Source organism: Talpa europaea, assembly GCF_964194135.1.
Source record: "Talpa europaea genome assembly, chromosome: 7".
Taxonomy (NCBI): domain Eukaryota; kingdom Metazoa; phylum Chordata; class Mammalia; order Eulipotyphla; family Talpidae; genus Talpa; species Talpa europaea.
This window is the reverse complement of record NC_140074.1, coordinates 4317308-4455816: the sequence shown is the minus strand read 5'-3', so window position 1 is coordinate 4455816 and position 138509 is coordinate 4317308. Positions and strand designations below refer to the sequence as shown.

The 138509-nt window shown below is 55.4% G+C and overlaps 6 protein-coding genes across 14 annotated transcripts; 4 read left to right on the top strand and 2 right to left on the bottom strand.

The window, feature by feature from the left end:
- Positions 1-25611: 25611 nt before the first annotated feature.
- On the top strand, positions 25612-32205 carry LRRC8A (leucine rich repeat containing 8 VRAC subunit A; the record flags this gene model as incomplete). Its single annotated transcript, XM_084238432.1, has 2 exons — positions 25612-27768; positions 31900-32205. The coding sequence occupies 2 exons, from the start codon at positions 25612-25614 to the stop codon at positions 32173-32175; spliced, it is 2433 nt and encodes an 810-aa protein (XP_084094558.1). The 3' UTR covers positions 32176-32205.
- A 4229-nt stretch (positions 32206-36434) lies between these two features.
- Positions 36435-48239, top strand: PHYHD1 (phytanoyl-CoA dioxygenase domain containing 1; the record flags this gene model as incomplete). Of its 2 annotated transcripts, XM_084237313.1 has the most annotated exons (11): positions 36435-36467; positions 39103-39261; positions 42925-43000; positions 43139-43186; positions 44564-44619; positions 44695-44757; positions 45220-45241; positions 46740-46868; positions 46955-47071; positions 47659-47785; positions 47885-48239. In XM_084237313.1, 11 exons carry the CDS (start codon positions 36435-36437, stop codon positions 47928-47930), a joined length of 876 nt encoding a protein of 291 aa, XP_084093439.1. In that variant the 3' UTR covers positions 47931-48239. The 2 variants fall into 2 exon arrangements, with proteins under 2 accessions (XP_084093439.1, XP_084093440.1); XM_084237314.1 differs by lacking the exon at positions 44695-44757.
- Positions 48240-50351: 2112 nt separating this feature from the next.
- On the bottom strand, positions 50352-52081 carry DOLK (dolichol kinase; the record flags this gene model as incomplete). Its single annotated transcript, XM_084236755.1, has 1 exon — positions 50352-52081. The coding sequence occupies one exon, from the start codon at positions 52079-52081 to the stop codon at positions 50465-50467; it is 1617 nt and encodes a 538-aa protein (XP_084092881.1). The 3' UTR covers positions 50352-50464.
- Positions 52082-52486: 405 nt separating this feature from the next.
- Positions 52487-94107, top strand: NUP188 (nucleoporin 188; the record flags this gene model as incomplete). Of its 2 annotated transcripts, none has more annotated exons than XM_084236107.1 (44): positions 52487-52518; positions 58117-58171; positions 60079-60152; positions 62748-62832; positions 63364-63444; positions 63877-63921; positions 64710-64802; positions 64937-65056; positions 68613-68824; positions 70727-70841; positions 72104-72304; positions 73150-73239; positions 74582-74647; positions 75565-75684; positions 76234-76360; positions 78026-78178; positions 78380-78506; positions 78712-78799; positions 78886-78962; positions 79633-79747; positions 81096-81216; positions 81338-81404; positions 81682-81810; positions 82714-82853; positions 83335-83441; positions 84277-84483; positions 84598-84767; positions 85401-85470; positions 85909-85976; positions 86409-86604; positions 88218-88295; positions 88619-88704; positions 88908-89053; positions 89611-89792; positions 90770-90970; positions 91076-91168; positions 91527-91685; positions 91991-92128; positions 92673-92747; positions 92832-93059; positions 93197-93328; positions 93525-93598; positions 93702-93831; positions 93931-94107. In XM_084236107.1, 44 exons carry the CDS (start codon positions 52487-52489, stop codon positions 94105-94107), a joined length of 5250 nt encoding a protein of 1749 aa, XP_084092233.1. The 2 variants fall into 2 exon arrangements, with proteins under 2 accessions (XP_084092233.1, XP_084092232.1); XM_084236106.1 differs by having other exon boundaries at positions 90767-90970.
- Positions 94108-95305: 1198 nt separating this feature from the next.
- On the bottom strand, positions 95306-110069 carry SH3GLB2 (SH3 domain containing GRB2 like, endophilin B2; the record flags this gene model as incomplete). 6 transcript variants are annotated; one of them, XM_084236101.1, is made up of 13 exons in its annotated part: positions 95306-96001; positions 96234-96474; positions 96598-96612; positions 96846-96946; positions 97207-97296; positions 97630-97653; positions 99053-99115; positions 99721-99732; positions 101156-101248; positions 101506-101639; positions 106055-106183; positions 106274-106415; positions 110007-110069. In XM_084236101.1, 13 exons carry the CDS (start codon positions 110067-110069, stop codon positions 95894-95896), a joined length of 1215 nt encoding a protein of 404 aa, XP_084092227.1. In that variant the 3' UTR covers positions 95306-95893. The 6 variants fall into 6 exon arrangements, with proteins under 6 accessions (XP_084092227.1, XP_084092226.1, XP_084092228.1 ...); XM_084236100.1 differs by lacking the exon at positions 99721-99732; XM_084236102.1 differs by lacking the exons at positions 96598-96612; positions 99721-99732.
- Positions 110070-116261: 6192 nt separating this feature from the next.
- MIGA2 (mitoguardin 2) lies at positions 116262-133923 on the top strand (the record flags this gene model as incomplete). 2 transcript variants are annotated; one of them, XM_084238553.1, is made up of 15 exons in its annotated part: positions 116262-116493; positions 117237-117447; positions 118452-118564; positions 119612-119729; positions 120072-120208; positions 124534-124651; positions 125723-125823; positions 126356-126471; positions 127311-127383; positions 127542-127628; positions 131188-131286; positions 131557-131691; positions 132622-132675; positions 133391-133507; positions 133717-133923. In XM_084238553.1, the coding sequence occupies 15 exons, from the start codon at positions 116398-116400 to the stop codon at positions 133921-133923; spliced, it is 1782 nt and encodes a 593-aa protein (XP_084094679.1). The 2 variants fall into 2 exon arrangements, with proteins under 2 accessions (XP_084094679.1, XP_084094678.1); XM_084238552.1 differs by lacking the exon at positions 133391-133507 and having other exon boundaries at positions 116398-116493.
- Between the last annotated feature and the right edge of the window lie 4586 nt (positions 133924-138509).

Genomic DNA, 138509 nt, shown 5'->3' with positions numbered 1-138509 from the left:
GGGGTGTCCTTCAGCCCGCCTCTGCTTTAGAAAACCTATAAGCACCAACACACACACATCCCGCAAGGGACTGATGTTTCTGGAAGTCTCTTCTTTTTAAAACATTTCTTATTGAAGTAACATTGATTTCTAACACTACATAGATTTTGGGTGCCCGATGTTCAAATTCCACGTCTGTAGAAGCTGATACTGCTCATCACCAGAAAAGCCAAACAGTGGACCGCCTTCCTGATTTACCACCCAGGCTCCCCTCCCCTTCCGTCACCACCATTTTGTCCTGTTTTTTGTTCACTCATTGGCTTTGTGTCTTTGTCTCCCACGCGAGTGGAACCATCTGATCTTTGTCCCTCCCTCTGGTTTACTTCACTTGGCATCACCCCCTGCAGGTCCATCCACGTTGTGTAAATGGCAAGATTTCAAAATGGCAGTGGCGGGACGTCATCTTCTCGTGGCTGAGCATCTTTCTTCGTGCACACACATGTTCCCAATATGCTCCTCCGTCGTAGGCGCTCAGCGCCAGCCATGTGAGTTGTGTTATGATGAACACAGGCACTCTTTTCAGTCTTGGTTTCCAAGTGTGAGGATGAATTGAATGAGCAGGGTTACTGGGAGGGAAGCTGAACTGGGCCTCTTTGACCAGAGGCTGTGGGCTGAGCATCAGGTAGAGGCCCAGGCCAAGGTAGACAGGTAGATGAACAGTCGTAGGAAGGGCAAGTGCATATATTGGGGGTTGTAAGACACCCCCACTTCTGCCCTGGCCAAATACCCAAGGCAGGCAGATAGGCCCCCGCAGTAATGGTGCTCAGGGAGCTGGGCCCTGGCCAGGTGACCCCGCTCAGGTGGCATGGAGGCAGGGGCAGAGAACGGCCTTAGCTGCTGTTCCTCTGCAGTGGTCCTCAGAGCGGGGGCTGTCGGGCCTGTGGAGAAAGCCAGTGTGAAGCTTCACTGAGACTTGGGAACATCTGGCCACCTGGTATGTGGGCTCCATTGGGGCCCCGCAGATGTTGGAGGCACGTCTAATGGGACAGACGTGTACATCAATGGGGTATCGTACCTTATGAAGGAATTATTAATGTTTTACATGTGCTAATGGTGTTGGGGATGTCAATTACCCAGATTTAGGGACATTTCTAGAAAGGATATATTTATTTATGTGTACAAGAGCTGGGGTGCAGGCCAGAGGTGTGGAAGGTGAGAGAATTCACCAGAGACAGAGTGGGGAACAGAACAGGCAGACTGACTGAAATCCACTGCTGAGGGAGCAGCGGGGAGACAGGAGAGGTCTGCTGCGCCACGTGGGTCAGCTCCCTGGCCTTGGATTGAATTCGTGCTGCAGTGGCTGCGGACAGCTTCATAGTGCTGAGACTTAACTCCTGCGCCACCAGGGAGGCCCCTAGAAAGAACCTTTTTATGGAGAAACCTATGTCTTCCTCACGTGAGACCACCAGTCTATGTCCTAGATGCCCCAGGCACTGCCCCCATTCCTCAGCACAAAAAATAAACTCCCAGTTGGCCTCCTTGACTTTAGAATTGAGTCATGTAAATTGAGTCATGTTTGCTCATCCAGCCCAGGAAGAACCCGGAGGAGTGATGGACTTTCCCTCTGCACCCCGACAGGGATTTCTTTATATTTTAGAGACATAGCCTGAAGTATTCACAATTCATTTCTGGGATTTGCTTCAAAATAACCCACTCGTTTCTAGAAATCTTGACTCAGTGGGTATATCAGACTCTGCAAGCAGGCCCACCTGCAGTTTGTCAGCTCAGCAGCAGTGGCGGGGAGCAGCCCGGGACAGCAGGCCCCTGGAGGAGTGAGTCTGTGATCCAGGACACTGGTGGGGAAGTGGGCCGTGGCCCTTAGAGTTGTTCCTCTCAGACTTGTCCACACTGAGCCTCCAGCCATGAGCCAGTTGCAGATAAATACGGATACTTTTGGGGTATTTATCCCAAGAAAGCAAGAACATGAATTTGAAATTATACATCGGGTTTCCCCGGTGGCGCAGCGGTTGAGCTGCTCCCCGGCCACCAGAGGAGGGTCCCACATGGCGCGCAGACCTCTCCTGCCGCCCGCTGCTCCCCTCAGCAGTGTCCTTCGGTCCTTCTGCCTGCTCTGCTCCCCGCTCTGGCTCTGGTGAATTCTCTCACCCTCCCGCGCTTCTGACTGTACCTAGGGCTTGCATAAATAAATAAAAATAAATCTAAAAAAAAAAAAGAAAATACACATGCACCCATGTTCACTGCAGTGCTCTTCCCAAGTGCCAGGACTTGGAGACAAGAAGAGCCAAGGCAGGATGACTAGATAAGGAAGCCGTGTTACATACACCGAGGTGGACCTTGAGGGGGTTGTGCTAAGTGAAGTAAGTCAGCCAGAAAAAGATAAACACTGAGTTCACTCTTGTGTGGAATCAGAGGATTAAACAAAACAAAACATACTAATCCTTGGGTTGGCCAACCGCATGTGGTTGCCCAAGGAGGGGAAGGGTGAGGGCGCCATGGTAGCGGGTAGAGGGGTCGATCCATGGTGGTGGGAGTGGGGTGGTCTCTACAGAAGTTTAGGTATGAAGTTGAACAACTGAAATTTACACAGGGCGGTAAACTTGATGTTACCCCAGTACATTAAAAAAAAAAAAAAGGCAAAGACGCTGATAATAACGACCAAATTACAACTAACAATGAGGGTTAGGAAGTGCCCAGGTCAAGGTGGAACTCACAGGGGAGAAGCTTGTGCTCCTTGCACCCCAACCCCTGCCACAGTGCCAGGCAATCACTGTCTGAGCACAGCCAGCTCTGGGCAAGGTGGTGCCTGGGGTTGGAGGTGGTCTGGATCCTGGGGAGGGCCACGGGTGGGGAGCAGGGCGGGCGCTGTAAAGCAGGGCTGGGATTTCCCAGCAGGGACTGCCAGGGCAGAGGGATGGCATAGTCCTGGGAGACTTTGTGGGCACAGCAGTGAGCATGACAGCGCACCCTTGTATGGCAGGTCTGCACTGCAAAACTCTGAGTGCCCACCCAGGTGCAGGCCCAGGGCAAATCCCTGGGGAAAGGACTAGACCACAGGCTTTGTGCCAGGCTGTGTGACCTGAGGCAGGTCACGTCACCTCTCTGAATGTCAGTTTCCCTATCTATAAAATGAATAAAAATAAGACAATTCATGGGAAGCACTTCCCTTAGTGCCTGATGGATGGTAATAAGTGCAGGCACCCTGAATTGCTATGACATGGCATGTGGGCGAGATGTGAGGATTCGCTCCCCCTTGATGGAAGAGCCTACTTTTCCACCAGACTTCCTGGGAGGAGGAGGATGGAGTGACCGCCATACTTTGAGGAGTCCATAAAAATGCTTTAATTACTTTAATTACTTTTAAAGAAAGAAAAAGGTGGAGGGGAGGTGTTTGGGTGGCTGGTGGGCTTGTTTTTCTGGACCGGCCAGCAGAGGGTGCTCGGGGCCAGGCCCGTGGAGACACTTGGGGCAGCTGGCCACACTTGGGGGCCCTGGACGACTTTCTGCCTCAGGAGGGACTGTGGCCGAGCTTCACAGAGGAGGCCCACCGTAGAGAACATGCTAGTTCAGACCCACCATCTGACGGGGCAGCAGGCCTTCCACTCCAGAGCTCTCCCACCAACTGTAGGAGGCTGTCCCTCGTAGGTGTGTTAAGTAAGCTCTATGATGTTCGCACAATGACAAAATTGCCCAATGACGCATATCTCAGAATATGTCCCCCGTTTTAAATGATGAGCTGGTGTGGAACCCACAACAGAATACTATTCAATCCTAAAAGAGGACTTCCTGCCATTTGCAGCAACACAAATGAACCCAAAGGGCATGATGCTAAGTGAAATAAGCCAAATGGAGAAAGGCAAATATTGCGCGGTGTCACTTATAGGTGCAGTCTGAAAAAATGAAAAAAGAAACTTGAATTCATAGCAGCAGAGAGTAGAGTGGTGGTTACCAAGGACCAGGGGGATGAGGAGACAGGGAAGGTTGGCAAAAGGGTATGATCGGTCAGTTATAAGATGAGCATGCTTGGGGATCTAACGCACAGGTCGATGGTGACTGCAGTTGGCAGTGCTGTATTGTGTCACTGAAATTTGCTCAGAGTAGATCTCCGAAGCGTTCTCATTAACACAGGCAACCATGGAGTTGATGGATGCGATTACTTAATTGTGGGAATCACGATATCTATGAATATCAAATCATCACATGTCCGCTTTGTAATTTCCTTTGTCAATTATATCTTAATAGCTCTGGGGGAAATTTGATCAAGAGCCGCTTGAACAGCGCCACCTTCCTTGAGTCCCACAGCCTAGGACACAGAATGAGCAGCTTTTCTATGTGTTGGTGACTTGTGCTCTTTTCTAAGTGAGGGTCAACCTCCAGGGTTTTATCCTTTAGGCTTCACTGCCGTGACAGAGAGAGAGGTCCTTTCACGTGAAGGTTTGCTGCCTTGACTTCCCTTGGGACCTCTCCAGGCTTTCCATCTGGACTGTTTCTGTTGATAAACTTCCCTTCCCTAAGTTTCTCTCGCTGCCTCTCTGGAGTTTCTCGAACAGCTGTGGAGTCAACACTCACACAGTCAGCTCTTTATCACTCCATTAACGTTTGCCTCAGATTTCACTTCTGGAGGTGTCACCGTTTTGCATTTCTTTAGTGCACATTCACCCCTGGATTTTGGCAAAATGTCTGTGGGTTTGTCACCGGGAGACAGAGGCACTACCACATGTTTTGTGGCTTGTGTCTGAGCTGAATGGCACATGGCAGGAGTTGAAAGAGGAGGTGAGAGGGATTGCCAACCCTGCTGCACATCTGTTACTTTCAAAGCGATTTGTGGAAGAGCAAGCAGCAGAGTCAGTACTTCATGCAAATGCTCAGTTAATATAACATGGCAACTAAGGGACTGGTGATACTGAATGAAACCATAGTAACTGACACTTATCCACCCACAAAGCAAGGATGGTTTGATTATGTATCTGTGCATGAGGATGTTTCCATGGCTACATTATTTTTTCTTTTTAAGATTTATTTATTTATTTATGCAAGCACTGGGTATAGTCAGAAGCGCGGGAGGGTGAGAGAATTCACCAGAGCCAGAGCACGGAGCAGAGCAGGCAGAAGGACCGAAGCACACTGCTGAGGGGAGCAGCGGGCGGCAGGAGAGGTCTGCGCGCCATGTGGGACCCTCCTCCGGTGGCCGGGGAGCAGCTGGGGATCGAATTGGCGCTGCAGAGGCCGCGGGCAGCTTCGCAACCCAGCGCTCAACCGCTGCACCACTGGGGAGGCCCCATGGCTACATTATTAATAGTGGCCTTCTCTGGGATCTCTTCTATATACTTCCAGCAAATGATTAAACCTTCCTGAACACCATTTCTGAAATGAGAATAGTGAGTCCCTGCCACATCGGGTTGTAATGAGAGTCAATGAGATCACACACACAAAGTCACTTCATGGGTGCCTGAGAGAATCAACAAATGCCATCATTATTGTTATTACTTAAACACAAGTCCTTAAAGAAGCTCAGCCCTGGGGCAGCACCTGGGAGGCCACCCGCCTAGAGAGAAAGGACTGTACCAGATGACCTTTCGGACACCTTCCACCATATCTTCCCAGGCATCTCACCACTCAGGCCTCCCTGCTGCCAGGCCAGGGGCCAGGGCCCTCCCCCAGCACACGCCTCCACCAGCCTGGCAGTTACTGGCCATCTCCTTGGCCAGAAGGCACCACCACTTGTGACCAACCGGTGGCTGACCCCAAGAGATGCCTCAGGAACCAATACTATAGGGCTGATGTCAGTTACTCCTCCTGTTGGACAAACCTTGCCAAGCATCATGCGTGGATACAGGGGAAAGTCCATGGCTACCTTAGCTCGGCCTTTGAACTGGCCTGAGTCCAACATTGCAACAGATATGCTGACTCTTCCTCAGAAGGTACAAATCCTTTGCTTTGCCCACCTTTGCTCAAGCTGCCTCGCATGCTCCGCAGCACGACCCCTGGCAAGGCTTAGCCCCAACTCTGCCTCCTCTGAAGGCAGAGGGCGTTTACTCTGAGCTGACCCCTCTGCTGGATCCTCTAATCTTCACAACAGCCTTTAGAAAGGCAGCATCGTGCCTGTCTTGCTCAAGAGAATGCAGCAGGCTTGCCAGGCTGAGAGCTTGAGCTGGGGTCAAGCCCTGCTTTCCTGTTTCCAAAGTCTAAACTCTCCCCCAAAAGTCCTTGCTTGGGAGATGGGTGCTGTCACCCCCACAAGCCCCCTGCCTGCAGGAGTCCGTCAGCCCCTCAGGGGCGGGAGCCATGCCTTGTCTAGCGCCTGAACAGCATGGCAGTCTCCAGGGCAGGCGAGGTAAGCCTGGCATTGCAAGCTGGCCCCACATCACCTGTCAGTTCTATGAGATAAGGACAGCTGAGTTTGGTATTTCTCAACAGGGGCACACTTGGTATTTGGGGGTGAATCACTCTTTATGGGGCAGATTTATTAGGGCCTAGAAGGATGTTTAGCACCTGCTGGGAGCCCCCCAGTGGATGGGACAACACAGATCACTGCAGGTCTGGAGGTGCAGCCTAGGGAGGGTGGGCGATGTCCAGGCCAGATCAGTCTGTTCCGCAAACAACCACAGGAGCTGAAAGCCTGGACCTGGACTTGGAGAACGCAGTCCCAGCTCCACCTGAACTAGCTGCAGGAGCTTGGTAGGGGCCATTCCACAGTCTCTGAGGCTCAGCTTCCTCAGCTATAGAATGGGGGCATTAATAAATAACCCCATCTTCCACAGAAAGCATTTCACCCAGGTCCTGGCCCTCAGTAACTGCCAGTGACAATGAGCTATTGACACTGAAATCTACAAGGCTCTCCCTAAACATGAATTAACCAAATGAGATAACAAAGTCTCTTTTCAGATAAAGAATCCTGATTTCCATTTTGTATCTAAAAGCAGAGTGTCTACGAGACAAGCATTGGTGAAAACTCCAGAGCGAATGGCTGCTTCACAAGGGAGGGAGCAGGCTGCCTGGAGAGACGAACAGGCTCCCCGGCTTATCCAGTTCCTTTGGCTTTGGATTGGCAACAGAGAGAGATGACATCTGGAGCCCAGACTGAGGAAGCCAGGGCCTGGGAGGTAGGTGGGGACCCCAGGAATGAGACCGACTGTAGGTAGCCCACTCCTTATTCCTCCTGGCTTGGGATCCAGATCCCAACTTGCACTGTCACTCTTTGGGGCAGTTCTATACATACATCGTGCCAGGCAGGACATGAGAGTCCCATCAGTTTTATAGCCTGACAAACACTCAGAGCAAGGAAATGACTTACCTGAAGTTGGAATCCTAGAAAAGCACAGGGCGCCCCACCTGTGAATCCAAGCTTGAACCAGTGCCCAGGAATGAAGACGTGAGATGAGAATATGGGAAAATTTCAGGGGTCCCGCAGTACCCTCAGAGTAAGGTATGGCCCCACATGTTAGGGAGAGTGGCAGTGAGTACTCCTATTATATAGCTGGAGTGACTTTGACCTGCTGGCTACAGAAAGGGGGGCGGGTCACAGCCAGCTGGCCCTCCCAGCACAGACAAGCTGAGAACCTGGGTGGCAAGTATAGACAGCCAGGAAGACAGGTGCGTCCTGTCCGGACACCTATACTCACTTGGACAGAGTTTCTGCGCTGGCCACATTGGGGGTGGGGAGGGAAGTATGGATGCCAAGGACTTCTTGCTATTGACTGTTCCTTTGTCGCCCCCACCAGGATTAGAAATCCAGGGAGTCCCACCCTTCAAGAGGAGGGGCTCTAAGTGTGAGTTGAGGGAGGAAAGCCACAGACATTCCCTGGGGGGGAGGCAGACGTTCCCCAGGAGGAAAGCCATTCATGCATATACCGTTTCTAACCTGCAATCCTGTCCTGTCCATTATCCTTGGGTATGAGTCTCTGCTGAGTCTCCAGCCTCATCATTTCTCCTTCCAAACATCTCTGTTCTTTTTGTCACAGATTAAGTGTCACCTCCTCTGAGAGTCCTCTTGGACTCCCTAGGCTGAGCTTGGTCCCCTCGCAGCACTTGTCACAGATGCTACCTGCCATGTTGTCGGTCGCCCTCCCGGGGCTCCGAGGACAGAAATGGTGTGTCTGCCCTGTTTTCCACCAGATCCTCAGCCTCCCACAGAGCAACTAGCACACAGTAGGTCCCCCTGAGCATTAGTGCTGATGGGTGCAGGAAGTCAGGCCAGTGGGGAGCCCCTTTGGGGCAACCCCTTTCCAAGGTCTCTGTGCTTTACTTGTGCTTCTGTAAAAGGGGCTAGTCTCTGTAAAGCACAAAGCGGGCAGATGGGAGCACTGTGTCTGCTATTGTGGTTGTCGGTGTGGGTGTTAAAAAATGGGGCCATGGAAGCCCAAGGAGGGGCTGCCAGCCCCACGGTCTCAAGGCTAGAAAGGGCAAGCATGGGCCTCGGGTCTGGGCTCCCTCTACACATCAGTGTAGGCTCCTGTCTGGTCCACACGCTGGGCTAATAAACAGCCAATAAGCAGTTACTGGATAACTGCTATGTGCCAGGCCCCAAGCTGGGTGCTGAATGTTGGTAACAAAAAAAACTTCCCGGTAGGGAGGAGGCCAAGCTGGAACTGAGTGTTAAAATCCTTCAGAGATCAAATTCCAGCTTTTTCACCGGGCAAGCTATTGCTGAAGTCGCTGGGTCTGTTCCCTCCGCGAAGAACAGGGAAAAGTAAGACCTCCCAGCATGACAACTGAAACCAAACACAGCTCAACCCTAGGTGGATGAGGCCGCTGTTATCTTCCTCGCCCAGTTTTGGAAGCAACCAGACTGTGCCTCGGTGGTCAATTCTTGTCCCGTGCTCCGCACCCAGGACCCCAGTCTGCGGTCTGCGGTCCGGGGCGGCCACAGCTGGCCGGGCACCCCCAGACGCAGCCCCGACCGCGCTCTCCGCACACGGTAGGGTAGAGCCGATCGACGCGAACCCTCCCCGCCCCTCTCTCAGCTAAGGTCGCCTGGAAGTCGCGCCACACCAGAGCGTGTCCCCCACCGGTGCACACTGGGCGCTTCTCGCGTCGGGGCGCGCCGCCTCCCGCGGGCGGGTCCCCGCGAGCGCGGCTGCTGCGCTCAGCCTGGCGACCCGAGGCCGCGGGACTCGCAGAGCTGGGGTCTGAGGGCGGGTGCCCGCCCGGGCTCCCCACCGCCGCGGCCGCGGGGGTGGGATGCGGGTGCAGGGCGGACTGGCCTGCGGTCCAGCGTCCGGGCGCCGGTCAGCGTTACGCGCGCGCCCCTTCTTCCCGCGAGCTGGGGCCACCCTGCCGCGCAGGCCCCCCGTTTTACCAGCAGCACCCAAAGCAGCGAGGACTCGGGCCAGTCGAAGTCGGAACCATTCCCAGGCCCGCCGACCTAGGGGCAGCCACGCTCAGGCACCCGCTACTCACCCCCGCCTCGGCGCGCCACCCTTCGTCCCCCGGCGCACCCCGAAGGTTACAGCCGTCGCTGTCCCTTTAAGGGGGCCGAGACCCGGCTCGGGTACTTCCGCCCCAAAGCAACATGGCGCCAGCCCGCGGGGGAGAGGTGGGCGTGAAGGTGCGTAGAGAGCGCCCCTCAAAAAGATGGCGACGCCCTGGCCTCCGCTTTCGCGCCGGCGGTGACGTCATTTCCGGGGCGGAGGAGGCTGAGTGGTGCAGTGAGGGACAAACAAAAGGAGGCGCCGGAGGGGCGCAGCGGCGGGCGGCGGGACTGAGCGGCTGGGGCCCGGGGCTGCCTGCGGGGCCGCCGGGCGCGGCGGGCCCAGGTGAGTGGGTGAGGTGGGACAGGGGGCGCGAGCTGTCACCTCTTGAAACCCACTCCAGCTCGCCCCCGGCCGGCTGCCCGGCCCCCGGTGTCCGGGGCTGCTGGCCTCTCCCCTCCCGGGCCGGCTCCCTGGGGGCCTCCCGCGGCAACTCGGTGCGGCCCCCATCCCGGCTCCCGGCTCCTCCGGGTCTCCGGGGCCCCACCCTCTCCTCGGCGCCGCGGCGCGCGAGCCCCCTCCCGGGCACCCCAGTGCCTCCCTACATGCCGGGATTTCCGCCCCTGCTCCCCTAGGTCCCCTTGTCACCCCCCGGGCTCCCCCAGATCCTCACCCCCTCAAGCCCACACTGCCCCTTCTGGAGGTTCCGCTCCGGGGCTCTCTCCTGCCAACTCTTTGCGGGTCGCCAGAGACTGTCCCCGCCTGCCTCTCCTGCGCTCCGGCCCCTCCTCTCCCCTCGCACCCGCCCTCCCACTTGATCGGCGGGAACCGCGCGCCGACTCGGGCAGGACCCCTGGCCAGGCTCTTGGCCCTGTCGGCGCTGGGGTTCCTGGGAAGACCGGTGTGGGGTCGGAGTCCCGCTGGCCCGTGCATCCAGATGGGCCTGAGGGCCAGACCTGCCGAGGTCCGGGCCGGCCCGCTGTGGGTGAGCTGGAGACCCCGCGCGCTTGGCGTCTGGCTGGAGGAACGTGTCCTAGGCGTCCCGCATGATTCTCCCCCTTTTACTGACCGCTTCTTCCCCTTGTTCTGGACTGGAGTGAACCAAGATCGGGCTGGTTCTCAGCTGATGCAACTGCTGCCTTTTTTGGAAGGAGATGGTTGGGGGGGGGGGGGTCCCAGCAGCCTCCTGATGAGGACTTGGCTGGAAGGGTGGGGCTGTCCTTGGTGGCCCCTCTTCCTCTACCCACATCCTCAGCAGCCGGGGGAAGAGGTGTGAGGACAGGAAGGGAGAGTCCTTGATGAGGGAAAGGGAATTTGGGCCTAAATTGTAGAGGAGGGACTTGGGGGAGCTGAAAGGCCCCAGGGACCTCTCCCCACTTTTCCACCAGGTGTACCTTTAACCCCTGCCAAACTGTATCTTGCCCTCAGCGCAGACAGATTGGAGAACAGGCAGACTTGAGGCCAAGGGAGGTCTGCTGTTGTGATCCTTCTGTGGAGGGCCTGGGGGAGTGGGAGTTTGTTCAGAGGGACTGGGCAGTACCTGGCATTGCCTTCGTGAAGGTCAAGTGTCTTCCTCTGACTCACGAAGGGAGGCAAGGACAGATGGCGGTGCTGGAGGACTGGCTTTTGGAATGATGCTGGGGCCTGAGTGATCACCTAACTCCCCGTTGTCCCAGTTCTAGATTCTATGGGATTGGGCTTAATACTCCTCGTCCTCCAGGGCCCCAAGGAATGTTTGTGACAGCCCATTCCCCAGCCCAACTAAACAGATGCTCTGTACTCCATCCTTTGGCCACACCCACTAGGAAACGGTTCTCTCTGCAAACTGAATGACTTTGTGGACACTTGGGGCTCTGAGGGTGTCCCCAGTCAGTCAGAACTCAGGGGGGGCTGGGACTTGAGCTACTCCTGGCTTGGCTTGCACTTTGTCTATAGGACCAGAGGAAGGAATCAGCCTGGCTTCTGGCTCCCTATCCTGTAGGGCAGCCAAGGTCAGGTTTTCACATGGGGACACTGAGGCATAGGCTAATGGGCTAAGACCTTGTGAGGAGTCAGGTGGGATGGACACAGAACCCTGGAGTCCAGCATACCATCTCTCCATCCGTGGCCTCCTTCCTTCCTTCCACTGTTCCTTTAGTCAGCCCTGTTCTAGGTCAGGAATGCTGAGAGGGAAACTCAGTCCCTGGCCTCCTTGAGCTGCAATCTGCAGTCTGCAGTCTGAGAGGAGAGACAGACAGGAAAACATTGCTGTAGTGGCCGGCGTAATAATAGAAGTATTACGGAGGCAGCAGAGGAAGGAGGCCTTAGCTCTGTGACTATGTCAGGGGTGGGCAGCATGTGTTTCCTGGAAGAGGAAGGATTAGATGAATCAGGGACAGAGTCCGGAGCCAAGTTCTGGTCCTGGCTCTGCCACAGGTAAGTGACTCGGCTGTCGGACCTCCATGGGTATCCCCATCTGTGTCAGGGAGGGTGGGCAGGTTAGAGGCTGGAGTCCACGGCCTCTGGGCCATCACAGCTCTGGCTGCTGTCGCCCTTTGTGGGATAGCTGGGTTATTGACCTGGCTCCCTGAGAGGCTGGCAGTTGTCCTCTGCTGCTGGGCTCACAGCACACTGCCTGGCGTGGAGTGGGCATGATAAATGCTCCCTGGCGTAAACTCTTGGAGGGCTCACCAACCCCCCCTACATCTTATCATGTCTGCCTGTGCTCCCACCAGCCCCCCACCCTCTCCTGCCTCTTCCTTCCCTCTCCTGTTTGTTGACCTTCCCTGGGTGGACCCCCGCCCCAGCTCCTGGCTGGTTGAAGTGCTCCCCTTTACTCTTCTTATATTAGATCATGTCTCTCCCCAACCTGATAACTTGTCGACTCCAGTGAGTCCTGAGCGGAGTGCCTGGCATGCAGTAGGCGCTTACTGAATGACTTGACTGTGGGGTGGTGGCTGGATCTATGTCCTGTGTCTGGGTCCTGTGTCTTTGCCTGAACCTGGCTCACCCCAGTGTGGCTCATCTCATCACTTCTCACCTCCTCGTCCTGGATGGAGCTGGGCGGAAGTGCTCGGCATTCTCCAGATGTCATGTTCTCTCCCCTCCAGGCAAACATGTGCTGTTCCTTCTGCCTGGAATGCTCTTGCTCCAACTCCTACTCTTCCTCAAGACTCAACTCTGGCAACACCTTTTCCAGGGAGCCTTCCCTGGCCCCCTTCCTTGGGTCTAGCAACACCCGGTGCTCCCGGGCTCTCAAGGGCCAGTTGTAGTTGTGGATGTGGCCTCTCCCCAGGACACCCAGCTCTGCGAGGCAGGACCCTGCTGATTCTCCCTTGCACCTGGGGCCCAGCCCAGGACTAGGCACCGAGCAGGCCCTCAGTAGCCCCCACAGCGTGGCAGGTAGTTGGGATGGTCACACGCGTCCCTGACGATGGCTCTTACTTCCTCACAGGGAAGCATCTTCCATGGAGCGAAAGGAATGCCAGGACCCTGCCCAGACCGACGCGGGCCAGCCTCAGCAGCGGCAGCCAACACGCAGATAGCAGCGCCGTCCGCGGGGTAAGACGGACCCTCCCTCCAGGCCTGCGTGGGGTCTGGTCTGGCGCCTCTCCAGCCCAGGGGGCAAAGGGTGTCTCCTCGTCGTCTCCACCATGGTCCTTTGCTCTTCTCACTGTGGGGCTGGGGTGCCTGGGACAAAGGTGGCCCCCCTCAGCGGCCAGCTCGTGGTGCGTGGCTGTGTGCTCACCCCACACCAGGATGGTGTTTCACTGAGAACCTCTAGGTTTTCTCCCTCAGCCTGATCACTTCAGTCGGGTTGTCATGATGCTTCCTGGTGGGGATCACCTTCCCAAGGGGTGTCCTGTGAGCACCGGCCTCTGTGGTCATGAGCCTCAGAGGAGGCCATGGGCGGCAACTTGTCAGCGCCTTGGTTGTACTGAAGTGTGTGTCTGAGGGAGCCAGCAAGTCCCGTCCCCCACACTCATCTCGTTACGGGATCATCTTCGGGACTTGGGTTCCTTGGCCTCTGCTTTGGAAAACAGTTCTCAAAGACTAGAGAGGGCACTGGTCAGGTCCCAGATTCGGGGTCAGACTTGGCTTTGCGGGCCTGGGCCCCTCTGAGCCCAATTTCCCTTCTGTGATGAGAAGGTCATGCCGGAATCTCCCTCCCTGTAGGATGTTTTGTGCATGAAGGGGGTTGATCTGGAGGAGGCACTTAGAGTTTGTGTCCCAGAACCTGCTCCCCAGCCATTGCTGAGGTGCGTATAGGTCGCTTTGTAATTTTTAAGACACCCCCTTATCAGTGGTTCCTTTTGATCATTTGAGGGAACAGTGACCTTTGTCCCCCATTTACAGATGTGGAAACTGAGGCTCAGAGCAAGGAAGCCTCTTGTCCAAGTTCACTGGGGGCGAGGGGCATGGGCCTTGAACCCAGATCTTTGCCTCTGGGCCGGGGCCCTTTGTTCTCTGCCCAAGGCCCCCACCTCAGTTGTTCTGGAGAAGGCCGGGGCCTCCCAGCCTGGGCTTTAAAAGAAATGGCAATTTTATTGTTTTTTGTGTTTACTAGCATAGTTGCGGGTTTATTACATGTTTTAAATCATGTTTTGATTTTTATTATCCATTGAAAGTGACAGTCTCCCTCGATCCCCATCTCCAGAGGTGAGTGGGGAGGGCGCGCTGCCCCACGTGAGAGATTGCCGCTGACTGACTTTTACAAACCTCAGCGCTGTTATTAGAGCAGCTGATTCGCAGCTTGCTCTTGTTTCTCTCAGTGGAGTCCGGGCGGGTGAGCCTCCTCGTGGCCTCCCTGAGCTGTTGGCCTGGTGTTTACAGCAGCAGGGGCTGGGAAATGCCCGCTGTGGGATTCTGTTGACTCCCGTTTGTTGGGACAAGGTCAGCAAACCCAGCCCGGTCCAGTTGGAGTTTCCTGTTGGTTTTGAGGAACTGCACCCTGAGGGGTGGGGGGGCTGAGCTGCATTCTCTCTGGCCACGGGCAGGAAGCCCCAGCAGGTCCTTCTTATCTGGGATCAGAATTCCTCCTCTGGGCCAGGAATGGCTTGGAGGGAACCATATGGGCTTCACATCCAGGTTTTGGCTTCTGTCTGCCTGAGACAGGGCCACATGGTGGTGGTGGGGGGGGCAGGCTTTGCCTGAGCCTGGCCTGATGAGACTTACCTAGACAGCTCCCGGCTGGAGGGCTGGAGCTCCGCGAGTGCCCCTTTCAGGTTTTAGCCTCGAGGCTGGGCAGCTGGGGCAGGCAGAGGGTCTGCCCATTGACCTGGGTCTACCGTTGTTTCCCTGGCCATTTCAGAATGAGTTTCAGCAGAAGAAATTTCTGGTGTGGCCATGGGCTGTTGTGGAGTGGGGGAGCAGGGTTTCGCAGGATCTAGACAGGAAGGGGTTCTTGCCAGAACCCCTGGTAGCCCAGCTCGCCCCATCCTGTGTTTCTTCCTCCCATTCTTTCCCTGGAGTCTTCTCTTCCTTCCCGCAGGAGACTCTTCTAGGACTCTTGGGGGGAGCCCCAGAATTTTGCCTCTGCCTCCCAGCAGCAGGGCCTGTGTATCCACAGTTGTCCTCGGTGCCGAGTCCCCGTGCCAGGCCGGCTCACCCCCTGCAGCACGGCCTCCATGGGAAGCGCTTCACTGTTTTACAGGTGGGAGACCAAGGCTCAGAGGGATGAGATCTCTTGCCCAAAGTTGTACAAGTTTTAGGTGGCAAAGTCAGGAACCAGCTCAGTGGCCTGTGACCTCTCTACCCAGCCTTCCATTTTTCTTTTTCTCAGGTTATCAGGCTTGGGGTACTTAAGAGTCACCCGGGAAATTGTTTATAATGCCGTTGCCCCTGAGCCCATCACCCGACCTTCAGAGTTGCAGTGGGGTGGGGAGAAGGAATCTGGTGGCCATCATGAGGCTGGTGCTCTGCAGACCACACCGGACCAGGGGGACTCAACCTTGGGAAGGAGCCCCCCTGGCTTCCAGAACTGACACCCTGGGAGTAGAGGCAGGTCCCAGGAGCTTGGTGGCCTCCCAGCGTGTGCTGGGGGTGTGGGGGTCAACTGACCCCCCGGCTGCAGGGGGCTGATGTTTCCAGAATGACTTTCACTCCTGTCTGCAAACATTGCACCTCTTTCCCGACACATTCCTTCTGAATCTCATGTCTCATAGCGAGCTCTGTATTTAACTGTCTCTGGAGGACTTAAAACCTCAACATGAAACAGACTGCTGCTGTAGGGCCTCATGCCTAGAACAAACTTCCACGGAGTAAGAGTGGCTGTAAAATTCCACGGCTCTCAGTGAGCCAGGGCACCGCAGAGGTGCTGCTGCCCGGCTCTCCATGTCGGGTTTTAGCACATGTGTTGAGCGGGGAGAGGTCCTTGGTGAGGGCCTCCTGCATGTCACACGTTCCAGCTGGCTCCCCTGGACAGTGTGTGTCTGGGGGTGGCCCCCTCCAGCCCGGGGAGGGAGCAGCAGGCAGCTCACCTGCAGTCAGACCCTCTAGTCCTGGCTCCCTGGGGTCTTAGCAGAAGATGTGCCTCCCTTGGGTGCTGCTGCCCACATTTCGTCAGGAAGGGTAGGCAGTCGAGGAGGGCAGTACTCATGTTTGTAGCAGATCAAGACCCATCTCCACTGCTCCTGTGTTCCCCTGGACTCAGGACCCACACCCGACTCTAGATCCAGGCTCCCTCCCAGTGTTGCCTGAGTGCTGTGCCTGAAAGACCAAAGGTGCCTGGGCACGGCCTGTGAGGGCCTGCAGAACCTTTGATTCCATGAGTCCCTCAGAAAAAGGGATCTCATCTGGGAAAGTAGCTCTAGGGGTTTGGGGACCAGGTAGGCCCAGGAGACCCGCTTGCCTTTGAGGCCCCATATAAGGTGAGGCCGGGTGATATTTCCTAGCATCTTCTGGCTGCGTGGCCTTGGGCAGCTCACTTAGCCTCTCTGGGCCTCAGGCTTTACTCTGCAAAGGGACTGGTAGGACCTACCTCCACGATAGCAGCACTGCCCTCACGTCTGCTGGGCTTTTTGCTGTCACTGGGCCGCAGTTTTCCAGGACTGCTGTGAGGAGTGAGCTCCTGCCACAAGGAGTGAGCTCCTCGGCCCATTTCACAGATGAACACCGGGGGATCCGCCTCAATGCTTTTCCTGGAGATTGGGAGTCTGGGCACAGGAAGTGCTGGGCGCAGCGTGGGCAGGGAGTAGCCCATGCCAGGTGGGGCAGGGAGGTGCTGAGCTCCAGCTCTGCTGTCCCTCAGCTGTGACCCTGTAGCCTGGAAGGCAGGCCACACCCTTGTGCTTTGGTGAGGCTGAACCTGTTTGGGAGGCTCAGCCCCAATGTGAGAATAGTTTGCAACTGAAAGCTGAGCTCTCTTGCAGGCTGTCTCCCCATTTCCTTTCCCCAGGAAGTGAGGGCGTGTCCTTCCATGCAGGGGGAGTGCCAAGCCAGGCTGCGCCCCCAGCCCCCAGGCAGTCCGCTGACTCACCCCTGCTGGGTGTGGGGGCCTAGAGGGTAGTGCCCTGCTCTGGGTTGGGAGGGCCTGTTTCGCCAGATGATGAGGTGAGCCCTCTCCTCCCCCTCTTCCGTCTGGGACCAGAGGAGGTTGGGCGGGTGTTGACGGACCAAGGAACAGATTCACAGGCCTAGAGCCCTCCGGGACAGGGCCTGTGACCTGCATCTTCGTCTTCCTCGGGCCTCTGGGAACAGCCCTCCCCCTCCATGGGAGAGTGTTGGAGGGACAGCCTCCCACCTCCCCTTGGACCGGGGAAGTTTTCCCAGCGTCTCTGTTTGGGCTTGAACAAAAGGCTCTCTGTGCCTTGTTGACCTGCCACCCTGCCTGCCAGACACGGCTCAGGTGTGGGAGCCGAATCTCTGCGGGCTGGTGTGGGGGCCAGAGTACGTGTGGGTGGTCTCCCTCTGGGACGGAGGGGTGGCCTGTCCCTGCTCTGACTTCCGTCTGGAAGAAGCATCAGATCAGCAATGTGGCTGGGGCTTGACACCTAGGGCTGGTTATGGAGCAGCCCCCCGGAGCGGTGGCCTGGTCAGTGCTCCACAGTTGGCACCCCCAACTCCTCCCTCCCCCCTTCTCCCCCACTGGATTCTGGGTAGGTTTCTGCAGGGGTGGTGGATAGGCAAGTGCAGCACCCTCTCTGAGCTGGGCAGTGGCGGACATGGCAGACGCTCTCAGTTTTACTTCTCATAGTAACCCCAAGATGACTGTCGTGGTATTTCCAGTTTGCATTTGAGGCAACTGAGGCTCAGAGTGAAAGTCTTTCATCCAACAGGTCTGAGCTTACCCACCCGAGGCCTTGCTGCCCCAGGTGAGGCCTGGGCCCGGGTAAGGTGTGTGCCTGGGCAGGGCACCAGATGGGCCCTGGATGGCAGGTACTCCTTGCAAACTTTCTAACAACCAGAAATCACACAGACGAGGGTCTTTTGGTTTTTCCCCTGGTAGTTTTTCTGCTCATAAAAGTACCAAATTATAATAGAAGAATGCGTTCCAGATTTTTAAAAAAGATTTATTTTTATTTTTTATGCATACAAGAGCTGGGGTTTAGGCCAGTTGTGGAGTGGCGGGGGTGGGGGGTGGGTGAGAGGATTCACCAGAGACAGAGCGGGGAGCAGAACAGGCAGATCGACTGGAATACACTGCTGAGGGGAGCAGCGAGTAAGACAGGAGAGGTGTGCTGCGCCGTGTGAACTCATGCTGCAGTGGCTGGCAATAGCTTGATAGTGCTGAGACTTAATCCCTTGTGCTACCAAGGAGGCCCGAGCTTTCCAGATTTTTCCATGCATGTGGTAATGAGTTAGCTACTGACATACTTTTTAACTCCATATTTTCTGGGATGTCATTTGGGTCCCTATAGAGAGATCTGCAAAGGAGCTAGCATTACTATTTGACAGCTGCAAAAATAGAGACTTGGGCTAAATAATCTGCCTAGGGTCATGGAATTATTTCATGTGGGGTTGGGTTGGAGCCCATGTCTCCCCAACTCCAAAGCTTTTGCTCCTTGAACTGATATCGCCTGCCACCGAGGGCAGCATGGGGCTCTCTGGGTGGCTCATCTGACCCCCACCACCACCACCACCACCCCCACCCCGGGCATGCTCCAGCCCTGTGGCAGGAACCCTGTGGGAGTCTGGGTGGGGAGGGGGTCTGGCTGTATCCCACCCACTCACCATCTCCAGGCGGGGGTGATGCCAGGTCTGCAGTATCCTCAGACTGTGGGTGCCACTGTGCCAGTGGGGAGCAGGCCAGTGGAGGCAGGTGCCAAATCTGCTACCTTGGTAACTGGTCCAGTGGCTGCTGTCCGTGGCTGAGCCTGAAGGTGAGAGGACCAGCCAGGAGGGGCAGAAATGGATGACTGTTTTGGTAAATTTTGTGCAGTGAAAATAGTTCAAGCTCACAGAAAAGTGTAAAACTAAAACAAATATTCTTGTGTCCAGGATCGACTTTGTCAGACCTCGATGTTTGTTGTAATGGCTTCAGAGTGTCTCTCAGATTTTTCGTTCTTTCAGGCCCTGTGGAAGGAAGCCTCTTCCCCAGGTGAAATTCTTTTTTTTTTTTTTTTTATAGAGGCATGCTTTATTTATTTGTTTGCTGGTTTGTTTGTTTGTTTTGTTTATACATGCACTGGGTACAGTCAGAAGCACGGGAGGGTGAGAGAATTCACCAGAGCCAGAGCGGGGAGCAGAGCAGGCAGAAGGACCGAAGTACACTGCTGAGGGGAGCAGCGGGCGGCAGGAGAGGTCTGCACGCCATGTGGGACCCTCCTCTGGTGGCCGGGGAGCAGCCGGGGATCGAACCGGCGCCGCAGAGGCCGCGCGCAGTTCCGCAACCCAGCGCTCAACCGCTGCGCCACCGGGGAGGCCCCCCAGGTGAAATTCTTATCTTGACTTTGGGGCGCTCAGCGCATCCTTGTCCCTCCACTGCCCTTGCGCCGCACGTCACAGAAAGCCTGAGCCGGTGGAATCTCCCCTGGCTGCTGCTCTGGCTCCGCCTTGTCCTTGAGGTTTATCCACGTTGCTGGAGCCACCAGGTGGTTCCCTGACCCCCGCTGCTCCCGGGGCCAAGCGCTCCTCCCGCTGACCTGACGGCTGTGGGGCTGGAGGGTCTTGCTGATTTCCTGCTCATGGGCATTCCGGTCCCTGGCTTTGCTTGCGCGTGTGAAGTGGCTCTGTAAGATCTTTTATCAGGGAGCTGCTGGGGTGTGGGGATACGTCCTCACTCCCCTTCCAGGAGCGTTGCCAATCCGAGGTTAGTGAAATGGCATATTTGACTCATTTACATTCCTTGCTTCTTAATGAGGTTATGATTTAATTCAGGCATTTACTTCCATTTGCATTTCCCCTGTAAACTGTCTGTTCACACGTCTGTGAGGTTGTCCTATAGGTCCGCCTTTTCTAGTGTTGTAGGAGCCTCGTGTTCTGCCTGTGACATCACGCTGGTGCTTCTGCTGCCTGGCGCGCCGTCCCTCCGCCTGCCCGTGGCGTGTCTGTCCGTCTTTTCCCGTAAGCGTCTGTGTATCTGTGATAATGTCTTAAAGACCTTCGAATGGTCTCTTAGGCTTTCTTAAATGTTTTCAAGTTTGGCTTTGATTTGTTGGAATTTACCTCATGGAAAGGGGTCAATGGAGCTTTGCTTTTTCCAAAAAAACCTGGGGGGGCAGGGAAAAAACCCCCAAAGAACGAAAGCTATTTCTGCTCAGGGAAGCCTGCGCTTTCTGCTGACCTCCTATGCTGAGAGACACTGTCTTGTCCATGTTTCTGGAAAAATCAGGGTCTGACCCTTCACTTCACCCGTCGATCCCTGCACCAGCAGCACATTGTCTGACCTGCGACTTTACAGTGAGTCCCAGCACCTGGTAGGCTGCCCCCAGCTACCTTATTTTTCAAATTGTCTTCGCTGTTCTGGATCCGTTGGCACAGGACTTTGAAAAGCTTTTCTTTTTCTTAATTACCTGATTAACGTGCTCGTAATAGAGAGGGGAGGTGAATTTGAGGTGAAAAAAATTCCAAACGGCGTTTAAATCTCACCACCGATTGCTCAGGCGGTTGTTTATGTGGAGCTCCGGGCCGAGGAGCTGCTCTGTCTCGGACCTGTCACCCGCTGTGCGCCTCACGCGCGCCCGCCGGCTGGCCACAGAGCTCGCCAACTGGCCTGCGCTGCGCATTTTACCCATCGCCCGATAATGGGCTTCTGGGCGCTCTCCAATTTTCCTGGGGTAGAAATAACTCCGTGATGAACATTCCCGTAACAGAATCTGTGCCCGAGAGTCTCTCCCAGACAGTTGTCAGCCTCCCTCTTAGCGCCTGCTCTGGGCGGGGTGGGATGAATCCGCACCCCGAAGCCTCCCCACTTGGCCTGATTTCAGCCAGGGATCACCCACCTAGCTGGTGGGTGTTCCTCCCTGGCCTCTGTGGGGGGCCCCGGTTCCAGCTTCAAGGGGCACAGGTGCTCTAGAAGGAGAAAGAACTGGGCCAGAGCCCAGGAGAGAACAGGCATGTTGCTGTCCTGTCTGTTCCCAGCTGGCCCCGTTCCCGCATCAGGGTCTCAGTGCCCTCTTCAGGAGCCCCCAAATGCACCATCTCTTCAGGCAGAAACCTGACCTGACCACGGCCCTAGCCCCTCCTGAAATCGCTCCCTCAGTACTACAGAAGCACGCAGGGTCCCTGCACCTGAGGGCCCTTTTATTCCTTCTCCCCTTTTTTGGGCTCTATTTATGTTCAATTCTATTTTTCAGTCCCAGAGATAATGCTGGTAGCTATAAAAGGCTGGGAATGGAAACTTAGGGGAAAATTTGTTTCCTTTTATTTATTTCCTTTTATTCTGCCTTCTGTTCCCAAGACAGAGCCCCTCCCCTCAGTGCAGGGGTGCTGGTCAAGGGTTTCCCAACCTGGGGAAGTATTTATTTATAATTCCGGATCTCGCTGCTCTTCAAAATGGCGCTTCATATGGAGCCACTTCATTCCACTGAAAAGGCCCTGTTAGGTTCTAGTGGTTTCCTCCCTTCAGGTGCCGGGACGTGCTCGCTGTGGCTTGCTGCGCACCAGGTGTTCACGCCTCTTGGCGGAGTGTCTGCCAGCACCACGGATGGTACTCCTTTTTCCAGTTTCTTCCCTCCCACTCAGGTTCTGTGCACTTTCATTCCCTCATTTGCCAAATGTCAAAGTCAGGATTTCTTCGGGGGTCCTTGTTCCACAGGGCGTGGGGCATGAGGTGAAGTTTCTCCATGACTCAGTGACAGCCCGGACTGGGCTTCTGTGCTGCTGCCTCTGAACTCACGACACCACTGCCGGGGCTGCTCTCCCCCTGCTGGAGGCCCCACACAGGCCGCTTGGGAGACCCCATCTTACTGACTTCTGGATACTGTGAGAGCTTGGAGGCCCTGGGTCACCCCCCATTTTAGTCCGACTCCAGGGCAGCGTCTCCTGTTCCCTGCCAGCTGCTGGCAGGGATGCCAGGGCACAGGGTGTCTGGTGGTATCAGAAGCTCTAGAATCCAAGATGGGTGGTCTGTGCTGTGGGCCACAGTCAGGGGGCAGAGAGGCATCCAGATCGGGCAGAGGCCTGGGTCACCCACCTTGGAGCCTTGACCCCCTTTTACAAAATGTGGGCACATCCATGGCAGATTGTGTGCTGCCTTCCAGACAGGGAAATAGGCCCTGGGAAAGAGCCATCCATACCTCGGCCAGGAGGCAGTGCCAGCGCTGGAGGGGATGGAAGCTCCGTGTAGGCGTGTGGGAGGAAAGGTCCTGTTCCCGAGAGGCTGCCAACCACACGTGGGCGCCGCCTGGGCTGGGTGGGCTCCAGCGAGGCCTGCCTGGATGGGCTGTTTCTCTAGGCTCCACCCGTGTCCAGGTGAAGGGGTCTTGTCGCTTACAGGCGGTGTGAGGTTGGGCCAAGCACTGCTCTCCCCAGCCTCAGTTTCCCTGTCTATAAAATGGCATGAGGCATGTCGTTAGACCTTAAAGAGGAAGGAAATTCTGACACACGCTGCCTACTGGAAGAACCTGGAGGACTTGGTGCTCGGTGAAGAGCTTGGTGCTTGGTGCCCATGGGCACGGGCTGAGCGTGTCCTCGGGGGGCTGGCGGGTGCATGGAGGGCTGAGTGCTGCAGTTTTGCCAGATGAAGGGAGTTCGGCGGTGCATGGTGGCGATTGTCACACAACGACGTGAATGTAGTTAATGCCTCTGAACTTCACGCTTACAAACGGTTACGACGGCACATTTCATGTCTTATGTGTGTTACCACAATTAAAAACTAAGACTTGGAGAAAAGGAGGGCGCTACAGCAGCGCACACCTACTGGGCCTGGCGCTCTCTGCCTGTTTAGTCACCTTGAGTCACCCAGCTCCTGGGCGGCCCTGTGCCCGGGGGACAGAGAACCAGGGATGAGCAGCTCCTTTTCCTTCCTGGGCCCTCGGGGTCGGAGGGGGAGCGGGGAGGGCCAGAACGGCTTCTTCCCTCCGCCTCCCCGCCCTGCCCACATCCACCTGAAACTCGGGGATCCACGCCCTCCCTGCGCCCTTCCCGCCCTGTCCCTCACTCCTCTCTAGAAGCTCGGGAGCTTCTAGTCTGACTCTGGGGCTTGAGGATGGAGGACATCGAGGACACCGGCCAACACTGATGCCCCCCCAACCCCCAGGAGCCATCCTGCCTGGAAGCCCTCCCCGCAGGAGGCCGGCCGCTGCCTTTGCCCTGACTCGGGGTCATTATCCCAGGTCATTATCCCAGCGCTGCCCCCTCTTCCCTCACTCATCCTGGAAGGGAGGCCCTGGGTGGGAGGTACCCCTGGTAACTTTCATTGTCCCTATAGGCCTGACTGAGGGCCAAGTCCAGGGTGTGCCTGAGGCCAGGTTTGGGGCCACCAGGTTCCTTCCCTCTCTGTGCCTCCAGCGCCCCTGCCTGTGAAGGGCGCAGTGAACAGTCTCTGCCTCAGAACCAGGACTCAGGAAGCAGGGCAAGCCTGGCCGTGAGATGCCTCACTGTGAGAGAGGGTGTTCCCCACTCCCGACACACCCACTCCCCTCTAAACAGTGAAGCTGCAACCACATCCTGCCTGGTCATAAACCGCCCCACCCCGTGGCTGGCGGCCTGCCCCGGCAGTCTCATTCTGGGCTCTCCGGGATAGGCAGCCTCCTGCCCTCAGGCCTCTGGCCTTGGCCCCTCCTACCTTCCGTTCCCCAGTCTTTGGGCGCTTGCCTGGGCCTGGCTGTGGACCTGGGGATCCTTGAAGGAGGGACGAGTGTCCAGGTGCCTCTGCCGGCCGTGTGATTCAGCAGCCTTCCCTGGAGTGCCACTTTCCCTGGAGTGTGGGTGGTGTGAGGAGCAGCCGGTCATTAGTGGACCCGGGCCTTCCTGTGGGGCGGGCACTCTCCTGGCCTGTGAGTCCTGGCCTCACGGGGACGACCCCCAGCGGGAGCCGCCAGTCCAAGGCGGGTGGTGTCTGTTGGCCCCGTGGTGACCTGAGCTCTGGGAACCTGCGGGGGTAGCTGGACTCCTGAGCGTGGTTTCTCTTAGCACCACCCACGTGTGGGCCTTGGGCAGGTGGACAGTGGGTCCTGCAGTGGTAAGGATCTGTGTGGGGGAGGGGGACAGGCCTGGGCTTAGATTGGCTCGCCACTTGAGGCAGAGTGACACTGGGTAGGCAGGTGACTTCCCCCCTCAGTTCCCCCATCTGTGGAAGGAGGTCCCACGAGGAGGTTTCCACGAGAAGGACTAGCCCAGGACCTGGCTCTCTCAGGACCTCTGCAATGCGCTGACCACCATGGCCTCTGCCGAGGGCCCGGAATCCCTCCCGCACCCTGGTGTGCTTTCCTCCTGCCCTCCCCACTCATTCCCATGGCACCCGGAAAGACAGGACGGGGAGCATTTAGCGTCTGAAGGGAAGCCCTGGTTTATGAAGGGTTTGTTACCATTGTCATTAGCAGTATTACCAGTCATCAAAATGACGTGTCCCAGTCCATCACCTGGGCGCCCATGTTCCTCTCCAGGAGAAACAGACACATCTGTCAAAACCCAGATGCTTCAACTCTGGTTTCAGAGCTAGTCGAGATTAGCTGAGTAGGGTGTAAAGCCCAATTACAGTTCTGTTTGCCAACAAATATACAGAAAGACAGCAATGTCCTGGCTCCTTGGGCTATGGGCCATGGGCACTGGCCCTGGTAGCGCCGAGGGCCGCTACCTTTGTCTTTCTACACCCGTGAATCTTCCCAAGGGATCTCCAGTGAGCAGCCAGTACCTTTTTTCCATCTTGTCTTGCAGGCCTTTCGTTATAACAGCAACGCATCCCGACGGCCCGAGGCCAGGCCCCCTCAGACGTTCACTCTGTGCGCACCTCCTGTATGGCACTGGCCCGACCTCCTGACTGTGGCTTCTTCGCCAGCGTTTCCCAAACCTGGTCAGTTACTAGTGCCACCAAAGTCACGTGTTGAAAACCAGTGACTCAGACCTGCCAAATCCAACTCTCCAGGGGAGAAGCTGCTGCTATTTTCAGTTTCTTCATACACACGTGGACACACCCCACCAGAGGTCATTTTACATAGATGCGTAAGTGCGGGCCCGCTGCCCTGCTGGGGTAGACGGCGGTCGTGTTTCCTCCTCCCCAGCCAGTGTCTGTCTTCACACCCACTGTGCATCCTCCTGGTTCCCTTGGTGATCGCGAGACCCTGGGTGGACACTACACACAGACACACGCCTGCACACGCAGACTGAACTTGTTAAACTTCTCTCTTTGTTTTACAAAAAGCGACTTCATGTCATGCCCCCTCCTGTGTTTTGCTGTCCTCAACTTGTCAGAAATCCCCTCAGATCACTGGCGTGGTTTCACGGCAGCCCATGTCCTGTGAGCTGGGAACTGAGTCCAGCCCCTCTGGTCTGTCTGGGCTGAGTAGACCAGGGTCTACACGGGAATTCCCAAATGTTCTTGCTAGACGGAGGCAGGGGCGGGCGCCTGTGATGCTGTTCCAGCTCCGTCAGCTCAGCCCCGACCTCGGGCTCCATCTTCCTATTTACCCTGTGGGGAGGCAGTTGGCTCCAGGCACCCGGGACCACATGGTCCCTGGAGAAAGATGCCTCCAGGAACCCTCCCATGAGTGAGGCTGGGACCCGCAGTGAGCCTGGAGGTGGGGGTTTGGACCGTGGGTCTGTCATCTCCTTCCCTGACCTGGGTCTCGACACACGAGGCCACCCGGCAGTAACCCCCTCCTATGGATCCCTTTCAGGTTGAACCATGATTCCAGTGACAGAGCTCCGCTACTTTGCGGACACGCAGCCGGCGTACCGGATCCTGAAGCCGTGGTGGGACGTGTTCACTGACTACATCTCCATCGTCATGCTGATGATCGCTGTCTTCGGGGGCACGCTGCAGGTGACCCAGGACAAGATGATCTGCCTGCCGTGCAAGTGGGTCACCAAGGACTCCTGCAATGACTCCTTCCGGGGCTGGGCCGCCCCCAGCCTCGAGCCCACCTACTCCAACTCCTCCATCCCGCCCGCCCCTGACATGGGCCCCACAGGCATCAGGTACGACCTGGACCGGCACCAGTACAACTACGTGGATGCCGTGTGCTACGAGAATCGCCTGCACTGGTTCGCCAAGTACTTCCCCTACCTGGTGCTCCTGCACACGCTCATCTTCCTGGCCTGCAGCAACTTCTGGTTCAAGTTTCCGCGCACCAGCTCGAAGCTGGAGCATTTTGTGTCCATCCTGCTCAAGTGCTTTGACTCGCCGTGGACCACGCGGGCCCTGTCAGAGACTGTGGTGGAGGAGAGCGACCCCAAGCCGGCCTTCAGCAAGATGAACGGCTCCATGGACAAGAAGTCGTCGACGGTGAGCGAGGACGTGGAGGCCACCGTGCCTATGCTGCAGCGGACCAAGTCCCGCATCGAGCAGGGCATCGTGGACCGCTCGGAGACCGGCGTGCTGGACAAGAAGGAAGGGGAGCAGGCCAAGGCGCTGTTTGAGAAGGTGAAGAAGTTCCGGACCCACGTGGAGGAGGGGGACATCGTGTACCGCCTCTACATGCGCCAGACCATCATCAAGGTGATCAAGTTCATCCTCATCATCTGCTACACCGTCTACTACGTGCACAACATCAAGTTCGACGTGGACTGCACCGTGGACATCGAGAGCCTGACGGGCTACCGCACCTACCGGTGCGCCCACCCCCTGGCTACGCTCTTCAAGATCCTGGCATCCTTCTACATCAGCCTGGTCATTTTCTATGGCCTCATCTGCATGTACACACTGTGGTGGATGCTGCGCCGCTCCCTCAAGAAGTACTCGTTCGAGTCCATCCGCGAGGAGAGCAGCTACAGTGACATCCCCGACGTCAAGAATGACTTTGCCTTCATGCTGCACCTCATCGACCAGTATGACCCACTCTATTCCAAGCGCTTTGCCGTCTTCCTGTCGGAGGTGAGTGAGAACAAGCTGCGACAGCTGAACCTCAACAATGAGTGGACGTTGGACAAGCTGCGGCAGCGGCTCACCAAGAACGCGCAGGACAAGCTGGAGTTGCACCTGTTCATGCTCAGCGGCATCCCTGACACAGTGTTCGACCTGGTCGAGCTGGAGGTCTTGAAGCTGGAGCTGATCCCCGACGTTACCATCCCGCCCAGCATTGCCCAGCTCACGGGCCTCAAGGAGCTGTGGCTGTACCACACAGCAGCCAAGATCGAGGCGCCTGCCCTGGCCTTCCTGCGCGAGAACCTGCGGGCCCTGCACATCAAGTTCACGGACATCAAGGAGATCCCTCTGTGGATCTACAGCCTGAAGACGCTGGAGGAGCTGCACCTGACGGGCAACCTGAGTGCTGAGAACAACCGCTACATTGTCATCGACGGGCTGCGTGAGCTCAAGCGCCTCAAGGTCCTGCGGCTCAAGAGCAACCTGAGCAAGCTGCCGCAGGTGGTCACGGACGTGGGTGTGCACCTGCAGAAGCTGTCCATCAACAACGAGGGCACCAAGCTCATCGTCCTCAACAGCCTCAAGAAGATGGTCAACCTGACGGAGCTGGAGCTCATCCGCTGCGACCTGGAGCGCGTCCCCCACTCCATCTTCAGCCTGCACAACCTGCAGGAGATCGACCTCAAGGACAACAACCTCAAGACCATTGAGGAGATCATCAGCTTCCAGCACCTGCATCGCCTCACCTGCCTTAAGCTGTGGTACAACCACATCGCCTACATCCCCATTCAGATCGGCAACCTCACCAACCTCGAGCGCCTCTACCTGAACCGCAACAAGATCGAGAAGATCCCCACCCAGCTCTTCTACTGCCGCAAGCTGCGCTACCTGGACCTCAGCCACAACAACCTGACCTTCCTTCCCGCCGACATCGGCCTCTTGCAGAACCTCCAGAATTTGGCCGTTACAGCCAATCGGGTGAGTGGCCTGACGGGGCGGCCCGGCTATGACTTGTGGCCTATGGTGGGGACGCTCAGTGTCTGGGGCCGGTCCGGTGCCCCACTTTCACCTTACGGCCCCCAGACCCAACTGGGCGGGGGCAGGGGGAACATGGGAAATGCAGGTCTCTGGCGATGCTGCGGAGTTCTGCCTGGAGGGATGGGGGGTCAGGCAGACCCCGTCCCCAAGGTGACCTCAGGACAGGTTCCGGTGGGCAGGGAGTGCATGGGCCAGAGTCCCAGGCCTGTGGTTCTCTTAGGATCATGGGAGGCAGGACGTAGCCTGGAGCCAGTATTTCCCCCTTTGCTTGTCCTGCACCAGGACCGGAGCCACAGGGACAATCTGGGTCCACCAGAGACAGGAACTGTGGGCGGCTGGTGCTCACTGAGGTGAAGCCAAACCGCCTCTATCACACCTAGTTCCACACACACTCCCTCCCCTCTGCATTTTAGGGGTGGTGGAAGCCAGAGTTGGGCTCAGCTGGGGCAGGCTTGTTGCTTTTCTAGGGAGGAAATTGTGCAAACCAGTGGATCTGCCCTGGGGGAGGCCACGCCCTAGAGATTGTTAGTAGCCCCAGTTCCAGTCCCTGCCTGGGTCGGGAAGCCTCCCACCCTTGGGCCCCTTGGAGGCAAGCATGTGGTGTAGAGGGCAGGGTGTGCCTGTGGCTTTGTGGTCTGGCCTCTGTAGTGGGAACAAAGCTGCAGCTGCTGGGGGGGACCTCCCCCTGCCCGGTCCTCCTGGGGACCTGCAGAGAGGTTGATGCAGAAAGAACTGTCTTCTAGGTCCCGACTTTTAGGGTGGAGGCCCTGGCATGAGATGGGTGGGGCTGGGAGACCATATTCAGCCACCACCTCTGTGCCTCCAGCGCATGCATTGGCTGGTGCAGCTCTGTCAACCCCCCAGGCGCTTGCTGCACGTCAGCCCGTGCTGAGCCCTGGGACCTGGAGGTGGGCAGCCTGAAGCGCCCCTGCCACAGGAAAAGACCCACCTTCACCTGCATTACTCAGATTGGAGGGTTCAGGCACCCCCAGAGCCTCCCTCCCCTCTTGCCTAGGTCTCTTACTGCAAACCACCCTGTCTCCTCCATGGAGCAGAGATTCTGACGAGCCCTGTCACCCTCCCCAGGTGGAGACAGGAGTGAGTGCCGGAGAGTGGACAGGGCGCCGCTTCTCTGAGCAGCTCCCTGGGCCACCACCGCCAGCCCTGCTGATCAGGGCAGCTGGCCTCCTGGGGAGAAGCCACATTGGGGCCTCACAACAGACCCAAGCTCTCCTTTAACACATATGGGGACCACCAGCTACTCCAGAGCGTGGCGAGGCGTGCCCCTAGAGTTAGCTCAGACGCGATCTTCCCTTGGCCCCTGGTGGGGCCTGTTCTGTGCAGGGAACTGTGCAGGCTGGGGGGCCCACCTAGTGAGCGGGGCCTGCCCCCAGCTCAAGGCCCCAACCTCTCCCCATCCCCACCTCCACACACCAGCAGGCTTGTTGGTGTCATGCCTGTTGGCTGAGATCACCCCTCAGGAAAGGAGCTGGCGGTAGGCCGCCGTCCGAGGAAGGAGACCCTCTTGACACCCTGTGTAGCGCTCTGCTTAATCACATCCTGTTTCCGCCCCCGGGATGCCACAGGCCTTTATAGGGAGAAAAGTTCTCTTGGGCTGTCTGGACCAGGCCTCCTCCTGCCTTCCGCCCTCCATCCTTTAGCTCGGTGGTTCCCTAGGCGCCTGGAGGGTGTGGCAGTGCAGGCCCTAGGCTACTGTTTTCTCAGGTTTAAGCTCAAGCTAATGAACACCTTGATAAGACTGGCTTCACCCCACCACTCACTGCTCATGCTTCACAGGTGTGGCGAGCCGTTTTCTGAGTGCTCCTAGTGCAAGGTGCTGGGGACACACAGAGGAACGCAGCCCACCTGCTGCCTCTCTCTGGGGAAAGACAAGTTCCAGGCGGTTAGCACAGAGGGACAGGGGCTCTGCTGGGGCTCAAGGCTGCTGGGAGCACAGAGGAGTGGCCGCCACCCAGGGCCACAGGCCTGCCTAAGAAGGGACTTTTCACCAGCCCTGAGGGCCTGCTGGCAAGGAGGAGGTAGCCCGCTGAGGAGAGGGAGGCTCCTCAGTTCTGTCACCAGGAACTGAAAGCCAGAGGGGGCGTGGCAGTGAGCACCCCTGGAATTTGGACTTTCCCCTGAGGTTGGGGGCCAGACTGTCCTCGCTGCTAGAACAGTCTGGATCTTATCTGCCTTTGTTTCGAGGCCCGTCACTGGCGAGGCCAGGCTCTGACAGCAAGAACTGGACTCATCTCGTTCGGTACCTGGCGTGAAGCGGCTGTTCTCTGAGTTCTCGCTGATTGAGTGGGTGAAGGGATGCGCTGGCTTCCCGGCAGAGGGGCAGGATGAGCAGCCTGGGCTGGCGGCCTCTGGTGCGCAGGCGAGGCCGAGACCAGCAAGGGTGCCAGGGCTGGAGACATGGCTGGACTGGGGAGTGACCTTGCAGGAGAATCCACAGGACATGGGGCCGGGTTGGACCGTGGGAGCAGGGAGCGGCCAGAGTGACTCAGGGTTTCTCCCTTGGCCGCCTGGGTTTATGGAGGATCATCGAGATGGTGTCCAGGGAGGCCGGGATCCCCCAGAGGAGAGGGCGTGTCCCCCGTCAGGTGTCTGGGCTCCTGGGACATCAGAGGCGCCAAGCTGAGTCAGCCTGGAACGAGGAGCCATGCCCCCGGGGGTCATGGTGAAGAGCGCCCTGGGTCAGGTCACACAGGAAGAGGGTGGAAAAGGAAGCAGGAGGCCAGGCAGGGGCTTGTGGGCTCTGAGCAAGGTGGGGGTGTCCGGGCCAGTGTGTTGTGGGTGACCTCTGGTGACTGGCCTGGTAGTTTCTGAGAGGGACAGGGGAGAAGCCAGCTACCTGAGGGGCCAAGGGGATAGACCACGTCTTTCCAGGTGGTTTTTTGGGAAGCAGGGAGGCCCACGGAAGATGGCATCACCCGAGAAGCTTCCTGGGACAGTGGTCTTGTTTTCCAAAGACCAGGTAGAATGGAGTCCACGTCAGTCTGCTGGGGGAGCTTCTGAGACCCCAGAGGACATAGGAGAGGTGGGTTTGGGGTGACAGGAAGTAACGTGCCTTCAGTAGATGAGCAACTCCTGGAGGGAAGGACAGATCTCAGGACAGGTGTGGCCAGGTGGGAGCTGATCCTCTGGTGGCCTTTCCTTCTCTGTGGAGCCTGGAGCAAGCTTGCTGGGGCAGGGTTCTTTGGGGAGGGGGCTCTGGAGCCAGACCTATGACATGTGAGCCCCTGATGTCCCACTTACAGTCCCTGCCTTTCCTGCTGCCCCTGACCACTGTCTGTCACAGAGGAGGCTGCAGGGGCGGCAGTAGAGCCTTTCTGGGAGGCTCTGACCCCTGGGTCATAGGAACCCCTTTCCGCCTGCATGCTCACCGTCACGCCTGGCCTGCAGCCCTGCTGGCCTGGGGGCCAGTGCAGCCCCCCTCCTGACCGCTGGGCAGCACAGTGCTGGTTTTGGAGGCCCAGGTCAGGGGCCTTTAAAGCATCCATGGTATCCCTGGTGGTATGGCCTCTGTGAGTGACAAGAGGCCCAGGAATGGACGTGACGCAACTGGGATCCTCACCCCATTGTCCCGCTCTCCCAGTTCTCAGAAGCAGCTAAGGGGTTGGGAATTTCTTAGCAGGCTGCTCTGCCCTCAGAAATTATTCATCAGGCAGGATTGGCAGTCTGGCTCCGGGCGAGCCTGGCTAACGGCGAGATCCACCTGGGGCTGGGAGATGTGGGGAGCAGGCGGACCCATTCCTGCCCTCCCACAGCCACAGTCCCAGGGCGACACACAGCCGACCTAGCGGTGGACCACAGAAAGAACGGCACTGTCCGGGGCTTGGGTGCCGCGGTTGCCTTGGAGCTCAGGGAAGGCTGTGGGGCGGATGTGGCTGCAGGGCTGAGAACTGATATACAGGCAGAGGTGGCCCAGACTTGGGTCCAGATTGAGCCAGTCCCAGGGTCTGGGGAGCTGCAGGGGGCCTCAGAGAAGGTGCCCGGAGGCTCTTGTGCCTGAGCCTCGATCTCCTGCCCGTGCCTCACCTCTGCCCTCTGCTCCTTCCCCTGCAGATCGAGGCGCTGCCCCCAGAGCTCTTCCAGTGCCGGAAGCTGCGGACCCTGCACCTGGGCAACAACGTGCTGCAGTCGCTGCCCTCGCGGGTGGGCGAGCTGACCAACCTGACCCAGATTGAGCTGCGGGGCAACCGGCTGGAGTGCCTGCCTGTGGAGCTGGGCGAGTGCCCGCTGCTCAAGCGCAGCGGCCTCGTGGTGGAGGAGGACCTGTTTAGCACGCTGCCGCCCGAGGTGAAGGAGCGGCTCTGGAGGGCCGACAAGGAGCAGGCCTGAGCGCTGGCGGGCGGCCACTGCAGCGGCACCACCACCAGGCCTCGGGCCTGGGAGCCCAGAACCGGGCTGAGCGGGAGCCTGGGGCCGGGGGCGAGCTGAGCTGGGCCAGGCAGGGACTGCACCGGAGGGCTGGCCCCTTTTCTCCCTCTGAGACTCATGCCCCGGGGCCGGCGCCCATGGGGGAGGTGGGAGACCCGCCTTCATCGCCAGGCGAGCAGCAGTGTTTGGACAATCAGGGCCTCCTCCCTGGAGGCCACCTCTGCCTCAGAGGCCAAGCCGACACCAGAGGTCCAGGACACCCACTTAGCTCTTGGTATTTATTTCCCCCACCTCCCACCACCCCCCCCCCCCCCCGCAGATAACTTATACATTCCCGAGAGCGCTCCCGCGAGGTGGGGGCAGTAAGGGTGAGCCGTGTTCCTGTGCCCTTTTTTAGTGATGTTGTTGGCCTCGTGTGCCCACCCAGACCGGAGCCTAGCAGCCCAGGGGGAGCCAGCTGCGGGACGGTGGCCCCAGTGGCGCCAGGCTGGGCTCTGGTGGCCCGGCCCGCGGCGGAGCCGGCCACCAGGTGGGAAGGCCAGGCCTGGGGCTTGCTGTATCGGTTTTAAATTTTTTAAGGAAAAAAGAAATTTTTTTTTAAGCTTTGAAAATCGAAGGTTTGGGTATTAAAAAGAAAAACACTTAAAAAAAAAAAAGACACTAAAGGCCAGTGAGTTGGGGTCTCAGGACGGGGCCGCGGTTTTCCTTGAGGAGCAGCAAGACTTTGAACGGCGTTTCCGTCCCCGGGCGCAGGCCCTGGTGTCTCCACGCTGTGTCGCTCTGTGTGACCTTGTTCCAGGCGTTCTGTCTGTTCTCTCCTGGGGCGGGGAGTTTTTGTTTGGTTTGGTTTGGTTTTTTCGGTGTCTTGTTTTCTCTCTCTTCCATGTGTCTTGGCAGGCACTCTGTTCTGTGGCTGATGGCCAAAGGGAATGTTCTGGAGCTGCCAAGAAGGGAGGAGACTCGGGTTGGCTAATCCCTGGACGAACGGTGCTCCATCCTCCCTTCCCTCATCAGTGTTAAGGAGCCGGGAGCTGCCTCCCCGACTCCGCCTCCCAACTCTCGGGCCGCAGGTTTGCCCAGTGCCAGCACTCGCCCCTGCCGACTCGGGAGCGCTCCTCCCCACTGGTCCTTCCGAGCGGGCACGGGCACCGGGAGCTGGGGTCGCAGGCGGGCAGTCGCCGCCGGGAGGGCAGGCTCCCCAGGTTTGGGCCCTAAGCCGGTTTCTGTCCCAGGTGCCTGGCACACCCAGCCCCCCAGCACCTGGTGGCGGGAAGCCACCTCAGTTAGATGGATCTCCGGGGTCCCCACCTTAGAAGGGTCCCGGCCTTAGATCAATCACTTGGACACTAAGGCACGTTTTAGCGTCTCTTGTCTTCATGATGATGTCCCATCTGTCCGTCCATGTTTTCTGCGTCGTGTCATCAGATGTAACCCTCGGAAGTAGTGCACACTCGTCTCTGACAGCCACGCCGCCGTCCGTTACGTGCGGGTCTGGACTTGTAGACTCGCTTCAAATATCCAATAAACATGTAACAGAAGGTGGCCTCGAGGTCTTTGCGTCGCGGGGCTCTGCCCTCAGCTCTCTCGCCCGCTGGGCCTCTGGTCTGGTTCACACAGTGACCATTTGTTGGCACCCATAAGACAGTTAACGCCGCTCCTCCCTGCCCGTGAGGCCGGCAATCCAGCGCCCGGTGCGGGGTTGCCCACAGCCACGGCATCCTCTGCAGCCCAGCTCGCCTGTGCTTTGGGCCCCCGCGGGCCTTGATGGGTCTGGCAGACCTGGGTTAGGAGCTGGTAGTCTCAGGTCTCAGCCCAGCCCTGGAGCCCCCTGCGTGGGGCCCTGCAGATCTCTTCCTTCCTGTGGCCTCCACATCCAGGTTTCGGCAATGGACATTTCCACTCTTCTCCTGGGTCCCCTGTAGGCCACGCAGAAGGGCTGACCCGCATCCCTGCCCCCTTTCATCTGAAGGTGTGGGCTCAAGGGCAGAGCTGCCTTCATCCCAACTCTGTCACTTATGTCCCCTTGTTTGTAGAATTAGGGTGGCGTGGGAGAGCCCTGAGGCCTACTCGGGGTAAGCGTGCAGGTAGGTGGGGTTTTGTGGCAAAGAGCCTGGCTCCCAGCACCCAGTAAACCACCTGTCTTCCTCCTGGACCTGGGCAGAGGGCACTGGGCTGACATGGGGAGCCTGGGGCAGGGTCTTTTGGTGAAGGGAGAAGGCGATTGTGTCTGACCCTGGCCTTAGAGAGGAGCGAGGCCTGAGCGGCTGCTGGGCCCCCTCCAGGGCAGGGCATAGTCTGTCTCTCCTCCCTCCATGGGACTCTGACCCCTTCCCGAGACTGCGGAACCCAGCCAAGACTCCCTTTTGTACCCCTGACATGGGCTTTCTCACTGGGAGGCCGCAGGTTGTTGTGACCCCCTCTGGTCTGTTTTGGAGGCGACCTTCTCTCCACCCACCCCCCTCTCTCCCAGAGGGAGCAGGAATGTTCTGCCAAGCCAGCTTTGGGGAAACACTGGAACCACCACTCTCTTCCCGAAGCCTGAGCAAATAGTGGGAGGCCCAGCCCTTCTCCCTGTCCCCCTCCCTGCCACCCAGGGCTGGCCACGCTGCTTCAAACCCCCCACCGCCCTGGCGGGCTTTTCACCGATTACAACAGTAAGTCGGAACACTTGGGAAAATAGCGGAAACACTTGCAGAAAATGAAATAAAACCCCCCTCGCATCGCATCCACCAGCAAGTTTGATGGCTCTGGGCAGCGCCCATGTGCCAGGCCGTGGGCCAAGCGCTCTGTCAGCACAGCAGCCCCCTCACCTGGAAGCACTTCTCGCACCCCCAGTTTACAGGTGGGGAAAGTAAGGCCCAGGTGCGGGCAGGACCCTGTTGGCCTCGCTGAGCCCCCTTAACAGCCTTTGGTGGGGCTCCCAGGGGAGCAGCTGGTCCAGAGTGACGCGACGGGCGTCTATCCACCTGTCCCGGGCTGGCGCGGGCTGGCGGCGGGCTGGCCTTGGTTCTCTTTATCCAAATGGCCCTGTGTCCTGCCTGCACACCCCACCTCCACCCAAGAACCGCTTCTTCCTCTGGCCTCTGGGCTCTAGGCAGGGCTCTCCCCTCCTCCAGCCCTGCAGCTCGCAGCGCTGCTGCTCAGTGGCCCAGAAAACACAACTTGACTGGGGGCCAAGGCTCCCGAGGTCTGAGCAGTGTCCGTCTCCCTCCCGAGACACAGTGTCCCTGCACTATTCAGAAGTGTGATTTCAGGGAAGGCCGTGGCTGGTTTTCAGAAGCTGTAGCCAGAACGGTCAGCCGCTCGCAGGGCCGGCTGCGAGGGTGGGTGTGCATGCGCTGTCCCCACCGCGGCCTCTGCCGTGCCAGCAGGACTGCAGCCACCGAGCGCCCTGGGCCTGAGGGTGGGGCTGGGAAGCATGGCTTCTGGGTCCGCCTTCCGAAGCTGCTCTTACCTTCCTCTGAGCTGCAGACTGATAGAAACTCCCGTTCTCCTCCCAGAACCCAGCATTTTAGCATCAGCGCTGGAAGGGACCCTGGCAAGTCTCTTCTGCCTTTGGAATGCAAAGCCACTCCTGGCTGATGTGCTGATCCCACAGGCCCACCCTGCAGCTCCCCTCCTAAATGTTGATGCCGGTGTCCAGGCAGGGACTTTGTAATTCTCCATCAAGGTCAGTGAGCGAGCAGATGTTGGTTGGCGGTCAGGTGATTGGTGACACCTGGGCTGGACACTCCTCGTGCACAAGTGAGCAGCCAGCGGGTGGTGGATTCTGGGTAGAAACAGGTGGGGGAGCAGTTCAAAACTGCGGTGATCAGGAAGGGCTAATCCTGGATTAGCAGGGAACTGACCCGGGTTTGGGGCTAGGAGTAGAACTAAAAGTGAGAGCCAGCAGGGAAACTCCTGGGGCGTAGCTTGCAGGGCCCAGGCAGGCATGTGTGTGCTTGGCTGGGGGCCCTAGGCTGGGATGGGTGTTTTTGTTTTTTTGGTTTTTTTTGTGGGACCCTCGCCAGTGTCTGGGGAACGAACCGATGCTGCAGGGGCTGCGGGCAGCCCAGCGCTCAACCGCTGCGCCACCAGGGGAGGCCCTGGGATGGGGTTTTCTCTGGGTAGGGAAGGGTTAAATTCTCCGTGGCCACCCAGTGGCTCTGGCCACTTGTCCTTCCTGAACTTTCCCCTCTCCAACCTTGGTGCACAGCCCTGGTCAGCCCTGCAGAGTCCTCATGGCCAGCCTGAGCCCCACACAGCTCCAGAAGGTAGGGTCCTGCAGGGTTGGGGGCTGGAATGGGAGGCCCCTTCAGACCTCTGGGGGGTCCCCTGCCCCGAACTCCACCCCACCCCCTACCAGTTTACAGAAGAGGAAACTTTAGCCCAGAGGGATGGATTTCCAGCCATGGCCTCTAACTTCCTTACGCTCAGCCCAGGATGTCCAGGCCACAGCACCCGGGGTGGGGCGGGAATGTGTATGTGGCCCGAAACCAGAATAAAGCCTCAGATCTACAGTCCCGGCCTGGGGAGGGGGGCAGCAGTGAGGGGCGGGGCTGGGGAGCAGGGACCTCCCCGCCTGGAGCCAGGCAGGCGTCCTGCCTGTGTCCCAACAGGAAGAGCTAACTCCTGGGAATTACTGCCGCACAGACTTTTCAAAAACAACCTTGTTTGTTCCTGATGGCAAGAGAAAATGCAGAAAGTTATGGAAAAGCTCAAAGGAGAGTATTAAAAACCACCCATAAATTCAACGCTGAGAGTTAACACTTTGGTATACAGCCCTGGAATCTTCTAAAAGAGCCATCGGATTTCCCACTGCTTAGCAAGTTCTTGCCATGTGCCCGTAAAGGGGGCACTTCTGCTCTCCCCCACTGGCTAGTCTGAGGATCGGGGAGGGGAGAGCAGAGCACTTCCCCAAGTCCTCACAATGGCACGAAGAAACTACTTGGTATTTCCCTTTCTGTCCCCACTGTGCAATGCACGGGGAACATAGCCCCGGGTCAGCAGTCTTGTCTACACAGGCTTTTCATCAGCTGTGTTGTGTCCAGTACATGAACCATACTTTACTGAACGAATCCGCTTGGGCTGACGTTAGGTAGCTCCAGCCCACTGAACAGGGCTCAGTGAATACCCCCGTTCCTACATCTTTGCACCTGTTTGCTTGTCTCAACAGAAGTCCTAGCAGTGTCTGGGCCACGGGCATGCAGTTTTGCTGCGGGTGACCCTCTTGCCAAGGAGGTGGCACGTGATGCTGATGTGGGCATTACAAGTCTAGCCTGCACAGCTGCCCAGAGACAGCAGCCCAGGGTGGGCGGTGGTGAATGTCCCAGCATCCTGTGTGCTGAAGCCGGGACCGGGCATCCACGGGGGTTTGGGGGGCGGGCGAGGAATGGGGGCCAATCCCGGAAATCAGACACTTCACAGCGATTACGAGATGGGACATCCAGGTTCTGCTGAGGTTAAGACTTCAGAATGCTCTGTAAGCAAAAGTGCAGATATTTCTCTCCTATCTCTTATAACCTCAGAAATGAGGACTGCAGGAAAATCAGAATAAGCCATGTGTTTTATTTTTTTTATTTATTTATTTTTAAACAATGACTTATTTTATTTTTCTTTAATTTTTATTTATTTATACAAGCACTGGGTACAGTCAGAAGCGCGGGAGGGTGAGAGGATTCACCAGAGCCAGAGCGGGGAGCAGAACAGGCAGACTGATGAAGTACACTGCTGAGGGGAGCAGCGGGCACGGCAGGAGAGGTCTGCGCGCCATGCAGGACCCTCGCCCAGTGGCTGGGGATCGAACCGGCGCTGCAGAGGCTGTGGCCAGCTTTGCAACCCAGTGCTCAACCGCTGCGCCACCGGGGAGGCTCCTAAGCCATGTGTTTTAAACCCCCACTGGCTGCCCTGGGGACCCAGGGAAAGCCCAGTTCCTGCCCAGCCCAGTTCCTGCCCGGTCCAGTCCCTGCACCCCCACCTTCACTCAGCCTTGCCAATTCCTCATGTCCCTCCTGAGCTCAGGGGCTTCAAGCGTCCCGCGTCATTGCTCTCCCCTTCCCACTCCCGGTATCCTGTGGGCCCTTCTTTCCAGGCCACTATCTCCGTAGACCCTCTCCCCTCCCTGCCCAGTGGTCACTGAGGCTTCTGCCATTGGATCCCACGCCTGCCCTCACCCTCCTTGCCCTCACACTGTGGCGGCATGTTCACATGTGTGCCCATCTGCTCAACGCCAGCCTCCTCCACTAGACGTGGGTTCCCGGAGGGCAGGCATTGTGACGGGCTTGCCCATCGCTGTATCTCCTGCACCGGAAGCCATGTCTGGAACACACAGTAGGCGCACAGTCAGTGTTCTTTGAATAAATGAATGAGGTCGCATTCCCATTTGAGCCCATTGAATGGGTAGGGACCCCTCCCCTCTCCAGTGGCCTTCCTCCTGTCTTCCTTCAAGCCAATGTTGACCACTCCTCACTGGGCGCTCAGGGTAGGGAACAGAGCCATGACCAGGACACTCGGTCATGCCCTCACACAGCTTCAGATCTGGTGGGGGGTGGGGCGCGCGCTTATAAAGCATGTGAGGGGCTTCCCTGGTGGCGCAAGGGGTTAGGATGCAGCCTAGGAAGCTATCCGCAACCACTGCAGCACAAGTTCTATCACCAGCCTGCCAGGGAGCAACCCACATGGCGCAGCAGACCTCTCCTGTCTCCCCGCTGCTCCCCTCAGCAGTGTGCTTTGGTCAGTCTGCCTGTTCTGTTCCCCACTCTGTCTCTGGTGGGTCCTCTCGCCCCCCATACCTCTGGCCTGTGCCCCAGCTCTTGTGTACATACATAAATAAATAAATCTTTAAAAAGAAAAGGAAAAAAAGGAGTATGTGAGGGCAGGGGGAACCCTGAGTCTCACTCCTGCCTGCAGTTCCGGGAGGATGGATTCCTGGTGCTGGAAGGATTCCTGTCTGCAGACGAGTGTGCAGCTCTGCAACAGAGGATCAGCAAGATCGTGGCTGACATGGATGTGCCTCTCCACTACCGCACGGAGTTTTCCACCCAGGAAGACGAGCAGCTGCGAGCCCAGGTGGGTGGCTGGGGCAGGAGAGAGTGGGGTCTGTTCTTTGATGGGAGGCTCAGCTCTGGCCAGAAGCAGCAGCCTGGGAGGGAGGGCCTTAAGGCCCTGGGCTTGTTCTGTCTGATAAGGAGTCAGACCCCAGAGCCTTTCCTGCACCAGACTCAAGGCCTAGTGCCTTGTATGTGTGTCATGAAGAATCCACGCCCCTGTTCGACAGGTGGGGGAAATGAGGCTTGGCTCCCTGGCCCCAAGTTGCACGGTCACCACTTGATTTGAACTTAGATCTGATCCCAGGTCCCTGCTGATCTGTACTTCCTTTTTTTTTTTTTTTAAATATTCATTTTTATTTATTTTTTTATTTATTTACACAAGCACTGGGTATAGTCAGAAGCGCGGGAGGGTGAGAGAATTCACCAGAGCCAGAGCAGGGAGCAGAGCAGGCAGAAGGACCGAAGTACACTGCTGGGGGGAGCAGCGGGCGGCAGGAGAGGTCTGCGCGCCATGTGGGACCCTCCTCTGGTGGCCGGGGAGCAGCAGGGATCGAACCAGCGCTGCAGAGGCTGCGGGCAGCTTCTCAACCCAGCGCTCAACCGCTGCGCCACCGGGGAGGCCCTGATCTGTACTTCCTAAGGAGTTCTCCTGTGGGGCCAGTAACCCAGAATAAGCCCAGAGATTCCAAGGGGCTCCACTGTATAAATCTTACCCTCCCCCCCAGTGAGGCTAGAAACTCTGCTGTCCCCCACCCCCACCCCACAAGTGACCTAATGGACAGTTTGATCTGTACACTGAGACTGGGGAGTTCAAAGGTATGAGCAGTCCACCCCCTTCTGCCGTCCAGGCCTGGCCCAGCGCAGTGGAGGGCCGCGCACACATGCCGGGGAGCTCCTGCCACCTGGTGGGCATAGGGGGAATTACAGGGCCCCCCCAAGCCTGGCAATCGTATTTAGTCTAAGAGGAAAAGCATTCTAGAAGGACAGCGTCCTTCAGCCCTTCTAGGGGAAGCAGAGTCGGGGTCCTGTGTCCAGAGACAGGTCACTCAGGGCTCTGAGGAGTGAGGGGTCCCATCTTTTGTCCTCCAAGCTGCCTTCTGAGAATGTCCTGAGACCAGCAGGCGGGGGCAGGAGGTGGGAGGAGAAAGTGTCCCTCTCTTGGTTATCATGCCTGGCACGCAGTAACCCTCACCGTTCGCATTGACATTGTGAGAGACTGACATGTGTATCAGCAAAAACAGTCAGTGTCCTGCCCAGCGCTCCCTTCCAGCTTGCCCCCACCTTTCATCATGAGTTACAGGGAGTCCTCACTCAGCATCATCCATAGACTCTCGGAAACTGTGAGTTTAAGTGAAACAATATATAATGAAACCAATCTTACCATAGCCTTATTGACACAGAGGAGGACAGAGTATCCAGGGCATAGCTCTGTCACTAAAGCACCAGCAAACTCTACGTAAGACCCAAATACCTCTGATATGGAATAATCATTTCTACTTATTCTTTCACTTATTTTCTGACCTATTTATACCAATTCAGGGTTGGGGTGTCCTGACAGCTCAGGGTGCAAGGCAGAAACCTTCCCTAGAGAGGAGACCATCCCCGGGGTGCATCACCCCCCCACCCACTCACTCAAGCTGGGCCTGTGGAGACCCTCCGTGAACCTGCCAGGCCCATCTGTGCTGTGCCAGAGAAAATGCACGCAGAGCTGGGAGAATGACACACTCCAGGCACAGCCCCCGTCAGGAATCCATCTTTGTGCTCCTTGTCCAGTGATGATGCTGAGAACAAAACATCATCTGGGACCTGCTGTGTGTCACAACGCAGCACAGAACTGATGGCCACGCAGGTGGTGCTTGTCCCCCACAAACTGGAGATGAGGGGCCTCCCTGGTGGTGCAAGGGGCTAAGTCTCAGCACTATGAAGCTATCCGCAGCCACTGCAGCACGAGTTCGAGCCCCTGCCAGGGAGCTACCCACATGGCGCAGCAGACCTCTCCTGTCTCCCGCTGCTCCCCTCAGCAGTGTATTTCAGTAGATCCACCTGTTCTGCTCCCCACTCTGTCTCTTTTTTTAATTTTTATTTATTTATTTATTTTTTATAATTTAAAAAAAAAAAAGAAAAAATTATTATTATTTTTTTTTTAATAAAAAAAAAAAAAAAAAAACTGCGCGCCAGGAGGGACCAGCAGCCGGGATCCGAACCCGGGGCGCTGCAGTGGCGGCAACCTGGCGCGCTGCAGCGGCCAGGGATGCGAACCTGGCGCGCTGCAGCGGCCGGGGATCAACCCGGCGCTGTGGGACCCTCACCAGTGGTCGGGGATCGAACCGGTGCTGCCGAGGCTGCTGGCAGCTTCGCAGCCCAGTGCTCAACTGCTGCGCCACCTGGGAGGCCCTCCCCACTCTGTCTCTGGTGAATCCTCTCACCCCCCGCAGCTATCGCCTCCACCCCAGTTCTTGTATGCATAAATAAATAAATCTTAAAAAAAAAAAACTGGACATGAACTGGGTCCGGCAGAATGCGGTGGTTCCCCCAGGACCTGTTTTGCCTGATTTGTAAATTCCCTTCGGTGTTCCTTACCGCCTAGGGGTGTGTGGCTCTGGGAATTCTCCTTCCAACGGGTTAGACCGTCTCACTCGTTCTGGTAAATGATCTATTTACCAAAGATCATGTTTAGTATCATCCTCTCTAATGTTGTCACAATGGCTGGTGCTTTCCTGACTTGTTTCCTGCACCTTGATCCCGGTGAGGAGGAAGAGCCACAACTTTTACTTTTCAGTGGGATGGGCTTTGGAAGAGCCAGGCAGATTGCTGACCACACAGAAGGAGGGCGCCCACTTGAGGAACCCTGGTTGGGGGTCAGGGGCCACCACGCAGCAAGGCAGGAGACGTAGGTGGTGGTGGGAGGTCACGGGGGCGGCGGAAGCCACAGGCATCTTTCTGGAGCGTCATTTCCATAGGATGCTAAGAAATATCAAACGTGATATGAAAATGAACAGGGAGAGGTTAAGAAAACAGAAGATGAAGAATAGTTTGTATTTGTCCGTCACTGAGACGGGCCCCTGTGACAGTAATAAAAGCTGGTGTTCATGTGGCACTGAGTACATTCCAAAGACTGTTCTGGTACCTTCTAGAGTGACCTGTCACCCCTATCATCATGCCCTATGAGACAGGTACAGTTACAGCATCTGTGTTCTGCGAGAAGGTGGGTGACCTGACTGTGGTCACACAGCGGGTCCTGACAATCTGGCTTGGACTCCTGGTAGTTAAGATCGGGGAGTGTCCTTGATGGCTCTAAGACTCGGCTTCTCCTGAAGCCTCCAGCAGGCCTGGGCAGGTCAATCCTCTTAGTCCCCCTTTATCGATGAGGAAACCTTGGCTTTGGGAGGTGAAGCCAGTGGCCCAAGGCTCCCCGGGAAGCAGGCCTGTTTGATGTCAGTGCCCTGAATCCCACCACGAGGGAGTGTCTGAATCACGTGATTTAGTTTCTAAGAAATTCCATGCTTGAGACTTCCAGCTGTGCTGCTGCTGCATGGGGTTCCTGCCCATGGTCTGTGCCTTGGTGGGCAGTGTGGGATTGCCCTAGGGTTCCTGGCCTCACTGTGGGTCCTCTGCCCTCTTTGCCAGGCCCAGCTCTGACCTGGGATGTTCTCTTAGCCCCTCTGATGTCCCCTTCCCACAGGGCAGCACAGACTACTTCTTGAGTAGCGGTGACAAGATTCGGTTCTTTTTTGAGAAAGGCGTTTTTGACCAGAAAGGTTAGGAGTTGGGCCCAGCAGTTGGGGGAGGGGGGCTGGACTCGGGCATCTGTCCCCCAGGTGGGAGGGTGCTGAGGCGCAATGCCCATGGGAGACTGGCTCCAACCATCCCCACTTTACCCTGTTCCTGTGCCACAGGAAATTTCCTGGTGCCTGCAGAGAAAGCCATTAACAAAATCGGCCACGGTAAGGAGGATCCTGGGGGGAGGGGATGAGGAAACTGAGGCCTGAAGAGTGGTAGGGGACGTTTCCAGTGCCCACGTAAGTCAGTGGCAAGTGGCATTTCTCTATCTTGTGATGCCAATCTCATGACATGGCACTGGAAAGCAGGGTCCACTTGACCTCCCCCCTCCCCCGCCCCATACACAGGTGTCATGTGTGGACCCTCAGCTTTTTGTGCCTGGCTTGGGGTGGTCCAGGCCTGGGGCACGAGGGTGTGTGGGTCTGGCTGCTTCCTGGAACCTCCTTAAGGAACCCTTAACATGTTGACATGGTCCCTGTTCTGAGACCCAAAAGCAAGCTAGGAATCCCTCTCCCCCCAGGATCACATATTACTGATCTTGTAGATTGCTTTTTTTTTCAACAAGAGAAGGAATCCACTTGTATTTATTGGATTTTCCAGTAAGTCTCAGTCCTTGAGGGACGCTGTATGATGCAGATTCCGAGTCCCACAGCCTGAGCAGGAAGCGTGTAGTGTGCCTGTTTCCATGGGAACGCGTCCCCGTCCCCAGGTGACTGCAGTGTACTCGCTTCGCCACCAGGAGCCACTGTGTCCGCCTTTGTTGAGCTCATGATCACATCTCTCACCCAGATGGAATTCAGCTTCATGCCAGTGCAAACACCTTCAGTTCTAAGAGCTGTGGGCTCCCCCTGGTCCAGAGAGCCCATACAAATGGCCAAGGACCTCAGCCTTCCAGCCATATTTTAGAAATCCTGTTCCAGGCACCCCCTACCCCCAGGTCCACATTGGTGGCAAGAGGCTGTTTATTTTTAAGTTTCAAGTTATACCATGGAAGCTCATAAAAATACCACGGACACCACACCACATCACATTTGCCAGCATGGCCATTTTCAGGCGTATTGTCCAGTGGAATTCAGTCTGTTGAACCGTTACTTTTTATAATAACAATACAGCAAATAGTGGTCAGAGCTCCCACCCCGCGCCTGGCCTGGGCTGTGGCTGCATCTGCGGCGGCCCCTCCTGCCCTGTGGCCTCCTGGGCGGCCAGCCCGTCTGCCGGTCCCGCTGGACAGAGGAGAAAACAGCTTCCACCAGAGAGACGGTCACGCCATTTCACAAGATGAAGTGGCAGCACTGAGACTGCTGCCAAGTGAGGGGTTCCTTCCAGTCAGGGCACTGGGGGGGGTCCCAGATGGTTACAGGACAGGGATAAGGTTGTGGGAGGGTGTGGGGCGATGTGGGGAGCATTAATTAGCTATAAAAAGCAGAGCCCTTAGAGCTCACAACAGGGGAGGGTGCCCACAGCATGGGGAGGGTGTCCGGGGTGGCCAAGGGGGTGCGTGGGGGCTGGGAACTGCCTGTCAGCCCACCTCTGTCCTGCAGCTCTGCACGCCCACGACCCTGTCTTCAGGTGTGTCACACACTCCCCGAAGGTGCAGGTGAGCAGAGGTATGTGTGTGGGATGGGCCAGATGTGAAGGGACAGAATGTGCGTGACCTGTGCCCCCTTCCCAGGCCCTGGTCAGAAGTCTGGGCCTCCAGATGCCGGTGGTGGTGCAGAGCATGTACATCTTCAAGGTCAGCTCCTTGCCCTCTCAGCCTCCGTCTGCCTTTAGTAAAGTGCGCAGAGCCCCTCCTGCCAGGGGCCAAAGCTGCTCCCCGAGGAATGATTGTTTTCAAGTTGGGGGACAACATGTAAAATCAGTCTCCCCTGGCTAAGGCGGCTGGTACTCCTGGGAGGCGGGAAGGGGAGCCCAGGACTCCTTCCTTCCCTACCGAAACACTGCTCCTGAGCTCAAGGCCCAGCTCTCTGCATCGTTAGGGACGTCGGGACAGACTGGGCCTCCCTGCCCTGTGGGTAGTTTTGTCTCGTCAGCCTTCCTGGCCTTGGATCCCAATAGGTGCTCAATGGCTGAGTGCTAATGTGGAACCTTTGGAGGCGACCACAGATGGCCAGGGAAGAGCACCCCACAGGCCAGAGTGGGCCTCTGCTCCCCCTGATCGCCTGTGGCCTCACTGGGCCTTCCCTCTCTCTTGCAGCAACCTCACCTTGGTGGCGAAGGTGAGCCGGAGCAGGCTGCAGGCCCAGCCAGGGCCATGGTGGGGGATCTGGGACGTGAGCAGTGGCTGGGTCCTCGGAGGGAGGAGGGGCGAGCGTGTGCTGAGATGTCTGAGAGCCTGTGCTGCGAGGGCCAAGGGCCGCCTCCCACCCTTCCTGCGGCCGGGGATTGGGAGGTGTCCTGGAGTCTTGGCACAGTGGGTCCTGGACCTGGCGGCAACTCCTGGCTGGTTAAAAACAGATGCCTGGGCCCCATTTCTTGAGTAGGTAGGGGGTGCCAGATCTGGGAATCTATTTTTCTTAAGATTTCTTTTATTTATTTATGCATATTTATTTATGCAAGACTGGGGTGCAGGCCAGAGGTGAGCGGGGGTGAGAAGATTCACCAGAGACAGAGTGGGGAGCAGAACAGGTGGATCTACTGAAATCCACTGCTGAGGGGAGCAGCGGGGAGACAGGAGAGGTCTGCTGCGCCATGTAGGTCAGCAACCTGGCCGGGGATTGAACTCAGGCTGCAGTGGCTGGCGATAGCTTGATGGTGCTGAGACTTTAACCCTGCGCCACCAGGGAAGCCCTGTATTTTTAACAAGTTTGCTGGACCACTACTTTAGCCTAGAGGTGGCCGATCTAATTCCAAACCCCACCAGATGCACAGATACCCTTGACGGCCTCCCCTGTAGGCAGTTCTCGACTTCTGCTCAAATACCTCTGGTGACGGGGAGCTCACCACTTTGCAGGCAGCTCTTTCCTTCCTTGCATGAGCCCAAGTGGGCCTGCGGAGTGCCCCTTCCTCCCCACCATTCAGGTCAAGGGCAGTGCCCTGAGGGATGACCACCCCTGGCCTGGTCCCAGGGTCCCCACCCCTTCCAGTCATTCCTCCTCCTAATGCTTTGGAGCCTTCAACTTTAGGACACCTTCCTCCAAAGTCAAAGTCCCCCTAAGTTGGGTGCTTAGAAAACACAGAGCTCCCCAGCAGGAGGGGAGCCAGAGGAGCACCCCTTTTCTTTGTTATTCCAGACCAAGGTCCTTTGCTCATTGGCTCCATGCCAGCTGGGCCCCCAGTGTCACGTGGGAAGGGTGGTCAGAAGGTGAAGCTTTGGTCAGTCACCCCCCTTGGAGCCCCACCTCCTGGTCTCACACCCGGGGGCTCACGCAGGGCGTGCAGGGGCTGGCCCCTGGTTGGGAAGGGTGACTGCCTGGGATTAAACAGTGGTGTTGCATTTTGGCAAGTGATCAGGGCGGGAGCCTGTACTGGGCACTTTTCATTCTTTACCGCACGGGTCCCTCCAGTAACCCCACGAAGCAGGTCCAGCGTGGGGCCGCTTGATGGTTGAGGAAGTGGAAGCTTCAAGAGGCACAGTCTCCCGCCCAGAGCGCCTGGGCCAGGAGGTGTGGGTTTCTAACGATGGTGTGGAGGCTGGGCCTGGGCGGCTCAGAGGCCGAGGAGTGGGAATGGGGCCGAGGGAGGCAGGCCGGCTCCTCATGGCAGGCGCTGTCCCAGTCACGGCTCACCAGGACGCCTCCTTCCTGTACACGGAGCCCCTGGGCCGGGTGCTGGGCGTGTGGATCGCGCTGGAGGACGCCACGCTGGAAAATGGCTGCCTCTGGTTTATCCCCGGCTCCCACACCGGTGAGGACACCTGTGTTTCCCCCACCCCCACCCAGGGAGAGGGACCCAGAAGAAAGGGAGGTTAAAGGGTTCACCTGGGCCTGCAGGTGGCGTGTCCAGAAGGATGGTCCGGGCGCCGGCGGGCTCAGGACCAGGCACCAGCTTCCTGGGGGCAGAGCCAACCCGGGATGACTGCCTCTTTGTGCCCACACCTGTGCGGAGAGGTAGGCGGGCTGGCGGCAGAGGGTGGAGGCTGCGCTCATGAGTGCGACCACCCAGCTCAATCGAGGGCTGTGGAGTCACAGAAGGGGGGAAGGTGGGTTGCGGGCTGCGAAGTCGGAAGCGCCTGGGCTGGTGCCAGGTTTCCCGGATCAGTGGGGCTTGGATCCGGACTCTGGTGCGACCATCTCTTTGAGTAAACAGCTGAACCCAAGCCTCAGTTTCCCCCAGTGTAAAGTGGGGAGATACACATCGGTGAGATGATGGGTGTGTGCAGAGCAGCTGTGAGTGCACCCTCTGCCTTCCAGACAACTCATTCCCCCTTGGGGATCACTGGTGCCCCCACCCCGTTCCTGGCACAGTACAGGGAGCCTCTGGTGGATTCCGGGAGCACCCCCAGGAAGGGCTGTGCCTGCTGAGGCTTGCCAGGGGCACAGGCCACAGCAGAAGGGACTTGATCCCAGGGAACCCGTGCAGCAGCCCAGCCTCCCACCTGAGTTCCCAGGGACAGGCTGACAGGGGAGGAGGCCCAGGTCCTCGCTGCCCTAAGGCGGTGTGGGTCTGGGTCCTCCTCGCTGCTCGCATCCCGCAGGGGCCCTGGTCCTCATCCACGGGGAAGTGGTGCACAAGAGCGAGCGGAACCTATCGGGCCGTTCACGCCACGCCTACACTTTCCACCTCATGGAGGCCTTGGGCACCGTCTGGAGCCCTGACAACTGGTAGGTGGAGAGGTGGTGGGTGTCCAGCGTCCTGAAGTGGTCCCGGAGGCCGGGCACCGTGACACTGGCATCTCAAGGTCATCTCCTCTGTCGTTGCAGGCTCCAGCCAACAGCAGAACTGCCCTTCCCCTCATTGTACACCTAACGGCCCGGCCGGGCACCGCTCCCAGTGAGCATGTGGCCAAGGTGCCCCACCTCCAGGCTGCAGCAGGAGGGAGCATCTCTCTCCCAGGCTATCCTGGTGCTGGTGTCTGGGCCTCTCGACCCTGCAGCTGGGCAGGCATGAGGTGGCAGAGGGGCCGGGCTGGAGACTGTTTCCCGAAGACCTCCGCCTCTGCCCCTCGCTCCCTCATACAGCCTCCCCTCAGCCGCGAAGCGTCCCCCATGGCTTCTCGCTCTTGTCTCACTGGTGATTACTGGGCAAGACACTGAATTAAAACAACTTCTGAAGGCACCTTCTTGGTCTTTCTCTCCCATGCAGCCTGCTTCTCAGGTGGGGGCCTTGCTGGCAATCACCCTGGCCTCCCCAGCACTGCCTGGTGAGGCCAGCCTGACTTGCATCACGGTAATTGCCACTTAGTGGGCACTCACTGTGCCAGGAGCGCCACCCTCCCACCCACGGGCCTCCCAGCAAGCGAGCTCAGTTCTCTGCGTGCGCAGAGGAAGCAGCGGAGATGTGGGCAGGCTAAGTGCCCGGCCCAAGCCACACGGCCTTCCTGCTGAGCGGTTGGCCTGAGAGGATGATGCTCTGCTCCCCGGCTTAGAGGGGGCGGGGAAGACCACCTGGGCTGGAGGCCGTAGTCCTGAGTTCTGACTCTGGGCCCTGTGATCAAATCTGCTTCTGGCCTTAGGCCCTGCCTCAGGCCATTTCCCACCTGTAGCCTCAAGGACCAGAGCTGGGGCTCCCCGGGGCCTCCTGCTGGAGGCATGCCAGGCACCCAGACCCTCTGCAGGAAGCGCCAACCCATCCAACACCCGCTAGCCGGCGGCTGGCCCAGAAAATGCAAACAAGGGGAGACTCACTGGCTGACTCCAGACCACAGATGTGTTCGGTCTGGGCCTCAGTGTTTTCTGAAAAACATTAACATTGGGAGATTTCATTTGTGGATCCAGGCTGCTAACATTCCTTGAATGAACAGAGGGCTGTGCTTCCCTGGAGGCGGGCCCTCCGGGCACGTGTCCCATTCCTGTTCACTGAATTACCCGCCTGGCCCCGGTGGCCATACCAGTTGGTGTCCCTGATCTTCAGGTCTTCCCCACTCCCGGAGAGATAAACCAAGGCCCAGAGAACAGAGCCACCCCAGCCCCTCACCCCGTGAGACAAAGCTGGTGCTGCTCCCTACTCTTTTGCCACCTCCTTTGGCAGCAGCAGAGGGGCCTGAGAGGGAAGGGTTTGTTAAGTCTCCTTTGCCTCAGAGGAGTGCTCAGCACTTCCTTCAAAGGGAAGGGACTTGGCAGCAACTGGCGGGCAGCAGCAGGAGCTCCCTGTGGCTCTGCCCCTGGCTTCGGGCCTTGGTGGGCCAAAGTTCTCACTCTGCCTGCCAGGTGGGGTGAGAAATGGGGAGAACCTTGTCTGCGCTTGGGGAGTGCTGTGCTATCTTCCCGCTGGTGGGGAGTGTTCACCCATTCATTGATCACCTACTGAGTTCCTGCTACATGCCAGGCTGGCAGAGGTTGCGCTGGGGAACCAGGCAGTCCAGACCACAGGTGGCTGCCCTCCTGGAGAGCAAGACGAGCAGGGGCCCCAGGAGGGCCACTGCCAGCCCCTCGGCTCTCACTTCTTGTGAAGAGAACAGACAAACCCTGGTCTCCACGGGGCTGGTGTGAGGGCTCTGGGAGGGGCCCCTGAGCTGTCCAGCCCATCCTTCAGCAGCAGTCAGCAGGCAGCAGCAGAGGCCTTGAGGTGGGAGTGGCACTGGCTGAAACCGGAGCCAGGTCAGGACCCCATCCTCTTCCCTCACGCATGCAAAGAGCCCGTCCCACCTCCCCCCTGCAGCTCTTCTAGCCCTCGAGGGACAAACCACAAGCACTAGACCATTTCCCTTAGCGTTCTCTTCCAAATGAAGGGGAGTAAAGGTCCCGCTGGCCTCCAACTACAATCCATAAACCCCCTTGGCTTGCAGGCTGTTTGCTGAGATGAGATTGGGACTTACCCTTGCTGACCGCCCATGGTGGACCAGCCCTGGGCTGGAGACTCCGCACACCTCACCTCCCCAGGTCCTCACAACACCCCAGAGGTGAGGGCTCTCATTCCCATTTTGCAGACTGGAGAACTGAGGCTCAGAGTGGTTAAGCAGCTCACCCACAGTCACACTCAAGGAGGATTCTGACCACACTAGTTTCGGCACCAGCCCTGGAGGATTACCGAACTGTTGCTCGACCTCCTCCAGTGTCCACTGGGGCCCCCTCTGGGGCCCTCTCTGGGACCCTCAGGGGGAGAGGGGAGCCTGACAGCACACTCGGGTTCTTTTGAGTTGTGCTACCCTTTAAGCCTGTTTGCTTTTTAAATATCAGTAAAACGAAAACCAGGAGAGCTTTGATTTTTATTTTGAATCTGAATCAACTGAAAAATCAAATCTACTTTTCACTCCTTGGCTCTTCACACCCAAGTGGCTGGCGGCCGTGCAGACCATCTCCATCCTCTCTGTGTCTGCTTCCCCCCTCGCTGCTGCGCCGCAGTTAGGCCATCAGCAATATCAGGAGGTAGAGAGGCAAAAGGAGATTGTCTATCTGTGTCGTGTATGCTTCTAAGAGGGACACAGTGCTGATGGACCCCAAAATCCACGCATAACTGTAGTTGAGGTCCACGCCACTGTCAAAGATTAAGATCAGAGCTACAGAAATGATCTGAGCAAATATGGACGTCATGGTCCCCTCGAAAGTCTTTTTGGTTCCAGGCCAGCGGATTTCCCCTATGGTGCTGCCAAAGATGGAGGCCACCGTATCTCCCACCCCGACGGCCAGGACGCCCGCATAGGGGACTAGGGCCCTTGCACCCCCCAGGCTACCTTTCTGCGTGCAGGGTCTGGGGACCAGCCAGATGGGAAGAGACATGCCCAGGAGCAGGTAGATGTGAGTCAAGATGAGTGGTCCGCTGTCTCGTTCATCCAGGAAGAGGGAGAGGAGGCTCCGCAGAGTGTGGCCCAGGGGCTTAATGCGGAAGTAGCGCACGTACTCCAGGAAGATGAAGACTGCCAGACACACGGTGGCAGCCACGTAGAGCAGTGGCCGGTCAAAGATGATACCTGGGATGTAGGTGGCCACCACAATGAAGTGGAAATACTTCCGGGCAATAGTGGGGGCCTGGTGCTTCTTGGACTCAGAAGATGACCGCTTGGCATTCTGGTACAGTACCACCAGGCAGGCCAAGGTGGCCAGCAGAGACCAGTAGGCCAGGAGGTAAATGCGAGTGTCTGTCTGGAAGAGGAACTGAAGAAGCCAGAGCAGAGGGTTCCTGCGGATGAGTCGGTGCAGCCACGGCAGAACCACACCTAGGCCCAGCACACAGGTCATGAGGTGGAAGAAGATGGAGGAGGCCCAGGTTGCTGAGTCCATAAAGACAAAGAGGGTGCTGAAGAAGATGCCCATGAGCACCATCCCCACCACCACCACCAGCAGGAAGAAGTCCACTGGGTCCCCCTGGCTTTCCACCACCGTCAGAGAGCGCTTGATGAGCTGGTTGAGGACGAAGCTGATGCCACCCAGTACCAGCAGGGCCTCCCCGGGGGTAAAGCAGCGGGGCAGCAAGTACAGCAGGATCATGTTGAGGTAGACGAAGATCAGCAGGACCTCCAGGACCTCAATCACCTCTCCCACGCTCAGCGAGTGCTTCATGATATAAATGATGACACCGCCAGCCAAGCCTGAGATGACGCAAGTATTGGTGGGCACCGGGCGAGTGATGCCCAGTGCCAACACTGACGAGAAGAGGGCTACTGCCATGCCAGTGGCCGCCACCACGACTCCAAAGCGCTCGAAGTAGGGGTTTTCCGCAGCCTGGCAGCGCTCCTTCATGACCAGTCCGAGCAAAGGCATGACCATCGAGGCGGGCAGGAGGCCACTGTTCGCGGACATTCGGAACTGGAAAACCGCACTTCCCTGCTGGAGCAGCCGGTCCCACTTGTACTGGACGTAGAACGCCTGCACCGCCAGGGCCACGGCGCACCACGAGTACCGGTCCCAGACGGCTGCGTGGATGCTCAGCACCATCGCGAACACCACCGCCGCCTCTGCCAGCACCGAGCCGCTCAGCGGAGCCCCAGCCCCCGGGGCCGGGGGGGCGCACTCTCGGGTCATAGCTCTAGGCCGGGGACCCCGAGGTGACCAGGGACACCGTGGGCTCCGGGCCCCTCAGTCCCGCCAGGTAGCGAGCGGCAGCGTCAGTCAGCCAGCACCGTCTCCCGCCGTCCTCCCGCCGCGAGGGGTGAGGCGCCGCCGTAGACCACGCCGCGGCCCGGGAGCTGGCGCTCCGCCGCCCTCCGCCGCCCCCCGCCTACGCAGCGGCGCCGACGTCGCCACCAGGCCGCCTCCCTCACGGCCTCGATCGCGCTCGCCGTGGGTGCCTCACCTCCTCGGGCCTCGCCATCTTGGCCACGCCCCGCCGTCACGTGACCGACAGCCACGCCCACGCGCCGGCCGGAGCCGGGCGGTCACGTGGGCCCCGCGCCTGGGGGCGGGGCTGGGGCGCGCGCGCGCGCGAAGATGGCGGCGGCCGCCGGCGGGCCGTGTGTGAGGTGCGGAGCGGGCCGAGTCGGCTGGGGTGGCTGTGGGGCGCGGGTCGGAGCCGAGCGGAAGCCGGGCGGGAATTGGGGGCGGGAGGTGGCGGCGGTGGCGGGCCGCAGCCCGGCTGTGGGGGACGGGCGAGGAGACGGGAGGCGGTTGCGTTCAAACGGTCCCCGCGCGCGGGGCTCCGGAGGGACTTCTCCCGGCGGGGGCCGGAGCCTCTCCCCGCCCTCGGCGCCGGCCTCGCGTCTCCCCACCCAGGCCCCTCCCTTCCTCTCTCCCACCCGCGCGTCCCTCGGCGCCCCCGCCCTTCCTCGTCGGGCCCTGACGCTCCTCGAGGCGCAACGGGGCGCTGGGCGGTCGCGGGAGGAGCCCCCCCGGGTCCCCCCTGGAGCCTCCGCGCCCTGCCCGGGGCGCTCCCCGGGCTCCCATGTGCTCTCGCTTGGGGCCCTGTCGGGTGGCGCCGAGCACCTCCCTGCCGTGTCTGTCCTCTCCCCGCGCCGCCTTTCATTCATCCAGCTCCTCGCTGGGCGTGCGTGGATTCCGCGGCCGACGGCCCCCAGCCCTCGGGGGAGCCCGGGCACCGGCCGGCCTGGGGGTCAAGATGATGAAGTTTTAAAAAGAAACCTGCTGTTCTTCCCGGAGCGCTTCCGCGCGCCGATCGGGGCGCGGGCGAAGCTTTCTAGGCTTTAACTCCCCGGCGTCTCCCCGCTCCCGGAGGCGCCCTGTGGTGCGGGTGACTCGCAGACCCGCCGGGCTGAGAACTCTCTCAGTGTGTGAAGCGAGACTCCAAGTCTTGCCGACTCCAGAGCCTTCCCACGACCGCCGCTCTGCCTCTTCCACCTGAGCGCTTCCAGTGCCTTCCGCGCTCCCTTCCAGCCTCCTGGACCCTACTGCCCCGGTGCAGGCTGTGTTTCCCCACTTTCTGTCGTCTTGTTCACCGCTGCGACCCCAACATCCAGGAGAGCATGTGCAAGACTCAGTGACTATTTGCTACACATATTGCCCATCGTCCCGGATAGCACTTCCTTCACCTCAGTTCAAGTGGGGTTTTCTTTGAAATTCCACTGAGCCTTCTCATGACCAGTCTGCCTTTACCTCCTCTGCGGGGTCGCGTCAGCTTTCATATCCGGCGGGGTTGTGGTCACTGTGCCCTCCTTCCTTGCCCTTATTTCATTCATTGTGGAGCGTGGGTACAGGAAGGTGTGCTCTTTAATGAATGAGAACAAGGGAAGTAGAGCGTAGGTTTGCCTAAAAGATGCTTTGATCATCTTGGGGAACCTATCAAACTCCTACCTGAAGGTGGAAAAAATGACTAGGATTTTTAGGCACTGCTCTGCGCATTTCCTCTCTTATTGGAAGGCTCAAGCTACTCTAGCAGTTGGGACCTTACTAAGCACCAGCCTCCCGTTTGACATGCCCAGAGGTCTGGACTAAGCGAAAACTTAGAGCTTGTTCTGGTGCCTCCTGCTGTGCAGGTGACTTCAGCCGGGGGCCTTACATTTGAGCCTGTTTGTCCAAAAGTGAATCCTTTTCAGAGTAGTATTGAGTGGCTATGAAGCTTGTAAGAAAAATAGTGATTATTTAATTTTCTTGTCTTTTATTGTGTGTTTTAGTATGAGTTAGCACTAGTCAAAATGGGTTACTCTTTTTGAATCATCAATAGCATTCAGGGCTTAGCAGAAAGTCAGTTGGAATGTTGGCATTTTGGGGTGTCACTTGTGTTTGTGGAAGTCTGAGTGGTATGCATGCTAAAAAAAAACCAGAACTGTGGTTTGAAAAGCTTGCTGCAGAGTCAGCACCCCTGTGCAGTGGCTTTTATTTATTTTCTCCATGTGGAATAGAACTGTGTTTCTCGAAAGAACTGTCCCAGAGTAGCTTGGCTGTGTCTTAGCTTTCGCTCAAAAGGACTCCGTTGTAGAGACTGTTGTACAGACTCCTAACTCAAAGGTTTCCAATCCTGTGATCTAAGGAAGATCATTTCCACTTCCCATTTACTCCAGCTCTTTTAGGAACAGATTTTCTTATTGTTAGAACATTAGAATTTTTTTTTTTACCTTTTTAACTTCACCTTTGAACCAACTTACTTAATTTCTGTACTTTAGTTTCTTCCCTCAGTAGTTTAATTCATTGTGCAAATCAGTGAACAACACTGTACATACAGAGAAGATATTTCCTCGAGGCTTTGGATCAGACTTCGCTCTTCCAGCCTTGTCTAGCCTGTCTGTTGAAAATCACCTGCTCAGACTTTCAGGTCCCAGTTTGAGGTGCTCTTTCATGGGTCCTGGGATCTGTTCCTGGTGATCTCTCTCTTCTCTTTTCTGTCTTATGTGGTGTATTCCTTTGTAGTTCTCATTGTTAGGCTCATGCCCCTTAGTGCTTTCTACCTGCTTGCTGATTATTTAGTTGACTAACATCCGTTGTCATTCCCATGGTGAACACCATGAATGTCTAAGACTTACTTGTACATAACCGTTACTCCTAGACCATGAAATCTGTAGGAATTGAGCCAGTAAGGGACTCATTTCCCCAAAGATTCCCTTGCTGATAAACTACCATTTCCCCCTTATTCTGGCTTCTCTTGGCACTTAAGTCCATAGTATTTGCTTTTTTCCCCCTCTAATTTCTCTTTTTTTGTTCCAATTAGACTGCAGGTCTAAATGGACTCAGTATCATTCTCCTTTGATAATCTTTCATCAGTATGTATTTTTGGAATCTCTCCTGTGTGCCAGCCACTTTATTAAGGGTATGATGGTATGATCTGCCATGTAGAACAGAATCTTTCACCGCAGGTTTGCTTGCAAGATGGATTCTTGGGTGCATCTTGAGGCAGTGTCATGTAATGATTAAATTTTGGAGTTATGCAAACCTTTTGTTAAGCCCTTAGTCCCGTATATATTAGTCTTGTAGCTGTAGGAAAGTTACATAACCATGCCTCAGTTTCCTCAAGAGATAGTGGGGATTAATAATAGTACCTGCCTCTTAAGTTGTCAGTATTCAGTCAGACAACATGTTAAGTACCTGCTTACCAGGTTGCTTGACATAACTACGAAATAAACTGTGGCTGTTGTTATCAGAACTCATTTTCAATAGATATTACTAGTTTTGACACTTTATAACATGACACTTTATGACTTGACTTTGCCGATGAGAATTTTTTTCCAGAGAAATCACATTTTTGTTTTAAAGTGACAAGTGTGAAATTGTTTCTTACTTGATAAACCACAAATGTTGGCAAGGCTGTGGTAAAAAGGGAACCCTTGTGCACTGTTGGTTGGGAATGTGAGTTGGCATGGGCACTGGAAAAAAATATGGAGGTTCCTCAAGAAATTAAAAATAGAACTACCATATATCTAGCAATTCCACTTCTGGGTATTTGCTCAAAGAAAATGAAAACACTGTTTGGAAAGATATATACACTCCCATGTTCATTATAGCATTATTTATAATAGCCAAAATAATGAAACAACCTAAGTGTGCATTGCTGGTTGAGTGGATAAAGATGTGATAAGATATGAATGGAATACTATTCAGCCATGAAAAAAAGAATTAAAATTTGTCATTTTCAACAGTATTTGTAGACCTTAAAGATAATCATGCTGGGCCTCCCCAGTGGTGCAGCGGTTGAGCGCTGGGTTGCGAAGCTGCCTGCGACCTCTGCGGCGCCGGTTCGATCCCCGGCTGCTCCCCGGCCACCAGAGGAGGGTCCCACATGGCGCGCAGACCTCTCCTGCCGCCCGCTGCTCCCCTCAGCAGTGTACTTCGGACCTTCTGCCTGCTCTGCTCCCCACTCTGGCTCTGGTGAATTCTCTCACCCTCCCGCGCTTCTGACTGTACCCAGTGCATGTATAAACAAAACAAACAAACAAATAAAGAAATAAAGAAAAAATGCCTCTATTAAAAAAAAAAAAGATAATCATGCTGACATAAGGTAGACAATCTATGATTTCACTTTTATGTAGAATCTAAAAATCTAAATTAAAATAGAGACAGAAAACAGATTGTTGGTTACCAGAGGAGAGCAAGGTTGGGTGAAATGGATGAAAGAGGATTAAGAAGTACTAACTTCGAGTTACACAATAAATAAGCCAAGGAGATGTAATGTACAGCATGGGGACTGTAAACAGCCATATGGTATTGCCAGTTTGGAAGTTGCTAAGAAAAAATGGTCGATAGACTTACTGTGGTTATCAGTTCCCACTGTGTGCAAATGTCACGTCATCATGTTGTGGACCTGAAATTAGTGTTTGTTCATTATATTTCCAAAACATTACTGCCTTACTCTGGAGTGGTGATTTCCAGTCTTGTTTGATAGCAGAATCTTTTAAGAAAAAAAAAAAAAGCTGTTGGGCCTCCCCTGGTGGCGTAGCCGTTAAGCGCTGGGCTGCGAAGCTGCCCGCAACTTCTGTAGCACTGGTTTGATCCCCGGCTGCTCCCCGGCCACTGGAGGAGGGTCCCACATGGTGCGCAGGCCTCTCCTGCCGCCCGCAGCTCCCCTCAGCAGTGTACTTCGGTCCTTCTGCCTGCTCTGCTCCCCGCTCTGGCTCTGGTGAATTCTCTCACCCTCCCGCGCTTCTGACTGTACCCAGTGCTTGTATAAATAAATAAAAATAAATCTTTAAAAAAAAAAAACCTTCAATTATTTTTTGTTAAATCTTTAATATATTTTATTAGGTGGTATTTATCTTCTGTCTGCAGAAAGACTTTCTAAGTGTGTTATTTCAGGTTTTTATTCTAGGGCTAATTTCAAATAATTGGAAAAATATGATCTCATATAATATAATCCCTATGTTTTTATAACTTTTTTAAGAGAGTCTAATGATTACTTTTTGAAATTTAATTGTAGACTTAAAAAAATACCCCATAAATGTGATTTTGTAATTTCATGGATGAAGGGAGGAGAGGGGGTACACTCATGATGGGGACTGTATTTGAAGCGCTGACAGGGGCAAGGACTATTATCTTTGTTTCTAATCTCACATGTCTAACTCTGCAAGTAGTACCTAGTCAGAATTCATTAATAAATAAATGAACATAGTGCTATTCATGAGTTAGATTTAATTTGATTGAGTGTGAATTATATCATGCATTTAGAAATTTTCTGCAAGTGATGGGGGTATTGAAATATATGTTGTTCTTTTCTAGCTTCTACCTATAGGTTACTACAATTTAATGAGAAAGGAAGAGAAAGAAATACTAAATTGAGGTGTCTTAGAAAATGTAATTCATTCTTACATTTCATTAATTCTAAAATAATGACATTTTCTACAATTAATACCTCCAATAAGTCAAATGTGTTTTATTGATGACTTCCAGGACACAGGTAATCATGTGTCCTGTAGTTAATGGTGTCTGAAGTGTAGTGAGGATGGTGATCACCCTTATTTTTAACGGAGTATCTACTTGATTTACTTGAAAATCTTACACTTTAGCTATTTAATTTTTATTTTGCATATCAGAAGGACAATGTAACAGCATCACTTTTTAAAATTTTAAGTTTGTATAGTAGTTTTCCTTTCAGATAGTAGACATGACAGTCATGAGAAAGCTTAGTCAAAATTTGTATAATCTAAAAGAGCAAAACAGGTCTGTTTTCTGGCATTTTTCAGAAGCAGTAGAGAACTATGGACAATTCTGCTTGGAAGGTCAGCCCTGAGAGAACTGGTAAGTGGTGACGTTCTTGAGTGGGTTTTATGGTGACATGTAGCTTATCTTACAAAAGCATTTGCCTTTTAAGTAGGAAGTAAACACTTTTTAATTCCTGAAACTTGATTATCTGTGCATGCCCTGCTTCTCTCTGCTGAAATGTGGTGCATCTTATGACTTTGCTGCTGACATTTTCTAAATCTCTGCCTTTCTTTGTAGCTTAGTGGTTCCTTTTCTGAAAAAGATACCAGGGCTGGGCCTCCCCGGTGGCGCAGCGGTTGAGCTCTGGGTTACAAAGCTACCCGCAGCTTCTGCAGCGCCGGTTCGATCCCTGGCTGCTCCCCGGCCACCAGAGGAGGGTCCCACATGGCGCGCAGACCTCTCCTGCCGCCCACTGCTCCCCTCAGCAGTGTACTTCGGTCCTTCTGCCTGCTCTGCTCCCTGCTGTGGCTCTGGTGAATTCTCTCACCCTCCCGTGCTTCTGACTGTACCCAGTGCTTGTATAAATAATAAATAAATAAATAAATAAATCTTAAAAAAAAAAAAAAAAAGATACCAGGGCTGCTTGACTAGCTGCTAAGGGTAGCAGTACAAATGCCCTCCTGGTACCATAGTTTAAGAAAGATTCTCTGGCCTTTTTTTCTGCCTTATACTTTTCTTCTTTTTCCTAATGGTGACCTCCTGGGATCACTGAGGCTGTGTTTTCTAGAATATTTCTAAGTATATAATAAAAGAGAGTTCTATCTGTTGAGCCTCAGATTTTCCCCTATGAGAGGAAAGTGTTAAGATGACAGTAAGTTATTGTTATTGTAATGAGCATAATGAATGTTTTAGAGCCTTAATATTTTTTGATATACTTTCCTCTGACAATTCCATTTCTAGGAATAGATCTTGAAGAAATCCTGCAAAAGTTTTGTGCAGCAAAGCTCTTTATGATAGCATTCATGTTAATAAAGAAGAATCAGGGCCTCCCCGGTGGCGCAGTGGTTGAGCGCTGGGATGCGAAGCTGCCGGCGACCTCTGCGGCGTCGGTTCGATCCCCGGCTGCTCCCCGGCCACCTGAGGAGGGTCCCACATGGCGCGCAGACCTCTCCTGCCGCCCGCAGCTCCCCTCAGCAGTGCACTTCGGTCCCTCTGCCTGCTCTGCTCCCCGCTCTGGCTCTGGTGAATTCTCTCACCCTCCCGCGCTTCTGACTGTACCCAGTGCATGTATAAACAAAACAAACAAACAAATAAATAAATAAAACATGCCTCTATTAAAAAAAAAATAAAGAAGAATCAGCTTCAGTGTGTCTAACAGTACAGTTATAATATAACCACTTGATAAAATATTATGCAACCACCAGAACGGATGTTTATAATAAAGTGAAATCATTGTTAGAATGTTAAGCAAAAGAAGAGGAGGCCACAGAAGACTAGGTTCAAAATGATTTCAGCTGTGGGAAATGCATATTAAAAAGACTCAAATGGGGCCTCCCCGGTGGCGCAGCGGTTGAGCGCTGGGTTGCGAAACTGCGCGCGGCCTTTGCGGCGCCGGTTCGATCCCCGGCTGCTCCCCGGCCACCGGAGGAGGGTCCCACATGGCGCGCAGACCTCTCCTGCCGCCCGCTGCTCCCCTCAGCAGTGTACTTCGGTCCTTCTGCCTGCTCTGCTCCCCGCTCTGGCTCTGGTGAATTCTCTCACCCTCCCTCCCGCACTTCTGACTGTACCCAGTGCATGTATAAACAAACAAACAAACCAGCAAACAAATAAATAAAGCATGCCTCTATAAAAAAAAAAAAAAAAAAAAAAAAAAAAAAAAAAAGATGTATTTAAAAAAAAAAAAAAAAAAAAAAAAAAATAAAAAGACTCAAATGAATATGTTATCCTCAGCTTGATTCTGAAGTCTAATTAAAATCTGTGTGATTTTTCTTGTTCTTTTCCAGAACCAGATTGAAGCAGAACTGAATAAACATTGGCAGCGGCTGTTAGAGGGGCTTTCTTACTATAAACCTCCCAGGTATGGCTATTCCGTGCATCTGTCTAGAGTAAGACCCCTGAAGAAGTAAGACCCCTACATGAAACCATCCTCGTGTGCGATTTTACAGTAATACTGGGCTAGATGGATCAGTTAGAAGATAATTTGGTTTCCGGGGAAAATAGTAGGGCACATTTTTGTCTGTTGAAAGAAAGGGAAATTGCTTTGAGAGATGCTCTATTACCAGATCCAAGTATATAACCCTCATGTCTGGGGATGAGCATTTATTAAAGATTCAAACATCATTCGGTCAGTTACGTTTGCACGAGGCACTGTGAGCACCAGTGCTGGTGAAGAGCGCACAGTGGTCAGCTGTGCTTCTGTGGTGTCCCTGTGCACCAAGTATTCTCCTGAGCACTTGACATATCTTAACTTAATTTTGACAACAGCCCTTTGAGATAGGTACTGTTTTTATTCTTTGGTTGAATATATAGCTTGGTTGTTTTTTTACTGGGCAGTGGAAAACAAAAATTATAAGCTATAAAAAAGAGGATACACCTGATAGGCCTAGACTCTTATCTAATTTCTTGTCTGGATCTTATCCTGTTGCACATTGTAGTGCTTAAGCTACTCTCACTTCCCTTCTGCTTTGGAACAACTGTTGATTTTTATTACTTCTTCACCTTCCGTCTTCATCCTCTTAGGTTAGTGAAGAACTAATCCTTCCCCTACAATTATTTTGCTTTTAAAATTTTTAACTGAAGAACACTGGCTTATACAAATGTTTTAGGGGCCTAGGGTTATTTATGCAAATGTGTGTTATCACACCACACCCACCACCAAAAGCCCTCCATAATTATTTTGAGGTAACATTGTTATTTATCTGTAAATACTTTACTATGTATCTAGAATATATGAATTTTTAAAACAAGTTAATCATTATCATATTTGGGTTCTTTTATTATTGTTTCCATTTTACAGATGGGGAAACTGAGGCACAAAGAGGTTAAGTAACTTGCCCAAGGTCACACAGCTAGTAAGTGGTAGAACCAGGATTTGAACCTGGCAGTCTTAATCCAGTGTCCGTGCTCATAATCATTATTTTATGTTGCCTCTTTCAGAACTGACAGTTTAATCTTATACTAGTCTTGCTGTTGTGGATTTTCTGTGAAATGTGAGTCTTTATAGAAAAAAATCCAATGAGGCAACATAGATGTTTGTAGCATATTTTCTTTTCTTTATTTCTTTATTTCTTTTTAAGATTTATTTATTTATTTTCTTTTCTAAAAGACACAGATTAGCCGTGTAGTAGCATGGGAGCTGAAGTCTGACAGGCTGTTGTTTTTAATCACAGACTTAAAAATGTAATCATCGTTGTTTTCCTTTTATGTCCTCTTTCTGTTCCAGAATCCAATCCAGGTCCCACACTGCTTGTCAGTGTCATGTCTCCTTCACTCGGCTCGGATAGTAGCTCAGTCTTCCCTTGATTTTCATGATCACTACCAGTTTTGAAGGAGACTGGTTAGGTACTTTGTAGAATACCCTCAATTTGGATTTGTCTGATGTTGTTCTTAGTAGATAGGGGTTCTTGGTTCTGAGGGAAAAAGTATAGAGGTGAACTACCGTTCTTAGCACATCATACGGGATACATGCTGTCTACATGAAATCTCTGGTGTGATAACCTTGCTTGCTTGGCTAAGGGAGTGTTTGCCAAGTTTTTCTTTTCCCTACTATCTTTTTTGGAAGTGAGTCAGTAAACATGACCCCTTCTAAATGTGGAATTAAACTCCAGCTCCTGAAGGGGGTAGTAGCTTCTATGTATTTTTGGAATTATTCTGTAAGAAAGATTTTTTACTTTTCCCCATTTTATTCACTCTTCCTTTATATTATTGTGGACTCATTTATTTATATTTTATACTTTGCTTTTCGCCTTGTTTGAGATTCAGCCATTGAGAATTCTTTCAGGTTGAGTTCTATGTCCTCATGACATGTCCCTATCTTTTTGTTTTGTATTTCCCTTCTTCTGGCATTGCAAGATGGTCGAGGTTGGTCTTCTATTTTCCCTGCCTCCCAGGTCTAGAATCAATCATTTCTCCAAGCAGTCTTGGTGTCTTTTATTGAAGAATGGTATTACTAGAAACCTGGATCTGGGCTCTGGGTACACTCGCTGCTGCTGGGGTATCGTGGCCTACAGGCCTTCCCAGTGAAAAGAGCTAGGTGACAGATACATGTGTACTAACTGACAGATACCTGGTGTTCAGTTTCACCTCAACTTTTGATAAGCTGTGGGATTTTTGGTAAGTTATTTATTTTTTCTAAGTGTTGGTAGTTCCATTTGTAAAATGGGGATAGTAATATTAACCTTTCAGGATAGTAACCTAATATATCTACAAATAATATTGTTATAGCTACATTTAACAATTTGTAACAGACTATACTATATTTATTACTTAAGCATGAATAGTTCTGAATAAGCATGAATAGCTATAAAGTCCTTGGAGATGAAAGTGTGTGTGTGTGTATTGTAGGCATCTAAGGGGTAGAAAAAAGGTTTGTGTAAAAATATCTCTAAGTATTTTTATTTTAAATTCCTGGGGTCATTGAGAATGAGGAAATGATTCATTGTTTTTTTCATAGTCCAAATTCAGCTGAAAAAGTGAAAGCTAATAAAGATGTGGCTTCCCCACTGAAGGAATTGGGTTTAAGAATCAGCAAGTTTTTGGTGAGTGAAAATCAGCACTAACTCTTTATTACCTGCACACCTGTGTGCATGGTGTTACTGTCAGCGACTGTGAGTGAATACTCACTTTATTTCAGTTTGGCGAATTAAATGGAGAGAATACCCAAGTTGCAACTCTTCTTGCTAAAAGTCATAAATCAAGTTGCCTGTTGTTAACTACATATCATGGAGTTTTCTTCAGCATATGTGTGGTATTCTTTAAGTTGACTGTTTTGTACTTAAATACATAGCTGTTTCCTTTTCATCTTGAAAATCCAGCTCGTGTCTGTAGCTGAACTGTGCTTGGTGGGTAAGCACAGTTGTTTCTGGCATATAAATTAATTATCATGTAAATTATATGTTGGTGACTAGCTCCCTTTTTTCTTTTTTGGTTTGAAATTGTTATGTTGTGTAAAAGCCTTTAAAAGGATTTTTGTTTATTCAAGTTCTGTGTTTGTTCCAAGAGACAAATCTTTAAGAATGCTCTTCTGCATGCTGTGTGTGATTTCTAAATTTACAACCTCTGTATTTCAGGGTCTTGATGAAGAACAGAGTGTTCAGTTACTCCAGTGTTACCTCCAAGAGGACTACAGAGGGACGAGGGACTCACTAAAGGTTTGTAGTTGGTCCAGCGCCTTTCTCCTGCCTTTTCCTTCTCCTTGTTGGTTTTTGGTACCAGTTCTCGGCAACAGATGTAGATCTGTTACAATTACAGATCTAATATAACTGTTCTGATGTCTTGCAAAACCATACACAAACTAGAGGGATGGAGAGGTCAAAGGTTGACATGTGAATCACGGCATCTCAGCACATCAGAGCTGAAAAGAGCTTGGGAAAACATTTAGCCTGCCCATCCCCTCATTTCCTCAGGAAATTGAGGCCAGAGGTGGGGGGACAGAGATTTAAATTCAGATTTGGATATATTTTGGTAAAAAAAATTCTGGAAATGAAGGGGCAATTATGTCTTGAAGGGTGATGTTGTTTACCTTTTTCTTTGTTAACCTGAATTTGTTTATAAGGTGACTTCTTTACTCTTCTCTTTTTCAGACCGTGCTGCAAGATGAGAGGCAGAGCCAGGCCTTGATCCTGAAGGTCAGTAGTAGCCACCATTTTTGGTCTGTGTGTAAAATTGGGTGACAGCTTCTTTACCTTGTTTTCCTGAGCATTGCTGAGTTTTGACTGTCTTGTTGGGTGTAATGAAGATGCTTATTAACTCCTTTGTGAAACAAGAGGTTTCATCCACTGCACCCAGCTGAGGCCTTTTTCCAGATTTCTTTAGCCATTCAGGTGACAACTAGTTCATGGATATTTTTCCCTTTACATCCAAACACAACAGGATTGATTTGTATTTCTTTATTTCTTACCCCCCACCCCCTGCCACCAAGCAGTCTTCTCACTTAGAATCTTGTTTTAATATGGAATTTGACTTCTGAAGTGGTTTTCTAGTTGGTATTTCGTGAGAATTTAAGTGCTTTAGTTATAAACAATTAGGATGTACATCAGTGGTGTCTTTTGTTTGCTTTTATGTGTTTGGCCTATCAGTCTGTAACAGTGTGCATTGCTTAAATGCTCTCATGAGTCCGAAAACTGTTTATATTATTAAATAATTCCTTTTATTTTATATGACTTGTATGTAGAAAACTTCTTTGGGAAGTTGTTTATATCATTAAGCAATTCCTTTTATATGACTTCGCTTATATTCTACTTCATGAAGACCTTTTGCTTTCTTCTGGACTAATACTGTTTCCCTTTCTGTGATTGCATCTATATATGGAACTTCTCCATTCACATCTTAAGTAATCTCTTTATCAGTAAATTTAAAATCGAGTGTCTCTGTGCAAAGACAAGTAATTAGTTTAAAATCTTTGGGCTCTCACCAGATTGCAGATTATTACTATGAAGAAAGGACTTGTATTCTTCGTTGTGTGTTGCACCTTCTCACTTACTTCCAAGATGAAAGACATCCCTATAGAGTAAGTTCGTTTAGACCCCCTGGTTCCATTTACCCTGTAAAATTCAACCTTTTAAAATAATTTTATTTCCTTCATTTGAATTTTCACCTTTTACTCTAGGTACAAGTTACTTTGTTTTGGATTTTTCTTTTAAGGTTGAATATGCAGACTGTGTTGACAAATTGGAGAAGGAGCTAGTTACAAAATACAGGCAGCAGTTTGAAGAGCTTTATAAAACTGAAGCACCAACATGGGAGACACATGGAAACCTCATGGTATGTGGTCATTGCGCCCCCTATAAGGTGATTGTGTACCTTGCTGTGTGCTCATAAAATCCAAGTTCAATTCCTTATTTATGTGTGAACTTAAAACATTTATAGGTTATCAGTCTTCAGAAAAGTTTAAATATGTGACATGGATCAAAGCATTGATGACTAATTAATAGTACTAATTAATAGTACTTTGAGTTCGTCTATCCAGTTAAATTTACTTTCTCCTCCTACCTCAGAGTGGACTCTTATTAGAGATTATTAGAACTAAACCCAAGATTTCATCTTCTTTATTATTATTATTATTTTTAAAGATTTATTTATTTATGCATACAAGAGCTGGGACACAGGCCAGAGATGCGGAGGGTGAGAAGATTCACCAGAGACAGAGTAGGAAACAGGACAAACTGACTGAAATACACTGCTGAGGGGAGCAGCGGGGGAGACAAGTGAGGTCTGCTGTACCATGTGGGTTTCTCTCTGGCTGTCCGGGGATTGAACTCGTGCTGCAGAGTTCAATCTGGCAGCAATCAGTTCAGTTCTCTCTGGCTGTCCGGGGATTGAACTCGTGCCGCAGAGGCTGTGGATTGCTTCATAGTGCTTAACCCCTTGTGCCACCAGGGAGGCCCTCATTTTCTTTATTATTATCTATGAAGTGTGTGACTCTGGTCTGATTCTTTTATCCTACGTCTCAAGCTAATATACATTTATAGATTGGAATGTATACAATAGCTGGGGTATAGGCTAGAGGTGCGGGAGGGTGAGAGAACTCACCAGAGCCAGAGCGGGGAGCAGGGCAGGCAGAAGGACCGAAGTACACTGCTGAGGGGAGCAGCGGGCGGCAGGAGAGGTCTGCGCGCCATGTGGGACCCTCCTCCGGTGGCCGGGGAGAAGCTGGGAATCGAACCGGCACCGCAGAGGCCGTGGGCAGCTTCGCAACCCAATGCTCAACTGCTGCGCCATCGGGGAGGCCCCTTATAGCTTTTTAAAGTAAAAACTTAGAAAACAAAATTAAGAACTTTTCTAATAACTGTAAATGTTGCTTTAAGCATTTCATTTAGCTGTTTCCCACAGATTTTGATTGCCACTTAATTCAAAATAGTTTCTAATTTCCTTTTTGGTTTTCTTTGATCCTTGTATTATTGAGAAGTGTGTTGTTTAATTTTCCAAATGGATGTTTTCTTAGATATGTTACTGATTTTTGATTTGATTCTGTTATGATCACATAACATTTTGTATCATTTTGGTCTTTTACAATTTTTATTTATTGTCTTATGGTTTATAGTCTACCATATGGGTAAGTTTTGGTCAGTGTAACATACTCATGAAGGGAATGTGTATTTGGCAGTAGTTGGTTATGGTAGTGTAGAACTACCAGTCACATCAAGATTATTTAGATTTTCTATCTGCTGATTTTTTGTCTAGTTGACCTGTCAATTGTATAGGATTGGTTTTCTTTTCTTTTTTTTTTTTTTTAATTTTTTTCTAGAGGCATGTCTTATTTATTTATTTATTATTTGTTTGTTTGTTTGGTTTATACATGCACTGGGCACAGTCAGAAGCGCGGGAGGGTGAGAGAATTCACCAGAGCCAGAGCGGGGAGCAGAGCAGGCAGAAGGACCGAAGTCCACTGCTGCGGGGAGCAGCGGGCGGCAGGAGAGGTCTGCGCGCCATGTGGGACCCTCCTCCGGTGGCCGGGGAGCAGCCGGGGATGGAACCGGCGCCGCAGAGGCTGCGGGCAGCTTCGCAACCCAGCGCTCAACCGCTGCGCCACCGGGGAGGCCCTGTATAGGATTGGTTTTAATGGCAAAAGATTGGTAATAACCTACATGCTCATTCAGGTGCGCTGCTTCAAATAAATTAGGCATTTCCACCCAGTGGAGCACTATGCACATTAAAATTAATGAGGGGGGCTTCCCTGGTGGAGCAGCAGGTTGAGCGCAGCGCTGTGAAGCTGTTTGCAGTCTCTGCTGCATGGGTTCAATTCCTGGCTGGCCAGGGAGATACCTTCATGGTGTGGCAGACCTATCTTACCCGCTGCTCCCCTCAGCAGTGTTTTCGGTCCATCTGCCTGTTCTGCTTCCCGCTTTGTCTCTGGTGAATTTTCTCACCCCTCCTGCGCCTCTGGCCTGTGCCCTAGTTGTTGTATAAATAAATAAATTTTTTTTTAAAAATAATGAGGGTAGGGCCTCTCTTGTGGTGCAAGGGGTTAAGTCTCAGCACTAACAAGCTGTTGGCAGCCACTGTGGCATCAGTTCATTTCCTGGCCAGGAGCTGACCCACATGGCGATTAGACCTCTCCTGTCTCATGCACTGCTCCCTTCAGCAGTGTATTTCAGTAGATCTGCCCGTTCTGCTTCCCACTTTGTCTCTGTTGAATCTTTTCACCCCCCGCACCTCTGGCACCCCTTGTATGCATAAATAAATGAAAATAAATCTTTAAAAAAAAAATCAATGAGGGCCTCCCCGGTGGCGCAGCGGTTGAGTGCTGGGTTTCGAAGCTGCCCGCACCCTCTGAGGCGCCGGTTCCATCCCCGGCTGCTCCCCGGCCACCAGAGGAGGGTCCCACATGGCGCGCAGACCTCTCCTGCCGCCCGCTGCTCCCCTCAGCAGTGGACTTCGGTCCTTCTGCCTGCTCTGCTCCCCGCTCTGGCTCTGGTGAATTCTCTCACCCTCCCGCGCTTCTGACTGTGCCCAGTGCATGTATAAACAAAACAAACAAACAAATAAATAAATAAAACATGCCTCTTAAAAAAAAAGATTTAAAAAAAAAATGAGCGTACGAGTTGTTATATTACTAAGCAGTTCTAAAAAGGAATGAATATGCTTTTAGAGGAAGTAATCTTTTAGGTACATTATTAAGTGAAAAACAGTAGGGTGAAAATAGGTAGTGTAGCAGGTCACTTGTTGTAGGTGGATGGTGGCTGCACAGATCACAGAGGCAGCTGATAGACTGTGGCGTGTACCAGAGACTGTGTGTGGCTTGTTACTGGAAATGGAGACTAAGACATCTAACAGTTGTTGCCTTTGGGGAGAAATATGGAAGGAATTGTATAGAGGGAGACTTTTTTTTACCCTATTGTACTTTTTCAATTTTCTATCACGTGCATGTATTACTTAGTAGAAAAAATTTCTTTTTTTTTTTTTAAAAAAGATTATTTATTTATTTATTTATTTATTTATTTATACAAGCACTGGGTACATTCAGAAGCATGGGAGGGTGAGAGAATTCACCAGAGCCAGAGCGGGGAGCAGAACAGGCAGAAGGACCGAAGGACACTGCTGAGGGGAGCAGCGGGCAGCAGGAGAGGTCTGCGCGCCATGTGGGACCCTCCTCCCATGGCTGGGGAGCAGCCGGGGATTGAACCAGTACTGCAGAGGCTGCGGGCAGCTTCGCAACCCAGCGCTCAACCGCTGCGCCACCGGGGAGGCCCAGTAGAAAAAATTTCTATCTCGTGGATGTATTAGAAAAAATTTCTATCATGTGCATGTATTACTTAAACATTTTAAGTTTCCTAATCTGACAATTTCTCTCCCATCTTTTTCTTCTTTGATTGTGCAGACTGAACGCCAGGTGTCTCGCTGGTTTGTTCAGTGCCTTCGGGAACAGTCCATGCTGCTAGAAATTATTTTTCTTTACTATGCCTACTTTGAGATGGCACCAAGTGATCTATTGGTACTAACCAAGATGTTTAAAGAACAAGGATTTGGTAGTAGGCAGACCAACAGGCACCTGGTGGATGAGACCATGGATCCTTTTGTGGATCGAATTGGGTAAGTCTGAATGAGTTGAGGTAATAGAACTTGCCTAATGTTTAGAGCATTAACCTTATATTGGTCCTTTGAATAGGTGAGGGGAGTGCTAGGTGTACTTTTCACTTAATGGGTGAGGAACTCGTTGGAACTACTGCTGTGTTCTAGATCGTACAGGGAGTAAAGACTGTAGTTTTCTGGAGAAAAGACTGTAGTCTACTCACTGTCTTCTTGTAAGAGTTTCATCCATTCATTCGATTAAAAAAATGTTGAACAGCTACTGTGGGCCAGGCACCAAGCAAACGCTAAGATAGTGCTAAGCAAGGTGGATGTATCTCCTGCACTCTCGGAGGTCACAGCCTAAGGATGGAATTCCATGGCGGTGAATACAGTGACCCTCCATTTGTAGGTACAGCAGCTACAACCACAATTCATACAGCAGCTCCTCAAGTGGCGTCATTTCATTCAACGTTGATTCATTGTGACACTTGTGGGGAGGGGGGGATTGATCTTGGCTGGGGCTGTGTAGTTTTGCATATTCTCCCCATTTCTGCATGGGTTTTCTCTGGTATCCAGTTTCCTGGCACATCCCAAAGACATGTCTGTGGAGTGTCTAATTGGCCCAAAGCGAATGGGTGTGGGTGTGTTAGTGATGCACTTGGGTAGGAGGGCGTCCTGGCGAGGACTGGTTCCTGCATTGCTCTGGGCTGCCAGGACTGGCTCTGTCCATCTGCCTGAACTGGAATAAGTGGGTTGGTGAACAAATGAATACAAATGATTGTTTAATATTAGACGAGTTTTGGAGCATTATTTAGCAGTTTGGTGATGTTTTAGTGACCAGGAATATGCCATGGGAACGTAAACTCTTGTTTATATCAGTTAGCCCATGGTAAAATTGTATTAAATCATAGTTTTCGGGAGCCTGATGACGATATTCAGTAGTACTTACTGTACTGTCGCTAGGCCTGTGATGATTGTGTCTGTACTGAACATAATACAGACTTTTCTTGTCATTATTCCCTAAATGATACAGTATAACAGCTCCTCACATAGCATTTTTTTTTTTAAAGAATTTTTTTTTTTTTTTAATAGAGGCATGTTTTTTCTTTATTTGTTTGCTTGTTTGTTTTTGTTTTGTTTATACATGCACTGGGTACAGTCAGAGGCGCGGGATGGTGAGAGAATTCACCAGAGCCAGAGCGGGGAGCAGAGCAGGCAGAAGGACCGAAGTACACTGCTGAGGGGAGCAGCGGGCGGCAGGAGAGGTCTGCGCACCATGCGGGACCCTCCTCCGGTGGCCGGGGAGCAGCCGGGGATCGAACCGGCGCTGCAGAGGCCGCGGGCAGCTTCGCAACCCAGCGCTCTACCGCTGCGCCACCGGGAAGGCCCAGCATTTTTTTTTTTTTTTTTTTGTATTAAGTGTGATATGGTATCAAGAGATGCATTCAAATATATGAGAGGAAGTAGGTGTGTAGAGTTGTGTAGGTTACATGCCATTTTAAGATCTAAGGGACTTGAGTATCCTTGGAGTTTGTATCTGTTGGGGGCCTGGAACCAATCTACTGCAGATACCAAGAGACGACTGTGTTCCACGTTTTGAGGCCTGCTCCACCTGTGCACAGAGATGCTTGTGCAGTGAAGCAGTTTCCCTGGGGCAGGTGGGTTGCGGCTGCAGAAACCGCCAGCACTAGGTCTGTGCTTTGATAGACACATGGCAGAAGTGACTGTGGAACATTCAGAAGTGACTGTTGAGGTTGAGCTGTGCTTGGAAGTTTAAATACATACTGGATTTAGAAGAGCTAGTATAAAAAAATGTAAAATAGTTCATTACTAATTATTTTGGTAATGAAATGTCTTGCATTTCACCTTACACTCCAGTGAAGTTCAGAGTGGCACATAACGATGACCCTCTTTTCTTTCCAGCTACTTCAGCGCCCTCATCCTAGTGGAAGGCATGGACATTGAATCCTTGCACAAGTGTGCTTTGGATGACAGAAGAGAACTGCATCAGTTTGCTCAGGATGGGCTTATTTGCCAGGTGATTTTGCAACTGTCTCTTTTTTCAAATGGGTTGTAGTTAGTAATATATTTTTAACTACGCAATTCTCCTGCCACTTAAAATGTTCAGTGTTACAGAATTTGAGGTTCTACACTACATTGTTGAGAAGTTAATTAGGTCTGGAAGAAATCTCAGATTTGGCAGTTGTCCACACAGAGGTGATAGTTGAATCTGGGAGAATGAGTGGAGTTCCTCGTGGAGATGAGTCTGAGGAGAAAAGCCTGGGCCAGAGCCTTGGGGGTTCTCTGCACCTAGGGAAACTCTGTGAGAAGAGCAAAGAGGAAGACTGTTGAGAAGGCAGGGTTAGAGAAATTGAAAGGAGGCTTTGCAGACGCCGCCACCACCAGATTTCCCACATTGCACTTGCCTGGTGAAGCCACCATGTCGGTGAGCCTCCTTTGAGCTGTTTTCAGACAGAGTGCCAAAGGCAGCAGAAAACTTTCACGCTGTGAGCAGTGGGGAGAAAGGATTTGGTTATAAAGATTCCTGCTTTCACAGAAATGTTCCAGGATTTATGTGCCAGAGTGGGAGAGAAAATCGATGAGAATTTCATCCTGAAGTAACAGGTCCTAGTATCTTGTCCATGGCAACTGCTAGACCCAGCAGAAGTGGTTCCCAGTTTTTCCTCTGTACTGCCAAGACTGAGCGCTTGCACGGGAAGCATGTGGTCTTTGGCAAGGTGAAGGAGGGCGTGAATACTACGGACGCCATGGAACGGCTGCCGACTGTGGACACAGCTAATACATTTGACTTGTGTTTCATCTTGACCACCTGAACATTTCCTCCTGTAGCTCAGGAGAGCATCCCTCCATCCCCATCTGCTTGAAATGCCCTATAACCTTCATGTTCTCCCTATACTTCTTTGGGCTCCGTGTGTTCCTTAACCCCTTCTGAGTCTAGCTGGATTGCAGAGTTAAGTTTACAACGACAACAAAAAAATAGAAAATGAGAGGCCAAGAAAGATCAGGACAAAATTTTTAGTCTCCATCGTATTTGAATATGTATTTTATAATCTTACATTAAGTCTTCTTAAAATCAGAAGGAAAAAATCATGGATAAAGGGAAGAGTAATTGAGGGGTTATTAGTGAGGTGGCTGGGGGTGGGGAAGAGTGAGGTACCAGAATGGTAGTAGAGGGCACGAGGGAGGGATGGGAGTCTCGCCGAGCATAACGAAGAATCCTGTGTGGGGCCGTGACCCTCTCAGTTTAATGGCCCAGGGCTTGTCTTCTGTGTTCATTAGGATATGGACCATTGGATGTTGACCTTCGGGGACATTCCACATCACGCCCCAGTGCTTTTGGCTTGGGCTCTTCTTCGTCACACCCTGAGTCCAGAAGAGACGGGCAGTGTTGTCCGGAAAATCGGTGGCACAGCCATCCAGCTGAATGTGTTTCAGTACTTGACCCGCCTGCTCCGCTCACTGGCCAGTGGGGGAAATGACGTGAGACTGAGGCTTTGGGGTCGAGCATGGGGGTGGGCACAGGCAGGGCAGGAGCTTGTTAATGAATCACGATGCTAGTTAATAGCAGGTGTAGTGGTGACTTGATAGTGATGATAATGTGGCAACCTATGGAGCCCTTGTTATGGCCAGCACACAGCACTTTTGTGCATGATCTCATTTCCTTTTTACGACTCTTTGTACTAGGGATTGTTTGGTTTCACACATTAGGAAATTAGGACTCAGGGAGATAGTAATGTGCCCAAAGAACAAGAGTCACCAGTTTGTGGTGTCTGCCTTTATGCCAATATGGTATACTATGGCAGTATTGTATATCTCCTAGAAGATAGCTTAGGCCTTATTGACTGGAGAAATCTTTTGGGGGGCTTACTCAATTCACTAACAGTATGAATTGGAAATTCTCTGAGTCTCGTGTTGGGCCTTCATTCGCGTGGCAACAGTTAGTACCTTGTTCTGACACGCTCAGGAAATTTCAGCGAAACAGCCCCACTGTTGGCCCTGGTGAATTTATCTTGGTGACAATTCAGGCAGCTGCATCTTCACATCAACAAGCAGAGACTCCTGATCCTTGCTCTAGAATGAGTGTGGTTTTCTTTCACAGGAAAACTTAGATAGTTTTGATAGTGGTTCCTGTCTGATTTTATTTTTAATTTTGTTGTAATTTTTGTGGTTCCTACTTTCTCTTTTTCCCCTTTGTCCTCCTGATCGTGGTACTAAATTAGAAGCTCTGGATTCCCTTTCACCGTTCAGTGAGACTGTCAGTGTGATGGGATTGTGCTGGGCCTGGGGAGAGTTGTGTTAAGAATGACCTGGTCCTTTCCCCGCAGTGCACCACCAGCACCGCATGCATGTGTGTCTACGGACTCCTGTCTTTCGTGCTGACCTCGCTGGAGCTGCATACACTGGGCGATCAGCAGGTCAGTTGGCTTTCATGAGGCTCTCTACCTATACACCCAGCTTCGTAACCATCCCCTCACACACTCCTCTGGGGCTGATACAACAGACACTCTACTTTTTAGCTTTTTTTTTTTTTTTTTTTTTTTTTTTTTTTGCGGGACCCTTGCTGGTGGCCAGGGATCGAACTGGTGCTGCAGAGGCTGTGGGCAGCCTCGCAACCCAGCGCTCAACCGCTGCGCCACCAGGGGAGGCCCTTATTAGCTTATTTTCTGTATATCTTACTAGGTTGATTGAGGTAACATTGGTTTACAACACTGTAATTATTTTAGGGATGTAAGTTCTTCACACTCTACTAATGTGTGTTATTAACCATGACCAGCACTACCAAAGTCCTAGTGATCCTTCAACCCAGTCCATTGGGCCCCCTCCCCACCTTAATCCCCGCTTCCCCATACTTTGCAACTGGTAGCCTCAGTTATGTAGCCAGATTTCAAGAGTTTTGGTTAGGTTTTATTTGTTCCTTTGCTTTATTTCTTTACATTCCGTGTAAAGTGTTTGTTTACATTCCGTGTAATGTAAACATGTTTACATTCCGTGTAAAGTGTTTGCAGTGTTTGTGTGTTGTTTTCTTAAAAAAGATTTATTTGTGCATACAGGAGCTGGGGTATAGGCCAGAGATGCGGTATAGTGAGAGGATTCACCAGAGACAGAGTGGGGAACAGAACATGCAGATTGACTAAAGTTCATGCTGAGGGGAGCAGCGGGCGAGTCAGGAGAGGTCTGCTGCGTCATGTGGGTTGCTCCCTGGTGGGCCAGGGATCGAACTCATGCTGCAGACTGTGGATTGCTTCATAGTGCAGTGCCTAACCCCTTGCGCCAGCAGGGAGGCCCTGCGGTGTTTGTGCTTTAATCCATTGCACTTACTGTTATCATGCTCCATTTGTCCCATCTGTGGTCAGTAAGAACTTTTTCAGATTGACTTTGGAGCCTTCGAGAGCTGTATTGCCTTCCGATATGACGGATCGTTAAAGTACTATCTCGTGAAACTCTTGCCCCGATCTGGAGTCCGCCTTTCCAAGTGGCTTCCCGATGCAGTACTTTGTTTAATCCTTACGACAGTACCATGGAACAACTAATCTTCTCACTGTTAAACAGATAAAAGACTTTGACATTCAGAGAGGTTAATTTGCCTAGCATCATTATAACATAAAACATATACCATGGTTAGGGGATGATCTTATATTTCAAATTTGGTTATTTCTGTGTGAAGGTATTGTTTTTATTTTAACAGAATAAAGTAAAAAAAAAGATAGATTGGTTGAACTAGGGAAATAAGCCATCTTCTCCCCCTCAACCCAACAGGATGTAATCGACATAGCATGTGAAGTCCTGGCAGACCCTTCTCTTCCAGAACTATTCTGGGGAACAGTAAGTATGTCATGGGAATCAAACTGATATTCTCTGCAGCAAAGGAATATGTCGAGCATATATTATACTTACATGCTTATACTAATCAAACATACATTATATATTTATACTAATAGGTCTTATACTAATTTTCATGTGTATTTTCTTATTTAATCTTCACAAAAGTTTATGAAATAGATAATGTTACCATCATCACCATGGTCATGCTTACAGGTGCAGTGACTTGCCCAAAATCACATAGCTAGACAGACATGGGATGAGGTTCCAGTCTGTGTGCCTTGAGTCTGTCACGTCACTAGCCAGTGTCTGGCTCTGTCTGAGCAGCGCTGTAACTGGAGTGTACTGTGTCTCACAGTTGTCAGAAGATGATAACTGGATAGGATAAAAATTTGGCTTTGGAGAGAACAGTTTCTCACTAGTACTCAATCCTAGCATTGGCGATAGATCCAGCTGATGAATAAATCTGATTTCCTTTGTGCCATGCCTAACTGATCTGCCTGAATATCAGACCCTCTTTCGTGAGACGCTGTCCAGTCTTACAGAATCACAGTGTTCCCAAGAGAAGCTGGTACTGAACAATGTTCAGATTGAGCACTTGTTGCTCGTGTGTGGTAGCAAATGACTGACATGCTGAGTGATTTTCACTTTAGCAGAAACCTGTCACGCACAGGTGAACAGTGCTGTCTTCCTGCAGAACGGATGGCCAGGAGGAGGTCACTGGAGGCATTAGTAGTCTCTTTTCAGATCCTGACTAAATCAGTTGTTCATAAGCTTTTTAGTGGAAATAGGAAAGTCTTAACTTATTAGGGAGGAATGAGGTCTGTTATTAATTTTAGATTTTCTTATGTTTGCTAGGCAGTTTGGAGATGTGTTAATTCGATAATGTGAAGGTCGTTTACCTCTCTCCTTGCACATAGGAGCCAACCTCCGGTCTTGGGATCATTTTAGACAGTGTATGCGGAATGTTTCCTCACCTCCTCTCCCCGCTCCTGCAGTTGCTACGAGCCCTCGTGTCAGGGAAGTCTACTGCCAAAAAGGTAGGTGGTTTCATTGGTTGCTTAAGGAGAGTGGGAGACGTTCTTTAGGAATCCTTACGTTCCGCATGGCAGTCCTCTGTCATGATAGGAGTCCGTCTAAAGCTGGATGAAAGATGCCAAAGATAGTGCATTCAAGTTTATAAAATTAAATTAAAATCTTTTTATTAAGTGCCTAGTGTAGTTAGTGTGGGAATGAGATAAAATACAAAGTTCTTAGTATCTGACTGGCGTAGAGAATAGTAGATATAAGAAATAAGTCATGAAGCCGGAGGGCATGTGGCATCTCTCTTTTAGGAGTAAAGACCACCCTTCTTAGGAAAGCCACTGTCTGGGGGATTGGGGTGGGGGCAGTGGGTTTGAGTGGGGTGTTCACGAATGGTGATGATTTGGTGAGTGCAAAGGCAGTTCTAAGAAGGGCCACAGTGGTGTTTGGAAGAGCTTTGCATGTCTGCACGTACACAGTTGCGCTGAAAGAGCGGGCAAGCAGGCATGGCACCATGAGCACGACCCCGCGGTGAATGCATGTGGGTTTTTTCTGCATGTTGGCAGGTGTACAGTTTCTTGGATAAGATGTCTTTCTACAATGAACTTTATAAGCACAAGCCCCATGATGTGCTCTCGCATGAAGATGGCACTCTCTGGCGGAGACAAACACCCAAACTCCTTTACCCTCTTGGTAAGAGAAAGTTCTCAGTAAGAACAAGGGTAAGCTACAGAGACTCTTGCTCAGCAACCATGGCCTCTGCGGAGACCGCATCTTCTGATCCTACGTCCTGCAGGACGCCTTTCAAGCCGTAGCTTCTCCACTGTGCCTGTTGATTATGTATGGTCAGTTTTCTCTCTTTTTTACATGATTAGATTATTTCATGTTCATTGAATAAGGGAAGCAGTACAAAGATGTGTTTGTTTTTTTTTAATTTAATTTAATTTTTATTTATTTATTTGTTTGTTTATACATGCACTGGGTACAGTCAGAAGCGCGGGAGGGTAAGAGAATTCACCAGAGCCAGAGCAGGGAGCAGAGCAGGCAGAAGGACCGAAGTACACTGCTGAGGGGAGCAGTGGGCGGCAGGAGAGGTCTGCGCACCATGTGGGACCCTCCTGTGGCCGGGGAGCAGCTGGGGATCGAACCGGCGCCGCAGAGGCTGCGGGCAGCTTCGCAACCCAGAGTTCAACCGCTGCGCCACCGGGGAGGCCCAATAGTACAAAGATGTGTTTTAAAGAGATGGTCTCTTCAGACCTGTGTCCATCATATACTTAGTGTGAAGAGTTTGGCAGTGAACTTTTGCAGATTTCTGTACACACTCAGCTCACCCTATGGCTTGATTTTATTGCATGGATTGGACTCATTCTTTTTAGTAAACTACATAAGTATTGGTGGTTCATAACTTTCTGTCTTTCTCTTATAAAGGACGTTCAGGCTATGTAAGGTTTTTCCCATTACAAATAATGCTGCATCGTGTGGTATTAAAAAGATGCTATTTTATGCTGGTGGCTTATTCCTAGTACATGGAACCCCCAAGGTGGGAGTCTTGGTTAAAGGGTATCCACACTAAAAATTTTAAATCGATGTCCACTGACAGGTGACATGAAGAAACAAAATGTGATATGCATACACCCTAAAAAGAAAGGGAGTTGAGACACCTGCCACAGCAGGGCTGAGCCTGGGAGATGTGACGCTCAGTGAAATAAGACAGTCAGGGAAGGACGTGAGCGCACAATTCTGTTCACATATGTGTGCAACAATGTGAATGCACTTCATGCCACTGGACTGTACACCGAGACAGGTTGAAATATGAAGTTGATATATATATTTTATCACAATTTTGGAAAAATAAATAATTAAAAAGTTTGACTAGATTGTGCCAAATTAGATTGTAGAAAAAAAATAGCAAATTATTTCCTGTTGGTGGTGTTTGAGTGACCAATTTTACTTGTGAGATTGTGTGTATTCTCGGTACTCAACCTGCAAAACAGAAGGACCTGCACCCCTTCTGACGCTGCGTCCTCACCGCCCCCGCCTGTGTCCGAGCCTGCGCCTCCACGAGGTGGTCTTCCTGTGGTGATCCTTTGAATAGAAAACCACTTACGCTCAGCTGTATTTCAGACACGTGGAAAGACTTAACCACCCCAGATGACGAGAGTTTTTGGTTTGGTTTTGTTTTTTTTTTTTTTTTTTTTTTTTTTTTTTTTTTTTTTGCTTTATATTGGAAAAATCTGGGGCAGTATTAGAGACAGGAATCTGTACATCTCTTTGTAACTGAATGTTGGTGTTTGGAACGAGAGTCACCTCATCCCATGGTCTCTTCAGACATTAGGTTAATTTCTCTTCCTCCCTCAGGGGGTCAGACCAACCTTCGCATACCTCAGGGTACCGTGGGCCAAGTCATGCTGGACGACCGGGCTTACCTCGTCCGCTGGGAGTACTCCTACAGCAGCTGGACCCTCTTCACCTGCGAGATTGAAATGCTGCTTCACGTTGTTTCCACTGCAGGTGCGCTCAGTGTGGGGAGACGTCGCTGAGGGAGAGAAAATGGACATGCTGGGAGGATTGGGAGGAGACACAGAAAATTCCATAGTCAGATTTATACCCATCCAGACTGTCATTCGTGCAGTTAGTTTATCTGGGGCTTGGGCTCTCCTGTGAGCTTAAAGGTGTCCTTTTCCGTGAGGTCAGAACTCTCTGTTCCCGCAGATGTGATTCAGCACTGCCAGCGGGTCAAGCCCATCATTGATCTGGTCCATAAGGTCATCAGTACAGACCTGTCCATAGCAGACTGCCTGCTGCCCATCACGTCCCGCATCTACATGCTGCTGCAGCGGTGAGTGCTCGTACGGCCACCGGACCAGGGCACACACTGTGCTCTGTGGGGAGCCTGGGCGAGCTCTCCCCAGTGGAGGGCTCTCCTGTGTTTGTACATCCCTGCTGAGAGGAGGGACTTTGGGAAGAGAGAATTAGAGGACACTTGTGGTGGGACACGACTGTCACCCACTTTGCTGAGGTTAGTGCCGAGTCTGTTCAATCAGGTTAACAACGGTGATCTCCCCGCCTGTGGACGTCATTGCTTCTTGTGTCAATTGCTTGACGGTCTTGGCTGCCCGGAACCCAGCAAAGGTGAGGCACCGACTTCCTACCAGGCAGAAAATGTTGCTGTTGGTGTGTACCTGAAGGCACGTGGCCACTCACACATCTCTTTCCAGGTCTGGACTGATCTTCGTCACACCGGCTTTTTACCATTTGTGGTCCACCAGGTCTCCAACATGAGTCAGATGCTCAGGTGAGCCAGGGTGGACAGATTCTCTTCCCAGGAGAGCCATAGAGCTTTCAGTTCTAGGTTAGCTTAGTTTGTTCTAAAGACGCTTCTCTGTGCCCATTTTGCTGTCTGCCCCTTGCTTACTCAGCCCTGTGCATGGAATAGGAGAAGGGCGAGGGAACGGACACCTGGGACTTGGGACACAGAGGCTGCTGTCCACTTAGGTCACCAGCTGATGGTCCATAGTCTTTAAAGCTGGAGGTAGGGGAGGCATTTCTCATCGGCCATCGTCACAGTGGGTCGGTGGGCATGTGCTTTCCACCCTAGAGCATCCACAGTATCTGGGTCCAGGGCCTGGTTTCCTGCCTGAAGCCCTCAGTATTCTGTGCTTTTCCTTGTTTCCTGGGTCCTGGGGCGCACCTGGGGTTGGCTGTCACTGCAGGCTCCAGCTCACACCAGAGCTTTCCCTCCTTGCTCATTCTTGCTTATGACACTAGCATGTTTTTCTGACATGCGTTCGATTTTATTTATTTATTTTAACTTTAAACTGCTTGAGGTGGTACATTAATAAAATGTTCTTGTTTTCCCTGGGTATAAAGTTGCAGATTAACCACCTGGTCAATACAAGAATGCTCTGTGATTATAGTTTCTTTAAACTTTGAAACTGCCCATCATTCTCTCTGTTTCTTCCCAGTGCGGAGGGGATGAATGCTGGCGGGTATGGAAACCTTCTGATGAACAGTGAACAGCCCCAGGGCGAGTATGGGGTCACTGTCGCCTTTCTGCGCTTGATCACCACTCTTGTCAAGGTAAGTCCCACCAGATGCATTGTCTGGAACAGCTGCCTGTCCCTGCTACTGTCATCATCTTGCCTGCAGGCGGAACGTTGTTCTGGAGTTACCATGGAGGGGTGTTTACTGTGTGCCGGGGTCAGAGCACTTTCATCTGTGTTCACATTAATACTCTGCCAGTGTGGCAAGCACAGTGACCGCCAGGCTGTTTTGATGGTGGCCCACAGTCACACACACATTCATCGCGGTATGCACACATCACACTGCGTGTGAGCCTCTGGTAGCTTCTCCGTGAACGTGACGCTTACTGTGCAGCATGCACACTGATATTTTCTAGTAAGTTCATTTTATTTTATTATTTAATTTAATTTATTTTTAAAAGATTTATTTATTTATACAAGCACTGGGTACAGTCAGAAGTGCGGGAGGGTGAGAGAATTCACCAGAGGCAGAGTGGAGAGTAGAGCAGGCAGACTGACGAAGTACACTGCTGAGGGGAGCAGCGGGCACAGCAGGAGAGGTCTGTCGCGCCATGTGGGACCTTCGCCCGGTGGCCGGGGATCGAACTGGCACTGCAGAGACTGCGGGCAGCTTCGCAACCCAGCGCTCAACTGCTGTGCCACCGGGAAGGCCCTAAGTTCATTTTATAATCCATCAATGAAACACAGCTCAGTTTGAAAATTACTGGTGTGACTTGGATTTCAGAGGGATTTCAGGTTGACCACTTGCCAACTGCAGGTGTAGAACTTCTCAGAACCTCTGTAAGGTGGGGATGATAAATGGTCTCTACCGCATGGAGTTGCTTAGAGGACCACACTTGAAAAGAACTCAGCATTCTTTCAGTGGGAATCAGCACGTGCTTATTAACAAGATAGAAAGAGTCCTGTGGAGAGGTACACAGAGACAGAAATTGGTAAATTTTAAAATCCCCATTTTTAACTTAAGGAAGCTGATGTTAACAAGGAATGTCAGGTCAGAGTATCAGAGACCTTTCCGGTGTTCCTGTGGCAGGGCAGAGGACTGGGGCTAGCTGGGGGTCAGGACGGTAAATCTTGCGGTCTCTAGCATGGCGATCCTGTGTCCCTTGTGTTTAGGGACCTCCCTTTTTCCCAGATTTAGCCTTCACCCCTCTCCTTCCTGTAGGTATGCTTCGTGACATTGTCACATTCTCTCTTTAGTCCTTTATTCTAGAGAAACCCACAACTTGGACTCCGTTGAGTTTCAGTGTTCTGGTATTTCTTGTTCTCACTGATGGCTAAGGTTGGCCTGGATTTCCCTTGACTGTGATGTTGGAGTTAAGTCTTTACTAACTAAATGACTTTTCCCTAAAAGGCATAAGAGGCCCTCATTGCATGGTCTCTTGTAGGGGCAGCTTGGTAGTACCCAGAGCCAAGGTCTGGTGCCCTGTGTCATGTTTGTGCTGAAGGAGATGCTTCCCAGCTACCACAAGTGGCGCTACAACTCCCACGGTGTGAGGGAACAGATTGGTAAGGAAAAGAAGGAGCAGGGAAGAGCTGAGGGATTCTGGCCTCCCAGAGATCTTTCTCTCCCTTTCCTGGGATGGGATCAACACACCAGGTCACATTCCTGTGTCTTTTCTGGGTCCAGGTTGCCTGATCCTGGAGCTGATTCATGCGATACTGAACCTGTGCCACGAGACAGACCTGCACAGCAGGTACGAGGCACTGGCTGCTGAGGCTTGGTGCTCCAGCATGCTGCCTGCCATGCCCTGAGCAGATATGGGCTTCTGCTGTGCAGAGCCAGCTCGTTCTTCCAAGGACCTCACCTTGATGGAGCCTGAGCTTGGTACCCTTGAGTTCTGAGTTGCTTTCCACTGGGCTGCTTATCCTTTGTACCTGCATGGAGAGAAGAGCAAATGAAATGGGCTCAAGATTGTTTCCCGTTAGGTTTAGATTTCTGACCCCTCACTCAGAATTGTGTCTGTCTTGTAGTCACACTCCCAGCCTGCAGTCTCTCTGCATCTGCAGCCTGGCCTACACAGAAGCAGGACAGACAGTCATCAACATCATGGGCATCGGCGTGGACACCATCGACATGGTGATGGCTGCTCAGCCCCGAAGGTAGGGCTGCCTCTTTCCCATTCCCCATTTATCTTTCTCATGCCTGAATGTTCTGAGGGCTCTTAATGCGCAGTGGCTTTTTTTTTTTTTTTTAATAGAGGCATGTTTTATTTATTTGTTTGTTTGTGTGTTTGTTTGTTTGTTTATGCATGCACTGGGTACAGTCAGAAGCGCGGGAGGGTGAGAGAATTCACCAGAGCCAGAGCTGGGAGCAGAGCAGGCAGAAGGACCGAGCAGGAGAGGAGGAGCAGCGGGCGGCAGGAGAGGTCTGCGCGCCATGTGGGACCCTCCTCCTCAAGTGGCCGGGGAGCAGCCGGGGATCAAACCGGCGCCGCAGAGGCCGTGGGCATCTTAGCAACCCAGCGCTCAACCGCTGCGCCACCGGGGAGGCCCTTTTTTTTTTTAAAGATCATTTATTTATACAAGCACTGGGTACAGTCAGAAGCACGGGAGGGTGATAGAATTCACCAGAGCCAGAGCGGGGAGCAGAACAGGCAGACTGACGAAGTACACTGCTGAGGGGAGCAGCGGGCGGCAGGAGAGGTCTGCGCGCCATGTGGGACCCTTGCCCGGCGGCCAGGGATCGAACCAGCGCTGCAGAGGCTGCGGGCATCTTCACAACCCAGCGCTCAACTGTTGTGCCGCCGGGGAGGCCTTGCAGTGCCTTTTTAAGACAAATCTGTTCTTCCTTGGACGTAGCCTGTTAGACTCCAGTGGCACCGTATAGACTGGCACTTAGCAAAGGGAGTGATTTCCTCCTCCTCCCGCCTAGCTTGTGCTAGGGCCTCTAACAGAAGCTGTTGAACTCTGGGATTATGGTTGGAACCTGATTCATAGAGAGCACATATGTGACGAGTGAAGTCATTTGTCTGAATCAATTTTGGTTTCCATTTGGCACCCTAGTGATGGGGCAGAGGGCCAGGGCCAGGGCCAGCTGCTGATCAAGACAGTGAAACTGGCATTTTCTGTCACCAACAATGTTATTCGGCTGAAACCGCCTTCCAATGTGGTGTCCCCCCTGGAACAGGCTCTCACACAACATGGTATGTATGTGTCTTTCAGTCAGCAACACTTCTGTCCCTAGTGCTTGCTTCTGGCTGCATCTTTAAAGGCCAGTAGTAATTTCTGCTTAACTCCTTGAGGCAATTTGGGAATGATCACCAGCTTTCATCCTCGACTTAGAAAGGAGAGGACTGGATCATACTTCTTTTTTGCTTCCCAGTGATGCAGGATGATAGTTAAGAACACATGTTAAAAGCCAGACTGCTTTGGTTCAGGTTTTGGCTCAAACCAGCTATGTCCCCTCTGGCACGTATTTTCTCTGTTCTTAACAAAGCGGGGTGAGATATTTACCCCTAAGTATTGTCTGTCCCCTTGGCTACTAAACACAAGGACGTGTACGGCCCTCAGGCACTTGAGGGTCAATTCCTTCCTATGTTTGTGCCTTTTTGAACAGCAGCTTCTTCTTTTCAGAGCTTGAGTCAGCCCTAGTTGGTGTCTAAACTGGTCCCTGTGCATCTTCAGGTGCCCACGGGAACAACCTGATCGCTGTTCTTGCCAAATATATCTACCACAAACACGACCCTGCATTGCCACGTCTTGCCATCCAGCTGCTGAAACGCCTGGCCACGGTAGGATTACACCTCACCAGCAAAACCCCGGAAACTGACTTGTGCTTGAGTCCACTCTCACCTTCTCCCACAAGAAGCTTATCGCTCGGACTCCTGAGTTGTTTTTTTTCCTTAAAGATTTATTTTTTATGCACACAAGAACTGGGGTACAGGCCAGAGGTGCGGGAGGGTGAGAGGATTCACCAGAGACAGTAGGGAGCAGAACGGGCTGATTGACTGAAATACACTGCTGAGGGGAGCAGCGGGGAGACAGGAGAGGTCTGCTGCGCCACGTGGGTAGTTCCCTGGCTGGGGATCAAACTCGTGCCGCAGTGGCTGCAGATAGCTTTGTAGGTTGCATCTTAATCCCTTGCACCACCAGGGAGTTCTCTCACATATCCTAATTTATCTGAACGGTTTTCTCTTGTAAGCGGTGCTGCAGTGACCCTTTTTATCCATAGGAACTCTGTAAACTTTTATTTACAGAATTCAGTGAATATTTTAATTGTTGTTAGACATTTCCAAATTAACCTCCAGAATGGATTGTAGCAGTTTATATTCCTAACACAAAATCTTGTATCCTTACTTTCAAAATGACTTCATTTCAAAATGCCCAGTCTAATAGGCAAATCAGTATAACCTCATTTTTCACTTTGCATTTATTTAACCATGAAGGGCATCTTTTGATGTAAATTACTGTTTCATCTTCCGCTGTAGTTTTTGGGGTGTTGTCCCTTCCGACCCAAAGTTGTAGGTCTGGGTGTTTCTCTTCCCCTCCGTTTTCTGAGCATTCTCCAGCATCCTCTGCTGGCGCCTGGAAGTGGTGCTCTAAGCCCCCGTGTCCCGGTCTCGCCAGGTGGCCCCGATGTCCGTGTACGCGTGTCTGGGCAACGACGCAGCTGCCATCCGCGATGCCTTCCTGACCCGACTGCAGAGCAAGATTGAGGACATGCGCATCAAAGTCATGATTCTGGAATTCCTCACGGTTGCAGTGGAGACTCAGCCAGGCCTCATCGAACTGTTTCTGAATCTGGAGGTGAAGGATGGCAGTGACGGCTCCAAGGTGAGACTGCACTGGGACCACGCTGGGAGCTGGCTCTGCGGGAGGGGTGCTGGGCTCTGCAGGTGAGGGGCCTGGCAGTGCTGTGGGGCTGATCTCCGCCTGGCTCTCTCACAGGAGTTCAGCCTTGGAGTGTGGAGCTGCCTCCACGTCGTGCTGGAGTTGATCGATTCCCAGCAGCAGGATCGGTACTGGTGCCCACCACTGCTGCATCATGCAGCCATTGCCTTCCTGCATGCCCTGTGGCAGGACCGCCGGGACAGTGCCATGCTGGTCCTCCGAACCAAGTGAGCCTGACAGTAGGAATTCCTTATCCTCTAGTGACTATGTCACTTCCGGTATCAGAGGTGTGTCGTGACAGCTCCTGGGGAATGCACACAGGAAGTGCCAGTGCCAGCCTGTGTGCAGGGGTCCAACTCATTCTTTCCAGTGCTGCCACCAGCAGTGTCATTTTCCCCCTGCGGGGAGGATGTGCTTAGCATAGAGTTCCTGGCATCTTCTGCGAACCCCTTCAAACCCACTATTCTGAGAAACAGTAGGCGCCAGTGAGACTAGTTTGTTCAAGCCACTGCATTGAAGAAGACACCCTGTTCTTTTAGACCCTGTTTGCACAAGGGGAAGGGACCTTAAAGTCGCCGTGTGGTCATCTGCCTCCTCTCTTTCCCCTCTCTCTCCTTTGTGGGGCTTTGGGAAATACACAGTGAAATGAATCATGAGGATTTTATTGGTCAACTTTATGATATACAGGTTTATAGGAGAGAAAAGACTCGCTCTATGGGAAGCCCCACGTTGATCTGGCAGCAGTTGATCTAGGCGTCACTGTTCCACCAGCACTAGCTGTGTGGAGAGAACCACGCGGCGGGGAGGGAGCAAAGTGTGTGCGAGAGAAAGTGATTTCCAACATGAATTTTCTTTTTTAGACCCAAGTTTTGGGAGAATTTAACCAGTCCACTGTTTGGAACGCTTTCTCCTCCCTCTGAAACATCTGAGGTAAGCTGGGGCTGCTGGCGGGGGCGATCTGTCAGCGGGTGGGGATGCGACTGGAAGTCCTAGGGAGGAAAGGCAAGACTGAGAGACTGAGGTGTAGAAAATGAGTCCCTCCCCAGTTCATCAGCCAGGATGTTTTCTTCGTTAGAAGCTTCTTTCTCAGACAAGTGCTTGCTTCCTTTCCCCCTGATGTCTTGCTTTGGGAAGGAAAGTGGCACGCCCTGCCCTGGCGGTGGCTCCGGCGTCTTCTCCACTCCCTTGGGGACACTGTGGACCTGACGCTTCTGCTCTTGCAAGTCAGATGCGCTTTCACGTCCGATAGGGAATGTGCTTTCTTGTTTTCCAAGTATTGGGCCCCCGTCCGTGTCCTGTTCCCATGTGGGGAGAGCAGGGAGGAGGTTCTCCTCGTGATTGGTGTCTGCTCTGCTCTCCCCTCCACAGCCCAGCATCCTGGAAACCTGTGCCCTAATCATGAAGATAATTTGCTTGGAGATATACTATGTAGTTAAGTGAGTCCTTTCCCCTTCTGAGATTTAAACTCAAGGCTGAGGGTGGGGGAGGGCCATGGTGGCCTACCACTGGGGGTGTGCTCTGTGAGCCAAGGCAGAGGTGAGAGCTGGTTGGGGGCCCTTTGTGGAGGGCCACTGAATTGTGTCCCTGGCCACTCCGTTGATGGCATTTATGATTGTCAGAAAGAGTTATGGTGACGCAAACTCCATGTGCTCAGGATTTTATGGAGGAGGAATCCTGGAAAAGGCCTCACCTAACCCATTATGTTGAGCGAGAAGTAGGAGTCCCACACATTGGAGGTGATCCCGAAGCCGTCTGCCTTTAAGCCCATGTGAGGTTGCTTTCTCTGCCTCAGCAAGGGTCTGTGCCCATTACCTTCCCCTCTGCTTTCACAACCCAACTGTAGGTTTTGTTTTTCCTTGACACCCCAGGGGCTCATTGGACCAGTCACTGAAAGACACGCTCAAGAAATTCTCCAGCGAGAAGCGCTTTGCCTACTGGTCAGGGTACGTCAAGTCCTTGGCGGTTCACATGGCCGACACGGAGGGCAGCAGCTGTACCTCCCTCGTCGAGTATCAGGTGCTGGTCTCCGCCTGGAGGATGCTGCTCATCATTGCCACCAGTCACGTAAGAACCGCCTCGGGACTGTTTTCTCTTTGGTGTCTTAGCAACAGCGTGCTGGGACGCCTGACAGATACAGCCCCTTGGGATGAAGAATGAGTCAGGGTTTTCCCTGGGGTGCTAAACTAGAACAGGTTCTATGCCCAAAGATTGGGCTAGTAGTAGGAGTACTTGAGGGTGTTGGTTCCAAGATACCTGTAAGAAAAGTCCAGAAAAGTCATCTTAAACCGCTCTAGACATTTCTCAAAGCCACCTGTGGCTATCTTTGTGCCTGTGGCTAGGCTTTAGGGACCCCTTCCTTCATGTCCCTCTCATGCACTTGTGTAATTGCCTTCTCGTGCTGTGTGCCTGGTGGACGCCGGATAAATACTTGTGGACAAGTCAGCAGGCAGCTGTGACAGCTGCAGTAGTCCCCTTTCAAGAAAGCATTTTGTTTTCATTGATTCTAGAAACTGCATTTTCTGGTCTGAGAAAAAGAGCAGAGGCCTTGTCTCTGCCCTGCGTGTCTCCTGAGAGTCGCAGCTGTTTTTAGTCGACGTTTGGACAGACTTTGCCTGTGTTCTTCCTTGACTTTCTGTGTGCGTGCGGTTTGGCACTGCCATGCTGGTGTGGGAATCCAGATCAGTGTCTTGACTTTGTTAGTGACTTCAGTGTGATCGGTAGGCCTCCCTCTCACATGCGATGGGAGGCTTTCCCTGTGCCAGAGCGCCGGTGCACCTGCCGCTGGAGCTGTGCTGCGGCACATGGGTTTGAACCCGAGACTGCAGACACACCGCTAGGCTCAGCCATCCTTGGGAACTGGTTGATTCCCCAGGGTACAACCAGTGTCTCTTGCCTTTTAGGCCCTAGCTAGGCACACCAGTGCTTGAACTGTAGCTCTGAAAATCTCACTTTCTATTTTCCCCAGGAAACCTATCTGGTTAAATCCAGAAAATCAATCATTTATTCATTCATTTAATGGGTACTAATGAAATGTTTAGCATGTGCCGGGCACAGGGCCATAGCAGTGATGAAGGCAGATAGCTTCTGATCTCGTGAGGGAGGCAAATGGCAAACAAATTCATACAAAACTTTGAGGTTGTGCTCATTCTCTATGAAGGAGATACTCAGGATGCTGTGGTAGTGATGGTTAACGTTCGGTAAAAGTAATCAAGGAGCCCTTTCTGAGGGGGTGATATCCAAGTGTGAAGAGGCTTGGTAGGTGGACAGACTGGAAGAGAGTGGTCTAAGCAGATGGAGTCACACTACAAAGATCCAGAAGTGGGAAAGAGCCTGGCATGTTCAGGGGAAAGGGAGGAGGCCTGTACTCCCGGAGCAGAGTGAGCACAAGTTGGGGTGATACCAAAACCCACTGGACAGATCTGGTGGGGCCTCCCAGGCTGTGCACGGGGAAGTGCCTTCAGACCCTCTGAAGGGTCTGAGCAGAGTAAGGATATAGTCAGGAGGAGGTGAACCTGGGCTTGAACCTGACTGTACCTAAGGGTGGACAGAAAAGCCCCAAGGCCCTTGAGGCCCACTTAAATCCGGAGACAATGACTTTTCAGCGGTTCATTGTCAGAAAGAGGACCCTATGTCAGAAGTAGTTTCCCTGTTCACATCATTTTCCTGTTCCTTTGCAGGCTGAGATAATGCACTTGACCGACTCTGCAGTGCGTCACCAGCTCTTTGTTGATGTGCTCGACGGAACCAAAGCGTTAGTAAGTGTGTCTGGGAGATTTCACATCCCCCAGGGTGGAGGTCTCCGAGGTCACGTGGCGTCATGAATCTCCAGCCTTGCAGGCGGTCAAGTCAAAGGCTCCTTTGGCTGGGAGGACTGAGGCTGCAGTGGGGAGACAGGTTACTGCTGCCAGGCCAGTCCCTGGCCTCCCTTAGGGTCCTCTTCCCCCCGGGTCCTCTCCCCCCCGGACCCACCCCCGTGAATGCACTGCTGGGAGAGAAGGGTGTGAGGCTGAAAGGTGCTCTGTGGATGGATCTCAGATCCTCCCCGCTAGCCAGCTCATAGGCTCCTGTCTCCCCTCAGCTTGTGGTCCCAGGCTCCGTGAATTGCCTGCGCCTCGGCTCCATGATGTGCACGCTGCTGCTCATCCTCCTCCGGCAGTGGAAGCGGTGAGCCCCCGGACATGGGCCCGCTGGGTCCTCTTCACTGACTCTTTACCTTCCCAAAGGGGAGAAAGTGGGTATGGATGGGTCAGCTCCCCACCACAGGCAGCAGGGCTGACCACAGATAAGGATGTGAAGCAGGCTTCCCACGAGTGTCCTGAGATACGGAGCAAGGGTCTCCTGCCCCCTCTGCCCCTTGTCACCTCTAGAGAGTTAGGGGCCGTGGACGAAGTCCTCGCCCCCTTGACGGAGATCCTGGAGGGAGTTCTGCAGGCTGACCAGCAGCTCATGGAGAAGACCAAGGCCAAGGTGTTCTCAGCATTCATCACAGTGTTGCAGATGAAAGAGATGAGAGGTGAGAGCCAGGGGAATTTGACCCCACTCCTGCCGGCTGCTCACCAGAACAGGGCTTCCACCTGCTCAGAGCTAGAGGTCACCCCTGCGAGGTTTGAGTTCTGGTTTGGAAGTTGTTTTTTTTTTTGTTTTTAAGATTTATTTATTTATACAAGCCCTGGGTACAGTCAGAAGTGTAGGAGGGTGAGAGAATTCACCAGAGCCAGAGCAGTGAGCAGAACAGGCAGACTGATGAAATACACTGCTGAGGGGAGCAGCGGGCGGCAGGAGAGGTCTGCGCACCATGTGAGACCCTCGCTCGCCCACGGCCGGGGATCGAACCGGTGCTGCAGAGGCTGCGAGCAGCTTCGCAGCCCAGCACTCAACCATGGGAGGCCCGGGTTTGGAAGTCTTTAAGAAAACTTTTCTCCCCAACCTGCCTCCCCTCTTCCCATGGGAGATTTGCCCCCTCCTGGCCCATATCAGGGATTCCCATTGCATGCCTAGGGGAGAGACCATGGTGGGCGGTGGGAGGTGGCACGGTGGGCCTCACCACGACCCCTCCTGTCTGCTCTGCAGTGAGTGACATCCCCCAGTACTCCCAGCTCGTGCTGAATGTCTGTGAGACCCTCCAAGAGGAGGTGATTGCACTCTTCGACCAGACCCGCCACAGTCTGGCGTCAGGCAGTGCCACGGAGGACAAGGACAGTATGGAGACTGACGACTGCTCACGGCCACGGCAGAAGGACCAGCGAGATGGGGTGAGGGTGCACCCCGGAGAGCTGTGCAGCTGCTCTGCGCCAGGCCCTGGGGGTGATTAGCAAATGGGACAGAATCGCTGCACACACAGAGTGCACTGCCTCCTGGAAAAGTCTGACTCAGAGGCAGCGCAGACAAGCATGGGGGGAGAGGAGAACGTAGAAGCCTGGGCTTCTCACCTGCGCTGGCAGCATCCGTAGAGTCAGGCAGGGCACAGCGAGCGGGAGGGGTGAGCATTGCCTGGCAACCTGAGAAGGACAGGTACGAGCAAAGGTGCGGGGAGGCAGCGGGGCTCTTGGCTCTGGGTCTCACGTGACAGGGAACCACGTAAGGATCGTAAGCGGGGGAGACAGCGGTTGGATCTGTATCTAGCAGGGTTATGGGGAACAGAGTGGGGTGGTGTGTGGAGACGGGGCCATGGCCTGTGAGTGGGCCTGGCAGTGAGCGCCTCTGTCATAGCCAGCCTTCTTAAATGAGTGGAAGTGAAGATTCCGCAGGCTCTGCAGGCCATCAGGGTGGGCAGCAGTCAGAGCTAAGTCTGAGTCTGCCTGCCCGGGGCACCTTGTAAAGTGTGACTGAGCTGTGGGCCAAGATCAGTGTGAAAGGCCGCTGTCTAAGGAGTCAGTGAGAGGGTCGGAGAGGAGGGAGAAGAAACTCCTAGGAGGTGCATCAAGAGGGGTGCCCACTTGTGAGCGAGTGAATTTAGAGGTGGGCGGCCGGACCAGATGTGGGCGGCCGTCTCCGATGGCAGTTGGGTGACTGGCGTGGAGAGGTCATGAACGTGGGCAAAGTTGCTGTTCTAAGAGGGCAACTTGGGAGCGGGCGGGATGGGGAGAGATCCGAGTTCTGTCTGTCACGTTCACTTGGAGGTGTGGGTGTCCCCGTGCGGTTGTGGGGACAGGTGCTGGGTTGGCTCCCCCCACCCCCGCCCCGTTGCTCTTTTTCCTTTTTACCTACATTTGCCCCTGGGCCCCAGCAGGTGTGTGTTCTGGGCCTCCACCTGGCCAAGGAGCTGTGCGAGGTGGATGAGGATGGTGACTCATGGCTGCAGGTGACCCGCAGGCTCCCCATCCTGCCGACCCTCCTCACCACCCTGGAGGTGAGCCTTCGCATGCGGCAGAATCTGCACTTCACCGAGGCCTCACTGCACCTGCTCCTCACTCTTGCTCGCACACAGCAGGTAGGAGGCCGGGTGGGGCCTGTCACCACCACCTGTTATCCCGGAAGCTGCTGGGCTGGGTGGCTGCCGGCAGGTTCCCTCTCCTTCCATGTCTTTCCCTCCCAGGGAGCCGCAGCAGTGGCAGGAGCCGGCATCACCCAGAGCATTTGTCTGCCCCTCCTCAGCGTGTACCAGCTCAGCGCCAATGGCGCGGTGCAGGTGAGCACCAGGACCCTGCGCTGGCCAGACCGCAGGTTCTAAGACAGGTGCCCCGCCCCCACCCCTTAGGCTTTCACTTGCCCAGGAAGAAGTGGCTTAAGTGACTCGTCTAAGGACTGATGGTACAGAATCCTTCCCACCCCCATGCTGAGATAAGCTTCCCACCCTCCAAAGAGATAATCTCGGCAGACTAGTGATGGCCAGCCCGGACGACAGTGCCCTCTCCTCAGCCCTTCTCCTCCAGGCAGTGATTGGCCCCTGCTGATTTTCTCCTCTGAGCAGCCAGAGGGCCGTAGCTGCTCTCCCTATCAGCTGGCAGCGGTGCTGCCCTGCCCTGATCTGGCCCACTGTGTCTTAGACACCTAGTGCCTCTCGGAAGTCCCTGGACGCCCCCTCGTGGCCGGGGGTCTACCGCCTGTCCATGTCTCTGATGGAGCGACTCCTCAAGACTCTGCGTTACAACTTCCTGACTGAGGCCCTGGATTTTGTGGGGGTTCACCAAGAGCGGACCTTGCAGGTGGGCTGCCAGTAGTGTGGGTGGCACTTGGGGAAACAGAGGGTCCCAGCCATTCCACACTTGAGGCTTGGCAGTGAGGGGTGATGGAAGCCCCTAGTTCTGAGGCGCCCTAAGGATGACTGGCTGGTGGCAGCCAGAGCACAGGTGCCCTACTGAGGGGCGTGGTGGGGTCAGCAGAGAACCTTTTTCTCAGAACGCCAAGGCACCCATTTTGCTGCCTCCTAAGAGTGTTTGTGGGCCCAGGACCTGTGCTCCCCATGGGAAGGCGGGTCCCTAAGTCACTGTCCTTCCTGGGTCTCCCCCAGTGCCTCAATGCAGTGAGGACAGTGCAGAGTCTAGCCTGCCTGGAAGAGGCGGATCACACCGTGGGCTTCATCCTGCAGCTCTCCAACTTCAGGAAGGAGTGGCACTTCCACCTGCCGCAGCTCCTGCGGGATGTCCAGGTGCAACCCCGCCCGTCTCTGGGAGGGTCTGGGGCTCTGCTCGGGAACAGGCAGCAGCAGGCACTCTGGGACACCCCAGTGACTTGCAGGCCTGTTTTGGTGCATGGGCTTTCTCGGGCAGCATGGGGTTGGTGCGTTCCTGTTGCCTCCTCTGGAGCTAGTTTCCTTCCACAGTGAAGGGCAGCCTCTGGGGTAAGAACGTGGGGTCTGTCAGAGGAACCTCGGTTCACAGCCCTGGGAAGTGGAGACACAGGCTCTGGAGTCAGGCACCTCGCGGTGGTGACCTGGGCCAAGTCCCTCCTCTCTTTCTCAGCCTTTTCCTGGTGTAAAATGGGAAAACAGCCCCCATCTTAGTTACTTCCTCAGGACCTCACACCGTCCCAGGCACGTCGCTGGGTCCTGAAGCAGTCCTGGCACCTGTGGGCCGGGGTTTGCCGCTGGAGAGTGTAGAGGGCGTGTCAGAGTGCTTAGTGCAGAAGGAGGGGGAGCCCATGCTTGGCTGGGCAGCTGCCTATGACCCTCATCCCTCTGCTCTTCGCTTCAGGTGAACCTGGGCTACCTATGCCAGGCCTGCACCTCCCTCCTGCACAGCCGCAAGATGCTGCAGCACTACTTGCAGGTAACCGCCCTTCCCCCCCGTGGTGCCCTCAGGCCTCGCCCGTGGAATCCCTGTGTTCTATCTGCACTTCCTGTCTCTCCCCAGAACAAAAATGGGGATGGCATCCCCTCAACTGTCGCCCCCCGAGTTCAACGACCACCCACAGCTGCCCCTGCTGCCCCCTCCTCCTCCAAGCAGCCCACTGCCGACATAGAGGCCACCGAGCAGCGGGCCCTGCATGCAGTCCAGTACGGGCTGCTCAAGATCCTCAGCAGGACCCTGGCGGCCCTGCGCCACTTCACCCCGGACGTCTGCCAGATCCTGCTGGATCAGGTACCGGCCTCCAGTCTCCATGCTGCGAGCCTTGGAAGTTTGCGCCATGCTGCGCCCCGCCCTTGCAAACTCACTGGCTGGATCCTTAGTCCTAGAGCCCCATCTAGGCCCTGATTCGCTCTCGTTTTGCCTTGCAGTCCCTGGACCTGGCCGAATACAACTTCCTGTTTGCTCTGAGCTTTACCACTCCCACCTTTGACTCTGAAGTGGCCCCCTCCTTCGGGACCCTTCTGGCTACAGTGAACGTGGCCCTAAACATGCTTGGAGAGGTAAGTTGGGTGTTGTCAGAGCTGGCCTCCCGCCCCCAGCCTCCTGCCCACACCTTGGGCCTGGTACGTGGCTGCTGAGCCCGAGGCGAGTGTGGGGCCCGCCTGCGAGGACGCAGTGGAGTCATGGACAGGACTATTCAGCAGTGAGGTCCCTGCCACCATATGGCTTTACTGCCTCTTGATTCTCTTCCTCTAGCTGGACAAGAAAAAGGAGCCCCTCACCCAGGCCGTGGGGCTCAGCACTCAGGCTGAAGGGACCAGAACGCTGAAGTGAGCAAGTCCTCCTGGGATGTTTGGGGTGGGGCAGTCACGGGCAGCTCCGTCTTGGCCCAGCGGCCCTTCACCACAGCGTCCAATCCTGCCCCTTCTCCAGGTCTCTCCTGATGTTCACCATGGAGAACTGCTTCTACTTGCTCATCTCCCAGGCGATGCGCTACCTGAGGGACCCAGCCGTGCACCCCCGGGACAAGCAGCGCATGAAGCAGGAGCTCAGCTCGGAGCTGGTAGGAGTAGACCCGGGGCCCTGACTTGGGGGCAGGGCAGGGGGAAGAACCCTGGGGGCCCGCCGGACACAGCCTCGTGAGCTGCCTCTTCTCTCCTAGAGCACGCTGCTCTCCAGCCTCTCGCGCTACTTCCGCCGGGGAGCTCCCAGCTCCCCTGCCACGGGCATCCTCCCCTCGCCGCAGGGCAAGTCCTCCTCCCTGTCCAAGGCCAGCCCTGAGAGCCAGGAGCCTCTGATCCAGCTGGTGCAGGCCTTTGTCCGCCACGTGCAGAGATAGGGCAGGGGCCCGCCGCCCGCCTGCCCGCCACCAGCCTGCACGGCAGCCCCGGGCAGTGGGGTTGCTGCTGGCCTGCCACCCCACCTGGGACCGAGAGCAGCCTCTCCCCGCGTAGCCGCGACTCCGACCACCCGCCCACTGGCGTTATTTTTGTAATAGATCGAGAGGTCAACAGCAGGGGGGACGAGTTGGCTGTGCTCATGCTCTCGCGTTCAGAATGCCCCAGAGGGGTGCTCCTTCCCTTCAGCCGTCCTCACAGGACTTGACTGCTCGGGGGGCGGGGGAGCCAACGTCACGTTCAGTTCAGGAGAGTCTTTGCACGGGTTTGAAAATCTGTTTTCCATGCTCTGTTCTTGCAGTTTTTTGGTAATACTGTGGTCTATTTATACAAATATTAAAATACTGTTTATAGATGGCTGTGTGCTGCGAGTTCAGGGCCAGAGCCACTGGCCAGTCCTCTGAGCCAACCGGTTTCCTCAGCCGGGAGCCCGGAGGAGCCTAGGAGGCGCGTTGGTGCTGACTGCTGTGCTGTTAGTGTTCCTGGCCGCAGGGCGCCGGTGGACACTCAGCTTTTCCCTTCCTTGGCACGCAGGTCTTGTTCACCCCCCTTCCATTTACCAGCTGGCTCAGCTTATCACTGGGTGGAGCCTTTCTTGAAGCTCCACTCCTTCCTATTTATAGCTGGGCCCCTGCTCTCCACCCCCATCCAGAAGTCCAGCATCGCGCCTACCAGCCCTTGGCTTGCTCAGGACCTGGTCACACTGCTGGGCCCCTCTAAAGGCCATCTGAAATCTGGAGTGTGGCCCGAAACCATCACTGGAAGTTTCTGGAATCAGACTGACCTGGGCCAGGGTTCCTGCCTGGCCACTCACAGTTATGGCACCTTGAGATGACTGTCTTTTTGATGGTTCCTCATGTGGGGATGACATCAGAAGGCATGTCCATGTGTCACTCCACGCTGGCCCACAAGAACCGTGCTTACTCGGTTGGACAGACTTCACAGTCCACCGAGAACACTTCCCTGCCAAGTGGGCAGGAGGTGCCTCGGCCCCAGTTTTTGGGGAATGGCCACAGCAGGCTGTGGTGCTGTTTGGACCGCGCCCCGCCTGGAAGGAGGAACAGTGCCCAGGGTCTTCCCTCTCCCGGCCCTGCCAGCCGATGGGGTCTGCGACCCCCACAGGAGCCAGGCCAGTGCACGTGAAGGAGGCTTTATTACTCGTCACTGGCTAGAGCAAGCGGACAGGCAGAGTAAAAAGATCAGATAGAAAGTGAGTGGCGGGGCAGGCCGCGGCGCCGTCCTGGCTGGAGCGGGGAGGGAAGGTAGCACCGGGAGAGGCCGCTCTCAGGCCAGCCCTGCCTTGGGCCAGGCTCCTGGCTCCAGTTCCTCCAGAGGGGACAGCGCCCCTTCCTGGGGCCACCTCACACCTGCTGGTCCCTCTGCTGCTTTCGGCAACAAAAAGGCAGTGCTCTTCTCGCCCAGGGCGAATCCTGGCTTCAGGGCCAGCTGCCCTAGCACAGCCCCTCCCTCCCGAGGAGCCCCCCCAGAGGGTTGGGTGCTTGGGGGTGCAGGCAGGCTTGGGGGCTCCAGAGCCTCAGGTCAGAAGCAGGGCTGGGGGATGGGCTGGGGCCATTCAGCCTGGGGGGGGGGCCCTCACAGCTGGATGGCCGGGAGCCAAGACAGGACAGGGTTGGCCACCCCGCCCTGAGCAGCTGGTCAACGACAGTGGCAGGGGGGCCGTCCTCTCCCGCCAAGGCCGGAACAGGCGGGGCCAGGGCGGGGGCCTGCTTAGCTGAGCAGTTCCAAGTAGGTGACGGGGACCTTGCCCTTCTTGTTGCCTCTCTCGCCGACGAGCCAGTCGGGGTCCATGCCCGGCAGGCTGTAGACTGTGATGAGCTGGAGGTGGGCAGAGAGCAGGTCACGCTTGGCCAGGCCAAAGCTGGCCCAGGACTCAGCGGGTGTAGGGCGCAGGGCTCCCTCTGACATGCGATCTACTCCTCCAGGGCCCCTCCTTGCCTGCCTCTGGAGACGCGGCTTCCACGGAGCTGGCGCAGCTTCCCTCCCCCCAGGTCCTGAGTTCCTAAGCCAGCCCTTTCCCGTCCCCCGGGGTGGCACCAGGCCCACCCACCTCATCTGCCAGCAGGGCCAGCTCACTGCTGTCGGCTGCCTTGTAGTCATAGAGCACCCGGGCCTTCCGGGTGCCACTGGCAGGGGGTGCCACCTCCTCCAGGCAGAGGGCAGCTTCCCCCGGAGGGACCAGTCCAGCCCCAGAGGGCCCCACAGGCATGGTGGCAGCGGTGGTGGTGGGTGAGGTGCTGCTCAGAGGCGGGGAGGTGGGCTCTGTCGTCCCCACGAAGGTGCCTGGAAATCTGGAGAGTGGGTACATCTCGTCAGCTGGGGGCCCTATCCTGGGTGGAGTGCCATGTGCCCTCCCCCCCGAAACACCAGCTGGACCTACTGCTGCAGAGGCGAGGAGATTCCAGGCTACTTACATGGCTCCCTGGGAACTGGCAGCATGAAGGGAAAAGCAAAGCAAGGGGAGGGTGAGACGCCCCTGCCCACCCCTGCTGTCCCCCGCCCAGCATGAGGGGAGCTGCTCTGGTCAGCTCAGAGGCCAGAGAGGTCAGACATGGCCAGGGCCCATCGGCTCCCTCTAACCGTCCTGAGCCCAGGAGCAGGCCCTTGCCGGCGGGAGGCTGGCTGCTCACGGGTCTGGGAGGTAGGGGGCCCCCAGGGGCACCTGCCCAGCTGCTTCTGCAGGTCCAGCATGTGGCGGTAGCACTGGGCGTAGTAAGTGGTCTGAGACTCGACGAACTCGTGGAGGCAGCGGAGGTGGTTGACCTGTGGGAGCAGTCGGGGTCAGGAGGGCCTCGGAACATCCCACCGGACCCGGCCTCCGCCTGCCAGACCCAGCATCCCACCCCGCTCCCTGCGCCTCTTGCAGCCTTTGTGACGTGCATCCTCCGGGCTGAATGCCACTGTCCGAGGACACCTAGCAGAGCCGTCCCCACCTGCCCAAGCTCCCAGTCCGCTCACTGCCTGGCTCCGGCCATGCCGAGTGCGGCCCCCGGGGCAGCAGGAGGACGTGGGGCAAGACTCACGTGAGTGCTACTGATGCCCTCCAGCAGGAGGCGGGTCACTTCTGCCTGCCGGTCAAACTCGGTCTGGGCCACTCGGAGCTCCTGCTCAGCCTGGGAGGGCAGCGCAAGTGAGAGCCCCGAAGTGCCTGCCGGCCCCTCGGCCTTCTGCAGTCTCCCCCTCCGTGGGCAGGGCATGCGCTCCCCGCGATACTCCAGGCCTGCAGGCTGACTCTTGGGGGGGCTGCGGCCTCCCCTGGACACCCTGGGGAGGACCACACTTCATTTGCCCCCCACCCCATCACTACTTAAGTGGTCTCCCCACAGAGGGGACATGATGACCCCTTCTGCGGCTCCAGGGGCTGCAGGGCAGAGCCCAGAACTAGACACAGAACCTCATGCCCACCCCCACTGACCCAGTCCCACAAGCCCCCAGCCCCAACTCACCTTGTCCACCTCATCATTCCAAAGCTGCAGGGACCACGACAGGATCGGTCAGCGGGGGAGGGAGGGGCACCAGTCAGCGGGCAGGGGAGGCAAGGGCGGGTGGCAGAACCCCAGAGCCTGTGCCCTGCCCCAGCTCCCAGAGACCTCAACCTCTTCCCCCCACAAACCCTTCCCCCCAAGCCACCCGGGAGCTGAGGCTGGGCTGAGGCCTGGCGTGAGAGACAGGTCCAGCATGCCATGTGCAGGGAGAGGGGACAGTCGGGCCCTGCTGGGCTCCAATGGCGGCAGTCTCAGGCTCTGAGGGGGTCTCCAGGGAGATGGAGCCCCCCACCCACCCCGACACCTGGCTAAGGCTGCTGGGCTGGGAGGCTGACCACATGACCCTGGTCAGTCCCTGAACCTTTCTGTCCTGTGGCAGAGAAAAGCCACCTTGGGTCCGAGTCACACTGGGGTTCAATGGCAAAAGCAAAAAACCAGGCAGGCCCCACCCTCCGGACACTGATCCTTCCACTCGACCCAGGAAGGAGGGCAGGAAGTGGCGTCCAGAGTGTAAGGAAGAAAAGCCCTCCTCCCCCTTGACTTAGGGGACCAGTTCCCTCCGCACCCCGAGGAAAGCTATGCGGAGGCCCTGGCCTGAAATCCAGGAAGCAAACTGAGGCCAGCCCTGGTGGACAGACGTCCCGCCAGTGCCTCCCAGAAGTCCCCACGGGAAGCCACCTCCACGCGGACGGACAGACGTAGGGGCCTGGTGGACTGCAGAGGCCCCGGGGACCACGGCCCAGCCGCTGACGCACGGCACGGACACACTGGCCGCAGGGAGGAGCAGAGGGGCTGCGTGGGACAGCCGCACCCGCGGGGACACAGAAGGCCAGAGAAGGGCACGGCGGGTCGTGATAGGACGATGGGGCCAGGGGACGGGCCTGTTCCCCCAACTGAACACAAACACCAAACAGCTCAACAGAGTGGCGGGAAGCGACCAGGACACGCAAAGCCTTCTGAGCCAGTCTCACGCCTCCTGTCCCCCAGGTGCTGCCCGCGCGCGCGGCTTCTCAGGACCCCACTCCAGCCCTCCCCCCCGGCAGGTGTGCGGTAAAGGCAGCTGGAGACACAGCACATCCCTGTCCCCCCATCTTCAGGGGCTGGTGAGCTCAGGGAGGCCCGGAACCTCATGGGGGGAGGGGGAAGGGGTGCCTGGGCAGGGAAGGGTCCCTTGGAGATGGGACCCTGATGTCCTGAGTTGTTCAGCGCAGCTGGTCCGGCCTCCGTCTTCAGCTCTGGGCAGAGAGGGGCCAGGCCGGCGACACGGTCACGGGGCACCAGTAACTGGTCCAACCGAGCTGTGGCACCCCACTTGCGGGTGGTTGGGTGGCCGGGTCCCTTGGTGGGGGAGGGGACGGGGCAGAGGCCAGGGTGGGGCGCTTACCGCGGAGGCGCTGGCCGAGAGAATGTAATTACGAGGTCTAGTCTCCTGAAAGTCAGGCACCGTCTGGCAGGAACAGAGTTCACGGGGGGGACAGGGTCACGAGCAGCCGGGGGAGGCCAGGAGGCCACCCAGACCTCTCGCAGGGAGATGCCAGGAGCGCCCCCCCCAGACACAGGAGGCTACAAATACAGTACAGACCCCCTTCTCCCCACACCAACCACTCGGGGGTCACGGCCAGACCAAGTGGGCACGCAGTGGGATGCCCCAGGAGCAAGCGTGGCGGGAGACAGCTCACGCCGCCATCACAACCCGGCCTCCGGGGCGCCCCACCTGGGCCCAGCTCACCGATGTCCCAGTCAGCCCCAGAGTCCCCTAAACAAAGCTGCCACCCCAGCTTTTCTCCTTCCCAGAATCTCCGCATGGACGAGCCCTCCCACCTGAGGGGGACAGAAGGGTGCACGGATGGACAGAAGGACAGGCTTTGAACGTTTGCAAAAAGCTGCCTCCGGTGCCTGGCGTCCCCCAAACCAGAGGCTACGCGTGGTAGAGGCTCTGGGGGGAGAGCAGCTGCTTGCAAAATGCCCCCAGACGCGCCCTGGGCCGGCGCCGTGGGGCCCAGGCCGGGGAGCACGCCAGAAGCAGCACAGCACGTGGACAGGTATACTCACATCTCCCTCACACTGAGCCAAGTTACCCAAAGCAGGACGGAAAGGAACAAAAACAGAGAGTTAGTGAGTCCACAGCGCAGGCGGGAGCAGGCCCCCCCGGCCCCGGCAGAAAGGGACACAAGGCGGACGGACGCACACACCCGCCCCCAGGAAGGAGCCCTGACGTGAGTGTGCACGCAAGTGCGGCGGACACGTGGAGGGAACAACTGCTGAGCTGGAGTCCTCGGGACGCTCTGCCTGGGCCACCCAGGTCCTGGCTCTGGAGAGGGTGGCCTGGCCTAACCCGTCAGTGAGAGAAGAGGCTGTGCTGCTCACTAAGAAAAAGATCCCTCGCTCGGCTGGTGGAGTAAGAGCCTGTCCTGGCCAAGGCATTCCAGAGAGGTGGTCCAGTCCTAAGTGAACGGGCAAGACTGTCCTGTCCAGGTGACTTAAAGGGGTCATCCCTATAGCCACAGATCATCCCAGTCAAGCCCAACGAGACGCCAGGGGCTGAGCCTCCAGTCTGGGCCCGACACCTGTATGAGGTAGGTCCTGCCCACAGCACTTGCCTGAGGCAGTGCAGGCCAGGCCCCGTGACCCCCAGGGTCCACGCAGTGGGAGGGAACAGCGAGGAGGGACTGGGCCAGAACACTCATGGGCAGCCATGAGCTTGGGCTGTGTCTGGCCTTTCTCAGCAAGAGCCCGGTGGCTGCCCAGGAGAGTGGAGGCTCCATCCTCTCGGTGTCCGGTGGCCTTTGCCCCCACACCCCAAAAGCTTGGCATGCTGGGCGTGGGCTCACCTTCGGGTTTAGCTCTCTCAACCCTGGCCTAGCCCTGGACAAGTGGCCCCGCACTGTGTCCCATGGGCTGGCCAGACTGAACAGGCCGCAGTGAGCGGGCACTGAAGGTGGCCGAGGCTGCCCAGGCCCCAGCCAGTCTCATGGGGCTAAGAGGCTCCGTGGATGCCCCTGAGCAGGCGGAGGTCCAGCTCCAGGGCTCTTCGCACCACCCCAGGGGAGCCTATGCACAGCACGCCCTGGGCGAGCGTGGGAGCAGCAGCTGGGAGAGTTAGTAAGGGGACCAGGCCCTGGCAGAGCTGGGACAGAGCCAAGCATCCAGGGAGGGACGGCAGGGGCATGCGAGAAACTGGCTGACTGCCTGGGGAGGCCGTGGGGCGTCCGGGCCCTGGTGGGAGCACTGCTGGTCATCCCGCCCCCAAAGTCTGCCTTGGGACCCAGAGCAATGGCTCACCAAGGTTCCCTCTGGGGTGGGGGCAGAGCGGTGTGGCCTGAGGCGAACAGCCAGCCCAGGGCCCCAGCCAGGCCTCTCCAGGCAGGGACAGGGAGGGAGGTCATGCCAAACACCAGGTCCCTTCAGGCCCCACCCCCCTTGGCTCCAACCGGAACCAGGAACGGGAATGGGGGGTGGAGGCAGAGGGAGCCATAGGGGCACCTACCGTGGCTTTGGCTTCTGCGGCCTTGGCCTTCTTCAGCCGCGCTTTGCAGGCGTCCAGGTCCAGACGGCGGTTTTGGAGGAGCCGCCTCTCCTTCTGCAGGAGGGGGACAGGGAGCAATGAGACCTGGGCTGCCTGGGGAGACACCTGGCTGTGGCAGGACTGGCACACAGGGACAGGGAAACTGAGGCCCAGACAGAGGAGGTCATCCACTTCTGGTCTCTCAGCCCCCAAGAGCCGCATCAGGGACGGCCCGGGAGCGCTGAGCTCCCTGCCTGGGGAGGGCCTGTGCTCAGCAGCTCTGAGGAGACAGCTCTGGGGTCACCAGGAGGCAGGTGGTCCCGGGCTCTCACCGAAATGGTCTTCCAGTCCCCTTCCAGGAAGTTGCGCAGGGGCGTGAGGAAGTTGATGGAGGCCGTGTGGATGAAATCCCTCTCTGCAGCTCCCAGATGCTTCTCGGCTTCTGCCACCTTGATCAATGTCTTCCCTGAGGATATGGAGTTGAAGGGTGAGGAGGAAGGGAGGCCCAGCTCAGGCGCCTCTGACCCCAGGGAGCAGGGGGAGCTTGGCAAAGGCACAAGGCAAGAACACGAAGTGCAAGGTGGCTGATCTGGAAACACGCGGACATCCACATACCTGTCGGCTGGGGACTGACAACCAGCAGGTCATCCAAGCACGGATATGGCCATTGAAAAGACGGGGGTTGTGGGGGGGACTTCCAGAAGAACAGAGAAAGGGGCTCAACAAATCCTCTCCCCAAAAGCAATGATAAAGCAGGATACAATTGCCAGAAACAACCATTTCTGGGCTATGGAAATGGACAAAGGCAAATACATTGAAGAGCATTTATTCAAGAATGAGTGGATCTTGGCAAGAACCTGTGGGTTTTTAGCCTGGGGGGTGCACCATCGCCTTAAGTTCAGTGGCTGTAGCTCTGCTGGAGCAGAGCAAGACCAGAGGCTGGCAGCTCGGCTGCTAGCGAGGGCTGACTTGGTCTGGGCTGGAGCATAGAAAAATCCCTGGGATACCGTCAAGAACCACAGTGATCTTGAGGCCGGTAATCAGGATAATCACAGCCTCACTGGAAGCTGGAATACTGGCTGGAGCAAGTCAACATGCTTCGAGAAATTTAACATGAGCTGTAGAAAACAGAGTCATCCCATAGGCCCTGCTGGACTCCCAGAAGCCTTTGGGAAGGTTGTGCCCGTGTGTGGCAGTCAGGAAAGACTGGAGAGGACGCATTAGCTACTCACCCTTGGCTGGGCAGGAGGCTTTGCACACCCACAAAATAAAGCCGGGAAGATTCAGAAACTGCCTGAACTCTGAACGTGGTCCCCAGACCACTCAGAAGTTCATCAGTGAGGTCATGACAGTGCAAGGTGGTCACCTGGACCAACCACTGACTGGTCAACCCGGGCTAGCCCAGGAGCAACCCCAAAAAATCTAGCTTCAAAGTAAAAGAGCTAGGCTTCAAAGGAGTTTAAAAAGGAAATAACAAAAAAGAAAAGAAAGAACACTAAAATGAAAAAAATAGAATTAAAAAAAAGGCAGCAACAGCAGTTGCTATGTACTGCAGGGGACATGGACTCAAGGCAATCAGCTCAGGCAAGTCTAAACACTCCCCCCACCCCCCCCTGCCCCAGTCCCAGGGGCTCAGAATCCAAACCTGAAGTCCGGATCTCAACAAGAAAATTATGAGACGTGAAAAGAAATGTAAGTGTGGTCAATAAGCAGAAGAAGAGAAAAAATGAACAGACATGATCTCCAAGGAGGTCCAGCCTTAGCCTGAACAGAGAGCCCAAACAGCTGTTACACTAGAAAACATCTGCTTACCACAGGGCCTCCCTGGTGGCGCAAGGGGTTAAGCACAGCACTATGAAGCAATCTGCAGCCTCTGCAGCGCGAGTTCGATCCCCGGCCGGCCAGGGAGCTACCACATGGTGTAGCAGACCTCTCCTGTCTCCCCACTTCTTCCCTCAGCAATGTATTTCAGTCAGTCTGCCCCCCTCTGTTTCCCCCCTCTGTCTCTGGTGAGTCCTCTCACCCCCCGCATCTCAGGCCTGTGCCCCAGCTCTTGTATGCATAAGTAAATAAATATTTAAAAAAAAACAACCAACATGTATTTAACATAAAAGACATAAAGGAGGAACAGATGAACAAAAATGACCTGAAACATAGAGAAAACAGTAACAAAATGCAAATGCAGCAGAGTTTTAGTTTTAACAGTAAGAGGAAAAAATTCCTGGTCCACGCGGGAACAACACTATTGGGCGACCTGCTTTAGTTACACACAGAAAGTCAGTTGGAAAGTTGCGCTTTCCAAGAACCTGTCTACCGCGGAGGACATCAACAATTACATTAAATGGAAATGGATTAAACACAAAGCTTGTCAGACCTTTTCTTTCTTTTTTGTAAGATCCAAATATACACCGTCTAGCAGTCCTTTTGCTTCACTGCCTCTGAAAAAGCAAGCAGGGTCAGCAGCAGCTGCACTAGAGCCACCTGCACAGATCGGTCAGCTTTTCACTCGTCTGCTCAAACCAGCCAAGGTCCGGCTGGGAAGTGAGGCCTCAGTGTGTGCACCCAGCGTCTCCGTCAATATGAAGGCTATAGGCTTCAAGGTGGACTAAAGGAGCATCCTTGATTTGGTCACCCGGGACGCCTGCCTTCCAGCAGAAATAATGCTAGCTGCTGCTCCATAACATAAAAAAAAAAAGATACTCTGACAAGACAAATCAAGACAAAAACTCCGAACTATATGCTGTTTATGAGAGACACGCTTTGGATTTAAAGATACGACTAGGTTGGAAATAAAGGGCTAGATAAAGGTCTACCCAGCAAACGGGGATCAAAGGCAACAGGAGTGGCTGTACTGCCCTCAGTTAAGACGGACTTTACGGCAAATGTTCCTTGCAGCGCTATTTACAACCACCAGTATGGACACAGACTAAGTGCCCAAGGCAGAAGAGGGCATTAAGGAGTGGTCTAGATACACAGTGGAACACTACTCGTGATTAAAACAAAAAAAAGAAATCTTGGGCCTCCCTGGTGACACAGGGATTAAGTCTCAGCGCTATCAAGTTACGGTCAGCCATAACACTGCAGCCTGAGCTCGATCCCCGGCCAGGGAGCTACCCACATGGCACGGCAGACCTCTCCTGTCTCCCCGCTGCTCCCCTCAGCAGTGGATTTCAATCTGCCTTTTCTGCCCCCCACCTTGTCTCTGGTGAATCCTCTCACCCCCCAGCACCCTTGGCCTGCACCCCAACTCTTGCATGCATAAATAAATAAATCTTTAAAAAAAAAAAGAAATCAACAGAAAAGAACTCAGAAAATCTACAACTATTCAACATCAGTCTGCTGGCAGGAAGGTGAAATCACGCAGCTCCTCTGCATGAAAACAGCAGGATCATTTCTTTTTTTTTTTTTTTTTAATTTTTTTTTTTTTTAATTTTTTTTTTTTTTTAATTTTCTAGAGGCATGTCTTATTTCTTTACTTATTTGTTTTGTTTTGTTTTTGGTTTATACATGCACTGGGTACAGTCAGAAGCGCGGGAGGGTGAGAGAATTCACCAGAGCCAGAGCGGGGAGCAGAGCAGGCAGAAGGACTGAAGTACACTGCTGAGGGGAGCAGCGGGCGGCAGGAGAGGTCTGCGCGCCATGCGGGACCCTCCTCTGGTGGCCGGGGAGCAGCCGGGAATCGAACCGGCGCCGCAGAGGTGGCGGGCAGCTTCGCAACCCAGCGCTCAACCGCTGCGCCACTGGGGAGGCCCTTTTTTTTAAATTTTTAAAGAGGCATGTATTTTATTCATTCATTCATTTATTTATTTATTTATTTTGTTTGTTTGTTTGTTTGTTTGTTTATACAAGCACTGGGTACAGTCAGAAGCGCAGGAGGGTGAGAGAATTCACCAGAGCCAGAGCGGGGAGCAGAGCAGGCAGAAGGACCGAAGGACACTGCTGAGGGGAGCAGCGGGCGGCAGGAGAGGTCTGTGTGCCATGTGGGACCCTCCTCTGGTGGCCGGGGAGCAGCCGGGGATCGAACCGGTGCCGTAGAGGCCGCGGGCAGCTTTACAACCCAGCGCTCAACCGCTGCGCCACCGGGGAGGCCCCAGGATCATTTCTTAAAGGCAAACAGACATGCGTGGCATCGCCCATTCATGCTGAGGCACCCCCAGGGGAGGTGAAGGCCTGGCTTCGCCAAGGTCTGCATGCAAATATTCACAGGGAAACAACTTAAATGGCTACCGAGTGGTAAACAGAGAAAAGGTGGTTTCCCTCACAAGGGAATACTATACAACTACAAAAAGGAGAGCACCCCAAAACATCATGCAGCATGGGCGGACTGTGGACATGGTGCTGCATGGAAGCAGCACGTGCGGAAGAGGACGTGGCAACTGTCCATCCACATGACATGCTGAGAAAGGACAAACTGACAGAGATGCAGGCTGGGGTGGTGCGGCCTGCGCGCAGGCATGAGGGACTCTGTAAGTTGGACTGGGGAGGTCTGGACTCTGGAAATTTACCAGCAACCACTGAGTCACGCACTCAGAACAGGCCCATTTTACGATATGTTAATGATGCCTCGATAAACTTAAGAAATGCAGTAATTAGAGCCTGAGCTGGACCACAGGTGCCACCGAGAGGAAGCGCCTGCTGCAAGGCCATGCCGACGCCAGCTGCCGGCGAGCGTGCAGCACGACTCCTGACAGCCAACAGAAGGAACTGGCGCAGGGAGGCTTCTGTTTTGTGACTATTTTTGTCTGGAATGAACGAGGTTTTAGCACTAGAATGGGTTCAGACGTTATTTGTATCAGTTAAAAAACAAAGGAGAGAAGACAGGAGGGTAAGATTAGAGGCCGCGAGCCCCACGCATCCCAGGGGCTGCGGACCCCAGCTCACCGTAAGGGGTGGTGGGCCCCAGCTCGCTGGCCGCCTCTGCCATGTACTGAGCCAACAGCTCCCCGTTGGTGACCCGAGAGGGCACCTTCCTGTCCAGCTTCTCATACAGGAACTCCTCCACCCGGGCACCTGCGGGAGACAGCAGTCAAAGCCACAGAGCCTGGTTTCCACGCACAGCACCCCCGCCCGCTTTGCCCCACGACCTCCTCGGCCACTCACTGGGGTTGGGCTGCAGCAGCACCTCTGTCTGCCTCAGAATTTTCTCCGTCCAGTTCTTGGTGCTGTCTGCCCGGGTCAGAAGATTTTCGAAGTGAGCATCAAGCTCTGTCTTCTCAGCCTGGCCAAATTTCTCCTCTGTGAACTGTGGGGGAGCGAGGAGGGGTACTTACAGAGGGGAGAAAGGAGGGCTGTCCCCACCCCACCCCCCAGAACTCAGGCTCCGAGGTCAAGAAACCTGCTCTGCCCCCAACCTACTCTGGGACCCTGATATATTACAATCCCACTCTGGGCCTCAGTTTACCCCCTTGTGAAATGAGATGTCTGGACCATAGTTTGGGGGTAGGGGGTCATTGCTTCTCTTGGCAATCCAATCAAAGATACAGCCCCACCCCCTCTGCTGCTCAGGGCTGATGGGCGCAGGCACAGCTGGGAGGGCCAGGGGCTGGCCTTGGGGGTGGTGCCCAGGGCTCAGAAAGCTCAGTCCACCAGACCCACGGCCAGGCAGGGACCAGGAAGTCACACAGTCCCCCACCAGAGCCCGCAGAAGCCATGAGGGCCACCCAGGGCCAGCCAGAAAGCAGCTCAGGTCCTTGCCCATCTGATCCTGAGAGGCCCGTAGACGAATGTGCCCATTTTTCAAACAGGCATGCCAAGGCCTTGCCGAGCCAGGGGATGGAGACTGCTCAAGGTCGCAGCCAAACAGCAAAAGGGTGAAGACCCCCAGAGGTAGGTGGGAGGGAACACCCATCGCCGAGCAAGGCCCAGCCCCACGCTGAGTGTTGTTCTGATGCCCACGCAGTGGGTCGGCTCCCATTTCACAGACGGTACCGCTGAGGGTCTGCCCAGAGCCGGGGTCTGGGCTGGAGGCCTTCCCCAGACTGCTTGCCAGGGAGGAGTCACGAGCCCCGGCTCTGGCTCCGGCGGCTCCAGGGTACTGCGGGTGGGGGCATCTGCAGGCTGCCTGCAGCCATCAATTATGCAACAGGACTTGGGTTTCTCCCCCGCAGGGCTGGGGCGGGGCTGGGGCTCCTCAGGCCAGGGTGACAGCCCACAGCTCCCCACCAGGGACCAGCTGGTGCCTCTCACCTCTCCCCACTCTCTCTGCCTCTTCCCGATCCGCAAACTGGGCCAGGCCCTGGACTGGCCTCAAGTCACCTGGCCCTTGGGGTGGCATTAGCCCCATTTTCCAGATAAGAGCAGTCCCCTCTCTGGTCCTTGGCCCTCCACCCCCGCACCACGGAGAATGGGGCGAACAGCGTGTATTGCTCAGAAAACTTGGAAGGCGGTTGGCTCGGCGTCAGCACACTGCCAGGCTGGACACATGCTGGCTGGCCTCTGCCTCCTCCTCCTGAAGGAGAGGTCTCCCCCGTGGCCCTGCCCAGGGACCGCCTGTCCCCGAGAGTACCAGTGCAGGCCACGCGCTGCGCTCAGCTGCTCCCCCTCACCCAGGTCAGGGCAGCGCCTGCCCCTCACACCCCACATCCACCTGCTCAAAGTGCTTCCTCAGCTCTCGGCCTCCATCCCACGTCCATGGCTGCCTGCTCGGCTCGGACGATGACAGTGCCACCGCCTCCCTGGCTCGTCGTTTCACTCCTACAGCTACTACAACCATTACCGCCATCGCTACCAGTAGTATTAGCACTACCGCTTCTACTACCCACGCCCACCCCCGCTGGCATCTTACCCCCATGTGCCTTTGCTTCCCCTCCTGGTGCCAGAGCTGGGCTGCTCCTGCCACCTGGAACACCCTCCCTGGGCCAACTTCACAAAGTCCTCCTGGCTTTCAAGGCACAGTTCAGGGGCTCGGAAGCCCTCCCAGAACCAGTGGTGCAAAAGGGATCCTGCCCTCCTCATTCTTCTCCCGGGGCCCAGGTGGCACCCACAGGGTGGGGGAGACAGGAGCTTCCTAAAGGTGTCCCTGGAGGGGAAGGGCTGTGCACTCACCCAGCACTCCTGGGACCTGGCCAGGTGGCACCGTGCAGGGAGCTGCCCACACAATGACAATAAACACCTCCGAGCCCTCCAGGCTGACTCCTATCCCCAGGGAGACTGGTCTCAGGCAGGCCCCCCCCACCTGCCCCGTCACATTTCAGGCCCCTCTTGCCCACCTCATCCCTGCCACGGGGAAGGGTGGTTCAGAGGCTGATCTGTGGCGTCCGAGGCTCCACCCGGCAAGATGGCAGAAGCAGGGGGTAGGCGTGCAGAGCCAGAGAAAGCCTCTATTTATAAAGCTCCCGTCTCCCTGCTCCACCCTGGAGGCTGGGCCTGGGTGACGGTTCCCACTCCAGGATGGGTGACCCAGTGGGCCTGTCCCCACCAGCGAAGCAGGATCACAGGGTGTGAGCCCCCACACCAGAAGCTCTGCGGGCAGGCTTGGCAGGGTCAGGTGCCAGGCCCCAAGGTAGCAGGAAACTGGCAGATCAGGTTCTTCCCAGATATAGGAGGCACAGCAGTTGCCATGCCAACACCGGGGTGAATTTCCCCACCTTCCAGATGAACTGGGGCTGTTGAAAGGCCTTCCCACTCGGGCTGGGGTGGCCAATGGGGCTTAGAACTTGGAGCAGCAAAGCTTTTGGGCATTAATCCTCAGAAGAAGCTGTGCTTTCTAGCAAACAGGGCCACACGGGCTTCGGAGAGACCCACTGGGCCTGTGCCTCCAGAGAACCAACATCAGCAAGGACAAACAACAGCACCTAACCCCTGAGCACTGTGGGCCGAGCCCCGAGTCTGCAGCCACTCTGGGAGGCAGACCCATGTGACGCCTGACGGACTGAAGGGGACATGGAGGCTCGGAGAGAAGTGATGTGCCAAGGTCACAGGTTACAGAGGTGCACTATGACCCACATTCACCCCAACAGTGAGCACAACCAGAACCGTCAGGAGCATCCTGGGAAGGGAGGGTGGCTAATCCCATTTTTCAGATTGAAAAACTGAGGCCCAGAGAGGTGACACCCCTTTCCCAAGGTCACAAGAGGGAGAATCCAAGCCCACAGATGATTTTAGGTCTTTCTTCACCAGTTCAATTAAGCTGCCTCAGTTTCTCTCCTTGCACTGAAATGGATAGGATTTGTTCCAACCCCAGCAACATGGGCTGGATGGCTTCCCAAGCAGGGCACGCGGCCGGCCCCCAGCCTCTCGATCCCGGCCTGGGGAAGCAGGACACAGACCTCTCCCGGGGAGAGAGGAAAGAAGCCCGGCCCTCCGGCTTCCGGGCTGCCGGCCCAAGCGTGTGAAAGGGCCCGAGGGGCGCGGCGCGCCAGCAGCCCCTGCACAGGTGCGGAGGCCGAGGGTCGCAGAAGCGGTCGCGGGGGTGTCCGAGTCCTCCGCCCTGGACGAGCCGGTCACTGCCGAGCCAGGGCCGGGGGCGGGCTCCCGGGCGGCGCCCCAGCAGGTCCGGGGCCCAGCGGCCCGGCAGCGGGTAACCCGCCTGTGGAAATGGTGGACGCTGATACCTGCCCCCAGCCCAGGCAAAGGGCCGAGGCCCGGCTCGGTCCCCCGCCCCGGGCCACGCCGAGGGTGCGGCCAGCGTGGCGGCCGCTCCGGTTCCCCCCTCCGGGGCGCAGGGGCGCAGGGGAGGCGGCGCAGGGCGCAGGGGAGGCGGGCGCAGGGGCGCCCCCCGCGGGGCAGCGGCCGGCGCCACGGAGGGGCGTCCCCCGCGCCCGGCCCTGCGGCGCTGGCGCGCCCCGCTCGCCCCACATCCGGGCCCCGGGGGCGGCGCGGCCGGCGGCCTCACCTGCACGGCCCGGGTGAAGAAGATGCCCGCGTCCGACGCCAGCTTCTTCATGTTGAAGTCCATGGCGCGCCGCACCGCCCGCCGCGCCCGGCCCAGCGCAGCCTGGCAGCCCCCCGCCCGCGCGGCCGGCCCGCACCCCGCCCACCTGCTGCCGGGGGGCCCGCCCTCGGCGCGCGCCCGCCCGCAGCTGCCAACGCCGCCGCCAACGCCGCCGAGCCCGCCGGAGCCCGCTGGAGCGCGCAAGGCGGGGCGCGGGCGGCGGGGGCGGGGCCTGCGGAGAGGCCGGGGGCGGGGCCTGCGGGCCGGCCCGGGGCGGAGCCTCCAGAGAGACGGCGGGGCGGGCCGGAGAGTCTCCGGGGGCGGGGCGATGAGCGGGGCGGAGCCTCGGGTGGGCGGGGCGAGCAGACCTGAGGCGCCCGGGGGAAGAGACCGTCTGGGGCGGGGCGGAGGGAAGGGCCGACTCGCTGCTGCTCGCCACTGCCCCCTGGCGGGCCTCTCTCGCTTCGTCGACCGTGGCTTAGATTTGTGACACTTCATCCTCTTTTGCGCATTCACAACCCTCTCGTCGGCTTAGGCCCTCTGACTCCCTGTCTCTCGGTCTCTTTTGCCCTGGGTCGCCACCGCTCACCACCACCTTGATCTCTCCAGCCCCCTCCTCTTCTGCCCATGACCTTGCTGACAGAAGAGCAAGGGGACAGGCCGGCTGGGGACTCCTCCGCACCTCTGGGGAAAGGCTGGAAATGCTTTGGTTCACCAAAGTTGGGGGTGGGGTTGGGGGAAGACAGAGATCCAGGGACCCCGGGCCAGGAGCCGCATGCAGAGAGAAGGGAAGTCTTCGATTTTGACAAGGTGGAGGAATGGATCGCCCTTCCAGCTTGGACATGGGCTGACCTTGAACTCAGCTCCTGTCAGCCCCAGACGGGGAAGGGGATGGCTTGCAAAGACATCTCCCTGCCCGTGGGTCTCGACAGGGGGCTTTTTACAGCCGAGGAGCAGTGTAGGGGTTCATTGGGTAGAAAATATCTAAGGAAACATCAAGAATGGCAAGATTCTGGCTGAAGACAGGCCAGTATGATAAGATATTGAGGGTTGAGGGAGAGGAACTTCATTAAATATGGGAAGTGATCAGATATCAAGGCTTGGAGATTTCTGCTAACAGGACTCAATGGGATTCTTGCTAAAACTGGACTCTACAAGGACAGAGGTACAAGCCCAAAGTCAAGCTTAGTCCTGCAGAAAGCTCAGAGGACACCGACTCAGATTTGATGAAGGAAAGGTCAGTCAGTGAGTACTATGTGCCAGGCTCTGTTCCAGCCATCAGGGATGCAGCAGTGAACAAATTAAGTCCCATTCCCTATTGGGCAAACAAATCTACAGCATATCATATGCCAGGTCCTGGAAAGAAAACCTAACAAAATAAAGGAGGGAGAGAGTAAGTGGTAGTTGTGACTGATCTTACAGCTGTCCCTGTCTATAAGTTTCATCTATTTCTCTAGTTTCTACTTGGATTTTCTAATAGTGTGGATTTTCTAATAGTGATGGCCCAAATATCCTGAGCCCATGCCAGGCCCAGTGCTAGGCACTAAATGGATAATCACCTAAGATCGTCCTCACAGCTCATGATTCTCCTCCTCATCATCTTAGGGGTGAGGGAGTGATTTGTCCAGGATCAGGGTGGAGGAAGAAGCAGATTTAGCCCAGAACCCAGACAGTGCAGTGGAGGTACTGGACTCACTCCCTTATTCTTGGGTCACTGACTACCACTCTTCCCACTCTGCCACCTTGAGTCAAAGATGCCAGGAGTTCTCAAAGATGCCAATACTGTTCCTGGAATGCTCTCCTTCTACCCAGCTAGTCCCTACTCATCCTTCAGATTGTCATTGGGATGTCCCTTTGGGGAATCTCTCACCTCCTCCTGCCAGCCCAGGTGAGCCCCTGTATACCCCCATATTTCTGAGTTTCCTCCATTCAAGCACTATCACATTTCACAAGATTGTAGTTAAGGATCTGAATTACCTGCATCTTGTTCCCCACTATGCTCCCAGAGATGTTAGTTGTTAAGTAAATTAAAGAATGTAATTTGACTGATAACTACAATTTAAACACTTCGATTTGGGGCCTCCCTGATGGTGCAGGAGTTAAAGACTGCGCCATCAAGCTATCCTCAGCCACTGCCGCATGAGTTTACAGCAGACCTCTCCTGTCTTGCCTGCTGCTCCCCTCAGCAGTGTATTTCAGTAGATCTGCCTGTTCTGCTCCCTACTCTCTCTGGTATCTTCCCTCACTGCCCCACACCTCTGGCTTACACCCCAGTTCTTATATGCATAAATAAATAAATCTTTAAAAAAAAATAAACACTTAGATGTGACCAGTTCTTCACAGTTTGAAAGGTCTACCATATTGTTTTCCTGGATAGGTTAGCCCTGTGCCTCTGGCAAGACAGGACCGGAACTGAAGTCCAGGAAGAACTCGATTCCAAGTCAGGTGAGCCCCTGAATACCCCCATATTGAAAAACATGGCAAAAAAGATTGAGGTAGTTCTGATTCCAAGCCTGATTCCAAGCCCAGTGTTTGAGGGTGGCCAGAATCAAATCACACTTGACTCCAGCTCGCAGGACACAACATCTGGAAGGGGAGGCGGGGCACTTGTGCCAACTCGGGCAGAAAGTGAGAGTGGGTTTGAGAAGACTAAGCGGAGCGTCTCAGGCAGTGCCGCGGACCAGCACAGCGATGGACGATGAGGCCGTCTCAGGGTTGAGAGACTGCGCAGGGTGGTCAGGGATTCGATGAATAAATGACACACAGACACACTTCAAGAGAATGAAAATCTGAGTGCGTCTTTATTAAGCTAGTGGTCAGTATATATATGTTTTTCTAAAAGCATAGGAACAGTGAACATCAAAGAGATCAGTTTGCTCATAGGCTTAGCTTAATTGACAGGGCAGTGATTTATGTCCGAAGTTACATCTGGACCTAGCCTCATTCCTAATTGGACAGGCTATAAATTCTTTCTACTGTTTTATATAATTATTTTCTAGTTGCACTAACTATCATTTTTACTCATAATTAATTGTCATGGGTGAATTTATTTTATAATGCAGTTAATATCAAAGGTACTAAAGTTAAGCACATAATAGAAAGATTATTAAACTAACAATTCTATTATAACACAGTGTTTAGTAATGTTTCATTTGCATTAGCCTAATTATTAAATTATGTATGTTTTTTAATTAGCAATCAATGACCAGAAAAAGGAAAGATTTTAGAAAGACAGTTGTAGCAGAATAAAGTTTGTGGGCCTTGAGAAAGCGAGATAAGGTTCCAGGTGGTCAGCATTTCTTTTAATCATCTTTGTGGCAGCTTCTGGTGGTCATTATTTATTGGCAGGCATTCGGCTTCTCTGCATCTTAGGGAGTTTGCTGTTCTCCCCCTGCGCGCATGGTTCCTTGCCCACGCCGGACCTCAGGGACCATGGCAACAGCCATTAGCCCTGAGGGTCACTGCAGGGGGGGGGTGCAGCAAGGCAGTGGCATTTGAAAACGGGAGACCGACAAACACATATTCTAATGGCAAAAAAAGAAAGAAAACTGGCGCTAGGAGGGCAGTAAGGTCTCATCAGTGTGGGAACCGACAGGGATGGAGCAGCCAAGGGGGAGGGCCCTGGGGACCGCTGCTTCCTCCCAGAAGCCCCTAGGCGCTCTAATTGCTCCTCTTCCGCCCCTTTAAGGGCGGGCCCGCCCCCCATGAGTCGTCTGTGTCAATCTAATCCAGACAGCCAATCGTAGGAGAGAAGAGAGCACTTCCGCGCCTCAACCGCACTTGGGAGGCGGGGGCAAGGGTGAGAGGAGGCGCGGGCAGTTTGGTCACGTGACCCGCCCCCTTGGCCGGAGGCCGGAGTCGCAGGGCGCCGTTCGGTGACGCTCATTGGCCGAGGACGAGCGGGCCCGGCGTGAGGCCACGCCCCCCGGCGTCCCGGGGTTGGTTGCGCGGGCGCCGGGGAAGGAGACGCTGCCCTTCCGCAGCTATGGGAGCCCAGGTGAGCGGCGGCCGCCGGGGCTGGTCTCCGCGCGCTGGCGCGCTGGCGGGCGGCCCCGCAGGACCGGGGCTGCGGCTGCAGCGGGCCGGAGCTGGGTTCGCGCCGGGCCCGGCGCGGGGACGTGGGTGTCCTGGCTCGGCCGGGCTGGAGCGGCCGGGTGTGGAATGAGCGGGTAGCCGGGCCGGGCCGGGCCGGTGCGAGAGGTGGAACGGGAAGCCGCCGGGCCCGAGAGGTCCAGGCCTGGAACGCCGCGGGGTTCGGAGCAGGGGCGCAGGCACCGAGCCAAGGCTGGCAGTGTCCCCGGGGGGCACGGAGCAGGGGCCTCGGCGCGCCGGTGGGCACCTGGGCGACCCGCGCGGATATGCCGGCGGTCGGACAGGAGCGGAGGGGACCCGACCCCCGGCTTCTCTGCCTGCCCCGATGACACGAGCAGTTCCGAAGTAGGGGTTATTGCTGAGGTCCAGGGCGGGGGCACCCAGCGGCGAGGTGTCTACACGGAGCCGGGGCAGTGGGCAGTCCAGGGAGTGCTGGACCAGGGACTTTGCTGCGGTCAAAGTGGGCAGGGAGGCTGCCCGGGCCGGAGTCCTTAATAGGGTCATGGGGCAGGGGAGACGGTGCCCCAGAGGAAAGTTCGGGTGAACATGTTGTAAGTGCCACAGTGGGGGTGGTGTGAGGAGATGCCGGCCCAAGGTTATAGGGCACGTGAGGTGATTGCCTAGGCGGGGACTGGCAGTGTCCACGTGTGGGAGACATTCCCGCGGGCTTGTCAGCCCAGAGAAGCCGTGGAGGCTGATCCCCCTGGGATCATGGACATGATCCCCCTGGGGCCCGCTGGGTCTGGGGAATGGACGGAGCACCCCTGGACCTGGATCCTTCCCTGGAATGAGTGTGCTCCAGGGCAGGCGTCGTCCGCCTTGCACCTGCCCACCTTGATCTTCCTCTCAGTCCTGGCAGAAGCTGCTCTTGACTTAGCTGCACGCTCCTGCCAGGCCTCTCAGACCTGTCTCCCACTGGGAGCATTTCAGTCCCGTCTTTGTGACTGGCGTGGCCTTCATTCTTGGGGTTTTACAGGCCCTTTGGGTGTGCCAGAGGGAGAGGCAGCAGTTGCAGCAGGAGGCTCGGGGGACACGCCATTGCCGTGGGATCCCCCAGAGCTGAGGCCGGATCCTAGCCTGTCCACCTACTCACCTCAGTCAGGCCGCTTATCACTGAGCGCCAGTTTCCCCATCACTGAGAGAAACAGTGGCTCAACGCTTGTCCTCAGCCCTAGAACACTGCCCTTCCTGCCCCGAGCTAGACCCTCAGGATCGGCCCTCCTTCCCACTCTCAGGGGATAAGGTGTCTCTGATGCTGGTCTGGTGACTTTGGCTGCCGTCCCGGGTGGACAGGGTCTGCCCTGGCCTGCGTGTTCCTTCCTCTTGAGGTCCCAGGAGACTTGGAAGGCGTTCTTGGGCTTGGTGGTGGTGATTGGGGAGCAGCCTGAAGGATCTTAGGGAGTGGTCTTCAGGTGCTTAGGTCACATACGTGCTGGGTTTGGAATGGGGGGGGTGTCTCAGGGCTCTCGGGAGGCATCTCTGGTTCTGCCAGGCCTTGCCACATCCTGCTCCACGCCAAATTTAGCCAAATCTTGTATTGACCTCAGAGTCTAAATTCCGACAGCCCCGATCACAGTCCTGACTGCCTCACAGCAGCCACATGACTTTACACTCCTGACTGAGCCTCCCTGAGCCTCAGTTTCCTCACTGGGACTTCGTGGGGGAGATAGATGGCCTCTGCTGCTCAGACGTGTGACGATTCTGTGAGACAGTCCACCGGAAGTAAAACGCTCTTGGCTCTGTGGGAGGAGAAAATGATGTAATGATTCCCAGTCAGAGGCCTGACCCTTCAGAGGCCTGAGATTTCTGTCCGGCAAATGGCTGTGGGTTGAAAAAGATTGCAAAAATGTGGCATAGAGCCCCGGGCTTGCCAGCGACCTGTCCCCTGAGCCCTGGGTTCACCAGCATGGCGGCACTGCCTCCAATCCCAGGCTGGGTGGGCAGAGGGTCCAAGGGCATTGGGCCTGAGAGGGCCTTCCTGCTGGCAGCGTGGAGGGCTGGAGCCCGAAGACAGGGCAGGCTGTGCTCCCACCTCCTCCCCGGACCACTCATGTGCCTTTCTCTGTGCTCACCTGAGCACGTCCTTGTGTCTGACTTGGCCCTCTGTCTGTCTCAGTGCTGTGGAGGGACTCCCTGGTATGTGCATCCCTGTCTTACCTGGGCATTGACGGTGCCCGGGACCCAGCCAGCAACCAGTTGAAGACCTTCTCCTGGGAAGCTCTTCCCCGCAGGAGCTCTGGCCTGGGGCGCTGGTCCTGCCATGGCATTCCGGAGGACTGAGGGCATGTCCATGATCCAGGCCCTGGCCATGACGGTAGCCGAGATCCCCGTGTTCCTGTACACGACGTTTGGGCAGGTAAAGCTCGAGGAGGGCGGTAAGCCTGACCTTTATCCCTCTGATCTCCAAAACACTGAGTTGCTCAGCCCCACCCAGGGTCCCTCAGCACCCAGGAAAGTTGGACCCTCCTAACTGGGGTCCCGGACATCAGGTGTTTGCTGTCTGAGCAGAGCAAGAGCTCCTCTTCACCTTGGAACTACGAGAACTATTGACCTTGGTTTCTCGGTCCTTAAAGGGCATCAGTCATGCCCGCCCTGTTAACCTCAATATCTGAGGCTGACCAGGGCTCTTGACGCTTCCTAAAGCTCTGCCCTGGGGGTACAGCCCCACCCTAGGGGCTCCCAATCCGGCAGGATGGGGAGAGAACACCATTGTCAGCAGTTTAGTACTGTCTCCCCAGCCCTCTGTGTGTGGTCTTAACCTTGTGAGCCTCGGAGCCCTCACCTAAGGTGCTAGGTCGCCACACAGGCAGCCAGGCAAAGCCTGGCCCCATAGGTGCGGTCACCACCGCTACTGGCGTGGGGACTGGTAGTGCCAGCCATACCTGTGGGACCCCAATGTGATCTTCTCAGCACTGACATTTGGCTGCCCCCAAACCCCCTTTTCATCCCTGTGGTCCACACTCTGAGGGCCTGGCCAGGTCCCCCCTCTCTCTAGGGGTGGCCACTCAGTCACTCCTGTCCTTCAGGTGCCCCCGAGGGCTGCTTGGCCCGCTGGGGCTCCCCCGGGGCTGTAACCAGCTGCCTCCCCCTTTTGTGCAGTCTGCGTTCTCACAGCTGCGGCTGACACCAGGCCTGCGGAAGGTCCTCTTTGCGACGGCCTTGGGGACCGTGGCCTTGGCCCTGGCCGCCCACCAGCTTAAGAGGCGCCGACGGAGGAAGAAGCAGGTGGGCCCTGACATGGGAGGTGAGCACCTGGGCACTGTGCCCCTCCCTGTCCTCATGGCCAGGAAGGTCCCGTCAGTGAAGAAAGGTAGGTGAGAGGGGCTGGGGAGGAATGGACCCGGAGTCTGGCACCGCTGGGCCCCTGTTAACCATGGGGCCTGTGGCTACTAGCGGCTTCCAGTCTCCAGGCCAGGCGCCACCGCTGTACTGCCCTGTCAGTGGCAGTTCTTCCGCTGCTGGGATCCTTGGGGAGCGCGGCCCCTCCATCCAGGGAGGGAAGGGCCTGGCTCAGGAGCAGCAGGGCCCCGAGCTTCCTGGAGCATGGGTTCCCCACCCCTTGCCCCGGCTTTTTAAATTTAATTAAGGTTATTTCTGTAACCGGAGTCTCCCTTCATTGCTGGCGATCCTTGCACGGACGCGTCTGAGACGGCCCCAGTGGAGTGCTGTCCCGTCACTCTCTACACCCCTCGGTTCCCTGCTGGCCTTGTCACCCAGTGACCCAGTGTTGGCCGCACCTGAGTGCCCTGTAGACCTCTTTGTAAGACAAGGCGTTCAGCTTGGGAGAAGCAAAAGTCTCCTTGTGTGAAAGGAACTTTGACTGTGACGCACCGCTGCCAAGGGAGCTGTCGCTTTCCCACGGGGGACGGAGTGTTTGACTGACCTCGAACAGGACCCTGAGGCCCGCCGGCTTTCCATCCATGTTGGCCCCTGGGGCCCTGGGTCTCTCTCTGCCTTCCCTGTGCCACTGCCATCTTTGTGTCCCCGCTTTTCTCAACTTTAAACAAAAAATCCTGCATATACTTTAAACCATTGTTGCTGCAAGTCCTTTTTGGGCAGAGGAGATCCCCCGGTTAGCTGCTCAGAAGTGGCTGGACCCCATTCTCATGTTCACCCCTGCAGATCTGGGCTCCTCGGGGGCCTGGGCCCTGCGCAGGCGCCTGGGATACAGCAGTGAGCTGGACGACCAGCGTCTCCTGCGAAGTGCTCCCACTTGGGTGCTTCCCCATCGCAGGACCACCTCCCGGATGGAGAGGGGGGCGCGGCCTGGGCAAAGGCTGGGGGGCCCATGTGACCCTGTCCTGTTCCTCCCAGGCTACTCTGGCCGGCGGGTGCAGAGCCCCAGCAGCAAGAGCAACGACACTCTGAGCGGCATCTCCTCCATCGAGCCCAGCAAGCTCTCGGGCTCCTCCCACAGCCTGGCCTCGGTGAGCATCGTGGGAGGCTCTGGCTGCGTGGCTGGGGCAGGCGGGGCTGCCGTTTCTGTTCATTCACTCGCTCACTCACCCTCCCTCACCCACCTGCAGGCCTTCAGAGACCCGTTGATCACTCTCTGTGCCAGCCGTCGTCCCCAGAGAAAGGCGGGGAGGGCAGGACAGGCATTTATGGTCTCGTGGGGAAGAGGCTTCTCTGTGACATTTCATTCCTTCCTTCTTCGCTCGCCAGCAGTGAGGCAGCACCTGCTGAGCGCCAGGGCCTCGGCTGGGTGCTGAGGAGGAGAGAAGGAAGGCAAAGAGAAGTTCGTGTTCTTGTGGGGAGTAGCTTTGGACTCAGTCCCCATCTGGGTTTGGGGTTTTTTTTTAAGATTTATTTTCATGCATACAAGAACTGGGGTGTAGGCCAGAGGTGCGTGGGGTGAGAGGACGCACCAGAGACAGAGCGGGGAGCAGAACAGGCAGATCTGCTGAAACACTGCTGAGGGGAGCAGCGGGGAGACAGGAGAGGTCTGCTACGCCATGTGGGTCAGCTCCTTGGTCGGGAATCAAACTCAGGCCATGGAGGTGATAGCGCTGAGCCTAACCCCTGTGTCACCAAGGAGGTCTCCTGATCTGGTTATTAATTTCATCAGCAGGACTGAGCCCCCTGGGGACGTGGGTGAGCCAGAGGTGGCTCCTGTCCTAGAGGGGCCCTCAGCCTGGCAGGCCGGTGGGTGTGCACGTGGATGAAGTATGGGTGAGAGCCCAGCCGCACAGTAGAGGTGCTCTCCCAGGCTTCCTCATCAAACAAGAAGAGGAGCCCCAGAGGGGGATGGGGTTACACTGCTCAGGAGTGGGGCACAGGGCAGGGCAGAGGAGGCTGCTGATGCCTGGGCTGGGCCTGGCCTCGCTCCTTCCTCCTGCCGTGGCAGTTTCTGGGAGACGTCAGCAGGACGTGGCTGCTGTGGGTGGGGGAGGCCAGTTCAGGGATGGGGGAAGCCCAGGGGTCTGGGAAGTCCTCGGCCTCACCTTTGGGTGCTTTTGCTGCTTGGTGCCCAGATGGTGGCAGTGAACTCATCCAGCCCCACGGCTGCGTGCTCTGGACCGTGGGACGCCAGAGGGATGGAGGAGTCTGTGACTACCAGTGATGGCCACGCCGAAAGCCTCTACATGCAAGGTACAGGCTGGGAGGCCAGCTCAGGGGTCCCGGGCGGGGGTGGATGGGAATGACCTCCTCCTGGGAGCCCAGGCTGGGCTCTGGATACTTGAGGGTGCAGCTCTAGCAAGCTCTCTTGGCTTTCAAGTCCTGTTGAATGGTGTCCAGCCATTTCTGGACCAGAATTGTCTCCAGAAAGAAATCTGGACTGCATGAAGGCCCGTAAACTGGGCCTGGAAAAGTGAGAGGGATGTGGCTCTTGGGTTCCGCCGACCCCTGCACTGGGACCCTCATGCGTCCTCACTGGCGTGTGGGTTGGGCTCTCTCCCTCTGCGGCCTGACGCCCCTCTCCCCGCCGCGCAGGCATGGAGCTGTTTGAGGAGGCTTTGCAAAAGTGGGAGCAGGCGCTGAGCGTGGGGCAGCGGGGGGACAGCTGCAGCACCCCCACACCTGGGGACAGCCTCCGCAACCCGGAGACTGCTTCAGATGCACTGTCTGAGGTAGGTGAGCCCCTGTGTCGTTCCTGTGCCTCCCCCACCCCAAGGATGAGGGCAGGGCTGAGGGAGCCACTTGGGGAGGCCGGCCGCAGCCCTCCTTGGCCCCCCAACCCCGTCCTCTGGGACGGGGTGAGCCTGGCGCCTGTCACTAATCCTTGTTAGCTATGGGGATGATCATGCCAGTCCTGACTGCGAGGGAAACATTTAATTCCTTTTTTTTTTTTTAAGATTTATTTATGCATACAAGAACTGGGACACAGGCCAGAGGTGCGGGGGGCGGTGAGAGGATTCACCAGAGACAGAGTGGGGAGCAGAATAGGTGGATCTACTGAAATCCACTGCTGAGGGGAGCAGTGGGGAGACAGGAGAGGTCTGCTGCACCCTGTGGGTAGCTCCCTGGCTGGCTGGGGGATCAAACTCAGTGCTGCAGAGGCTGTGGACAGCTTCACAGTGCTGTGCTTAACCCCTTGTGCCACCAGGGAGGCCTGGGAAACATTTGTTTTCTGTGTTAAAAACAAAAATCTGAACCCAGAGTAAGCTCCTGTTCTTTGCTGGAATGGGGTCAAAGAGGGACCCCTTTTGGGGGAGCTGGGGAAGGAGAGCGTTTCATCTTGAAGTTGGCTGTGCAGCTGTGACGGGAGCCGAGAGGCCGCAGCCGGGGCCTGTGCCCGGCACTCAGGAGCCTGGCATCTAGGTGCTACCACCCCTGTGGGGGCTGGCCAACAGGGGTTGACCACCCCATGGGGTCGCAGGGACATGTGGTGAGGTTGGGCGGGTGGGGACAGTGTCTGTGCTCCCCACCAGTTCCTTCCTGCACCATGGCTTCCTGGACTAGCCTCCAGTTGGCCGGGGATCCTGGGAGTCAGCTTGCCCGGCACAGCCCACAATAAGTTGGAGGTGTACGTGCCACCTGCCCCAGCTCCGGGCACTCGCTGTGGTTGTAGGGCCTGAATGTTGGGGAGACGCCCGGTAGCAACATCCTGCAGTGCCCCCTGTGCTGCTGTGGCAGGGCATCTGCACTGGGCTGACAGAGGGCGCCTGCTGGAAATGTTAGGGTGGGGCCTTTATTTCCAAAATTATACTTACTGCTGGTCCGACATCTGAAAGTGTAAAACTTTCATGGTTTTGGGCTACTGTGAGAACAATGAAATGTTCCCTGAAAAGGGGTGGAAAGGACAGAGTAGAAGAGAAGGGGGCACGCCCAGGCTCTGGTGGGTGCCATGGGCAGCGGCCTCGGCCTCCCCAGGCGCGACTCTGGGCCTGCCGAGTCCTCAGTAAGTGACCTCTGCAGTCAGTGCTATTGATGCCTGTATCCTTTCATCCAGATATGGCCCTCTGGATCCTTCCAGGCATTTTTCTGGGCTGTAAATCTCTTTGAACAGTTTTGTTGAAAGAAAATCCCCCAATTTAAATTGCACAATTCGGGGAGTGTCGCCACAGGGTGGTGTGTCCAGCATCACGATCCACCCCAGGGCGTTGTCAGCACCCCAAAGACAACCCATTTACCCGCTACCTCTCCCCCAGCCCCCAGCCCTAGGTAACCACGAATCTGCTTTCTATGTATAGATTTGCCTATTCTGGGCATTTCTATAAATGGACTCATCCCTTATGTGGCCTTTTCTCACTGGCTCCTTTCACATAATGTTTTCAAGATTCGTCCTTGGAGGAATATGGGTTTCTGCGATTGCTAGAGAATATTCGTTTTAGTATATGGAGGAACCTCAGTTTATTTACCCACTCATCATCAATAAATACTTGGTTTGTCGCTGCTTTTGGATACTGACGAGGAATGCCCCATGAGCTTGTGTAAAATTGCTGGGTCACGTGGCAATTCTCTGTTTAACATTTTGAGGAACTGCCTGTTGCCACAGCAGCTGCACCATTTTCCATCCTACCAGCAGTGTACAAGGCTCCCAGCGTCCCCACGTCCTTGCCAACACTTGTTATCATCTGACTCTTTCTTTTTGAAATTTATTTGACATCAAGCTTTCCACATCTGTGTGCAGACAGGGATCGCACTGCACTTAAGTGTAAGCAGTAGAAAGATGTGAAAGTGGAGAAAAGTCACCGTGTGCTGGGCATCGAGTGCACGATTAAAACAAAGCAACAGGCAAATCAAAGTCACTAGCAAGGAAGGAGTAAAGCTGTAGGGTCAGAATAAGAGGGATGGAGGCTGAGGATGCCCTCATTGGTACAGAAGTTCAGTTAGTGGCACAGTTGGCACTTGTCAAAAAATAATCCAATACCATGACCCGTATTCGTTGACATCACACTTAAATGCTCATCAACATAAATGGCTGAACAAATCCACTTTGGAGGCTGCTCGGCACCCCACAGCCTATGGCAGCTTCCACACCCAAACAGGACTTTTTTTTTTAAAGATTTATTTATACAAGAACTGGGGTACAGGCCAGAGACGCGGGAGGGTGAGAGAATTCACCAAAGATAGAGCGGGGAACAGAACAGGCAGATGGACCAAAAACATTGCTGAGGGGAGCAGCGGGCAAGACAGGAGAGGTCTGCCGCGCCATGTGGGTAGCTCCCTCGCCAGCCGGGAATTGAACCCGCACTGCAGAGGCTGCGGACAGCTTCACAGCGCTGCACTCAACCCGCTGTGTCACTGGGGAGGCCCCCCAAACAGGACTTTATTTTGTACATCTGGACCCAGTATTGCTTCTCAAGGTGTGGTTTGTAGTGACTTTGGAGGCCAGCCACGGCACGGTATTTCCTTGTGGTTTTGATCTGCGTTCCCTGGGTGGTCAGTGACGTTGGGTTTCTTGTCATGTGCTTGTTGGGCATTGATGTGTTACTCAGAGAATTGTCTGTTCAGGTCCTTGGCGTAATTTTTAAGTTGGGCTGTCAGGATTCTTTACATGTTATAGCAGCAAGGCCCTCATAGAGCTGGGGTACAGGTCAGAGGCATGAGAGGGTGAGAGGATTCACCAGAGACAGAGCGAGGAGCAGAACAGGTAGATGGACTGAAGACACTGCTGAGGGGAGCAGTGGGCAAGACAGGAGAGTTCTGCCTCACCACATGGGAATCTCCCTGGCCAGCTGGGAATCAAACCCGTGCTGCAGAGGCTGCAGACAATCTCACAGTGCTGTGCTCAATCCACTGTGCCAACTGGGAGGCCCTCGATGGTGTTCTTTGAAGCACATTAAAAAAAAAATTTTTTTTTTTGGATGAATTTCAGTGCCTCTATTTTGCCTTTTGTCATTTGTGCTTTTGGCGTTGTGTCTAAGTGACCATTCCCGAAGCCCCGTGACTTCAGAGAAGGAGCTCGCGGGTCTCTGTGGGCACGTGAGCAAGGCTGCCCTGTTGGAGACCTGAGTGATGAGGCCAGTGGTCCGGGCCCTTGGGCTCTGCCCAGTCCCCCGTACCTTCTTGAATTTTCTCCATGAATCGGGGTCCTAGCAATTCCTGCCTTCAGGGGGTGCTGGGAGGCTGAACAGCAAGGTGCCCGCGCCAGCCCAGCTCAATGAGACATTGGTTTCCATCCTCATGTCCCCTCAGAGCTCCTCCAGACCTTTCTCCCCTGGGGCCTCAGGCCCAAGTTGGCCCTTGTCTCCTCCCCCCCCCCGGGTCTGGTTACCTGCAGGTGCAGGATCTGGCAGCCTCTGTGGAAAACAGAGTCGGGCCAGCCCGAGCCCACCAGCTCCTGGGGTCAGAGAAGCAGGGTTCCCTCCTTCCTACGTCCTGGGCTGGCGGCTGAGGGAGGTGTGGAGGTCATTATAGTAATAACATAAGGACTACAGTAATTGTTATGATAGCTACCACTGCTTGTCCCGTGCTTTGCATACTTTATCTGCCTTCCCTAAAATCCTAGAAAGTAGCTCTTGTCTCGGTGGGTAGATAAGGAAACTGAGGCTCAGCACGGGGCAGGCGTTTGCTCGAGGTCACACAGAGCTGCCTGGCAGAGCTGCAGTCTGGACCCAGGGCTGCTGGGCTCGAGCTCACTGCTGTTCCGTCAGGAGCCATGCCTCTCGTTCAAAAGGAAATGGGGGTAACCTAGTCTGTTCAAACTATGGTCACGTCAACATGTAATCGACACACAACGTCACTGCGCTGTCTTCCGTTTTTGTATTTTGGGTGGTCATTGCTTCACTTACGCGTCTGGACCGGGTCTTACTGTGTCTCACGTGCCTCCCACCCCCGCTGCATGCAGCTGGCCGCTTCTCTCTGGGCAGCTGAGGGTCTAGACCCGTGCTCACGTTGCTGAGGCTCAGGGCCCTCCACCCTTCCCCAGGGGCAGGCCCCCCCACCGGTGGGGAAGAGGCACGTGCAGGGGGCTTAGAGGGCTGGATTCACAGTCCTCATTTAATCGCAGCCAGACTCACAGCGGAGGGAGTTTGCGGAGAAGTTGGAGACGCTGCTGCACCGGGCCTACCACCTGCAGGAGGAGTTTGGGTCCACCTTCCCCTCCGACAGCATGCTGCTGGACCTCGGTGAGCTGGGTGGAAGCAGGCGGTGGCAGGGCGGGACAGACGTGGTGGGGGAGATTAAGGGAACTGGGTGTGACCCCTCAGTGCATCAGGCAAACCAGGATCCCCCAGATCCAGTGCCTTATTGCACGGATGGGGGAACTGAGGGCCTGAGAGGGATAGAGATGTTTCCTGGTCCGCGGCAGGCAGGTGGTGAGGCCCGGGGAGGCCCTGGCCAGCATGCTCCCCTCCTGCCCTTGCGGCAGGCTTTGGCCTCACGTGTCAGCGTCTCCCGGTGGCTGTCCCAGGCCTTGGGTTGGGAGGCTTCCTCCCCCGTGGGCACTGGGGGTGGCTCACCTGGAGAACAGCCCAGAGCAGCCCACAGGGCCCAACCCCACTGAGGTGAAGAGGAGTGATTCCGCCAATGCGCCTGTGTGCTCCTGCTGCCCCTGGGTGCCAGCCCTGTGCAATGACTGTGACCCTCTGCCCTCCCTGGGTGCTCTGAGCCCTGAGGGGGCCTTTGGCTCCTGAGTGCCAGACTCCCCGACTCCACTGGTAGGACACAGGCCTGGAGAGGCCTGGCCAGGGTGCAGACACGTCCTCCCCAGGTCTCTCCCAGTTTTGCCCATGTTTCCCCTGTGTGGGGGCTGGGGGGCCATTTGGGGCTGTGGCCTCTGCGCATTGGTTCCGCGGACCTTTCCTGAGCACCCATGGAGGTCCAGACCCCCAGCCCTTGAGCCTTGGGGACCTGAGCCTTGGGGTCGGGAATGCAACAGAGCAGCCTGTGCACTCCCTGGAGCCCTCTGGGAGTGCCGCTTGCCTAGGGTCACACCACAGCAGGGCGCCCTGCGCCCCAGACTGCATGCCCTAGTGGTGAGGCCCGGGGTTGGGGGGCGCCCTCAGAGCCTGGTTTCCCCGCCCAGCGAGTACCACCTCCCAGGACAAAGGCTGAAGGAGGTTGTTCACTTGAGGCCAGGCGCCCAGGGGGCCGACGCGCTCAGTGCGCGGGAGCAGCCTCTGCCCCGGATCCTGGGGGTGCGCATGAACTCTGTGAGGTTAGGCCGGGTCTCAGGCCATCCCCTCTCGTGTCCCCAGAACGGACCCTCATGCTGCCCCTGACAGAAGGCTCGCTGCGCCTCCGGGCAGACGATGAGGACAGTCTGACCTCGGAGGATTCCTTCTTCTCTGCCACCGAGGTGACTGGGGCTGAGGCAGGCGGGGGCGGGGTGAAGGCTTGGCCCCCTGAGAGTGCGCTGGGTCATGGGAAAGTGAAGGCATTTCCTCCAATGGGAGCAGAATTTAACGGTCCCCAAGTGCTGCTCCCTTGGGATTCCAGGCAGCTGCCAGGGACAGGAGGCCCAAGAAGCCAGGGGTCGTGCATGGGTGGTGTGGGTGAGGACAGGGGTCCTGCCCCCCAGGGCTCCACCAACATTGACCTCTCCCTTCTCTGGGCCACGGGCCGGCTGCCTGGCGTTAGTCTCCTGCCGTGGCCGGAGGTGGGAGGACCTGGGCACAATAGGTGTCCAGCGGAGGGTTCCTTCAAGAAGGGCCCTGGGAAATGGAGACGCAGGAGGCCAGAACTAGACTTGAGCCCAGGCCTCCTGCCTCTCAGGTCAGTGTTCCCTTTGACCTCCCTCTGAGACCCTGGTCCCTAGGGGGTTCCCTGCTGGGGGTGCCTTCACCCCTGAGATGCTGCTCACCTCCTCTCCCTCTCCCCCCGCCCCCCAGCTCTTTGAGTCCCTGCAGGTGGGAGATTACCCCCTCCCCCTCTCCAGGCCTGCCGCTGCCTACGAAGAGGCCTTGCAGCTGGTGAAGGAGGGGAGAGTGCTGTGCCGGACCCCCAGGTGAGTGCGGGAGGCAGGCCGGAGAGGCAGAGGTGGGCCAGGCCAGACGCCGGGGGCTGCGGTGGACTGGCAGTGGCCACGGGGCCTAGGGCAGCCCCCAGTGGAAGACGGGCAGGCCTGGAGATGATGGTAACAGTGACCAGTCGACACAATAAATTAATAAAACAATAGCTGGTGCCTGTCCTAAGGTCTCAGTGGGGTCTGTTCCCAAGCCCAGCTTCCCGCGCAGCCCTTCCGGTGGTGTCCAGCAGCCAGGCTATGGCGTCAGTGACACCTGGAATCTCTCCGCGCTCCCCTGATTTGTGGCCTCTGGCCCTGATCATTGTCTTAGCCTCTCCTTGCTGCAGTTTTCTCATCTGTGGTGGACATAGGGCTCTTTCCATCTCGGGCTAGCCCTGTGATGGGAGAGTTGGAACTCGGCTTTGGGTCATGGCGGTGCACGGACGCGCGTGAGCTTAAGTGGCTGACTGGGAATGGTGGAAGACCTGGTGGGGCTGTGGTCATCTGGAAGGAGGGCCCCCAGTATCCACAGGAAGCCAGGCCCAGATTGGGAGGCACCGCTGTCCTGAGGTGCCTCTTCTGTCCTTCACCAGTGAGGGTTCTTAGCTCGTGGGGGCCTGAAAGGGGCCTGAGGTCAGCCTAACCCCCAGCGACCAGACCTGCCAGCTCTGTCCTGTGCCACTGAGGCTGACCCATCTTTGAGAGCACCCATGAGCCTCTCTCGGGGGAGACCGAGGCTGAGTCACACTGCCGGGCCATGGAGGGCCACCCTAGGCTGCTCGAGGACCCGCGGGGGGCCGGGCAGGGCTGATGGTGCGACTGTCTGTGCTTCCCCTCAGGACAGAGCTGCTGGGCTGCTACAATGACCAGGACTTCCTGGCCAAGTTGCACTGTGTGCGGCAGGCCTTCGAGGTGGGTGTGGTAGGGGGCACCTGGGGAGCATGGGGCCGGGGCCTGCTTCCGCACCTGGCTCCTCTGTCTAGGTGGGGCACAGACCCAGCCTGTTTCCTGCCCGCTCCTGGGCTTTGAGGGCCGCCAGCAACTCACTCCCCTCCTTCCTCATTCCTTAGGGCCTTCTGGAAGACAAGAGCAACCAGCTCTTCTTCGGGGAGGTCGGCCGGCAGATGGTGACAGGCCTGATGACCAAGGCTGAGAAGGTAGCAGGGGTGGGGGCTCTCGTTCAGGTCCGCATTTTAACTTTTATGTAGTTCTGTTTAAAAGGAAAAGGGCAATCTGAGTTCCAGCTGAGGAGCTCAGCTGCATCCCGGGGGCCGTGGGTAGCTGAGAAAGGATTGGGGGTTTTCCTGTGCTCGTTTTGCAAACTGAGGATCTGCAGTGCTCTTGGTTTGTGATGACCACAGGACATCATTTTACAAAACCCACTGATGATGAAATGCAAATCACACATGGTCTCCCGTGCCCGCCTGTCACAGGAAACCACTGCCCGCGTCTGATTTATGTTCCTCATGCCCAGATCGTAGGCGCTGACCTGGGTGTGCCGCTGTTCAGTTCCCAGGGCTCCGCCTGTGCCACCTGGCTGTTCAGCTGCTCGTTTCCTTGTGTGGGAGCATGCCCTGTCCATCTTCCTGGGTTGCTGGACCCAGCTTCTCTTGCTGCTGGCGGGACCTCCCTGGGAGGGCTGCTCTGGGCCACCGGGCTCACCTCTGGATGGCGGGTCGTGTCTGATGTGCTGAGCTGCTGCCGTGTTGGGCACCTGTGAGGTTTGCTGGGTGGCGAGCCCCAGTGCGGCCCACTGGTGTCACTCTCACTCCGGACGGGGATCGTCCTAGGAAGTGTGTCTCAGGTGATCTTGTGTGAACGTCACAGGTGTGACCACACACACCTCAAAGGACGGCCTCCTCCCCACCAGGCCTCCGGGGCTCGCCCGCTGGGCCCACTGTCAGAGACGGGACCACCGCTGACTGGGCAGCACGACTGCCGAGTTCGGCAGAAGGATGACCAGTCTCCCGAGTGGTCCCGGCCCGCGTGCAAGTGTCTCCTGACAGTGCGGCCAGCGCCGGCTAGCCGTCGTCCCACACTCCTTCTACCTGTTGCTTCTTTCTCCTTGATTGTGAGGCGGCGGCCAGGAGGTCCCCAGTTGCTAGCCATGGCACTTCTGCCCTTCCAGGGGCTTGGGCAAGGCTTTTGAACATGCCTCTCCCCTGAATCCTTTCTCCTCACTGGTCACAGCCATGGCCCCCGCACCTCCGAGCTGCACCCCCAGCTGCTTCACACCCTGCGCTGCCCTCAGTGTGAAGGTCAAGCGTGGTTCCAGGCGGCCACTGTGCTCCTTTGGCCTCCCTGGCAAGAAGGGCTCGGCCCCTGGTGCCCCCAGACCTCCTCCCTGGTGGTGGCCTTGGCACGTGCCGTCCCTCCTCACTGAACGCCGTCCCTCAATTCTTGTTACTAACGGCTTCACGGCAAATACAGTCACAGGCCACACGACGTCATCTTGGCTAGTGATGGGCGGGGGTTCCCTGTGCACAGCTGGCACTCTGGAGGCTGTCCCCCCGGCGTGTGTCCCCACACACATGCACGAGACCGTCTGCCCACAGTCTCGGCACGTAACCCTGTCGTTAAGCAACGTCTGCGCACCAGGGAGCCTTCAGAGGCATCTCAGGATGTAAGGAGTGAAAAGGCGAGCCCATGTGCGCACAGCCAGGCGGGGAGTCAAACACGTACCCCACATCTGGAGCCCCGTCCCCGCTTCCTCGGTCACCCGTCTTCTGAGTCCCCACCGGCCGAGTCTTCTCCCAGGAGGGCTTCGCCTGACTTATCCCCAGGGGCCCCAGAGCCCATGGGCTCATCCTGTCCGGTGAGACCTTGTCACCTGCCTTCTGCTGCTCCCCTCCTTCCTCAGGGAGTCCCACAGAGGCCTGGCCGCAGCCCAGCCCAACCGTCATGAGAGGCTCGTTCTCTGCAGCCTCTGTTTACCAAACGGCCAGTGCAGTACGTTCTCCTGTAGACCCAGCTGGGTCTGCCGGGCCACTGTGCGTGGGAAGGGCGGGCCAGGTTGGATCTCAGGCTGCCGGTCTGGCCTCCGTGGCCCCCCCCCCCAAGAGAGTGGAGGACCAGCAAGTGAGGCTGCAGTGGGTGCCAGGAGCTTAGCAGACACCTGCTCTGGCTGCTCCCAGACGGACCCAGAGGCATGGCGGGACTTAGGATTCTTTTTTTTTTTTTTAAGATTTTTTTATTTATTTATACAAGCACTGGGTACAGTCAGAAGTGTGGGAGGGTGAGAGAATTCACCAGAGCCAGAGCGGGGAGCAGAGCAGGCAGAAGGACCGAAGGACACTGCTGAGGTGAGCAGCGGGCGGCAGGAGAGGTCTGCGTGCCATGTGGGACCCTCCTCCGGTGGCCGGGGAGCAGCTGGGGATCGAATTGGCGCTGCAGAGGCTGCGGGCAGCTTCGCAACCCAGCGCTCAACTGCTGAGCCACCGGGGAGGCCCCTTAGGATTCTTTTTTATGAAGAAATTTAGAAGAGGCCCTGGCGGCTGATCGGCACCCCTGAGCACCAGTGCTGGTGCTGAGCCTGAGGCTGGAGCTGCTGCCCGTCCTTCTGGGCAGGCAGGGCTGGGCAGGCCCCGACCAGTAACTTTGCCCTTTGCTAATTTTGGTGCCAGCCCCCTGGGCAGCACCCAGGGGACATCGGGCTGCTTCCTGTGTGTCCACGGGGCGGCTGTGAAGCTTGCCCGAGCCTCGGTCTGCTCGCGTATAAGTAGGTGCTCCCGGGGATGTGCCCTGTGGCGTGCCCAGTGGCCATGAGAAGTGTCCGCCAGGCCAGCCATCATCCACTTCATCATCCTTTACGTCTAAGGAGAGTGAGGCTTGGGAAGGTTATGGGAACAGCTTGGGGTCATCTTAGCAAATTCTCTTTAAAGCTTAATGAAAATCGTTTTTTGTTAACATTATTATTCAAGCGATGTTTGCTTATGGTAGAAAAAAACGGAGACAATCTCGAAAGAGAAAAGGTTGTCCCTAACCCCACCCATGTTCTGGGGGCACCTGCCGAGGCCCTGCCGCCTGCTGTCTATAAAGGGCGCACCCACCGCGCGTGTTCTGGCTAGCCCCACCTGCCGGCTCTCGGCACGTCCCCAAAGCTCCGTCATCTTGTCTGTAAGGTGGATGTAACGTGGGCTCATCTCTCAGAGGACCATGAGGTTTCAATGAGTGGGTCCAGATAGAACCAGACCCTGGCATGCCCCAATTCTCACGTCCATATACACGATCCGCAGCTCTCACCCTGGCACCCCGGCCTGAGGCACTGCGGCAGGTGCTGCTGTTCTGGGGCCAGCAGCCCGGCCCTCGCGCGATCACTTTGGTTGGCATCAGGCTGATTGTGGTACGAGGCTGAGCTCATCGACTCCCCCAGAATAACCTTAAGGGTGTGGGGCTGCTGCTTCTCCCGTTTCACCCATGAGACCCAAGGTCGTGGAGACGTGGCTCTGGCTACCTCACACTGTGCCTCGCATCTCCACGTGCCTTCTGGGGAGCGCGGGTCTCTCCCGGCTGATGGTGCTGGAGCCAGCAGGGCTACTGCTGGGCACCCTGTGCCGCAGAGGCACATTGAAGTGGACGGGCCACTCCCTACCCTGCGTCTGAGAGGCCGCTGCTCGGGACTGGGCCCACACCCTGCCGCCCGTGGGCAATCTGGTCCCAGTGGGTCTCGTCCAGCTGGGCCTCTCGCACCACAGAACAGACTGATTTTCCCCACAGAGCCCCAAAGGCTTCCTGGAGAGCTACGAGGAGATGCTGAGCTATGCGCTGCGGCCTGAGACCTGGGCTACCACTCGGCTGGAGCTGGAGGGTCGCGGGGTGCGTAGTTCGTGTTGAGCCCCAGACCCCGGGTCCTTCACGCTCAGAACCTGGAGCAGAGGGAGGGGGTGCCCCTCCCAAGCTCCCCTTCAGTCCCAAGGAACTGTGATGGCTCCATCGCTGTGACAGTCCCACTGCCCTGCCTGTGGAGGGCATCGCCCCAGCTGCACTTGCTGCAGAGGGAGATGGGCCCGCCGGGCAGTCCCCAGGCCCTGCCCTCCCTGTCCTGACCTCGTCCACCTGGGCCTCAGAGCACCCCCTGCCCAACAGGTAGTGTGTATGAGCTTCTTTGACATCGTGCTGGACTTCATCCTCATGGACGCCTTCGAGGACCTGGAGAACCCACCGTCCTCAGTGCTCGCCGTCCTGAGGAACCGCTGGCTATCCGACAGCTTCAAGGAGACGGTGGGTGGACAGTCCCACCCCACACATGTGTGCACCCCCTCTTCTCCCTGCCCAGCTGAGCTCTGGGGCTGTCAGCAGAGCAGACCAGCACCTGCCCTGGAGAAGTTTCCAGATGATCCTGTTCTCCCCGCCCCACCCTTTCATTTATTTGTTTATTTAAATTTATTATTTATACATACAAGAGCTGGGGCACAGGCCAGAGATGCCGGGGGCGGGGGGGGGGGGGGGGTGAGAGGATTCACTGGAGACAGAGTGGGGAACAGAACAGGCAGACTGACTGAAATATACTGCCGAGGGGAGCAGTGGGAGAGACAGGAGAGGTCTGCCTCGCCATGTGAGTTGCTCCATGGCCGGCCGGGCATCGAACTCGTGCTGCAGAGGCTGTGGATTGCTTCATAGTGCAGCCCCTTGTGCCGCCAGGGAGGTCCCGCCCCACCCTTTTAGAGCCAGCATGTGGGGGTTTCCCTCTTGCTGCGGTTTTGCTTGCAAGCACTCTTCATTCTGGACTGGAATCCATTCTGTTCTGTTTTAATACATCCTGTTCAACCAGGTGAAAACATGGAAGGGGAAAAGGAGGGAGTTGAGCCCCGCAGACCCAGGAACAGGCATGACCACCCAACCCTCCATGTGGCGTGGGTGGTCTGGAGCGGGTGGAGCGGCCTTGTCTAGGCGGTAGCCGTGGACCCTCACCACCCCTGAATGAGGGCGTGCTGGGTCACGGCCATTTTACGAAGGATCCAGAGAGCCGTGGCTAGTCCAGTGGCCAGAAGTGGTTAGTCCAGCTTCACATTTCAGGGTGTCAGATTCCTAATAGAGTCAGGGGAACAGCGAAAAGAAGGCACCACGCCCTGTCTCCCTGCTGGGTTGGGGTGAGCATGGGAGGGGCTGCAGCCTGCCCTATTCTCTTGCCCCCGGGTGTCTTTGATTTAGGCCCTGGCCACAGCTTGCTGGTCGGTGTTGAAAGCTAAGAGGAGGCTGCTGATGGTGAGTGACCTCCCACCCAGCGACCGGGCTGGGCAAGTGATCCCCGATATGAGAGCAGGGTGGGCGGAGGGATGGGGCTGGTGGAGGGCAACCTTGCTGAGCCCCCAGACCTTGCCGCCCCTGGTGGCTTCATCACAGCGTCACCGCGTGTCCTGCCCTACTGTCTCCCTTGACCAGGAACACCCCAGAGGCACTTGTAGCTCCACTTTGCTCCCTCGCCAGGGCCCAGCGGAGCAGGCCATTAGGAAATGTTGAAGTTCTCTGAGCAGGGGAAAGGGCATCGAGGGGGGCTGGAGGGCACATGCCAAGGGGTGGTGCTGGCTGGGTAGGTGGGTGGGGGCAGGAGCCAGGGTGGGAGCGCCTCCTCCTGCCCTGGGGCTGCCCTGCTGTTATCTGCACTCCGGGGCAGTCTGTACTATCGGGTGTTATCCGACGTCCCCTCTGCCAGCCAGGCTCTGCCGCCCAGCTGATACCAGCTGCCTCCGCCACGTGCTCCAAGCACTTCCTACACTGAGCACGCCCCCCGAGGGCCCTTTGTGTGGTTCTCACAGTGGCCCCGAGATCACCCTCTTGTGCAGAGGTGAAGACTGGGGCTTCAGAAGCTCCCATCACAGGCCCAGGGGCACCCAATGGGAGCCCCACTCTTAAGAGGACTTGGGACCTGGCCGCCTCACCCTCCCCGGACCCCGACACTCAGCCTGGCCGCCCTCCACAGGTGCCCGACGGCTTCATCTCCCACTTCTACTCCGTATCGGAGCACGTTAGCCCTGTCCTGGCCTTCGGCTTCCTCGGACCCAAGCCCCAGCTCGCAGAAGTCTGTGCTTTCTTCAAGGTAAATGGGGCGCAGTGTCCGCTGCTCCCCTGGCGAAGGGGCTCCTGGAGGTGGCCGGAGTGGAGCGAGGGCCTGGGCCTGCCCCCTGGAGAAGGGTAGGGCGGGGCACCCTTCCCCCTCTGAACCTGACGCAGAGAGGCTGGGCGGGGGTCCGGGGCACTGGTGGGGAGGCCGGTGCCCGGCCCCAGCCCACGCCCGCCCGTCCCCAGCACCAGATCGTGCAGTACCTGAGGGACATGTTCGACCTGGACAACGTGCGCTACACGTCTGTGCCCGCACTGGCGGAGGACATCCTGCAGCTGTCCCGGCGCCGCAGCGACATCCTCCTCGGCTACCTGGGGGCGCCGGCCGCCAGCAGCGTGGGCTTGAACGGAGCGCTGCCCCGAGAGAACGGGCCCCTGGAGGAGCTGCAGTAGTGGCCGCGCGCGCGTGCTCCGGGCGGCCCGCTGCTGGGCCGCGCTCCCGTGGCTGAGCGCAGAGAGAAGGCCGCCTCCTCCCGCCTTTGGGCTGGCATCCAAGGGCCTGGGTGTCCCGGCTGTCAGCAGTGGCAGAGCCCAGACCATGGTGGCCGCGGGCCGTTGCCTCAGACCTTGCCCCCTCTATCATCTGGGAATGCGTGGAGCCCCTGGGGGCCCCCCTGGCTGCCCTTAGCTGTCCCTGGGGAAGTGGAGCCTGGACCAGTGACCTGAGGGTGAGGAAGGGGAGAGGGAGAGGGAGAAGAGGCGAGCTGGGGATGATATTGGGAGGAGACTTGAGGCAGGTAAGGTGGACGCCCCGGCTGTGGGACCCCAAAACCTCCCACCAGCCCAGGGCTGCTGAGAAGCGGGGCTGGGAGGATGGAAGTGGAAGGTGGGGGTGAGCAGGATGCCAATGAGGTCCCGGGTACCCTGAGCTAGAAAGGATCCAGGCATCTGACTGCCAGTCCTGTACCCCCTAAGTCCCCCCATAGGGTTTTGGACTCCAGGGGGTTCTGAAGGTGAGGCTAGTGAGCGACTCAGTAGATGGCAGACCTGGACCGTCCGGAGGTAGGACAGGTGGACCTGCTTGTCCCCGTCGGGCAGGGACTGTGTCTCTGACACCCCCAAGCCCCACTCCTGGACACTGCCCGCTCACCTTCCCTCGCCCACAGATGATCACGTCCCTTCCCACCTCGGCCACCACCAAAGCCGGAGGAGGTGGGGCTGGTCTCCTGCCCCCACCCCTCCCTCTGTGAGTCCGGAACTCCCTGGGTGGTGCTAGGCGCCGGCCAGGGCCTCCGGCCGGGGTCAGGCCTGTCACCTGTGCTGCCTGAGTGAGGGGACCCAGAGGCCATGTGGGGGAGGTCAGAGGATGGACAGGCTGGCCTGGCTGCGCCCAGTGAGGACAAGGCCCTTGGGCACAGATGCTCCCGGGCCAGCCTCCCGGCGTTTGTCCCCACGCGGCCGGCTTCCTGTCAGCCCGGACGCGCGTCTCACAGTGTTTCACCTGAGGTGGGATGTTTTATTTATTGCCTTAACACTTTATTTTGAGGTTCTGTCCCTTTCCAGTCTGAGAGGCCTACAGGAGAAGCAGGCGCTCGGCTCTGGGGGAGGATGTCCCTTCCTCAGGGCAGGCGAGGGGAGGGGCTGGGCTGGGCGAGTGAGCCTGCTCCCCCCGCCAGGCTGGGGAGCCTGAGCCCTAACTCTGAGGCTCGGCTGGGCTCCAACCCCCTCTCCAAGGTCCATGCCCAGGAGGGAGCAGCCCCTCCACCCCCCACATTCCGTTCATTTGCACTTAACCCTTGCTGTGAATGTAGCCCCGGGCCTGGCCCGCTGATCTACCCCAGCCCCACACAAGCAGCATTTCCTTTTTGTCTTTGTTTACACGTCCGTGCGCTGCCTGGGCACGCGCTGCAGCTTCCAACTCCTGTCTGGTAGAGCGTGTACACATCGACTGAGTCCAATAAATGACTGAAATGCTCGCCGTCCCTGTCCCGCGCTGGCACGCCGCTCTTTGAGGTGTGGTTGGTAGGGGTTCCAGGGGGGCAAAGGTCAAGGGCAGGGGAACGCTGTGAGCACACTTGGGGCCTGGCTGGGTCCACAAGTCCTCCTGGGCTGGGGGTATGGATGTTTTGGGGAAAAAACATACTCTGGGCAGGGAGTAACCAAGAGAGCAAGTGGGTACAGGTTTTATTATTATCACACTAGCGGGCACCAGATAGGAGAGTTCTCTCCTGGAAAGATCTGGGCTCTGAACATGCACAAAGGTTTCCTATACTCGGTTATTTTAAGTGTAGGTTACATTGGTAGCTTATGTTTTGGGTAGACAAGGTCATTCTGGCAGATGAGCAATAGGAGGGGTTGGACAAAGGGGAGGGGGTGGGGCTCACAGCAGATGAGTTGGCTTACTCTGCCGGCCCCTCCTCTTGGAATGCAGCCTTGTGAATTAAAGACCAGCCTTGAATCCATCAGACAAAAGGAGAATTTGCAAGTGAGAAAGAAAAGCAAACTTGCTTATTGCCCCTGGGTTGGGATGTCTATCCGGTAGGACTTTTACTGCAGTCATTTGCTTATTGGCTTTCCTTTTCATGGGACTGTGGCCAGTGCCGTCCCCAAGGGCACCGATTCGGTGGGCAAGCCACCTGGGAGAACCTGCAGCTCAGGCAGTACCTAGGTGAGGTCCTCTCTGGGCCTCAGTGTTCACACCTGTAAGATGCTTATGCAGATCAAGCCACTGATCACCTGGGCCGGTGAGGGGCTGGGGCAGCTGGGAACAAACTGGCTAGCCAGATCTCCAGATGTTTTCATGGGCACTTGGACCTCAAAAGGCTTATTGGGAAGGGAGTAAAAAAAAAAAAGACCAAAAAACCCACCAGGGCCTCCCTGGTGGCCTAGGGGTTAAGACTCAGTGCTATCACCACTATGGCCTGAGTTTGATCCCCGGCCAGGGAGGTGACCCACATGGGGCTGCAGACCTCTCCTGTCTCACCCGCTGCTCCCCTCAGCAGTGCACTTCAGTCAGTCCGCCTGTTCTGCTCCCCACTGTCTCTGGTGAATCCTCTTACCCCCACACCTTTGGCCTACACCCCAGTTCTTTATGCAAAAAAAAAAAAAATTCACTTTGAAAAAACTCAGATAAACAGAAAAGTTAAACCCATTTAACAAACACCCATGAAAACAGGGAATCAGAAATTGACATCCTGCTATTTTCATTTCTTTTTTAAGACAGCTTGGAGTAGTTTCAGGCACCCACTTCACCCCTTGAGCCTGCAGATCTTACAAATATGGTGGTTCTCCAGCACGACCCCAGTACCCAGTGACTGCTCGTTCTTGGCAGTCTGGAGCTTTCTCCACTCGCCTGGGCGGGCTCCGTCAGCAGGAGGAAAAATGCTTGCGTCTCCCTGTGCTGGGTGTAGAGGCTCATGTTAGCCAATGTGGTCACTTCCAATGCCGGCAGATAAGTTAGTTTTCATTTCATTTAGCTTCGGCACCATAACATGCACTCGCTGGGACAGTTTGTTTTCAGTAAGTTGACAGGATTGTGCAGCTGTCTGTTACAGCGGCGTGTCCTTCTCCAGGCTTCCTCCCCCGAAGACCCCTTGTGCCCACTTGCAGAGTCGTCCAGGCCACCCCAACTCGACTCTCCTGCAACCCTGCAACCCGCCTCTTCTGGTCATTTCCTGTAAACGGACTCCCACCCCGTGAGGGTGAGGGCCCCTGGCTTGGCTTCTCACACACCAAGGTTTTGGAGACGCGGGTGTCGGATTTCCCTGTCCCGAGGAGCATTCAGCGACGTTCTTCCCTTTTCTTGCAGCCCACTGTGGACTCACTATGATTTTGATTTACTTGATTTTTACAGTTAGGATGGTTTTCATGCTCACACGGTAAGAGGTTTAGCCAGCAGGAGCCCTTCTCATTGGCCCCTGGGTCCTCTCCGACACATGCGCCCCGCCCCCCCCATCTTGGGGCACTTCCTTTCCAGCATAACATGATGTCCCAGGAAGCTCAGAATCCCAAAGACCAACCCGGTAAGGCCCTGAGGGGAACCCTGGCCCATATCTGAGGCAGAAAGGACTTAACATCACAGGTCCCGGCGAATCAGGCCTCTTGGAATCTGTCCTTGAATCATCCTCTCCAGGATCAGTTCTGGGCTTGGCCACAGGACTGCCCGGGTCAGTGGGAGAGAGCCACGTGATGCAGATAGACTTGGGAAGTATCTGCCACCCTATGAGATCTCTGGCAGGGGAAGCACCCTGGCCAGCAGTGGCAGCTCACGGCCAGATGTGAGGGAGACCGCTGGACCACAGAGGCCCATTTGCGCCACCAGCCGCACGAGTGACCCCCCCCCCCGCCCCAGGACAGCATGGCTGAATGCAGCCACGATCCCAGATGTTGAGCAATGGAAGTGATGGTCTGAAGTCACCAGGCTTTAGACTGGCTTCTTCCAAGGCCCACCTCGCTGTACCAGGCCAACTGTGGTGAAAGGGGGAACCCAGAGGGAGGCGCGACCGCCGCCCGGGGGCCAGCAGTGAACCCGTGACCACCCCGGGTCTCCAGACCCCAGCTTGAGTGTGTGCCCTCAACCCCCTGCTTCACCTTGGACGTCTCTGTCTCCCCATGGCCATGTGATCTGGATCAGCCATGGGCCTCTGTTGGCTTCCCCAGGAGACCGATGCTCACACAGGGAGGAGAGTTGCGGAGCTCTGGGTGCCCAGTGTGGCCTATGGCTGTGAGTGGCTGACACTCAGCACCCGTGAACAGTGGCTCATTTGCCATACAGGTGGCTCCCAAGATGCAGGCATGAGCATGATGTGAAGCAGGATCATGCATTGTTCACCCAGTGTTTACTGTGCACCTACTGTGTGCCAGGCATGGCTCCAGGCGCTGCCCAGGCCTCTGCGCAACACGCCAGACCAAATCCGGCCGGCCTGGGGAGCTGTCTGGGCAATATCAGGTGGCCTGAGAGTGGCCACAAGGACAGGCTCGGCCCCCTGGAAATCCACAAATGCCACAAACCAGGGGTGCACTCAGTCTGGGTGATGAGC